General features: G+C 41.6%; 1 protein-coding gene and 1 pseudogene across 2 annotated transcripts; one reads left to right on the top strand and one right to left on the bottom strand.

Annotated features, from left to right (window-relative positions):
- Positions 1-17,091: 17,091 nt before the first annotated feature.
- On the bottom strand, positions 17,092-104,730 carry LOC133018999 (roundabout homolog 1-like; annotated as a pseudogene).
- Positions 104,731-116,365: 11,635 nt separating this feature from the next.
- On the top strand, positions 116,366-126,272 carry LOC133019337 (protein phosphatase 1D-like). Of its 2 annotated transcripts, none has more exons than XM_061085772.1 (7): positions 116,366-117,012; positions 119,090-119,318; positions 119,993-120,117; positions 120,233-120,414; positions 122,180-122,407; positions 122,697-122,784; positions 123,841-126,272. In XM_061085772.1, exons 1-6 carry the CDS (start codon positions 116,502-116,504, stop codon positions 122,778-122,780), a joined length of 1,359 nt encoding a protein of 452 aa, XP_060941755.1. In that variant the 5' UTR covers positions 116,366-116,501; the 3' UTR covers positions 122,781-122,784; positions 123,841-126,272. The 2 variants fall into 2 exon arrangements, with proteins under 2 accessions (XP_060941755.1, XP_060941754.1); XM_061085771.1 differs by having other exon boundaries at positions 122,601-122,784.
- The last annotated feature ends 1,657 nt before the right edge of the window (positions 126,273-127,929 follow it).

Below are 127,929 nucleotides of genomic sequence, written 5' to 3'. Positions count from 1 at the left end.
GAAATGACTAATTGAAACAAGAAGGGACTTGCATAATTTGTAAATATATTTTTTAATGTTTTCTCTCTTTCTTTTGCTTTGCTATGCAAGCCGAACCTAATGTTGTCTCTTTTGTGTTTTATTACTGTGAATCTTTTTTTTTTTTCATTAATGCTCAAAACGTTAGCTGATTTCAATGAAGCTACTGTATTGTTGTACTTTGCACAGAGCGTTTTTGGTGAAAATAAGCACAAACCCATTGTCAGCTGAGCTGAGGAGGAGAATCATAATGGCAAAGAGAGATGTCTATGTTAAACAGAACCTAAACAGAGGATATATACTTGGCTGTGCTGTAAAAATACCCATATATTGAGAGTTACAAGGAAAAAACACAGGAAATAATATGCCAAAATAACTAACTGTGTTTCATACTGGGATTATGACTTATACTAACATTGATCTAGCAAAGGATTAACAGAACCTTTGTATGGTGACAGAGCAACAGATCAGTTGTTATATCCAAAACAAAAACCTAAAAAAAAACAAGTATCTCTGCCATTCCCAGGAAGAGTATGCTAATAATATATATATTTATTTGTTTCTTTTCCAATTACACACAGTGGCGTGGCGATAGTGCAATATTCAAAGGACAACGTGACAGTAAAGGGAAACAGGAAGATGAAAATGAGTCTTTGAAAGCCACAGGCCATGTGTTACCTTGCTGGAGCAGATAAAGATGCATTAAAATGTCCTGATGTCACCAAAAGGCGGATAAGCTGCAACATTCAATGACGACTGTATGTGATGTTAAACATCAAAGGAATTATAATAGATTTGTTGTTATGCACTACACTGGATTCACACTATCAACCTAGGATCTATCAACTTGAAAGACTGCCAATAGTAGGAAAGTTTTTAAATTATAGCCAATTAGTATTTTCTGCCAATGAGATTCACGATGCAATTTAACACTTGTGTGGATGGTTTTGTTGGGATCATTGTTCTGGGAATGGCTCTCGATCCCCTTGAAGAATCATTACCTGCCAGATTGGTTTGCCCTCAGGAATACACAGCCACATACAGTAGGGCCGTTTTTCAATACCTTGATGCAAAATAAAATGTGTATGTGAAAACCAAGCCCATCGCCTGTGAGTCTGACACACTGTTTGCATGTGTGGAAATTGTATTTAAATGTTTTCGTATGGGGGAAAGTTTTAAAGGGACTACACGTTAGTCTGCTAAGGCTACATCGCCTATAGTTTATCATTAACTAGCATGAATGCTGCAGGTTCAACATCTAACGTCATTCCTTTATTTGCCAAGAGCCAGTGATTACTATTTCTGCCTCGATTTCAGTCATATCTTTGATTTAACTGAAGTTAGCATGCTAACAAGCTAGCACCAGGAGCCTCAGACATCTCTCTCAGCTAACGAGTCGCTATCGTGTCGAGCCTGCTCGGAAGATTTAGTGCTGCTGAGACGACAAATTCTAAATAATTGTCTTGTAAACAGAAAAAATGGCTGAAACGCCAACTCCACCACCTGCGAGAAACCACAGCCAGAGAAAACAAATGTACACACAGAAACTTTTATTTAAAATGTGGTTTGTTACTTTGCACCCAATTTACAACCAGTTACAATTGAAATGTGTCTATATTTATAATTAGGATTCAGTGCCATCCAACATTTGGTATGGCCTAATGGCCACTTGAGCATTCTGTGAGAAATCTGTCTCACACAGGTGCCAGGAAGTGAAACTAAGGACTAAATGTGGTTCTTTATACCTGGAAGACAGAAATCTTTCCAACACAATGAATCCATATGTGCCAGTGCCCCTGCCTTGGTTTCATTTAATAGATACTAATACATCAACATATTGTAAAGGCCATGCTTTGATATTGAAATTGCTTAACCTTCCTGTACACATGAGAGTGGTAGATATGGAAATAACATGTTTTATGTTAATCATAGCTTGAACCTTGTCTGGCGGGGATTCTTTCAGCCTCAAATTCAGCTTTATTTCTCTGTTATCTCTGGAACGTAGGGCAGCCACGTGCAGATAATCTCACTGCTGCAAGCATAGATCTGCACAGTTCTGAGGAGGATGTAGCTGCAGGTGATGATGAAACAGGTGCTTTGCATTGTTCTCAACAATCCTGTCAATGTTTGTATCCACAGACAGGTAGACGGGGATTACAATCACAGCACAATCCATCATCGAAGATATCAATCTTTAGAAATGGGTTGAGTGTCCAGTGTTGCTATGAGGACAGAACAATTGGTGCTGTGTAGTCAGTCATGTACCCGCTTTGACACAATTTGAATGGACTGTTACGCTGACACACAACCTCAGTTCCAAGTCTTGTACAGGCTCGTTCTCATCTCCTCAGCTCAGCGTGCAAGTGGATCGGAAGGACGGAAACACATGAGAAGAGAGGAGGGAGGGGGAGGGAGACGGAGAGGATGATGAGGGAAGAAGAGAAAGAAAGGGTAGAATATAGAGAATGTATTTATTACCAGCAGCCCAATCTACCCCCATCTAATTTGGCCTGTGAAAGTGTGTAAACCTGGAATGGCAGGTTTTTTGTGTTTGCTTTATATACGTTTATATATATAACACAAGGAATAAACTACCTCCTGGACAGGCTCTTGTCACCTGGTGTTTAGTCTCCTCCCAAGGGTCTGCGACTTGACCACTTTAGGAGCAGCCCTGTCCTACTATACTGTAAGAAAAAGAAAAAATAATCCATATCCCAGTGGAAAGGACAACTACCACCCAGCCCCCATCCAGCCACCTATGTTATGCCCTTTAAAAATATTTTCTTTAACAGTTATATCTTTGTTTAACCCCCTTTATGTGTTTGTCTTGCTCTACCAATAAAAAAGAAAGAAAAAGAAAGACAGAAAAAGGCAAGAAAAAATGGCCGAGCCCACAGAGCCCAATTACAAGATGTAGCTTAATATGCTGGTGTCTGAATGGAGCACTAACTTCACGGAATGTTGTGGTTTTGGTCCGGTGAAAAATCTGTTCGCTGGAACACATTTATTGCTGAAATCCTTTTTTTCAGCTCTCAAAGGAACAATTTGGCCTTAAACCGCTTCACTTCTATGGACACAGCTTCAAGCCAGCGGAGAATATTTTTTTGCGATGCAGCTTTTACTCTTCAGACAAGAAGAACATGGGCCGAAGCTTACTGGTGCCTCACTCGCTCCACTGCGCCATTAAGTGGACAATTAATGTCAAACAGGCAGAGTGATTATAATGACACCACGGCTTTGCTGTTTAATATAGAAGACCATACATGACTTAATTATAAATAAATAAATAATTAAATGTATAAATAAATACAGAAATAAATAGATAAATGAGAAAGGCGGGCCTAACCTCAGCCTCATGCAGGATTGGTCAAAGGAGAGTGATGACCCAGTTCTACTACTTCTGCCTTTCAATGCTGACTGGTGTCCAGCAGCTGTTCGATATTAGCCCACTTAACCAGCTACATTTTAGGTATGTATTTTATCCACCAGTGGTTTATAAATGTCATCTTTTTTATAAGGCATCGCAAATGGTTTAAGGTCATTAGCGAACGATGTAGAGAACCATGCACCCAAGGACTATATTCAGTTTTGTCTGGATGGATTGGTGAACGATTTAGCTCAGCTCAACGCTGAAATGGATATGGAAGTCCACCCAGCAGTGTTGGCCAGTCTTCAAGAAGTTGCCCGCCAACTATGCATACTCTCAGAGACAGAAGACGAAGACGCAATCTTTGGACGCCCGTCGTCTTTTTGCACCCCAATATTATCGAAGCTCACCTCCATTTGGGGCACACTGCTGGGGACATAGCACACCTGTTCAGTGTGAGCGAGAGAACCATTCGTCGGAGGATGGCACAGTATGGGATAAGGTAATTGTACTGTGTTTAGTAGAGATGAGCCGGATACTCGGCTGAAACGAGTATCCGGTACGGATAAAGCACTTTTGCCGAGTACGATTATTGTACGAGTAATCGGAGTCATTATCTGTGCTCGGACTGAATGAAAATCCTCACACAGCGTCACAGCGCTCCTCCCATTCACACACGGCTCTGCTCTCTCACTCACAGAACAGCTCTCTGTCTCTCAGTCACTCAGGTTCACTGCGCATCGGGACTGTTCCATAGGCTCAGTCAAGGAAGCAGAAATGATTCGTTAATTTCCCGACTGGGTCTTCGGGTACGAGTCTTTGGAAAAATTTTCACGAGACCTGCATTGGCTCAGTAGAGGAGCGCTGGAGATGCGAGGGACGTTCACTGTCTCCCGGAGAAATGAACACTCCGTGTTTCCAGCACAGAAAGACGCGAACCACATCCGTCCACAAGTCACAATGACTGGCCCCGTTATTTTCACTTTACATTCACACCTACTTTACAGTAAAGGAAACCTCTATTAAATACATTACAACATGACAGTTTGTATGGTTTGAAATTGTCATTTATTATCACACTGGCATTTAATTATCACGGCAAACAATTACACTGCACTAAACTTTAAGTGTTAATGTAAAGTGAAAATAACAAAACCAGTCTGTATGACTTGCGAACGAATACAATTCACGTCTTTCCACACCAAAAACACAGAGTGCTCATCTCTCCAGGAGACAGCAAACGTCCCTCGCGTCTCACTCACACACACACACACACACACACACACACACACACACACACACACACACACACACACACACCTGGTGTGGAAATAAATTTAATAAAAATAAAAAAATCATAAAAAAATTTCAAAGTTAAAAAGAAAGTTATGTTGAACCAGCCCACTTCCGGGTTAAATCACACCCACTTCCGGGTTAGGCCCCGCCCACTCCGAGTACGGATACGGATAATTCATATGGTTAACAGATACAGATACAGATAATGCTGTACTAGCTCATCCCTAGTGTTTAGTATTAACTTAATTGTTACATCGTATATTATACCCCTACAATAATAACTCTTTATTTGGAATGGTTTAAAATTTCTTCTCTGAAGAATATATATATTTTTTATATATAAAATATATAAAAATATACTTTTTACCAAACTGCAATCCAATCCTCATTTTCTAATCCCAAAAAACTGTTCTCCATCTTTTCCAACCTCCTTCACCCCCCCAGTCCCCCTCCTCCTTCCTCCCTTCTACCAAGCCAACTACTTTACAAAAAAGATAGATGACATACGCTCTTCATTTTCTGATCCTCCTTCTATAACTTAATTTCCATCATCTTCATCTTCGTCCCCTTGGCTCTCCTCTTTCACCCCTCTGTCTCCCAATCAAGTTCTTACCTTGGTAACCTCTGCCCGCCCGACGACCTGCCCCCTTGACCCCATCCCCTCTCACATTCTCCAGTCTATCGCTCCTGACCTTCTTCCTTTTCTCACCCATCTTATCAACACTTCCCTATCTACTGGCTGTTTCCCTAATTCTCTGAAGGGGGCAAGAGTAAATCCTCTCCTGAAGAAACCCACCCTTGACCCGTCTGCAGTAAATAACTACAGACCTGTCTCTCTTCTTCCCTTTGTTTCCAAAACTCTCGAGCGCGCTATCTTTAATCAACTCTCCTCCTATCTTAACCACAATAACCTTCTTGGCCCTCACCAGTCTGGTTTCAAGGCAGGTCACTCAACTGAGACTGCCCTCCTTGCTGCCTCTGAGCAACTTCACACTGCTAGAGCAGCCTCTCTCTCCTCTGTCCTTATCCTTCTAGACCTCTCTGCTGCATTTGACACAGTGAACCACCAGATCCTTATTTCCTGCCTTCAGGAGCTGGGTGTCTCAGGCTCTGCTTTCTCCCTGCTCTCATCCTACCCCAACGACCGCACTTATCCGGTAACTTGGAGGATCTGTGTCTGAACCTTGTCCTCACACTACTGGGGTTCCACAAGGTTCTGTCCTGGGTCCTCTCCTCTTCTCTCTGTACACCAACTCTCTCAGCTCTGTCATTCACTCGCATGACTTTTCCTACCATAGCTATGCTGATGACACCCAACCAATCCTCTCTTTTCCCCGGCCTGATACACAGGTAGCAGCACGAATCTCTGCCTATCTGACTGACATCTCTCAGTGGATGACCGCACACCACCTGAAAATTAACCTTGACAAGACTGAACTACTCTTCCTTCCAGGGAAAGACTCTCCCACCCACAACCTGACTATTAACTTTGACAACTTCGTGTTAACCCCCACTCAGACCGCTAGGAACCTGGGTGTGACACTCGACAGCCAACTCTCCCTGACAGCCAACGTTACTGCAAAAACACGTTCCTGTAGATTCATGCTGTACAACATCCGGAGAATACATCCCCTTCTCACTCAGAAGGCAGTGCAGGTTCTGATCCAGGCCCTGGTCATCTCACGCCTAGACTACTGTAACTCCCTTCTGGCTGGTCTACCTGCTAGTGCCATCCGACCTTTGCAACTCATTCAGAATGCAGCAGCTCGACTGGTTTTTAACCAACCTAAATTCTCTCACACTACTCTGCTCCTCCGCTCCCTTCACTGGCTACCAGAAGCCGCCCGCATCAGCTTCAAAACATTAGTACTTGCGTACCATGCTGTGAATGGGTCAGGTCCTGTCTACATCCAGGACATGGTCAAACGTTACACCCAAGCCCGTTCACTCCGCTCTGTCTTGGACAATCGGCTCGTTGCTCCTTCACTGCGAGCTAAACACATCAAAATCACGACTGTTTGCTGTCCTGGCTCCTAAATGGTGGAATGAGCACCCCACCGACATCCGGACATCAGAAAGTTTACACATCTTCCGCCGCAAACTAAAAACATACCTCTCCCGACTATACCTTGAATAAAAAATTTAAAAAAATAAAAATTACTAACAATTTTTGAAACTAACAATTTAGTTCATGTTGATAGTTCACCATTTAATTTCTGAATTAGTTCATAGTTTAGTTAATTTCATAGTTTTAGGGTGGAAAGTGAGAATGAAAGACTTAACCTGTTTTTTAAAGAAAACTTCATCTATCACTTAAGCCTTAAACCAGGGGTGGGCAATTGTTTTTTCCATGGGGCCACATGAGTAACAGAAAATATTGTGGGGGGCCAGGCCAAAGGCTGAACTAAATTCTGCATAATATTAATTATATTTCTTTATAAAAGTAGTATAGCATTGTTTTGACAAGCTGGTAAGACTAGTACGAGTACTGCATGTTATGATTAAGCAATGAAAAAGCCAGGTTGCCTTACAAAGTCATTTATTCAATAAAATTTCCCTAAACAATGTTAAACAAAAACAGTAATAGAGACATTTTGATCCCACTGCCAATGAATCAAAAAACATTATTTGTCTTTCATGTGGGGTTCTGTGAGTGTGAAAGGGTCCCAAATTTACAATTTAGAAGAAAACACTTTTCCCCACCCACCACCAGGGGTGTGACTTGGGCTTGAATTCAGCCCTGAAGGATAACCGTTTCTGCAAAATAATCATCCAGAAACACCAAAACAAACAAAATGTGAACGTTTTTACCATTTATGACTCATTATATTAGTGTCATTTTCAGGCACATTCACCCCAAAACACATTTTGAGTTCCATATACTGTTGGAAAGAGGTTCTTAGCTTTCTAAAGACACCGCAATATTGACGTTGTACTCCAAATAGTAAGCAAGATACATCATATTATAATGATTTTCACTGAACTGTGATTTTGAGAAAAAGGCCTCCTAAGAAAGTGTCCCAGTTCAATGCTAGTTGGTGCCTTTACATGCCAGCATTTTTAGTCTGATTTTTTTCAGTTCAGTGAGAGAAATCTAGTCTCTGTTGGGCTTTCACAAGTGCATCAAAGTCAGGTTGAATGTCTGAGGTGGAGATGCGAAGCACAGCTGCCAGATGATCATCAGGAGGATCTATACCTGGATTTTGCAAACTTCATCACTGAGAACAAATGTAGGTAGAGCCAAAGAGAACCAACATCTTATGAGCATGTCTCCTTAAGTTTGGAAAATTCTCCTCCTTGAGAGAAGATTAAAAATCCAGCAGTGATTCTGACTTAAAATGCTCTGCCAGTACCGCATCAGACTGCAGGTCAATGAGTTCCAGCTGAACATCACTGGGTGCATTATCCACACTACAGGTAAAGGGAGAGGAAGTCATGTGCATTTCATCCTCGATCATAGCAGACCGACCGACCGACGCGGGCGCGGACTGTTAGCATGATGCTATGCTGTTAGCATGATGCTGAGTAACAACGCTTTAACCTGAACGCTCTTTCCCCAGAGCAGCTTACAGCCGGGCGCTAGCTGCTAGCTGTTGCCTTTCACATGAAGCGGTCGTTAGCTGCCAGCTAACCCCGCTCTTTGTCCCGGGTTGTCCCAGTTTAACCCGGGATTCGGTGGTATTAGCACTCAGACGTCACTGACCCAGGTGTTTGTTTACCTGTGCCCAGAATGACGACGTTAAATTCAGACGGTAGATCCTCGGCAGCCATGTTGTTTGTTTGCAGGGAAACTCTCTCACATGACAGGGATCAGTGATGACGTCACACACGGAAAACATTGGATTTTTCCAAATAAACGTCACAATATAATTTTAACATTCATTTTCATTACTGAAAATATAGCCCATACTGAATATGGGCTATACAAATAAAATTTGATTGATTGATTGATTTTTAAATAAAGGAAAAAAGACAAAAGATTTTTCTTCATTCAGCAAAAACAAATTCAGCTAAGCTAAGTGCTAATGAGAAAGTGGAATGTATTGTTGTAAGGTTGAGGTGTGGACACTCCACCAGAATGACAAGAAAAAAGAGCATAGGGGTTTAAACCGTCTGTATTTTTGTATTAATAATACACAATTTTATCAAAGGAAAAAGTGAATATGAGCATTAAATGTATGATGGTGTGATCAGAATATCAGAAAATGTGTGTTATAAAAGTCAAGAGTGCCGGGTTTCATCATCACATAGTTCATCAAAAGAAATTTTCAACCTTGTTACTGTACAGTATTCACATGATGATATTAAAATAAAATGAATTTGAACAAAATCATCCATGTGCCCTGAAAGTGGGGCTGTCATTGATTCTGAGAAATAAATAAAGTAATAATTTATGAGTAAATCAGCATCTCATCAAGAGAACATGGATTGAAAAGAATAATAATGAACGGCTGTAATTTACATTAAGAAAATTACCCACACACAAATCAAACAGTCGACATGTTTATTCAACATGTAACAAAAACAATTAGCATAAAGGTTTGACATGCAGGTTATTCATATCTGCAGGGTTTCCAACTAGAACAGATTGTAGACGTAGACCAACATATTTTGATGTGATTAGAGAGCTTGTAAAACTCCATCGTGTATTTTGAGACTCAATATCATGAAAAGTAGGTTATTAAGTTTCACTGTGTGAGACTCATGCAAGAGTCCACACTGCATTAATTATACTGTATTCTGTTGAGTCTGGTAACACTGTACAATATTTATCATCGCTGCTTCACATGAGGAAGAGTGTCATCTCTATTTTCTATCTTTTCTGAAGATCTCATTCCTGCACGAGTTGCATCCTCTCAAGGAATTTTCCCAACGTGAGGTGGAACAACCTTTTCACTGCGATTATGTGTAACCTTGCCTGGGAAAGGCTAGTTTGTGACTCATGACATTTGGCTAATTGCAACATTCAAATGGTGACAGCGTTTTACGTGTAGCCCACCTGAGATCGCCGGTCCCACTTGGCTACCCCAAGGCTAAAAGCTAAAGGCCAGTCGTCTCTTGGCCTTTAGCTTCCCGTGTGACCAATTTATTTTCATCTTTTTTTTCACCCTAATGGTTCATTTGCTTCCTTTATGTTGCCACTTGACATTGGGCCACTGATATGAAGCAGCAAGGCCTCCTTCAGAGATCTCTTATAGATCTCATATCGATAAATACAGAAAGTATACATTTACATGCCAGTGTTAATTCAATTATATTTGTTTAATACGTAAAGCGCCAACGTTATCTTTCGTTACTGTACATATAGTGAGAAGAGACAAATGGGGAAGAAAGTAGAGATTAGAGTAAGAGAGGGGAGATAAGAGAAAGGGGAAGGGCTAATAATAAATTAATCAAAAGAGAGAGAGATAGATTACGAAAAGTTGTTTAACTCTGTTAAACTGATAATGAACTTAAAATAATAGAAGTGATACTTATAGATAGGGATAGATATATCTATAGATGTTATTAATGATAGTACCACAATAATACAATAGTGAAATGATATATTTAATAGAGTAATACAATATGGGTCCTGTGGCTCTAGCTCTAGAGGGAGAGAGTGAGCACAAACTCTGGGAGAGATTGATGTTTAATTATTTTGTTATTAATCACATTAATGTGTAACTCTGCTGAAGGTAAGACTCAGTCTCAAGGTTTTGCCAGAGATAACTGCTGCCGCCTAGAATCCTGGAACCAAAACCATCTGAAGTCGGAAAACTCCCCGAGAGAGAACGTGTGTATAGTTTAGCTTTGGTGGTTATGACAGCCCGTCTCTGCTCTGTCGCCCAAATAGTTTTCAACAGTTTTCCCAAACACTTTGTTTGCTGATATTATCATGGGACTCTCACCAAGTCACTTCAACATCCCACCAGCCAATCACAGAGCAATCCCCGAGTAAAACGACAGCGTCGGCATTTAGCATCCAGCTGTTAGGTTACACGAGAATCTATTCAAATTCAAATGAATCTCAAGACAACAGCAGACTCCTGTCAGCCGTATTTCCCCCCTTCACTCTTTGCTGGGCTTATTCTTTTAACTTGAAATGCAGATTTACTTTTGACAAATCTTAAAATCTTTGTTTTTCAGTGTGTATGAAACTCTTACTTGACTGACAGCTCTGAATGTCGCCCCGTCTCTCCTGATGTCAGACAAAGCCTTGGCATCATCCTCCTTTGCCTTAAGTACAGCTTTTGATGTAATGGCGCCCCCCCCCCCCTCTCATCTGCCACAGTCTGATTCCTCTCTCTGCATCATGAGACGCCTCCTCCCCTGGTTCCTCCGTCAACTTTTATTGTGACATATAGTGATATATCTCAATGAAGAAATAAAAACAGGATTTATCGCCGATGCGGGACCTCAGCACCAGATTCATCCACCTTCCTCACCAAAGTCTTGCTTTAAGAGAAACTAATCTTCCTCAAACACAACAGTGATAAATTTCAAATCGTAAATTTGCAGTCCAATTACTCCACTCTCACTCTCCACTCATAACTTCTCATCAACACTAGTGTCACCTCTTCCCCCAACCATCAACTGCGGCGCCCTCCTTGCCTCCAAGTATGTCAATGACACAGAAAAAAAGGAACAACGGCCTCTCAGAGCAGAGAAATGCTGCCTATCTCTGACACCACCTGTGTAACTCACTGCCGCGAAGCTAATCAATGTCTTCATCACCTCCAGACTCCGTTCCGGCACCACTGCCTCCTGCACGCCCTCAATAAAACCTCATCAAGTTGAAAATCCTGTTGCCTGTGTACGTGTTCAAAAGGCCACCGTGCGCCAGTTTTCCTTCCCGCAGTGAATGCAGGATAATTTTTGTTTGGATTATCTTAAGATTCAACATTTGGTGTTTGATCGTCGGAGAAAAACGTCTCCACAGATCTGCCCCCTTATAAAGAGTTATTCAGGGATGACAGCCGTCAGTTTCGCCTTTTCTGTCAGCTGCTCTGAAATCCCGCCACATTTGCCCTATCTGTCATGGCCGGCTCTTTGTCAACAGATTGCACAGAATCTGCTGGATAAACACAGCAAAATTGAAAATGAAACTTGGCAGCTTTCACACACACCCAAACAGACACTCGCACATGTGCATGCACACACACACATGCTCGCTCAGTATCTTAGAAACCAGGGCAAACACTTTTGAATAACCTACTGTAGACAGTTGTCCTTGAAAAGGGGAGAAGAAAAAAAGGAATAGATGTGGTTGAAGGCAGCCACTCATATGGTTTTCTGCAAAAGAAAATAAAACACAACTGAACCTTATTCAGAATTCTATAAGTGTACTTATTGGAATAATTCATTAAGAGAGTGTGATCACATGAACGACTCTGTAAACAAGAAGTAAAATCATTACATAGCACATATTCCAGTTTCTATTTCATTAATGATCATGCACGTTCCAGTTTTTCTACATATTCCATATAATCCTCGGTGGCAATAATGAAGAGGTTGATATTTTTAGGTATAGATAAATATTGATTTGATTAAACAGCAATCATTGGTCAGTGATGTTGATCAGAGTGGACGTATCCTTCCACAGCTCCGTTAAAAATATTCACCTACCTACCACTTAGCCGCCCCAGTCACATCAGGTGAGCTTGAAGTGATAATTGCATGAAAAAAAACACAGTAGATGACCGATCCAAAGCTGTTGACAGCTGTGTAACTGTGAAAAGAGGTCAGCCACAAGTGGGACACACGTCACATGGTCCCACAGGGTTTATTGAAAGAAGCTGTTATGTTGTTACCTGCTGCACTGGAATAGGCAGAACTCATAAATGCGACAATTACGCGAGAAAGGTACATTTGATTCTCCTCACAGAGAACATTGTTCACGTTTTCTGTTATTATGTTGCCTGTCCGAGTGTTAAGTGCTTCCGTCTCTCATTGTGACTATAAAACACTACAATAGGGTTGTTGTTTTAGGGAATTTTCACGCAAGTCCAGACTCAAGTGTGAACCAAGGTTATTTTCTTTGTTCCCATAGGTTCTGGTTAGGTTTGGTTTCACTTAATGAGTGGACTAAAGACATCTTAACTTGCATAAGTCCTGTCTTCATGACCTACATAGGCTGTGTCAACCTATACTTGGTTGGTTTGTAGATAGGCATGGGACTGACGTGACCATGTTGTCAATTTGGCAGCTAGTCTTACCATTGGAATGAAGGTGCACTGAGGCTGTTGCTTTTCCTAAAAAATAAAGGTTCATAGTGTAGAATTTAGTGAAATCTAGAAGTGAAGTAGCATGTTGCAGCTGAACGGATGGTTACCCTGCCTGAGTTCGGTGATGGGGGGGGGTGTGTGTAGGCATGGAGGTGGCTGGGAGAGCACCTCCACCTGTGGCAGGGGATCGATCAGTGCAGCTGAGGGCTGTTAGCTGATTTATCCTCATGTTCAGAAGCAGAGCAGCCAGAGAGACGCATGAGGGACACAAGGAGGAACAAAGAGAGAGAGACAAGAGACTCATGAGAGACAGAGCTGAGCTGCAAAGCTGCCACGACACTTTGAGTTGAATTGGTGAAATGTATGTTTGTTCAGTTTGAGAATGAAATATGCTGAAACCCGAGTGGTTTGTATCTGGTTGCTATGGTAAGACCCCGGTGGCATCGACATGTGCCGCAATCACTTTCACCTCAACTTACACAATGAACCTTTAAATTTGAAAGACTTTGACATGATGCACAATTTGTTTAAATATATTTGAATGAAAAGCTTGTTGGAGGTTAAGCCTGCAAGCAACCCTGCAAGCCTCATTCAGTTTGATCTGGACAGAGACCACCTCTTTTGATTGGGTTCAATTTCTGTCCCTTGGTTTGGACTGTGGTCTTCAGCGGGTTTTACACCTTTGGTTTGCATTAAACTGAAAAGTCAGAAGGTCTGGACCAAAGGAGGTGGCTATGAAAGGACCCTCAGTTATACAGTAAAATAAGCGAGACCATTTCAGATAATGATGGTGGCTCGGGAATTGCTTAGAATCCTACATCATATTTCTTCCCAATGTTCTTTCCCCACAAAGTTGTCCTCTCCATTCTGCTCATGTAAAAGTCCTGTACGCACAAGGACCAAACTGGCACTCCACAGAGAAGTGCTATCCCACAAGGTGAAGGGGCTATCCTTGATACCTTTGATCCTCTTATTCTTGGCAGTATGTCTCCCTGAAAGGCAAAAGTAATGGAGTTGGAAAACAGCCAGGCAGGGAGTTTAATTGTTGTCTGGGTTGAGTGGGGCTCTGAAAGACTTTAATTATTATGATTATGGCTGTGGCTCCGAGTCCTGTACTGGTCAGTGCAGCTGCGGAAACGGGCCATAAATCTGGAGATTGCATTTACAGATTTAATTTAAAACACTGACAGATTTAGAAGATTTAGAAGGTAAACCATCAATAATCGATCCCCTTCATTCTCATGCATTAGTTTATCAAAGATTTTTTGATGATGAAAGCTTGGAAGACAAATGTTTTTCTATTAAAAATTATCAACAAATATTAAACAATATTAGTATTAAGTTGAAGAGTATGCTGTCTGGAGTTGTTTCTGGCAACCTGGTGATTTTCCATAAGAAATAAATCTTTTAACTGTTTTTGATCTCCTCCAAATCCTGATGAAAGTGTTTGGCTTTCAAGCTATTGTAGCACATTTAAAGTGTTTTAAATCACATTTGTTGATATTAAGATCAAACAGCAAATCAGTAAATGTACAATGGTTAGGGTAAGGGGATAAGAGTTAGAGGGTTTAGGGGTTCGGATAAGGGGTTTTGAGTGGTTGGGTTTAGAGTTAAGGGGTAAGTATTAGATGGCTAGAGTTGGGGGCTAGGGTTAGGGGGTTAGAATTAAGGGCTCGGGATAGGTGTGAGGGTTAGAATTAGGGACTAATGGCTAATTCTAGGATCTCAGATGATGAACAAAGTCATATTTTCCAAAGCAGATTTTTTGGGAATCATGCAACCTGAATGAGATCTCAGTGTTGCAGTAGTAGTATTAGTAATAAGATAGCTTTTTTGTTCTGGTAGTTAGTCACAGTCACATTTGGTTCATGTCAAAGGTAAAAAAATCTCAAATTAAAGACCACAGAGGTCACAGGACGCCTCATCTCGATAATCACTGCTTAGTGGAGTTTATTGGGGGTCTACCTTCTTAATAGATCACTATGGATTCTGTGTAATTATACAGTCGTTTGTTGATGATGCATCGCTTACTGTGTGAGTATCAGGAGTCCCTTTAACACAAATACACACACGGTTAAAGACATCTGTGAAAGACTTTCTTCTTTTCAACAGCACGCAGGTGCTCTGTTGATGAAGGTTCCTAAATGAGGTTAATTCAACAGCATGTCTCATCACATCCTCACAGCTTCCTCATCTCCACTTGTCCTCATCTCCACCTCCCAGTCACACAAGTGGATGGGTTTACCCATGGGATGATCTGACGAAGCAAAAAAACCTGGTGACAGCTGGAAATCAGGAACTGACCTAAAAACATGAATGAACAAATTTCTTGGTAGGTGTTTTTAATTATAAATAATGGAGCAAAATGTACAACTTTTTCAATTTAGATCCATAACATTCACAAGAATGTTAAGTTTTGAATTTGATTTGCTCTTTATGCTCAAAACCACCGTAGTTTAATTACAATAATCCCTTTGATGTAACATCTATTAAGATGTTTTTCACATTTCTTCTTTGTTTAGAATACTTTCACATCTTATAACCCAAATCTAATGAATCACATTTCTTGTAGTATATACTTAAAAATGAACAACATTTACACAAAGGGTTAAAACAATGGTTATGATATAATTTTCTGTGCTTTGTGTGCATACATTTTTTTGAAGTTTTCAAGTCTTACACTAAAGATGGGTTTTAAATGACTGTCAGTGTCTTATACTTTTCATAACTTTTTATCATACATTCAGTGAAATTAGGGTCATTTTCAGTTTTCATGGTAAGCTGTGGTCTGTAGTGGTTTTCAATGTGTCTAGTTCTTTGAGGTAAGTCATGTGTTTGTTTGATGTAAAGAGGACATACAGGTTATAGGATACAGAAGAGAGATGAACCGTGATTTGTTTTTAATTAAGGAACAGCAATATTTATTTAAACAGAGAAGTTAAAGTGACATAATTGTTCCATGTACTGTATAACTTGGGAGAGCAGGGCTGGACAATATTACCAACATCTACATCACAATGTACATTTAACTTTCCAACGATAAATAGACAATAATATAGAGATATATCTATGTATATATTTAAATAAGTGCCTGATTAATAAACATGTTCTGGTAATGGCTTAAGTCCGATGTGTCAAGCTCAAGGTTTTACACCTCTGGACCGGACTGAAGACAGACCAGCTGAACTGCTGCTGTGGCTGTTCTCACTTATATCAAACAGGATCCAATTACTGAGAACTGCCTTTAGTGAATTTAAAGCTTGTAAAGTATTCATGCTGAGTAATTCAATAAATACGGTGGATTGTCCAGCCCTGTTCCAGGAGTTATGGCCAGAGGTGGGAACACAGGTTTAGGTGATCGGTGGAGACAAAATGAAAAATGGAACCAGTCCATGAACAGAACTTTTGCAACATCCCAGAGAGGGTGGAACAAAGAAGCCGAGGTGTTGAGTAAAACCTCCTACAGGTGAATCTGCATGCAAAATCTCTCAGTACAAACAACAGATGGTTAAAATCTGAATGAATGCAGCTTGAATGAACACAACCGTATGCACAACCACAATCCACAATTTCCCGTCCCGAAACTGACCCGATGAAAAGACTATAACACAGACTCCGAAGACTGTCTTCCTCCCAACATAAATTTGTTATAATAATGACTTACAATAAAAATCAAGAGATTGTGCTTTCATAACCAAAGTAGAAACAAAGAATACAAAGACGAGATGTACATCACTTATAAAACATTGACACCGCTCTATAAAATCTGAATTTTGAAGCACTTCTGTGGCAGTAAACAATTCCAACGATTTACAAGATGGCTGGTAATGACTGAATATCAACTACAGTAAAATAAGACACGAACGAGCAAAGATCATGTGGACCGCGTCAAGCAGTCGCCATGGACGATAGTTTTTTGGAGACACTCACGACAGCCATCGAATGTGCATTCATCTTTACTTTTACTGAGCAGCCAGTGCCCCCCCGCTCCTGGAAGCCGGTCCCCCGAAAAGAGCAGAAAACAACAAACAGTGCATCAGAGTGAAGTCCAAACAGACTTCAACATAAGGGCACCTTTTTTTTCTTTCTTCTTTTTTTCCAACATCTAATGAGAAATTTTAATTAGAAAATGATAGCATGTGTTGTGCAGAGTCCTTCGTATGAAGCAGCTGGAGGATAGTTCTTCTGTGCTCGCGTTGCTTCTTAGCTTTGCAGGAACTGTGGGAAAATAACAGGGTCACGCAATTTAACACACGTATTCGAGGAAGCGGAAGCAATAACACACAGACACAAAAACAACTACATTTAGAGCTTTGATTCCTTATTGCTTATTGCACTCCAATATTGCGTTTAAGGCCATGTCGTGGATAACGGATCATGGTGGCAGCTGATCGGGGAACATGAAAACAACTAGATTTCTTATATATACAATATTCCTACTCACATACAGTCTACTATCATTATTGGCAATACCCATATCATTACAATTGTCACTGCTGCTCTCTTCATTTCTGTCAGACTCTCAACATGGATACTCCTCTCCATTAATTTTAAACACTGTCTTTTCTCATCAATGCTGTTAATATTGTTATTTTGTTGACAGGCTCTACTAGTATGGCATCTAATGCATTTCTATCCGTCCTAGAAGGCTGATTCCTCACATGCAGCTCTCTCTGAGGGTTGAAGGTTTTTACCCTGTTAAAAGTAATTTTTTGGGTAGCTTTATTAATTCTTAAAGGTTGTGGCACCATGTTTAGCCCTTTGAGACAAATAATGATTTGTGAATATGGGCTAATCAAATAAGATTTTGATTGGTTGATTCACCTCTTGATCCTCTCCCACCTGTCCTCCCTGTTTGGTCCTAGAGTCTCCACACGACATGAAGGTGGATGAATTGGGATCATCGGGCTCCCTCAGAGCTGGGCCTGATGGGAAAGAGGGCCGACTGTATAGAAGGATGTCCCCGAATTCTGAGGGAGAGGCGAGAAATAAAACATTTGAATTGGCTAGACGCTTCATTATTTATTGAAAAAGAAAAATTCACAGTTTTCACAGAGGGTGTTAAAATCAACCACTGGTACCTGAGTGCTGTCGGCTTCTGCTACTTCCTTTTCCTCCCGGCGGAGTCTTGTGCTTGTCCTGGTTATCTCTCGGCTCAGCCGTACCCTCCCTCACCCTGTGAGTCCCCGTGCTGCCTCGACGACCCCCGGCATCCCCAGAGCCCATCCGGGGCAGCGTGGCCCCCCTCACTTTGTAGTCGCCGTGGGACATGTGGCTGGGGAAACTCAGAGGCATGCAGGTGTCTGTGGACGACAGCACAGCACAGAGAGACAGATGTACTGTAAGTGTCATCAATAGATACGGAGCAGTAAATCCTCTAATCTCTGTGTAGGTTTAATCTTTACCATCGTTGAAGACGTCTTTGGGCTGGTAGCCCTGCTGACCACACTGGTTCTGTTTATGCCTCCTGGGCCTTTTATGTGTTATTGCGGGACTCATGTTGCTGTCTGTGGACATGGGGCTGCTGGGACGCTGCTGCTGCCGGCCTGAAATCATCACACAGATTTAGCACAATTTTAAATGTTGGGATTGAATAAATGCTACAAATATCAGTTAAGTATAATATATGTTCTACAATAAAGTGTCCTTAGGCATTTTTCAAATGGACAATTAATCACTGGGTTAATTTCGAGGACCTGATAAAAGAGTTCTCCATTATCTTCTTGGGAAAGATATAGAGATATCTGTCTGCTGTCTTATCTGAACTTTGTATTTTTTCCACTGGTTCTCTTTTTGGGCTCAGGTACGTGGTTCTCATCATCGGGATTTAATCTGGGTAATATACTTACAGGGCCACTGTCAATCACAGGTAATGATGACGTCGTAGACTATCTTTCTTTTTTTGCGTCATAAATATTTCAAATTTTGAACTTTAATTTAGTGATTGATCTGAAAACACCAATTTGACTGATTTCAAAAATCTTGTTTTTCAAACCAGTGGTTGACAGTTAATAGAAAACAAAAAAAAACAGATTCCTCATTCTTTCAGTAAAATATAGTTTTTCTTACTTAAAAGCTCATCCCGCCCCCTCTTATCAGCTCTCTCATCAAAACTACAACCCCAAAACACTTAAGACGCACACTGCTTTCTGTGATTCACTCACTCACTTCCAGCTATTGTCTCTGCTTCAGCTGTGTATGTCTTCCTGGCTTAAGACTCCAGTCATACGTAGTGGATTATGGGATAATATGGATTGAGATAGAGGGAAAGACATGTTGCCTAAATAAAATGCATGCCCAAAATGATAAGGCTTAAAGAAACGTAATTGAAGAACCTTGAAACAAAAACTTCAACTAAGTTTACACCCCAAAAAAAGAAAAAGCATGTGCACAAAGAATACCCAGAGTAGACCAAACATTTTTTTTACCTGACTCATCTGGGTATCTACACATGCGCAGGCCTACGATATCCCTTGAAGAGGCTGCAGCCTGGTTGAAGTCCCCGTCTGTGAAGAAGGATCCTTCTGAAGTGCTGACAACACTGGACCTGCCCGATGAGATGTTGTCCTCGGACGCTGAGCCCCAGCTGTTCACCATGGACCCCGTGACGGATTTGTCCAGATCCCCGGTGCTGGAGGCTGGGGTCTGGTCCAGCCCGTGGAAGAGCAGCTTGTGTGGAGAGGGCTGGTGCAGCTGGTGCTTATGCTGCTGCCCGTTGTGGCGCTGGCTGTACCGACTGTCAGCGAGCGCCGCGTCCGCCTCCTCCTCTGCTTCCTCCTCTTCCTCTTCCTCTTCCTGTTCGTCGGCTTCCAAGCAGAGGGGTATGGAGCTATAGGTGTGCGTTGGGGAGAGGTGGCAAGGGTGGCTGCTGGTGTGTTGGCTGGAAAGTGGATACAGAAAAACATCTGTGCATTCCTGACACAACAATTGTTGAATGCAGGGTCAGGAAAATTGAATGTGGTTACCTCAGGTGTTTGTTTCCATTGTGCAGGTCAGTGCTCAGGTCGCCCTGCAGTGATGTGGAAGGTGGGTGACCATAGGACACTTCAGCAGGAGATGACACCGCCCCTCTAACTGGTGGAGTAGGACAGCTTTCTTTTCTTCCCTCTGTGTCAAAACTTACAAGAAAAGGACAACTGACATGAGGGAATGGCTAAAGGAACTAGGGGTGTGTGCATTAGTCACAGCCCATTAGACGTGAAAGTAAATGCCCGGGTCCTCCATCAAAACACAAAGTTCCATTATCGAAAAACGGAAAAAGGTGTTCAATGAGCTTTCTGCACCATCTGCTTTTTTACTGCTGAAGTGAAAGTGACAGAGTGGGTTTCTCTTTGCTTTGCTGTACATTTCATTAAGCACTTTCCGTGACAAATTCCGTAACAAATATTGTATAATTAGTTCGGTTAAAAGTGTTGCTGGTGACAGCAACAACCTGTTTTGACAGACAGTGTTCACGGCGCACATCCAATTAAGCATGTGTGAGTCTAATAACTTTATTGATGTATTTTTTTTCCCCCACTAGTCATTTAACCCTGGTGGGCTGCAGCCTGCTAATGAGCAACATTATTTGCAGAAGTTGTAGTTTGACATGAAACATTCAGCAATGATTTTATTTTATATCATGCACTAGTTCAGCGCTAATGACTACTGCAAGGCTACATCCATACTAATGAGAATAATTGTTAAAAAAACACTGTTTTCAAACTAAAACAATCTCTGACAATACAAGAGTTTGGGCTCAGTGTCAGTTTTAGTCCCTGTCCATCCTAACACGTCTGAATCATGTGAACAGTCACGTACTGTACACCCACTGGACACTGGAATTGCAGACGTGTAAGCAGTTGTATCATTGTGAAATGCTGAATTTAACTGCACAACAGCTGTGAGCAAAGACAACAACGCTGGGTCAGCAACGTTTGTAATTGATTATCCATGTTACATTTCTACACTTGTAGCTGAAGACTAATGCTTGTTGTTTTCTTCTGGAAGGGAAGCATGTGAGGAGCCTGATGATGTTCAGCAATGGCTACATGATGACCAATGTACACGGTCGGCAGCGTTTTCCAAACTCCTCCATTTTAGTGGCTTTAAATCTGTTGACAACAGGCAGATCTTCCGCAGAGTTGATGCACTTTCAAACTCAAATCTAGTAGTGTGGATGTAGCTCTTGCCTGTGCTTGTGTGTGTGTGTGTGTGTGTGTGTGTCTTTTATTCCTCCCCTTACCTCCTCTCCATGGGTAGGCTGTACTCATCACAGTCCCAGGCATTAACAGGAGGTAGAGGAGGAGGAGAAACGGCTTCTCCCCAGCTCACCACATTATGTTTTGGGATCTTTGGTGCCCGCATCCCTTTCTTATGATTCTGACTCCCTGAGAAAGAGACAGAAAAGACAGAGAACAGCTGAGGTGAGCACAGACTCGCGGCTCGCCTCACTAAGGTTCACCGTCGGACAGAGTCTAGCTGCTGGCCTCACCTGAGGTGCTGTTGCTGCCTCTGTCTGAGCTGTGGTGCGAGCCTCCTGTGCTGTGATCACGGCTCTGGCTGTAGGCGATGCTTTTTGGATGGATCATTCCTTCATTTCCTTGCAGGTGTTCTGAAGACGGAGTAGAAAACTCATTTAGAACATCTTTTGGTCACAGGAATACACATTAAACAAATCGATTTGATCCACACTTTACCTTTATTCAGCAAGTTTTGCTCAATCACGTGATACTGCATCTGTGCCACCATCTCCTTTGGTATCGGAGGCGGGTTGGGCGGCTGTTTCCAGCAGGCCATGTCCAGAGGCTCTGCTATAGCGCCACCGGACGATGCTTTACTCTTGATGCTGGCTTGAATAAGCTGCGTGGTGGCGTACGGGATGGGCTCATAGGTGGCTGACGAATCGTCTCCCGGACTCATGTAACTCAAGCTAGAGTTGTTGAAGGTTTTAATCTCATTGAGCTTGTTGGAGAGGTCCACGTCACAGTAAATGGCCGTGTCAGAAGCAAGCTGTTTGTTGTCTGGGTGGTTTCCGTAGTTGGCAATGCAGTCAGCTGCAGAGGGGGTGAAACAAAGCAGCACTTGAAGTTGGAGACCTTCGACATTGCTGGGAGATGTTTGATTTTGATCAGACACACACCCAATATATGTGTCAGATACGATCTATAATGAACCCAGATGGGAACTCGGTGTTGCACTGACCTGGGCGGCTGTATGTTGTCATGTTGCTGTCACTGGTGCCGTTGCCATTATTGCAGCAGTTGATGCTGCAGTCCTTGTGATTGGCACATGCGTTCGGCCAATTGTCTGGCAGCCACATCTGGTTGAGAGGCTCCCCCATGCTGAGGAGGCCAGGTCTGCAACGAGGAAGAGCACAGCGCTGTCAATCAAAACCTGCCGTCCGCCTCATGAATCCCTCATGAAAAGAGTGTGGGGTGGATGCATTCAGGTCATCAGTTTACAGCAGGCAGACACCTCCCCCTAGTGTTTCCACAGCGTCAGTGCATTTCCTCTTTTTTTGTTTGTCTTTATATAACTCAAAGGGACAAAAATATAACTCACCTGCCAGCACTGCACACAGATTCCCCTCTTTGATACGCAACTGCAAAGAGGAAGAGGAGGAAAAGAACATTACACCTTGATGAGCTGTCAAGAAGAGGAAGTGGCAAAGGTAGAGGAACACATGAAAGAGCGTCTGAGCAAAGGTCTGAAGTCTAAAGTTTACACTTACTTCAATACCTATTTCCTTCCATAGGGCAGAGAGTCTGACTGTCTGATTTAATTTATATGAAGACAACACAAACAATTGCCTGCGCCTTTACCCGCTCAGCACGACACCGACACTGATTTAAAGGAAAACACAGCGTTTGAAAAAGTTTCTCATCCGCCACAAGTTAAACATGAAACAAATAATATTCCTCCCGTAGACTGCACTCAACTCTTTGCTTATTAAATCAAATGAACCCAACCTAGTGAGCAGGTGTGAGGCACATCCGAGTTTTTCAACCAACTCCACAATTCATTGCAACAAATACAGGATATATGCTCATGTAAAGGTTAAGTAACATTTCCTAGTTTCTTCTTTCTAATCACTTCCCATTGTAGCTCATATTCTGGTTGATGTTATAATTCAGTCAACCTAAGGTTCTTTGCCAAGTTTCTTCTTATGGAACAATCAATTGTGCTTCCCATGTTTACCTCTACGGAGGTTTTGTTTTCACCCATGTCGGTTCCTTTGTTGATACGTTTTTAAGCAAGATTATGCAAAAACTTGGTGGAAAGATGTGGTATGGGTCCGGGGAGAACTTAAGAATTAAGTTTTGGTAAAGATCCAGATCAGTGAGCAGATTCATGTTTATTTTAAACCTTCTTTAACATCCCTAACTAACCCTAACCCTTGATTAAAAAACCTAACCCTGCGTGTGCGAAATTTGGTGCATCTTGATTGAATTCAAGGGGACTGTTTTGGTCTTGGTGGAGGTAAGTGCTCTACTACGTGCCATTCTTGTTCTTGATGATGTTCTAATTCCAGGAATTGTTTATTTTAATCTTATCTTCTATGTCGAGATGTTTGTAAAAAACTATTTGTATTCTATGTTATGTTCTTTAATCATTGCACAAATGTTTGGCACATCCGTGGTGCTTTCCATATTTATACAATGTAAATGACCGAAAAACCAAATTGCACAAATCGATTCTTCAGAGTGCTTTTAAGAAATGTATTTCATCTAAGGATCTGTGGCGGCCTTTTAATAGGGGGCTCTGGGGCGCCACCCTTTCCAACATCTGGAGAAAACATATAAATTTGTTAAACCTGATTTAATAAGATAATACTAGTTTACTCATACAATGCACCTGGTAGACCATTAGCACCTGTGATCATGTTTTCAAATTTTGTTCTGTTGTTTCTCTCTAAATTTATATACTTCCTGGTGTGGGGCACTGGGCAAAAAATAAATAAATAAAAGTCCTTCAACTTTTGGCAACCACAGCACCTTTTAATTGGTTGTTGCAGACATTCCACAGGACGCATCTGCGCCCCACACACTCCCACCTTCAGTAACAGTGAATAGTATTGATTTATTATAATTTTTTTATCTAATGTGATTGGTCAACCCTAGACGCCGTCTCCGGCACATCTACCGTCACAGAGTTACTTCAGCTGTGAGCTGACCGGCAAAGATATTGCGACTTAAAGTGGAACTGCAGCAAACCCGGTGATTTCATTAGAAAAAAAACACTTTCACAAGGTGTTCACTCGAAGAAAAGGGAGCTGGGTCCCAAAGCCCTTGGTCTAAGCGGGGATGAGCTTAGACCAAGGGCTTCTCCCGTTCTTGTTATAACAAACAGAGTCTACCAACTGGCTGCGGAGTAAGCAATGCTTTTTATTGCTCCCCCTGTTTGCCATTTCAGAGTGTAAGCACAAAGATACTGTTGACAACGACTTCGGGGGCAAGACCTAAAACAGCTGTCCGCAAAATTCAACTGAATGGGTGTTGCCACAGTCATTTAGACAACACAGTGACAACAGGCTTAGCAATGCTCAGCAGCTTGATGAAGACTACAGGATTGTCAAAATTATAATAACTGAAAAGATACTGTACATACCTGCAGGTGTAAAGGTGAATGAAGGGACTGGAGGGAAAGAAAAGAAAGAAAACAGGGTGACACCAGTTCAGAGTACTTTAGCATTAGGAAGAAATGTGCTTTAGAGTAGGAGTTATTGTTTTTGCGCCTATTCATATAACCTCAGTGTGGTGCACATCTATTTATATCGAGATCTGATGTCTACAAACATTTAAATAACAACATGTCATCTGCCTTGCCTCTGGCTCAGTGTCTGACACGTGTGTCCAGATGAAGGTTAATGGGGGTGACGGGCAACCAAAGGGAGAGGGAAGGGAGGAGAAAATAATAGTGATATTGGAGCAGACATGGTAATGGCAGTTTGACAGGCCCGTGCCTTCAAGATCTGCGCCATGTTGGGGGAATGACACTTTACAAATGAGCCACTAAAGGTCAGCCTTTGAATGTCTGCATAATCGCGAATGCAAATTTGCTCCTGAAGTCTCGGTGTCGAGGGAAGATTAGAGCGAGAGTATTTTTCAACATTTGATGTGATCTGCTTATTAGCATCTGACAATATTTTCGTTAATATCACAGAGATGACGACAGGTGTTTAGTGCGGTGGTGACATGTCGTGGCTTAATCCTTTCATCAGACACCGTCAAACATACCCAGAGAAGTAGTTGTGTATTGGGCGTACATATGTACAGGTTGCACATTTGCATTTTGAACATAAATACATCTGTCAAACACTCCTATTACTTATAACAGAGGAACACTCACCCTTGCGGATGCCGGTGTACGTGCTGCTCAGGCCACTTCTCTTCTTTCTGTGCCGGTAGAGCCAGACGCTGAAGATCATGAGGATCAACCAGCAGGTGGCGCCAATGCCACCAATAAACGCCGGCTGCCTCACCACATCCGAGATGTCAGAAAATGTGTCTCTTTCCACGCTGATGTCCATCATCTGGCCTGCAGAGTCTGAACAGAGCAAAAACAGAAGAAACACACAAACTCTTGAAAACAAAAATAGAAATGAAAAAGAACTATAAGTGGAGGTTTTAAAATGTTCAAAAATGTTAATTGGGCAACAAAGACACAAAGGTAAGCACAGAATGGTGCTTTATTCCAAATTCTGTGAACTCTATGATATGAAATATTATAGAAGTTTTCATTTCAGACTTTTACTTACTTACTTAGTTCAGAATTCTTACCAAATTGAAAGAAAGTGACGTCACTTTTGACCCCAGGCCCTGCACTGTTGCTGGCTGCGACCTCCACACTGTAGCGAATTCCCGGTGCCAGACTGGAAATGAGCACGGAGAAGGTGGAGCCGTCGACCGACTGGTTCACATGGTAGCGACTCTCATTACCCAGGCACCAGATCTGTGGAAGACGGGGATGACAGTGATCGCCTGAGGGACACACATCCGACAACACAAGAGGCACCGACAGCCTCACAAAAATGCAATTTACATTCTAACTGGAGATTCCTAGGCATTAGAGCAGGAGACGGTCGGGGGGGCTTCTTTTCTCACCTTGTACTCCTGAATGACTCCTGCCTCCTCCGGGTGTGGAGGCGGCTTCCAAGTGATGAGGATGGAAGTTCCATCGGTGCCACTCTTTGTCACTGTGACACCCTGGGGCGCTCGACTAGGAGCTGATGCAATGAAACATACTGTTAACTATACAGTCGTAAACACTCATCTGATCCTGTCTGCATCCCAGAGATGGGACTGCATCTCTGACAGATTTGCATATACAATAAAACAACATCTGTCTGCATTGTTATACAGATACAGACTGAAGGGTATTGCAAGAATTGCACCAATGTTATTCAGTCATTTCATTATTATCAGCTATTTATAGAGCAAAAATGTTGAATACTCTCCAACCGACTGACCTTCTTCCAATGTCCTAACCACCTTGACCTCGCTGTCAGCTCCCTGGAACTCGTCGAAAAAGGGACGCACTTTGAACTCGTAGATGGATCCTCGCTTCAGCTGACTGATCACCACGCCGTCCTCTCGAGGGGCGCGCACCTCCAGGAAGCTCCACTGCCCCTCGGGCTGCCCGTGCTCGGCAGACGCCCTGTACAGCACCTTGTAGCCCTGGGTGAACGGGGACTGCTGCTCGACCTTAATGCGGATGCAGAAGGAAAGCTTGAATGTCAGAATATGTAACAGCGAGAGCCACTTTTTAGAGAGATACAGTGATTCCAGTGTGGTTATAATAAAGTTTGAGGTTCACAATAAGATCTGCATGTGAGTTAAATTAACACACATCTGGGGGGGTTGAGCTTCATCTTGTGAATATTCTGCAGGAAGGATCTGTTAAAACTCATTTAATTCACTTTGCCTTTGGGGGCAATACAGATTAGCATTTTCCCCTTATCTGTGAATTTTCATTGTAAACCACAATATCAGGTCATTAATAGTTTCCTCTCAGGAAGCTCTAGTTCAAATCAAGCCAGGAGAGAATTAAGCACTTTCCATTTAAACCACACCAATTATGACAAAGGGTGCCTGTGGGGGTGGCAGGCACACACACAGGCACACGAACGCACACACACACACACACACACACACACGTGCATCCTCTGTCTTCTATCTTACTGAGGACACTCATCAGTATAATACATTCACTAACCCCTTACCCTAAACTTAAACATCACAACTAAATGCCTAACCTAAACTTAATTCTAACCCTAACCCTAAAGACAATCCTTAACTCTCAAACAGCTAATTGAAAAAGTGAGTCCTCACTCTGTAGAGTCCTTGCTTAAAATGGTCCTCACAAAGGTACAAGTACAGGAACACACACACGGTTATGTCTTCATGACTTCAGAGGACATTACGTTGAGTTACTGGAGACTTACTGAGATTTTAAGTTCAATTTAATAACACTAAGAAAAACTCACCACTGTAGAGTGGATTTATTCTCTGCTAATAAATGCTTTCACTATACTCAGTTCAAAGTGTATTTGCTCAATCCTCACTGAGAGCTCATGTTGTTTAGGAGACTGAATAAAAACATGTCAGAGACAATAAATCTGCTCTAAAACCTCCCGATAAAAAACTCTGTCAGCATCTGACTCTGTGTTGATTATTCAAAGGCCTGACCTCTCGTCTTTAAACTCATACTTTAATGTACAGTATGTGTTTACATTTGCTAGTAAAATTGAACATTTGACCTTTTCCCATATTTACCCTAACGTTGACAACTTTGCTTTTACATAATGGAGCACAGACGTGATTAATGTTAACATGGCCTGGTCCCCTTACCATCCACTGCAGCCGGACTGCCGAAGATGACAGGACGGTGGGCGTGTGCAGGTGGATGACGACATCTCCCAGTTCCCTCTGGATGTGACGATGATCCACCCCCTGCATGGTGGAAGCGCTGTCTATTGGTATCAAACAAAGAAAAGACATGAAATAGCGCAGATGAACTGAATTCAACTCATTCCAACCAAACATGAAAGTTTCCTTCAGTTTTACAGACATCTGTTCTATGGGAAGTTTTGAAAAAGTAGCCTGCACTGACCCTGTGTTCTGACAGCGTCTGAGATGAGACTGGGGTCACTGAGGCCGTAAGCATTCACCGCTCTGACCATGAAGAGGTAGACAGCTCCAGGCTTCAGGTTCCTCAGAACAAAGGTCTGTGTCTTCACGTGCTCGGCCAGGGTCACCCATCGGCTTCCTAACGTATCACTGCAGGCAGAGGTGGGAGATCAAAAATACATTATGTGGAAGCCAGACAATAGTCCTGTTATATGCAGTCAAAACACGTTGGATGTTTCATGTCTAACCTGAATGCCTCGATCAGATGAGATGTAGGTGCTGCACCGGCACCGGGGTTGTTTTTCCACAACAGGGTGACGGAGGTCCGGCTAATGTTGGTCACCTCAGGTTTAGATGGAGTGCTGGGGATCAGGTCAGGGTCTGTTTGATGAGTGGACTGGACTCCAAACTCTGCCCCAGAGATACAGACAAATTCATGAAAACACATTAAACATGACTTTTATGGTACACATTCACTGTCATAACAACTTTTTATTGTTACAATGAATGACTTTTGACTGTGTTTCCATATGAATAGCCCACCTTCTACTTGCAGGTATGCTGTCCAGGAAGCCTCTCCATTTGGACTAGAAGCCACACAAGTGTAGAAGCCTGTGTCTCCCAGCTGAGGAGAGATGAAACAGCGGCAGACATTTGTGGTTTGGATTAGCTCAGCACAGTCACTGTAAATGTTAAGTATTTACTGCTGTTTAACGTCATCCCCTACCTTAGCAGAGTGAATCTCCAGTGATCCTGTGTCTGTTGCGGACATGCGGGACTCCACTGGAGACAGCAGCTTACCGTCCTTCTTCCAGTGGACTGTGGGAGATGGAGGACCAGCGGTTTGGCATCTAAGGACGACCGAGCTGTCCATAGGAACGGTCTGGTTGATGGGTCCCTGCCTTATCACAGGAGGAGGGTGGTCTGACCCAGCTATTAGAAAACAAAAGCAGGAGCGTTTAAGACATTAGAAACACATTACACATTACAAACATTACAAACTGCACCTAAAACATTTGAGCTTTGGATCTGCACTGGAAACATCAAGAAAACCTAACCCTAACCCTAACTTCTATTGGGTGATAAACAATATAATGCCGCGGTTTAACAAAGTTTTAAAATGCCATTTGAACAATGGTGGCAATATCCTGTGGTCTGGTGAAGTCTGCTACAAACAAAACATTTCGAAAGAAAATTCAATACCCTATTTGTCTTCTTTTTTTTAATCAAAAGCCAAATATCTGCGGGTTTAAAAAATTCTCTCCCTACCACAGAACACTCCAACTAAAACATGTTCAAGGTTTTGGTGGTGGTGTTAGGGAAGTTATGGCACCTATTTGAGGTTTGAGATTGTTGGTCATTGTAAGACTGTATGGGTTACGTATATGTTAAGCCTATGGAATAAAAGAAAAGTTAGGTTAAGATTTTGGAAAGATCTTGCCTGCCTTGATGATATAGAGTTTCATGATTTATGTCTTCAATAAAATGCTTTAATTTCCTGTTGTTACCAAAGGAAAGTAGCTGTGTCTGTTAACGTCATATCATCTATCTCCAGTCTGATTCTGGTCAGTGACCTGAGTTGCACTGGTGGATTGTCCCCTGTCTCTCTCCATGCGTTGTTCTCTCTGTATCTGTACCATCGCAACTGAATAAAAGCTAAATTCCAAAAGAGCAATAAGCATAATGTCAATAGTACATTATGAAATTGGATATCTGGAATTGACATTCGCAAAAGATCAAAGCTGAAAAGAGAGAGGACGAAAAAGATGAAAGTAGAGAAAATGAAAAAGTAATTCTGCCAAAAAAAAAAAAACACCCACAAAAAAACTGAAAGACAGATAAGATGTGAAAGATACTGGAAGGAAAATTGGTAAAGAGAGAGAACAATAGCTCCGGCTGGTTGTGCAGGCAGTGGAGGAAAAAAGAAATCAACTTTTCCCCTCCAGCGGAGAGCAACTAATCGTTCATTCGGCAGCTAGGTGCTGCTGGAGCCAACTCCAATCACAACGGCAAAGCCCAATTAATAACATTCCCCCTTAGATAACGGAGCTCTCCCTCTCTCTCCCAATCCCTCTCTTACATTTTAAAACCCTGTGAATGGGGGGCAGAGGGTGCCATATAAATAAATAAATAAATAGAAATATAACCCAAAAAAGGGGTGATGGAAGCACACATTTGAAAACTGCCTGCAGTGATGCAGACTGGTTATTTCCATACAAATGCACCACTCCAAACGGGGATGAGAGGAGTGTGTGGTGGGATGGAGAGAATTTGGGGCGGAGAGAGACAGGTTCAGACAAGAGAGGAGCGCTACAGACCAATGAAAAAACTGCATCAAACACACAACGCCATCTGTTTCCACGTCCATTAACCATAACACTTTTTTTTTCCTCAGAGCGTATACCTCTCATTTCCCTGCTAGGTGGCTGCAGAGCGCAGACTAAGAGCAGCAGATTATCCATTATAACTAAGAGGGCTGCACCGAACTACTCAGTGTGGAGAAGCAGGCAATGTCTGCTTAACCCTTAGGCACTTACCTTCATTAATTTAATATATGTACATACTGTAGTACAAAATTACCCAGACACATGTATTCCTGATCACACAGGTCATTTAACTGGGAGTCTGTAGACTTTCTCGATGGTTTGTAATTACTGGTGAGGGCCTCCGAGCGGATTTAAATTGCTTTTTTCAAACAATTAACACAGTTATTTCTTCATCTAGGATTTATTTGACAGTCCCTCAGACGCACGTTCATATAAAGGTACCTATGATCAAAATCGTGTGTCAATCCTGCAGACTTAATTCACACATATCTCCAGGCAAAAGGGACAGAGACGATGTATTAATTCAAACTAGACTCACAAATGATAATTGTTCTACTTCCCCTTGATCTCTTGAGGTATATAACTTTATTGTGACTTCACCCCTAAGATTTTGTGCCCCCCCTGTCAAAGAAACGAGGGCGGGGCTAAGGCACCCCTCCCCCAAACACACATAGCCTACTACACACCAATTAGCTTACTAAGGCTGTTATCATCATTGTCTAGCTATTAGCTACAACTCCAGGAGAAGAACAGAGATTTTTCGATAGAAATGACCATTAAAATAGAGGCTGCTCTCGTCTGAAACAGTTTGAACCGCCGGCAGCAGTGACTGGTGCTGAGACAACCATGGTCTCTGTCTCTCCCAGTTCAAACAGTGTGAGTGTAAGAGACAGCTGAGGAGCAAGAGTGTGGTGGTTTAGGGGTTTTGTTTCAGCATAGATGAGTGTAGATTTCCTGAATCCTGCTCCCGAGCGTTCCCTGTAGTGTTCGATTAGAAGGTGTTAACTTTTCCATGCATATATAAAATATCATAAGCCATGTTCAAGCCATGAATATAGATTTTTTTTCTATAAATGTTGTAATAAATGTGATGCTGAAACCAGCAGTGATATATTTAATCAAAAAACACATTAAAGTGTGCGGTATCTCTTTAAACGTTTCACCGTTAAGAAGTTGTATCTTCAGTCATGTGAAGTGAGACTAAACATAACACACAATCGCCATGGGGACAGGAGAACAACACGTTCTGAAATCCCTCCCCTGACAGTTAGTAGCCAAGGCCAACTGCAACACCTGAGGGATGCATCTCCCACCAGCCTGCAACGTGGGCCAATTTGTAGCCTCACATACCTGCTAAGAACTGCAGCAGAAACGAATAACGCTCATTCAAGGCGAGTACGCTCATGAGGCATTTTATTCAAAGGACAAAAAAAAAAGAAATGTGGAGCTATAAATGTGCAGAACAAAAAGTCCCACCCCACCAGCCACCCCTCTGCCCGACATCACTCCTTCCCCTTCACTCACAGTCTGTGACCTCCAGCAGTGCTTTGGTAATAACACTGCCAGCGATGTTGAGAGCCTGGCAGCTGTAGAAGCCGCCATCCGAGTGCTGAACATCAGTAATGGTCAAACTGCCCATCTGGGAGACGGACAGGCGGCTGTAGGGCTGCGGCGGCTGGTAAGAGAACAGGAGACTCTGAGAGAGGAGAGAGAGAGAAAGAGGGAGAGAGATCACAGAGTTGGGAACCCTGTTCATGAGCGAGGATTTTAGCGCGATGACAGACTGAGGGTCACTCTCACCTCGCTGCCTTCCCTCTGCCAGAAGATGGCTGGCTGCGGGTTGCCGGTGGCCTCGCACTGGAAGGTGACCGTCCTGCCCACCGTCACCACCTGGTTCCTGGGGCGTATGGCAAATGCTGGGGGCACTGCAGAGGAAGAGACGCCCTAATTACCTGGCAGCCTGACACAGTTTCACCATTTCTAAAAACATCAGTGTGCTTGGAAAGCTCAAGGAATAAAGCAGTTTAAGTGTGTAAGTGGCAACATCAGTCACTATGTACCTTTGTTTGAATAGAAAAATAGCAATTTTTTTAAAATTCATTTACCCACACATGACATGAACTACATACTGTATTGGTGGACGGAATTACAGTGTTGATAGGACAATGACAGGGGCTCATGATTTCCTGTGGCTGTCTGATGGTGGATGACGGATGGATGACAACTTACCGGTATTGACTACAAGGGAAAAACACAAAACAGAGCAGTGTAATGAATAACCAGAATGAACACGGGGATATGCAGATGCAATGACACACTCAACAATATTGGCACGTTTGAATGAGTCAGCACAATGGAAAAGGCATGGAAGAAACGGTCAGTCATATAAGGATTGCAAGGAGAAGGGTACCTTCAACTGTGTTTTTTCATCTGGATTGACTGTTATCAGGCCTTCCCACATATGACACATCTATCTATCTATCTATCTATCTATCTATCTATCTATCTATCTATCTATCTATCTATCTATCTATCTATCTATCTATCTATCTATCTATCTATCTATCTATCTATCTATCTATCTATCTATCTATCTATCTATCTATCTATCTATCTATCTATCTATCTATCTATCTATCTATCTATCTATCTATCTATCTATCTATCTATCTATCTATCTATCTACCTATTCCTCTATCTTCAAAATGCTGATAACATGCATAACAGAACAGACCCTCTGCACCTACTGAGCTCAATGCAATAAATGAGTGATAACAGGCTGCTGAAACTACTCTCGGTTTGGTTGGCTCCTGTGGCTTCGGAGATAGTGAAGGTCGGCCACTAATCAGAGGGTTGGTGGTTCCATCCCCAAAAATGCCCCTGGTGGCTGTGGTGACAATGTGAATGTTGTGATAGACAAAAATGCTGCTGAGAAGAACCTGGTGAATGTGTGTGAGTGTCTCAATGTAACTTTCACTGTAATAAGACTGGAGAAGCACAATTAACCATATTACCAGCTTGCATGTGGACAGATGGACATTTTTGGTCTGAACAATATACATTTTATTTTATTGAACACATTTCCGTACGTCAAAGAAGACAAAGCACCTTGAGCACTGTTAAGTCCCAATTAGACCCAGCAGGCTTGTTGATAATGAGGTGTGAAAAGAAAATGTAATTGTGTGGTTTGAGTTACATAGCCAGTCGGCCTTGAGGCACATTTAGGCAAAGATACTATCCCCTAATGAGGACATAAACCTGTGAGGTCTGAGGATAATGTCTGAAAGGAGAGGTGAAGGGGCGAGCTGGCCGTGCTGTGCGGCGCTCTGCTCTCCTAAATGGAGCTGCTCAGAGACACATTCTCAGGCGGGGACAACTCTTGACATCTGTAAACTAGATTTATAATGAAATGAGGGGCTAGCTAACCCGCTTGTTTTGGAAGTACTGCGAGGAGATGACTGTGGTTATTGCACAACATTCTTGTGTTCAAAGAATGTTTTTTAGAAAAGTGAAGTGCACAACTTTGCGTAGGGGCCCAAAAAGCTGGGTCTTATAAGCAGCCTGTCTGGGGAGACATGTTTCATGTTTTAGCTGTTTGATTGGATTTATCTAAAAGGTTTCTCCCAAGTTAGTGTCTGCAAGCTTACAGATAATTTTAATGAGTGCAATGAAGAAGAGTCATTTCATTTCAGACTTGGAAACTGTGCAAAACCTTCAAATGAGCTTTTAAAGCTCCTTGGCCTGCTGTATTTGTTTCAAATGGCAAATGTTTAATATCAAAGAAATGCTTCAAGTCTGTAAAAATACTTCTGTGGTTAAGGCTACCGCCACGATTGAGCCAGACAGAGATTTTATTTTTAAATTTAATAATGAAACACACATTCACGTAGATGGCTCTCTTGTTTCCTCCCACAATGCAATTTTCGCTCATCTGCCATTTATTGCTGCCCTTTTCTCATTCACTGCCCAAATGGGCTTTACTCCCCCATAATGCTTGCTTTCTCAGGTTTTGGGAGGGAGAGGAAGACGGTGTAATTGGAACCATGTAATTTCCCAGCATGCGACGAGCCCTGCCTTATCTTTAATTAAGTCCTACTGTCCTCGCAGTCCAAGACACCCACTGTGTCACTGCACTGCATGTTTATGTGCATAGATATGTCTGTAGGCGACCATGAGAGGTGTCTCACCGCTCATTTCCTGTGACTGATTAAAAAAATTAAAGGCTGTCATTGTGGCAGGACAGCTCAGACCAAACAGATCCATCCTCGGTGGCCGCATAAACATTTACTCTGCATCCTCTTCTCAGTTTACGCAGCACATTACCCTGAGACATACTGTAAACAAAGTGCTGCAGAGTCCTATACTGCTTATTATTAGTATATAGAGCTAGCGACTGCTACAGACATTATGCGACCTCCAGCCAGGAAGTACAAAGAAAACTCAAATACCCCAGGGATGATTCTGCCTGTCAGGACTGTGTTGAGAGAAACTGCAGCTCAAGGCGCAATAATGAAAACTAGGTCATAAATTGAAAATTGGAGACTTTAAAGACAGACGTTTTGCAAAGTCCTTGAAAATAAATGTTGAGGCCCCGAAAGCAGCGTGTGAACAGGATGAAGTATGGAAATGAAGGCGGCAGTAGAGTTAGAGGACATTACATGAGAGGGTCGGGTTGTACTGACCGTGTACAGTGAGCGTGGCGGAGGTCTCAGACTTCCCAACCATGTTCTCCACCACGCACGTGTACGAGCCCTCATCCAAGGATGTCACTTGGCGAAGTGTCAAGGTGTGGTCCTCTAGGATTTCAAATCTGCAGGGAAGACGGACACACACCATCAGGAGATGTTGAAAACTCAGTGACACTGTGTTTTCATGTTAAATTTGCTGCATGTAGAGTGAATTTGTGCATTACCTGCCCTTAGGGAGCTCAGAATCATCCTTCCTCCAGCGGATATTGGGAACGGGGTCTCCTTGAACCACGCAACGGAACTCTACGCTCTCGTCTGCCAACACCACCACACTGCTGGGCCGCTTTACAAAGGTTGGGCGCTCTGGAGGGCAACATGATAGCTTAGCTCATATCATTTACATCCTTTACTTGAGAGATATCTTTGTGTAATTTCTATATCTCAGATGCTACTGTTTAATACACTGTTAAGTAAGGTGTAATATTAGATGATGTCTCATTTAATTTTTGTATACTTTTAAAACAACATGTTTTTTAATCAAGGTACTTGGGTTGACCAGAAAATATTGAAAATGTTTAAGTAATGTTTAGCTTCAATTAATATTTGACCTTGTCCATTCTTTTTATTTTTATTTTAAAGGCAGAATCAAATATGAATAAATAGGAAATATTTGGCAAAATGTGCAAAATCTAATAAACATTGCAACTAGAATAGAACAGTATCCTTGAATTCAGCCAAGCTGCACCAAATTTCACATCAACATCACTTATATTTTTCATTCATGAGTCATTTCTTAGGAAAAACGCCCAATCTTGAAATGTTAAAGAAAGTGAAGGGGAAAAAAATCCAGCATCCACCGCCTGATCCGAATCCACAGCAAATTGAATGGGTTCTTCCATGACCCATTCCACAGCGTTTCCCCAAGTTTTGCAGAAATGGGCTCAATAACTTTAGCCTGAACATGCTAAAAATCAAACAAATACATTAAAAAACAAATGGGCAGGGTTGAAAACTCTTGGTGGAGGTTGTTATTATTATCGACTCTGAGAAACTGAGATATTCTAGTGATAATCCTCTGACAATCTCCAAAGTCATTTATTATGCACAACCTGTAGAACAATGTGTTTTGACCTGTTTCTGCATTCAGGAGGATTATTCTCACAGCCTTGAACGGCTCTATGAAGCACTGCACCGCACACTCCCAACCTGTACCAAGGTCATCGAACTGTGTGATACAGATAAGAGCTCTATTCTGATGGGAAATGTTGAGAACATAAAAGACAGAGGGTTGGAGAATGGAATCGAGCGTTTGTGGGTGGGAGTTGTCGGAGGGAGGGCATATTGTAAGGTTCGAGAGCCTGTGGCGCCGGATACTTCTGCGTGGTTGGTTTGGAAACCTCTCCACAGCTTGATGGTAGTCCAGCATAATCGACGTTAGTTAATGGGTTATTACACCCCGGTGACAGAGACCTCACACAGCGCACTGGCAGAGTAAACCAGTGAGCACTGTGAGGGCCACTCGGACTAAGTGAAGTACTGTGTCATGCAAATCAACAAAGCTGCAAGTTTGTACCCAGCACGGTGAGCTCGGCGATCTCGCTCTCCCTCTCCCCCACCATGTTGGTTCCTACGCAGATGTATTTCCCCGCATCGCTCTTCCTGGTGTTGGTGATCATCAGCTTGCCACCGCGGATCTGAAAGAAAGCACACAACATATTTGTTCAGCTGTGTTTGCAGAAGACCCCACATGTGTGGCTTATGCCAGAGTGTGGCACATTTGTGACGAGTGTAAATAATACACATTCGATTTGTACATTTTGCAGGATGCCACCCATGTCTAATCACATCTTCCGTCTGAAAATACACACCACATTCTTATGCACCCGATGGCAAGTGGTGTAGTCTGTATCCGCGTGCTTGTGCATGCCTCTCTTTATCTAAGGAATAGAATTTGCGTTGCCTTTCAAGCTGCATAGAAGGTCATCCATTAGAAAATTACATAATTCATATCTAGTGCTACATTAGCACAGAACCCAGGGAACAAAGACAGCACGTCTTTGTAGATCCGCTCCTCAGATGTTCAGTCGGCGTACTTTGCCTTTCTCAAACTTTTTAGCTCCTCGTACACACACACACATACCGACACACATACACACACACTCATAAAGGAACCCTGACACACACACAACAAAGAGGTGAAAGATATACTGCATGCTCTCCACGCTGCTTTCAGCCTTTTCATATCCTATCCACCACACGCCCCCACACACTATCATAGCTGTCTTCTCGATGCTTTTGGATGTGAGCTGCTGTATTGATAGGGCGCAGACACCCCGTGTTAGAGGTGATGCCCTGGCAACAGCGAGCGTGCAGGAAAATAAAGCAGCAAAATCGAGCGATCCGAAGACCTCAAAACAAACGCAAAGAAATCCCTCACAAGCAAACATCTATAAAACTCCAGGGCATCAACTTCAATTAAACTTTCAGCCTCCTTATTATGATTTAAGGTAGCGGTGTGTGTCTCTAGACAGCTGGCGGTGGCCCGGCTCTGTTATTTCTTTAAAAGAGGTCAGGGGTCAGGGCTGCCTGCAGCGCCGTGTCCATAAAGCATGCGGGGGATTCTGTGTCGTGCTAGACTGCACCTTGCTCAGTGGGCACTCTCCACTCGCCGGCTCGCCGATGGAATACATCATTAAATTGCTGCTGCAAGGATGAAACCCCAACAGCCTTTCATTTATTAGTCATCCTGCTCCGGGCTAACCTTCCACCACAAGCAGCTCACACACCGTCCACCAGATAAATAACAACTAGCAGTCGCCTAACTACGGCTGACGTCCAAGAGCTGCTGCAAATTACGCGGTTTTTAGGAGGAAGATTTAACGAACTGTGGTGCAGCTTGTGGTTGTGCAGCATGCACTGCTCATACACAGTGCAACCCGCCAGTAATCACAAGGAAACTATGTGTGTGTGTGTGTGTGTGTGTGTGTGTGTGTGTGTGTGTGTGTGTGTGTGTGTGTGTGTGTGTGTGTGTGTGTGTGTGTGTGCGAGGGGGTGGTTTGGTGAGCTGGTATTGCCGACTCAGCAAGTCTTCAGTGGAACCGGTGGATTAGGTTTGGATTCCCGTTGGAGCTGATGCTAAAATGTATTTCGGTACAGTAACAGGAGTGTCTATACTGTCACTGATGAGCCATAGATGACGCCTGACGTTGATGATGGAAACCCAGCGCATATGATTGCATGTTTTGTAATAACTGGTACAGATAGTAAATGTATCTTACAGATATTTATAGGAAGAAGGAGAAACACCCGCACACACTCAATTTTGTTAATACTGAATTAGTAGTTTTTTTCTGATATTGGACGAGAGAGGCAGTACACCCTGGACAGGTTGCCAGCCTAATGCAGCGAGAAACCACCATTCAGACACACATTCACACCTATGGACAACTTAGAGTCTCCAGTTAACCCTTAGCATCTATCTGCATGTGTTTGGAGTCTGGGATGAAGCCAGAATAACCTGAGAAAACCAACAAAGACATGGAGAGAAAATCCAAACTCCTGTTGCAACTGTGCAAACCAGTGCCACCACCGTGTCGCCCGAAAACAATTCATCAGCTTATCTACACATAAAAGAAAAGATAATTGCACTAAATTGAAACAAAGTTACTAACACAGACATGCAGTTTTCTTTGTCTAAGTACTTGATTGTCAGTGGGTAGATCTATTATTGGTTCATAATCTTTTCCATGCTGTTTTTTAATATCATGAAGTGAGGTTATCCACAAAAAGATCTGAGCATCAGATTCACTGAGCATCCAAGGACACTCAGCCTGCCGGGTATTTGTAATATTTGTCCCCAGATGAACCAATATCAAATATTTGTGGCGTGTAATTGTGTCAGCATGCCTGCATAAGTAATCCTCCAGGACTGCAAAGACCATCTTGCCCTAACCAATGTCTTTGACTAATGTTATACTTACTGTTCTGCAACTGTTTTCTGTAAATACTGCTGCACCAGCAACTTTTAGCAGCTGATTAAAGAGCAGACTTAGAACTTTTTTTATTTCCATTTACTGACCCATCGTCATTTTTAGCAGCAATTCCGTTGCTAAGAAATCCAAGTGTGGTTTGTCTCTCCTCCATCTCGGACACTGAAACCTCAACTTCCATCTCTGCTCTGTTTTCAATCTTTTCTTTCTCTTTTTGCTACTGCCTTATACATGTATTTTTCCTTAGGGCACACACGAGCTGCTTGGAGTGTGATTTAAATGTATTTCTCTGCATAAAATGGCTGGACATTTTAATTACATTCTGTAAATCCCACTTATACATACGAGAACCTTCTAAAAATTGTCGTGAGGTATTAACTCACAACTTTATGTCCATATCAGTATTAATAAACGACGGTCCACACCACGAGGGACCATCAAGAATCACTTGCTGTGGACTCATTTGGTCTTTGTACAGTGTAAGTGATGTCTTTGAGTGAACTCTCACGGCAAAGACATATTTCCATATAGAAAAGATGATTAGGGAGGACAAAGACAGGCATGCAGAAAGTACAAAGCCGGGAGCAGCCTTTGTGTTTCCCTCAGAGGAGCCTCCCCACGGCTCTGATCCGTGCCTCTCCTTGAATCACACATAGCTGCTCTGTCCATCACAGACCCCCAGAGAGACTTTACCTGTCACTCCGCACTAACGGGAGCTTTGAATCTCCTCGGTGTGTCCCCGCAGGAACACGCAAACACATTCATATAAATACACACACATGGAGAAAAAAAAGTAGCTCCAACCTGGTTGTATGTTTCAGTTAAAGCAATGAGAGGCACGCTCGTACTTACACATCAAATCATTTTATAGCTTGTTCGGTGACATGATTTTCACCACAACTTATTTAAAAAAGCATCATATGCATAATTTATTTTACTGATGTAGTATTTTATGGCCGTGTCCACTCCAGTATGGACACATATAAAGATGAAGTAGTGTTCTTGTGGCCGTAAATTGATCCCGACCTAACACACTTTATCTTCCACACTTCAAAATGACAGAAGGGAGAGGTAATTGGTTCTTCAGAGTTATTAAAGGGCAACTTAATACCACAGATTTACACCAAGCAACTTCTGTTTATGTGAGCACCCTGCATGTTTTGTATGAGGATGTATTAATTGCTATAGTCAGCATTTTGTCCAACATGAGGGTGACAAAAACGTTGTGGGTGAATTAGACATTCAAGGTCATAATAAGAGCTGAAACAATCCATTTATTACCCAAAAAATGAATGGACAGACACTTATTCAGCAAGCTATTTGAAGCTGAAGCCTGGCATTTTAGATTTCATCTTAAACGCAATTTTACTCGCTTATATTAGACATAGCAAGCATTTTGAATATGTCACCTTGAGCTCTGGGAGCTTGATGCACCTTTGTTCCTAATTTTTATCATTTTAACTGAACAATTAACTGGAAAAAGCAATTAGAATAGATGCAGTGATTATGAAAGTCGAATTTTAATTAGTTGCAGCCATATAATTACTGAAAACTAAAATCTCCTACTGTGATGCGTTCGTCTCTGTCGTCTAAATTGGCCCCATCCTTCCTCCAGGAGATGGTGGGTTCAGGGTGCCCACGGGGCGGTTGGCACTCCAGCACTGCGGGCTCCCCCACCGCAGCCATAACATCCACAGGGTTCTGTCGGAAGTCGTCACGTAAAACTGGAAAACACACAGAAGAGCAGAACAGAGGGGAGTTTAATGATGTTTGACCATGATTTGACGATGGCAAAGCATAATATTTGCTCACATTGGTGCCTTCAAGTGTGTATTTATTGTGTCAACAGAGGAGCTCATGTCTGGGACTGACTGATGTGGTGTTCACAGCTTTCACGCGTGTGGATTTTAAAACTCGGAGTCGAGAAGTGGTGACATATATGCAGTTTTTTAGGGATTTATTATTTAATCTTTTATTTTATTGACTATCATTTTCTAGTTGCTATCATAACAATGTTCTCACTTCTCACCACTTTTGAAAGGACAACAAGGCAACAGTCACTTTTATTGTCAGTCATCAAGCAATCTCGGAGCCTATTGGCTATTGCTTGACAAGGAATTAGCCTCTTGGGGAAACAACCAATACTTTGGGGCTTCTGGTGTAGACAGTGGTTATCCAGGTTAAAACTGTCCTTTTTTCGGCCTACACCATTTACAGTCTGACTAGATTATTTTACCACAAACTTCACAAAACTGAAACAACATCAACAGCAATACCTTTTAGGTGTTTTCTGCATATTCAGATTCAAAATCTGTACATTGAGATTATTCACTAAGACACAATGTTATCAAGACTTAAACCACCAGGATATTGTTGACTTGATGCTCAACATACAACCGTAAGATTTCGCCTCATAGAATTGATTTAAAGATGGACAAAATTACATTAAAAGGGAAGCCAAATAATAACTTTGATCGCCCCCTGGTGGCTGCCTGCAGTATAGGTCATAAACCCAGCCTCCTTCATGTAAGCAGGTGGAATATGGACCAAACTAAAAGGTCAAAGAACACGTAAAAAAATGTTTTTCTCCTGCTAATGTTTGTTCAACTATTATTTTAAGCATTGATTGAGCTTGTGTATTGGCAGGACCTCAAATCCACGGGTTCACTCCACCAGCGGTACTGCCCAGACTGGTTCCAAATTACATCACCAGCAGAAGATGGCGACACTGTGATATTTTAACTTAATTTTTGTACAACAACAAGATGTGGAAACACATTGTCCAGCTTTGTCTTTGGCTGGTTTTGCTTAAATGTCATAATGAATAGTTGTTTTTAAACTTTGTCCATCACTCAATTAGGAGCAGTGCACAAACACCACCCTTATTTTCATGAATTATCAATATTCAATATATCTGCATCTATCAGTCTACCTTAATACCTTAACTTAATCATACAAATATATTACTGTGAGTAACAAAATGAAATCTCCCAGCATCTTACTTCCTTGCTAGGACAAGAGACTGGCTGCAGAGGAGGCTGCTTGTCCTGATGGTGGACGGCCAGGCCAGAAGATACACTGCGACAGAGCACTGCAGAAAGGTGAGGTCCAGATGGCTCCCCAAGCAGGCAGCATAAAGCTACCGCAGCAATTTGTCATCTTTCCACGATGAGTAGCATGCGGACCGAAAAAAAAAGAGTTTGCAGCCAGAAGCTGAGCAGTGATTTCCAGTACTCACTGGGAGTCCTGTCTCTACAGTATCTGCATATAAAAGGTCTTTACTGTACAGTCTCAACTTCCAAGTGAGGAAAAGCACTTCTAGAATGACAATACAAATATTGATTTTTTAATCAAATAAATAATTGTATTAATCAAGATGTATAATAATCTGCAGAGGATAGACATAGCTAACATTGTAAAGTAAGACAGGAAGGCGTACATCATAAATGAAAACAACCTTTTTGTTCGGTATAACTGCGCAGAATCCTGCTGCTGATGAGGTGAACATGTGCTAATGTAGACGCCCTGTGCATGAGTGGCTGTTGTTAAGTGTTCCCAGTCTTGCATTACAATGGGGGCTTTACAACCTGAGCAAGCTGAGGGAGCTGAGGCAACACAGGGGCTACAGCGGAACGGCAGAACTCAGTCGAGCTGAGCTGTGTTGGGGTGAAAAGACAGGAAACAATGAGGAAAAGTCATAATCACTCCCAGATGGCAGCAACCCATTCACCTCTGGACGCGGAGCTGTACACAACCCCGAAGCCTGAGGATGCACGGCGAGAATGCGACGCCCGAGATGCATGATGGGGCGCGGTGGATGTGGGGGGGGAAACAAATTGGGATGACCTTCTAATTGGAGGTATTTTGGCCCCCGCAAATCTTTGAGCTCCGCTACGCTCAGTCTGCCCCCCCCCCCGCCCCCTGATCCTCCTGAGCCGGGCTGCGACTGGCTGACTGCAGTTGAGTGAGCGCTGATGGGAAACAGCTGTCTGACGCTAACCCCCTCCCACCACCACCACCACCACCTCCTCCCCGCCGCCGCCAACACCACCATGTCACATGATAAAAGGCATTCCTCGAGGGACACAAAAACATGGTTGGGGTTACATCAGACAGGAAGAAAGTGAGACCATCTCGACTGCCTTTGCTGTGTGTGCGTGTGTGTTGATTGATTGGCTGATACTATCTTACAATACCGAGAGCATTCAGATTACACATCTGTTATTACTATCTTGTGAGGTCCAAATGTCTCCATTTGAATGCCTGGACTACTTCCTCATGCCCCTCTTTGCGAAATATTTATTTTTGGTAATAGCCTTAGTTAGTATAAGAATTAAAGCGGGAAGACATAAGGGTTAAAAACCAGAGGAGGCGTATGAAGGTTAGCGAAGAATTTTCTCATAAGCGCGCATGTTTATGTGTTTGAACGAGGCCAAGTCGGGCTGTTTTTTTTTCGCATGTTATACGAATATGCTGGGTAAGCACACAAATAATCCGGAACATGTGTTTGTAAAACTGCCTGTTTTATATTCTGAGAGGGGGAAATGTATCGGCCTGTTACAGTATAATGGGAAATTATGCATGCCCTAGTGGAAACCATAGAAGCGAACACAAAAGGAAATACAGTGCTTCTGAAAAACCTAAAGTATGCGAAGATAGTTTTCATCCTCTCCAGTTCCTCCTGCTTTTCTTTGCATTAGCGGTCATCTCCTGCGCAATTCATATAATTTTTGCTTATCTGTAAACACATCCTGACAATCTACTTCCTAGGATTGATGTTGCTAACATCTCTGTCTGGCACTAAATCCCTTAAGTTAATGGCCTTTGTAAAAACCAGGCTCCATAGCCAGGGAGGAATGAAAAAGAAGAAAAAAAAAGGTGGACGCATACATTTTTATAGTGATTAGGAACATGAGGACATCCAAAATGACTTCCCTGATTTTAGGTTTGAATAATAATGCAGAGGACAATCACCACAAATTTTCGTCACTTTCCAAAAAAAAGAGATTTTTTTTCTACGAAGGCTTTGATTGCAGGGTCATTAATATTTCTCCTGCATCTCCCTCTCGACTTCAAAAACTTCAGCTAATTCTTTCTGAGTTCCTCTTGTCCCCCTTTTTTATTTTTTCTTACAGTCTTGCATCTGTATTTTAAGGCTTCGCACGCCATTGTGTTGTCATTCCGAAACCGTACTTGTTTATTTCGGGAGTTTGGATGCGTGAATTTCCCAGGATTCCATTGACTCCAAGCCATTCATAACAGTCAAAAACCCCACCTCTGCAGCTCCTGAAGCCAACCCAGCTTGCCTGTTTAGCTGGAGCTTTGCACCTTTCGCTGTCTTTTTTCACCCCCCCCCCCTCCCTCCATCTGATCCCTCCAGATGAGAATCTCAAAGCCCACTTCAAAGCATCAGCCCTTGGCCTCCCTAACCTGGATCTGACAGTGTCTGACTTGTTGTTAGTCCCGTGGAGCCTGAGCGCATAGCTTGAAAGGCCTACTGTAGTCGAGCTCCAATAATCCTCTCTGCAGAGTCCGACCGGGCCAAAAAGGAAGACTGTCTCACCCCACAGATAGTTCGAGTGGAGCAGGGCACGCACAGTAGCCTTATCACACCACATCATCCCAAGCAGAGGCAGCTTTTGTCACCGCAGTCTAAACGTAACCTCCCTTGTTGCTTTCATTGGTTTCCAAGGTGCTTTTTACCTAGTGCAGCTCCAGCTGTAGAGATATTTCGGTGCAAGAATCGTTTGCATGACCCAAAGTAAACATGAATACTGTAAGGCACTGATTTGTATTAGTTTAGAATCAGTTGTAGTAGCTAAGATTTGCCAAAAGCAGACTGTACTCTAGGTCCTTCTGCTTTAACTCACATTATAATGGGGTTATAATTCCAAAAGCCTGTTTGGAGTCCGTTGACAGATGGTAAGAATAGAGTAGACGTTTTAAAGTCCACATCATTGTTTGAATTGTTTTATATTTTCATAGATTCTAACATTCTTCAGAATCTTGACATGACATGTAGATCACTGTTGAGAATATCAATTAGATATAAACAATGGGATCACAGTTTTATAGTCAGCAGCGTTTGAGCTTGATGAATGTATTTAGCTGTCAAATGTGGGATAAATACAGATTTATTTTGTGGGGAAATTAAATGGAGGAAGACATCAACCTGTTGTTTCATTAGACTCCGATAGAACTCTATTGCCAAAATATAGGCAATCATAATTTATCACACTTTTTTTATTTTGGTGTATGTTGGTATTAATTGTAAATTAATAGTTTATCATTTTGGTAAATAGGCTTTTGTCTTGCCATGAGTTAGATGGGATTCTTTGTTCATGTCTGCACATGGTACATCTGAAGCTCCAGATGTACTGGAGCTTAGCTTAGCTCAGCTCACAGTAGCATAAAGACTGGAAACGCAGAGACTGTGTCCACAAATACAGAAAATCCATTTAATTAACCTCTCAAGTTCAATGAATAACACACAATATTTAGTTTTTACCTCCAAGAGGTTATCAATTCACCAATTTCTGTTTGTTGGTAGGTGTGTCTGTATATTTGTTGTTTTGTAAGCAAGATTAGATACAAAATAACTGAACATATTTCCACGAAACTTGATGTTAAGATGCGGTTTGGGTCAGGAAAGAACCAAATTAATTTTGGTGGGGATGCTGATCAAGAATTGAGGAATTTCTTTGTGAGATATGGTGTTTTTCAACATTTTCACAGTTTTCCCATGGAATTATTCATGGACCTTGATAAAAAAAAATCAATCTGAATTTAAGGGACTGTTGGGCCTTGGCAGAGGTATGTGCTCTGCTGACTGCCGTTCTAGTTTAATCTGTGCAAGGTTGTGGTTTTAAGGATGGATTACGTTCTGGACTATTCTTGATTTTGTGGAATCTCAGCTGGTTGCCCAGCAACCCCATGGTGCTGTCAATACTTAGGAATACCTAGGAATAGCAAAAAAGCCAATCACATCTTATCATATAGGCTTGAAATGATAAAGGACTATGATTAAAAGCCAAAACACAAGAGTCCTGGATTTCGCTTTACCTTTATAAACCAAATAGAACAATGTTGGGCATCTGTTTTTGTTTCAGCACATTGTGACCAGACAACATATCTTCACTTTTGTTTAAACATATAAACCATAATATTGTCAAAACATTGAAACCTCATACAATAATTATAATATTTGAATGATTTAACCAGTCAATCATTCAATTATCATCTTGCTACTCACTGGCCTCCTCTAGATAGTTCAAAAGTGAGTGGAGGGACAAAACAATTATATTTAATGAAATGCTGACGAAAAACACAAATTAAATGAAAAGAAAAGGCTAAAAATGGAAGATTGCCGTGCTCATACTTTTATTCCTAACATATTGTAGGTATTTCACCAGACTGTGTCTGTAAAATGTAAACACTAGAATGAAAAGAGAGGCAGAAGCAGGAATTATGTCTCCTTCTCTGTACCGATGTACTTTGGGCCTAGACCGCACTTAAACAAATTATTCCAAGGGTAAGTCGTAAAAGTAGTATTGGCATCTATTACGCCTCGCAGAAGTCTTGATGTTTCCCAGTGCTTAAAAACATGAATTTCAGCTCAAATTCAACCCAGACTTTTTTTGACTAAAATATCCCAGAGCACCAGCCTGAAAATACATGAATGTAATAAATACCCAAAGCTAACCGTGAAAATGCAGCTTTATCATTCATCCCCAGCAGAACAGAAATCCTTGACTTTCTCACAATCTATTTTTCCTGACCTCTCCGTTACCCCCTACCTCTCTGCATCTACCCGTCTCCCTCCCTCTTCCTCACTCCTCCCCCTCCTCTTCTCCTCTCCGTGCTCTTCTCTTACAGAGCTGAAGTCTGGAGAGACAGAAAGCTGCAGGATTAACAGCTGCTCCACAGAAAAACCAATATGTGCAGCTTGTGTGTAGTAGTTGGTCCGATAGATCGAAGAAAGACACACAGACACAAACACACACAAATACCCTAACACAGGAGGTCCATGGGTTCTGTGCCTCTTTACAAGCTCATACCAAAGCCAATAACATAATATGAACTGCAACCAAGCAAATCCAATAAAAAAATGCAGGTCCCACACATACACATTAGGATACATACATTATGGTATCATAACTATGCCACATGAGATTTTCAGATTACACTAGCAACCAACAAGACACAAACACACACACACACAGTGCTTATAAAAGAAACAAAAACACCCTGTTAGTCTTCCCCAAGCCACCCTATTTGACTTTCATTTTCTGCAAAGAAATCATTACTAACAAAAAAAAGTCACAGAGTAAACAGATTTTTTTTTGCATGCAGGACCATACGGATCTCTTATGTTTGTCGAGCCAATTAACTCAGCATAGTAGTTGACTTAATGGGATAAAGCTCTCGGTTACATTATTTGTTGGGCTAAATTTTAACTTGTAAACGTGTTTGCTCTCTTTTCTTAGAATCAACAAGACCATCCCCTGTAGATATCTGTGTTGGGTACACCTCTTGGAAGACATGCTAACAATGTTAGCCCTATGTTGACCTGCTGGACTTTTATCAGACATTTAGCTTGTAATTATCCTATTTTATATTCTTAGCCTATCAGAGGTAACTCAACACATGCTTACAAAACAAATACTGTAGTATGTAATAATCGGCATATATCAAATATAATTTAAGAAGCTATATGCACAGTATTTGTAGAGTGTAAGGACCCATTAATGTGCAGGAAGACATCCCCTCTTCTTCCTGGCATCCCATCATCCTAAATTTTAACTATAATGACCCTTAGTAGAGTGCATACCTCAACCAAGGCCCAGCAGTCCCCAATCTCTCAATGTTAAAGAAAGTGATACAAAAAATCCTGGATCCTGCCCCTGATCCTGTTTCAACCTAAATAGTATAGGGTTTCCCCTGACCCACACCGCATCTTTTCACCAAGTTTCATTGTCTTTCCTGTATTTTTTTACGTAGTCTTGCATTACAAACATACAACCCAACAGACAGCGGTGAAAAGATCAGCTCCTTGGCAGAGGTGACACAGTATTTTAGTTTACCCCAGCCACTTTTGCTACCAGTGGGGAACCCTTTAGGCCTTCATTAAATGTTATATTTAGTCTCTCCAATGTACTGACATTTAATACCGTCCCAAAACCATGGAAGTGAGGTCATGCAATCAGATTTGTCTTTTTTGTTGCTGTCTAGGTGCCTTAAAGGTGCATTAAAGGGCAGTTGGCTTACTTGTCGGTTACAGCAGGATTGCCTGAAGGAGTGTGTGTTTGCACAGAAAGTGGCAGGTGAATGGACCAATCACATTTTGATTAATAGGGGGTGGAAACTAAAATCATCGATCTGCGTCCACCCAAAGGCCACAGCTATCTCACATGGTCCACCTTCCTCTGCACAGGGCTATGAGCTAACTTCAGCAACAAATCAACAATGTTAGTCTGGCCGACGGCACAAATAACATAGTTATAAAATGGTGGATTTACAGTAGGTTTGTGAATATTAAAAAATTGACAACAGTTTTGGCATTGCTGTAGCAGTGGGGGCCCTCTTAAGGTCTCAACCCACAGTTGTGTTTTCTGCTGCGATATTGGCCTCTTTACTGAATCTTTTATGCTGCTCTTATAGTCTATTGTTCTATTAAAAACAAATTGACATCAGAAATGATGTGCCGTAAACATAAACAGCCTTTTTAAAAGGTGCTGCGTTCTGACAGGGGCTTTATTTCTACCATGATGGTGTGTGAGTGTGCGTGCAAGGATGGAGGCACCGGTTCATCAGCTCTCGGATGTTCTGACACCCTAATCCTGTTGATGTACGTGCTGAACATATCACTCGTGAGGGGCAAACATTAAAACCAGCTAAAAGGATTGTGTAACCTCCGTTTTAATCTCCTCCACTCATCCCATCCCTCCGTAAGACGGAAGACAGGGGGACGAGAAAGAGGAAAAGCATAGCTGAGAATAAGGAGAGGGCAGATAGGAAAAGACAGACGGACATGAAGCAGATTAGGAGAATTAGCGACGCGGCAGAGGAGCCGGGTGAAATAGAGGCTGAACAGCTCTGATAGGGTTATTCAAATTGTCAGTCAGACTAAAGTGCAAAACATTGACTCTTGGTTCCTGTTGTTGGTTGCTGAGGTGTTGATTTCCCCAATTTTCTCGATGACGATAAGTCAAAACAAAGCAGAGAAAATTGTATTTTTAACAGCAGCATTTATTTGCTCCACAGTCTGAGTTGCAAAAAAATTGAATAAAAGAGAAAATAGCCCTGGATCACCTATCAGGATCGAGGCACTAACTTGATTTAACCCTGGTGGTACAAGTTCAGAGAGCAGGCAATGAGGAAGGAGTTTGTAATACCTTCTCTATTCCACAACATGCCGGTGCAGTGTAAAACAAAACTACTGTCACATCTGAAATCATTAATGAGAAACACTGTACACACATTACTTCCAACCTTGCTTTTATGATTTAAGAACCTGAGCTGTGGACGTTTTTATGAGCTGCAGAGGACTTTATCAATTCAAGACACTTGTGAGAGGTAGAGGAAATACAGGCTGTACGAGTTGTTATAAGCACAAACACATACACATGCACTGACGCAAGCAAACGCACACACGCACTCTTTTTATGGGATACATAGTGTTTTCATTGAAAACATTCCCACATATAACTTTTGCTTATGTTGCTTATGTTGACATCAGGCAAGACCGCTCTGCCCTTGAAGATTTGTCATTAAGACCAAATAATGCACATAACTTACAAACTGGGATTTCTAAGCCAGACAAATAGCGAAAGCCCGTATTGGTGTGATGCTATCGAAAGTGCGGTGTATGATGTTCAATTAACAGTGTTGTTGCCTGGCAACTTCTGGTCAGCCCGGGTGTCACAACACTGATCTGCTTATCTATGGAGGTCAGATTAGATGGCACTTAGATTAATTTCTTGATACTGAATCAAATTTCTGGAAAATGGAAAACGACAAATCATAATCTCCAAAACCTTACAAACCCAATATGATTGGCTATGGGAAGCAACACAGTGCTCCATCAACCCCGGCGGGACCTTTCTCAGGTGATCACATTATATGCTCATAGGGTCCACTACTGATGATGTGTTCTTAAATTTTGAGAAAGTATAAAAGCAAATGAATGCCAATGATGATGAATTGCTAGTATCTGCTGGTGATCCTGGTGATTTACCATCAATATAGTTCAGAGGACCTTCAAACAAGGGATATTCACCATCTTGTACTATTGTCTTTTTTCCCAATTGAACATAACCGAAGAGGACTTTAATATTAACGTTATCACTTAAATATTTGATTCAGTATTAATATTTAATTATTTTAATCAGCCCAATATGTTTATGTGCATAATCCTTAACATACAGTTTATATTACGAGCTACCATAACATCATATGTATTTTCTGCCCCCTGGGTTCAGGTGCAACCCTACTTGTAATTAAAGTGTGTGTTTCTGCAAGTACTGCGTTTATATAACCAAGTTGGAGCTATAACTAGGCTATAATCTGGTAGCTGTAGCTCAACTTTACTTGCTAACCTCACATACATGCAACAATGGCCGGCTACACGGTAAATGTAATTTGAGGATCTTTAAATGAAATCATTTTTTGCAATACCAAAAATAAAGAAAAATAATAATAATACCAGTTTTAGATATTATTTGTGTTATATTATTTCCACAAATATCCACTGAGAACCCACTCTCATTAAAACCATTCCACATCCTCGTCACCTCAAGTACATTTACTAATAACTTTCACTAAAGCTATTCTATTTCAAGTAAAGCTTCTGTAAGCAAAAACAAATGAATAGCAAATAAAACAGACTCAAGATAGAAGCTTGGTCCATTTAATCTAGAGTGTCTCCTTCCTCAGGGCACAATGTGGAAGGTTTTATGTGATGTGTTTGCAAAATACAGTTTACAAGCTGCTATCCTTTGTGCTTTGTACACAGTCTTATATTTGCGAGGACTAGTTCAATGCTGTGATGATGCAAACATCGTATGACCGAATCTGTTTGAAGTCCAAATAAAATGTTTATGTGTGTGGGTGGTGTCTGCTCCTGCCACCAGTTATTTTGTAAGTACCCTGCACTTCAGAGACCATTTAACCCTTTGTTGTGAACTCATAAAACCCCTTCAGGTAAACAGGGAAAGCTGTAACTCTTTTAATTTAAAGGTGCTGTATACGTAAATCAGAATTCTCTGCAGCTGAATGGGCACGTTTCTCATGGGAGTGGTGATAGTCAGAGACAAGGTGATGGAAATAGAGGAAAAATTAGTAAAGGAAAGATGCTTGAAAAATGAAAAGTTTCCTTAAGCCGTCCATGTTGAGATTCCCTCTTTCACAACAGCAAAAAGACATCTAGCCTTTTAAACCTCCTACCATGAGCTACATTATAAAGTGTGATTGTGATTTAATTACATACATACACAGGAGCTGCCCTTCAATTATTCCAAACAAAATTCCTTCGGGTGTGAATCATATCAGGAGGCGGGGAAGTTAACAAACGATGGTGCTGGGCGGATGACACTAATTAGCTTCAGGTAAGGTGACACAGAGAGCTGCATGACGATGTGATGACAGCAGCAGCAGCGTGAAGTCGTGGTAGAGCACAGGCAATACACTGACCCACATACTGTGATCTGTGCTAACAACAGCTCCCCACTGGGACCTGCCCTCCTGCAAGGAGGTGGCGTATACGGTCTGGTCCCACGGTGCACCATCCCTGCTTTATTACACTCAGGGCCTGTTTCAGGTGTGCACCAATTTACTGACTCAGTGGAGACAATCAAGATAAAAACTGGATTGCTACTCAAATCAGATAAAACCTCACAAAAAAACAACAAGCTGTTTGCACAGTTTATTGTGACAGCCACAGCCGACACCTGAATCCTTTGGCTTGCAGGAGGTGAAGAGAGAGAGAGATTGAGAAACAGTACAGAACCAAATCAAACCCTCTACTTCTAAATAATGGAGAGTGCTGGAGGCAGTAGAAATGTGGGCCTTTCTCTCCAGGGCAAGAGTTCCTTGCATGAAAGCAGAGACAAGCCACACACGCACAGACACACACACACACACACACACACACACACACACTTAGACACACACCACCCTTTAACCCTCTCATTAGTTTAATCCTGTAAATTGCCATGAATAAATCCACTTAGAAGCCAGTGAATGAAAAAGAGTTTCACTTTGAGATGGTTGCATTACCATTTCAATAAGCGTGCCACGCAGCAAAAAACGTTGGCTGTGTTTGACAGAGTAATTGGGAACATTAACGAGTAGATAAAATATGGCGAGCAGAGGGAAGTGCATATAAGTGTGTGTGAGTGTATGTGTGAGAGAGTGTCAATTATCTATGTTTTTTTTTTCTTGCACAGACAAAAACACACGTCTAGATTCTTTCCACTAATAAGGCCGATGAATCCCGCTGAAGGAGAGAGATTAGTAAGAAAGACTTCGCCGGCTTTGTGTTTCAAAACAAAAGAACGGGAGAGCAGACAGCAGTCAGACCTTGAGACAAAACTATTCCAGTAGGCTTTCCAGTAGGCTTCTGCATAGAAACCTTTGTTTGAGCTGCATGACCATAGCAACCCTGTTTGGAGAAATCTCCCTTGGCAAGGGCCGAGCTGTAAATAAGCACCTTCCCTAAACTGTACACAAAAAGCAAAGAGGGTCCAACTTAAGGGCATGTGCAATTACACACTGCAGACAGGGCATGCAATGCTTAGAGGGCTTCTCTTTGTTTAAGTGAGCATCTACCTTAATTCCTACCTGGCCTTTTGTTTGCGTAAGAAGACAAAGCAGGGAGAGATAGACATAATGATAATGAAAAAAAAAGGAAAACCCAAGAGAGACGCTCCACAGGATAAGTGCTCCCAGGTCAAACAGAGAGGCGATGGAGTGGAGGAGGAGGAGGAGGAGGAGGATGAAGAGGAGTTGGCGGCGGAGAGGGCTATGTATTGCAACAAAGTGAGATAGACAAAGAAATCCAAGCGCGGGTAGGAGTAGAGGTGCAGACACAAAGAAACAAAGAGCTACAGCAGATGCAACAACGAACCAGACGAGTCAACAGTCACTGCAATGTGGTGTTTCCTTTTTTTATTTTTTTTTTGCTTTACGACGAAGCATGTGCCAAAATAGGCAAAGTTACACACACGTGCAGGGAAATCACACCCACACACAGTCACAGTTACCGCTATGTTCCCGCATCCTAATGTACCCCGAGGTGCCCTAGTCCTTCCCGTGTCATCAATCTGAGAGACAACCCGGGGCCCAGGAGAGAAGGAGGCTATGAGCAGGTATGTTAACACTCTCCGGTATGACTGACAAAAAAAAAAGGGCACGACATAAATCAGACAAGGATACCAGACAGAATCACGGTCTGTTTGCACAGGAACATTCGAGACTGCGGCATCGTATTGCAGAGAACTGTATAATATTCTGACTGACAGCCGTGCATCCGGCACTGAGACGGCAACACAACAATTATTTTATATTCAACGGGGGGAAATGACATTATCGTGCCGGGGAAAGATGCTGACAGCGCAGGTCCAGATGGTGGGATCACATGACTCCGAGGTACGTGTAGAGGCCGCGTTTGACGCCATATAATGTACATTATTTCCTCACAACTGATGGTTATGTGGGGAGATGAAGCATGAAGGTAGAATACATTGAATGATGGATGATTTTGAGCCGTTTAGTGCAGCACATCAGGTGTTTGATACTGATAATAATATGTGCACGCAGGTAAAGCAGGACATTATTGTTCCTCTGTGCAGGTAATACGAAATGGCCAGGTTTCATTCTTCTTCATTTATTATTCTCTAAGTGAACACCAAAAAAGAAAACCTTAGCTTTGTGCAAACATTCAGTAAACGCAGCTGCTTATCATCATTAACTTCAAGGTTTTCTTAGGATTATATCAATAACAGATCCATTATTCCACAAATGCAACATTTGCACAATTTGGAGGTGGACAAAACAGCCTGGAAACAGTAGTCTTTGGCACTTCTAATCCGTTCAAGTCATGGAGAGGCTAAAAGACGGGTGATTTAGAGTGGGAACGGGAAGAGAAATGGCGTAGAGCGACAAGCTTGTTTGGTTTGGACCGAGCTGCACCGGGGAGGAGTGAGCGAAGGAGAGAAATGAACGAGGGGTGAAAGATGAAACTTTAATGATCCCTCTGGGGAAATTGGGTCATGGCAGCAGAGGGGAGGGTGTAGATAAGAGCAGAGTAAATGCCCGCTGTTTTAGGTAATACCCTCAATTATCACAAGATAAACACATTAAGGATTGATGTAGTACAAGCTTTATTCAATAATGTAAAAAAATCAACTGTATATGTAAAAATATTACATGGATGAAGACAGGAGGTAAAAAACACACGTGCAACTATCCATTGTGAGATGTTTAAATGATCCAAATTGCACGTGGAGCAAACATTGCAGAAGAAGAAGGGAGTGAAGACAGATTGAGCAGAGGAGGAGTGGGGGGGGGGACCAGGAGGATTCTGCTGCAGCCGTCTCCAGCCACTTTAATTGGTAGGAAACAAGAGGTCTCTGAATAAACAGCCGCCACAAGAGAGAGCTGGGCTCATTTTTCCTCCAGTTGCACTATCCCTCTTTTTCTCCCGAGTAGTTGAACTGAAGCTAACTTCCCCTCAAAGCTCTTCCTCCTCCTCCTCCTCCTCCTCCTCCTTTCTGCACTTCCCCTTCACTCGTCACCAGCCCCAGCTGTCCACGCTCCATCCTTTCCTGTGTATCTGTCTGTTGCTCGGACGACAAAACCTAAACACCATCTCAAGATTTCCAAATATAACAACAAACTGCTCGCCCCCCGCCCCCCTTAACTCTGCACCTACCACTCTCCATCTCTGTCTCTTTTTTTTTTTGCTCTCCCTCCCTCTCACCGTTGGCCTGCAGTCTTACCCTTATGTCTGCTTTTTGGTCTTCTACCTAATTATCTCACGGAGGACGAGGTAGCCCCCCCCCCACACACCATCCCCCACACCTCCACCCGCTGCTGAGGAGCCCTGATGAATAATTTCACGTTTCTCCAGCCTTCTCTTTTCTCTCGTCCTCCAATTGATTATTGTACAGAAAGCACACAGCTAAAAGAGCAGCCCACTGGGTAATTTGTCTTTCTGACGAGGAGAGTCCATGGATATGTATGGGAGGGGGGGGGAATTGCAGAGGGCTAAAAATTGATATGCAAAGGAAGAGAGAAAAACACGATTATACGAGAGAGAGAGAGAGAGAGAGAGAGAGAGAGAGAGAGAGAAAAAAAAAATTGATACTGGATGGATCGGCCTCGTCTTGCCTCTGATACCTCATTCCGTTTGATGTTGTGGTCAGGGGCACAAATGGGAAAGAGTGGGCATTTGCATGTGAAAACGTTGCTGGAAAAGTGAGCAAAAGCGGTCGACGCGGTTATAACGCGGAGCCGATTGGAAAATAAACCTAATTAAACAGTGGCCTTGTCATCCTCATTCTCCATCCCCTCCTGTGTCATCCTCCAAATCCCTCTCACAAACACCGCCGCAGCCCTGTGGCTACAAAACATTTGTCCGTCAATGTTTGATTCCACGCAAATACGACTGAGTGATGTGCTGTCGGACGACGCCAGCCCTCCAGGCACTTTCCCGATCCCTTTGACAGTGACACTCCCTCCGGGTTGGCGTGCAAAGGCTCCGGTGATGACAGAGACGGAGGGTATCATTTGGGCACCACAGGAAAGATCACTAAGTGTGTGCACAGACGCCTTATCATCAGCGTGAGGTGTTGCAGTGACTAAGACCTGCTGAAACGCATTCACCTGTCCCGGCTCGGCCCCGCCTGCAACATTATATGACTCACCTGACTGGATGGGAGGGAATTAGCAGAACGAAGTGAAGCCAATAGTGTGCATCACTGACAATTTGGGGTTTAAGGCGTGTGAACACTTGAATATGTCCTAAGCTGTTTTTAGACATGTGAAAGAGAGTTGGCTTGTCTAAGTGTCTTCTAGGTGTATGTCAGCTCTTTTTCATCATGAGATAGTTGCACTATTATAGTTTTTACCTCCGCCAAGGGTGGTATGTCTCGTCTAGTCAGCAATAACTGCTCAACAGATGACTACAAAACTTAAGGGAAAGATGTTGTATGGGTCAAGAAAGAACCCTTAAAAGTTTGTTGCAGATCCACATCAGGAGGTGGATTCAAAATTTATTTTTCTCACTCTCTGAGTGTTTTTAGAGATTAGCTGTTGGATCTTGATGAAAAAAATCAGGCAAGTAAAGGCGTCTGATATTTATGAGTGTGTGCAATTTGGCGCAGGTCCAAATAAAAATCTGAATCTAGTGAATTTAAATGGGCCTTCACAAGGGTTCTGTTGGGTATTAGCGGAGATGAGTCTGAGTGCCCCTCTAGTTTTTAGTTTTGTGTCTGTCTTAAAAACGCCATCGACAGGCCCATTTACTCGCTTACACGCATGTTACTAGTGTGCTGGCAGGGAAAAGTTCCAGGAAATGTCCAGAGCAATTGACTTGGACATTTGCATTCACACATACAGAAAGAGAAATGTCCAGGGTTCTGAAATCAGCTTTAATGACACTGAACACACAGCTCTACTGTGCTGTTCTCATAAAGGTTCCACCACGCTGCTTTGGTTCTCCACCACTCCAGACTAAGCAGAATCATCCCCCCACCAAGTCTGCTCTTCATCCCTCTGTCTCCTCCTGCATGTATGGTGCTGCACACCCTCATCACTTTTCATTCTCCCTTGTGTTTTCCCGTCTTCCGACTTCAATCTGTGCTTACTCGTATCTCCTTTGTTTCCTGCAAGCTTCAGTATCTCACCATCTCACGAGGCTTTGCTCCTCCCCATCTCTTTTTCTTCTCTCTTGCCTCAAAAATGCTGTAAAGTCTTGCAGCGACGCAATAGCTCTGCCTCACTGACTTTTAAGGCCCACGCTTCCCCCTTCTTTTTTCTTCTCTCTCCCAGTCCTGTTGAGCACACTCCACCTCCACCCCCATCCCTCAAACCCAGCTAATGGATCCCATGTCAGCAGAATACCAGAGTAAACCACACAACTGCACTGTGGCTTCCAGTCTGTCTCTGCCTCGACGTCTTTCTCTTCTATTTATGAAAAAAAAAAAATTTGAGAGAAAAATGAATAGAAAAACTGCTGGCTAAACAATTTAGTCAAATAACTCAAAAAAGATTCTGCTTACTCTGTACCTCACATTTTAAAAAATTCTGTACATGACACTATACAGGTGCACATTCTGTCACATGAGTGCAATATTTTTACATTTTATTAGGTTTTATCTTGCTGAAGATTGAGTTTTCTTTGTCTGTGCAGCCATGGAAGCTATCACTGTACATGATAATTAGCCACGTCCTCCATGTTCCATGAAACCAGTGCTACTCCTGGTAAACGCAGCACTTACTGTGCATGAGGAGATATTTTCCCCTCCATTTTTTTTTTTTTTTTTGCGCCACAACTTCTATCCCTGAGGAAATTATAGGGGAAATGTGCTTAATAAACAGTCCTGTCTCTTAGAGATTACATTTATATGCTGCTAATATCAGCAACAAATAAGCTTGAATTGAAATGTATTGCTGGACCATGTTAAAATAACATGTTTAAACGCTGCTAATTAGCATCTGGCAAGTTCCTCACTCTGATTAGTGAATATATTTGGAAAATGTTAACCGATAGCATCTTTCTTTTGATTCACTACAATATTTGTTCTTAAAATACAATATGCCAGAGCCTTATGGTTACTGTGAGTTTAGATAACTCCAAGCACTTGGGTAGGGGAAGTTAGGGAATGACAACAGTCTGGGTTAAAGCTTGGAATATTCAACATGAACCTGAAGCACATGTTTATTTTACCATTAAACTGAAACCGCCGTTCTTCAGCTAAACCTAAACCAAAGTGCTTTTGTTGCCTAAACCTCACCACAAGTGGGACTCAAATCCACGTCTCTGGAGTTTCACTTTCTTTTTTTATTTAGTTATATATTTATTAAGTATTTCGGGACACATTGTTTGAATTAAACTGACAGGGAACGTGGGGAAAGAGAGTCCTCACCATATTAGGTTTTCCTGGAGCTCCATACTACTTTTAATGAGTCCCATGATTTTACAAAACTGTGTCAGTGACTACATTCACAGTTGATACTAATTTGACTGTTGACCTAATTTCGATTATGATTTGTAATTGGGTTGCTGACAGAATATATTCAAGTCGTATTTCTGTTTACATGTTACAGAGCATAGTCTGATGAATACACAAATATACATTATGTCCCAATACTTGTTTGTACTTAAACCCAGGGCATGTGTCTTCATGCAGTTTTTAACTGCTGTGAAACGCTATAATGTGATTACGATATATATTTACATATTTAAATAATATATGTCTACATAATACAACTATTGTCTGAATACCCCACATATCTTAATGTGATTATAGCTTATTCCTAGTATGGCCTTATTCACGTTAAGCTAATCACAAAATGCAGTTTACAAGGCAGTGTCTCATTCAGATTATTGTCTTAACCTGGTTAACTTGTCCCTAATATCACAATGGGCTAATTATTTTTGCAATAATAACACCCCCTTAGAGGAGTGGGTTGTCTTCCTAATTCTTTTTTAATGGCCATTATTTTCATAAAATAAGCACTTTATTGTGTAACCTGACTGAGGTTTATTAGAAAGAAGAGAAATCACAATGTTGAGTAGTGGGCACTTATAAAAGACCACAAATTATTAAATTACAATATGACTTTAATTATCTGTTCAAACGCTAATTTGATTCCACTGTCTGATTTAGCTTTTTACAGATGCAGTCGTCCTCATGAGCTTCAAGTAGCTTTTAATTAAAGTAAGACCCACTCACCATGTGATAAGTATTTTATCCCAACTGTGTGAGCAGGAAATCAAACAGAGGTAAAGCTCTTTGCCTTGTTCTCTCCTTCGGTGGAGGATTGAACCGGTAGTCGTGTGTGCAGGGGGCTGGAGCAGGCTCACAAAGACAAGTGTGACAGAGGAGCCGATAAGAGACTGACGGGGACAAACCGCCCCCCCCCCCCCCCCACTGGGCCTCGGCGCTCCACAGGTAGACGTGGCATTCCATGCAAAGGCGGGCAGTGACAAATGGATCCAATTTCCATTTGCTTACCTATCTGTTGTGTGGAACACAGAACACACGCTGGCTTGCCCCCCCACCTATAAATCTTTATCCTGTTACCACAACACCAGCAAACAAACACATTAGCAACCCCCACTAGCACCATGACCAATCAAGCATACAGTCACATAGAATGGGTAAGGAACCTCAACACATTTGCTGTGAAATTACTGGCAAAAGCGCATCAAGGAGACAATTCGAAAAACCACTGCAGACAAGGGGTGGCACTCATGCAAATACAAAAAGTACCAAAATAACATTTGCTACTAGACAATTCTGGAAAAAAAGCAGAATGGAAAGGATGCAGGAGTCACCTTATTTATTCAGAACCCAATAATAAGATTCCGCTGGGAGGGACTGGAAGGAAGCAACAGGGAACGATGGGTTCAGGCACGAGGGGAGGAACACGTCTCTATCGTTTTGTCTTGATAAGGCCTGGAAATTGCTGAGAGAGACACCCACTTCTGGAGCCGCCCGCCAGTCTGACCCCAGCAGGGTCGGCTGGGTGAGGAGGCCTCGATTGACATGACATCTCCTCTGCTATTAACCTCCCACACAGATGTCTACATCATCAGCAGCCAATTTGACTTTCCCCATCGACTAATATTATCCTAGAATTAATATTTCTTTCTCTGCAGGCCAGGTCCCTCCCTTTCCCTCCCCTTCTCAATCTTGCACACAAAAACTCACTCTACAGCCTTGATCACAGCCCCTTGTCTCTCACAGACATTAACACACACGCACATCCACTCTCCCTGCTGCGTCTGTCATATTACCTGACAGAACACCAACAGATTTTTCTACTCACTGCCAAGCAGCCAGTGGTGTGAATGGCTGAGCCGCTGGATTTAATTAGTGCTGCGTCCATATGGGTAAGCAAACAGACAGGCACACGCACGAGCCAAAAGTATGTCACGTTGCCACCTGATCGGCGCTCAACGTTGCCTCCGGTGGCGCGCATACACAGATGCACGCTCAAGTGTACTGTGCAGCCCAAAGGGAGAGAAGGGGATGGGAGGGGCCCGAGCAGCTTTTTATAATCAGGTGATTTCTTTGCCGTAAATTTAATTGGTTTTAGCAGCAGTGCATAGAAAACGTTCAGGTTGGCTTGCTGCACCCCATGCACGGAGAGACAGCTGCTCTGACGGGCAGGGAGGAAGGAGGAGGCAAAGTGAACATATTGTTAAACAGATTATTTTTTTAAAAACCAGCGAGGTTGAGAAACATCATTCTGTTAATCTGGCAAGAGAGAGAGAGGAAGATGGATTGAAGGACGTTCAACCACTCGCACCATGGTCATAGAATATTCACTTTGACGCTCATTTGCTCCTAATGGATCTTATGAATATTAAAGAATGTGGACACACACACATTACAAGATACATGACCCTAGCAAATATGTATTTAAAAAAGGCCGACATGACCCTTCCCAAAAAGTTAAGCCAGAGCATTTTAATTGCCCCCTGGTGGTTGGCTACAATATAGGTCATAAGATCCACCTCCTCCATAATTTTGGATGGGACACGGAGCAAACTAATAAGTCAAGATTGAGTCAAATACATTTTTCACAACGTTTTTTTTTTTTTTTTTTGTGATTTAAGGTATGACATTGATCAATGGCCCATTTTTACAGTAAGTTTGGTCTTTATATTTGATGCAATAAAATGGGGTGAAATGTCATTGCCAGCTGAGACTGTGATCTGTTGAGTGCAAGTAACAGCTGGTCTTCGCCACCACTGTGTTATTACCTGATCCCTACCGTGCCCACTTTGACTCGAAAAGACGCCATTGTTGTAAGATGGAAGCATATCAGATATATAGTGGGAGCAGTGGCAGGTCTCGGAATTCTCTAAATCAGGGGCCATAAAGGGCCAGAATTTAGTCAGAGAGTGTCACGGTCTGACACTTTAGTTAAAATTTTCCAGCCTAATTGTAAAAGTGTTTTCTATTTATTTAGTAAATCCCTGTTGTGTATGTCTGAAGTGTTTTCATGTTATCACACTCTGTGTTTCTTTTTCCTGTTTTATTTTGTAGTCTCTGTTCCTTGTGTGTTTTTTTCTGTCTCCACTTCCTTTCTGTGATTGTCTGCACCAGTCCTCATGTGTTACACCTGTGTTCAATTGCCCCTGCCTTCAATGTGTGTGTATATAAGCCTCTGTGCCTCCCTTTGTCCTTGTTGGTTCATCATCAAAATGTTCACTGTGATCCCCTGTGCTTTTTCTCCTGTGCTTTTTTCTGCCTTGGCTCCTGAGCTTCTGTCCTCTGCATCTTTGTGTAAGTCTCCAGCGTTTCCCCCTGTGTTCTCTGTGTCCTGTCCTCCTGGGCCTCTGCACCATTTTTAGTACAGTTTGACTACACACAATTCAGGGACACCTTAGGGGCCAATCAGATATCAGATGAGACCAGTGGCCCTTGGCCCTGTCCTTGAAAGGGAGAAGTTGGAGATGCATTGTCCATCTTTATAAACAGTCTATATGGCATTCGTACATCTATCAAGAGTTTTTGGTTGTGAGAATAGGTGGCAGATGTTTTTATCTTGTTTGTTCAGTCCATATTAAGACTGGAGATGGATAATATTCTTTGATATGTACCTCAATGCTTAGCAAGCTGTAACATTGAACACTCCCATGAGGGAATTAGAGTACAGGGCTCATGGGCTCAAGGGATCAAGAGCAGAACATCACATGTGGCTGTGAAATAAAATCAGTTGGGCTACATGAACATGTGGCTGCGCTTTGACACCTGACCTCAGCTGCTCTTTGCAACTTGTCTTGTGCCGTCGACCATTGATCTACTTCATCCTAGACAATTTCTCAACGCCTGACTGGGGAGAATTAATGAAGAGGAGGAAGCAGATTTCCAAGATGACATTTTACAATTTCCTTACAGTCACATAATCAATTCAATTAGTATTACATATATAGAGAAGGTGAGTGGGTGGAGGAAAAGACACAAGAGTTTGATGAGGCAGTTGAAGCTCTGCTATTTGCTCAGCGGATTTCCTCCACTAACTTGTCTGTCCATCATCCTAAGGCCAGCCAAGAGGCCAAATCTCGCCCTCCTCCTCGAAATTAGTTGCACTGATTGATCTGTTACCTGAATGGAACATGCCGTTTCCTCATTTCTGTCCAACAATACCCTCAGTGCACAAAGCTAATGGAGTCATCAATGATGTGTTACAGACTAAAAAAAAAGGAAGGGAGCAGTAATTGGGTAATAGGGTTTGGTTAGTCCCTACTCTTTCCAAGGCTAAATGCGGTATTCAGTTTCAGCTGTATAAATAGTGAATAGCAAGCAGCAATATGTGCTACGTAATGTGATGGCGTTTAAGGCATTTTGTCTGGCTAAGCCCCGCATGAATAATAGCGTAATCCGCAGCAATTATGGATAGATAGCTTATAATTAGCTCGCTGTAATCCGTCCAGCTGTCTCCCTCTTAGTAGACTGTCTGGATCCACATAGGAAGAGATGAGAACGAGGGCAGTTAGGGATAGGAATAACCTTTTTTCTGGGAGGACACTCCTTGACATTGTGTGCTCAAAATGAAAAGTCGTCCTTCACAGAATGTGGAGAATGACTTTCTTTCATGTCTCTATAGGCTCCATGGAGAAAAAGTGCATTTAGAGGATGAAATTGAGGTCTAGTCAAGGTCAGTGTTGACTGTCATTTCCACTTGCCTGTGTTATTACCATCTCCACATCCTACACTAAAGACATCTGAGTTCTATTGTATATACAAAGGTTTTTCTTTCTAAACATGGTTGACTTCAATTTGTCTTTTATTTAAATAACCATCACGTATGGCAGCATGTGTCCAAATTAATTGGTTTGTTGTTGGATGCACAGTTTATTTCCGCTCTACTTGATATAAAAATGCAGCTGCTCTGGGGTTTGAATAAAAAGGGAAAAGTGGGAGTGCCTTCGTACAAAACCTTCTCGGTAGTCTTTACGGTTATTTAAGACGGAAAGGAACGGTTAGGTTTACTGGGACTGAAACCCCTGATTAGACCCAGTAGGTGTCTCTGCTGAAGGTAGCCCCATGTGATTAGCATCCATTGAAGCGTACTGACTAACATGGGGCTGTTGGAAGTCCCGGTGTTTGTGAGCTTGTCCTTCTGATCGGAAAGCAAATGGGAGTGAGGGCGGGGGGGGCTATTAAACATGGCAGACTGTGTGTACTGTAAACAATGTACAGCGCATCCCCCTGCTGCGTGTTCATGGGAGTGTGAAGCTTCGTTCACTTCTCCTCCCTAGAAGCAATTTGGTACTGTAGAGTCATCTTGCTGTGATGTTGCTCCACAAACACACAAACTCTGGGAGGACACAGTGTGGTTGTATGTCTGCTCCTGCACTTACGGGAGGATTAAACTGTAAAGTCTTCCAACGACCACCCTCACCTGTTTAGCACTGTTTTGCACTAGGGCAAATTGACTCAAATTACAGACACATGTTCTCATCCTAGTGATGGCGTGTAGTCATAGTTTTGGTTTTATTTGCCCAGGTTTTCCAAGATTTCTTCTGCCAACCCTATCCAATGGAGGTGATTGGAATTGTGTTTGTGGTGTTCATTGAGAAAGACACAAAGGGTGTGAGAGGTCCCTTTACTCCGGATAATCCATCAACTTTGTCTTGTATGTTTTTTATTGGACCTACTTTCTAATAAAATAATAATCCCTAGATGTTCTGATACCAATACCAGCGTCTGAAATGCCTGTGATAACACCGAAAATGTATCAGGCATTGACGAGGGCGCAAAACTAATTACCATTCCGATATAACGTCTTTAAAGTCTATTAGTTTCACCCAGATGTAACAGCAAATTCCTTCTCCTAGAAATCACTTCTTCTCCGCTCCAAAGCAGAACTTGCGCTTTACTGCCACTGGCAACTGGTGACTTCTGAGCAGCATTTGCCAGGGCGAGATAAAATATCAGTGTTAAACAGTGTTTAAGTTAGGTTTTGAGGGGTGGAACTTGTGTTGCCAATAACAGGCGAACAATCTCATAGGGCATTTAAAAAACCATCACAAGAAAGAGAGTTTCACCGAGGCAAAGGGAAAGTGGAACGAACAGAAACCGCATTCAAATAACACAATGAATTCAATAAAATTAGAATGATAACCAACAATCACTGGAATAGGATTGGTTTCTGCCGATCCGCAAGGTCCAGGTATTGGTATCAGAAATGAAAAAAAATGGTTCATCCTAATAATCCATAGATGAGAAACAATAAGAGCACTTATTTAATATTAAGTGCTTGCACTCCACATACAGAATTCCTTTCTCCTCCATTGTAATGGGGTAGAGGCACAATTCTGAGAGATGAATAATTTCAAAACTTGAGCATATAAAACCAGAACTCTCTGCATGGATAGATACCACAGTAAGTGAGGAATATCTTATTTTACTTGGGTCAAGTGACCCTTTAATTTAGTGGTTCCAAACATTCCACATTCAACACGTCACAGCGTTCTGCCTGATATCGCCAGAGGAGACATAATTCAATTAGCTTAAACTAGAAGCATTTGTTATCAGTGGAGTCAAAGGGCTAATCAAACAGATAGGATTTCATTCATATCTGCGGGTAAGAAGCGGATACTCTCATTCTTGGCCCTATCCCCTATTTCTTCCACTCCATCCCTCCTCACATACCCAACTCTCCCTCCATCCCCCATGGCAATGTGAGGCGGGCCACAGTATCCATTCTATCAGGGACCTCTAGAGATATATACTTTCTCAGTATGCAGCCGGGCTATACAGACGGTAGAACACATACACATGTGAGAGTGCGCACACACGCACACATGATACCTCGGGTCTGAGATAATCAATGCCAACAGAGGAGCAGCAGATCGAGAGGCTGGAAAAAGGACCAAGGTCTACTCAAACACACAAAACCCAGAGAGAGAAAATATACAAAGACGAGATGAGGCACTAGTGCCCTGATCCAAACATTTACAATTCTTTTGTTTGTGTACAGTACATTTGATATCAGTTCTTCGGAATGTAAAGTGTATGCATTGCACATAAGCTTATTAAAATGATAGCTCAAATGGACACTGTGCAATTGAGAAACAAAAAAGCAGAAAAATAGCCTTTACAAAGTAAATAAATGCATGAATATAATATATGAGATGCCGTAATTAAATCAGATATCATTTCTCAGTCTGTCCCTGAAGTGCTTTCCTGCCGATGTTTTTTTAGAGGTGCGCATGCTGAAAGGAACGCATGCCAACAAAAACACCACATGGCTTTGCCATATAGTCTATTTTTAAATGGCACTTTGCATGAGTGCTAGAGAATAGGTGACTGCGACTATATAAGACATCAGACTGACAGTGCTCCGACATCACACTCGCTGTGTCTGCACACGCTGTCAACAAACTTCAAGGCAAAACTGACAAGATGTGCAGGTGTCTGATGGCTATTGCTGTAAAAAAACGTCCTTATCTGTCACTGAGGGGAACCAGTTAGCGAGCCGGCTGTCAATTAAACAACCATTCATCTCAGGAAGCATCTCACACTCGAAGTAGGGAGTGGACCGGAAAAAAAATATGAGCTTGAGTCTGTCTGTGATGTGTGGGTGGGTATGTTTTACTGCCTGTCGACATTTTGGTGCACGACCTTTAGCAAGACTTTTCTCATGGGAGATGTGAAAAGGGCTTTTACCACAAAAATTCAGCAGACGGTAAAAGAGACAGCAGGTAATGTTGCACAGGAATTTTCATGAGTGTCTCAGTGGGAATTTAAACGGTCCATGCATCATGATTTAGAGGCAGTTTATTTAAAGCGTGCATGGGAAACATAGTAAAACATGCAAGTCTTCAGTTTGCGGCTTTTAAATGTCTACAGAATTAGATTAGATTTGCAATAAATCCAAGTCCCTGATCAATCCAATTAACAGCGATGAATCCTGCCTCACTTGTCTTACTTCAAAAGAATTTGGTGAACGTATAATTAGCCAGCTCTGCTATACGTGCTGGGACACATATAGGAATGTATAGTTCACACATCCTTATAATCAGTCTGTAAATCTGTCATGCGTAGATGTCACTTTCTGAGAAACTCAAAAGCGCCAGAGTGAAGGGCGGCAGTGGAAAGTGTAATTTTCAAAAAAAGAAACGGGAATCAAGCATTGATTAAAAACTAAGGTTTGTAGTGTTTGGCAATGCAAATTAAGACAATCTGACAACTGGTGAGTGAACACAGGGAGGTAGAGTATATATACAGAGGGATGCTGAGGTGAATGGGAGCTGCTGTGTGCAGATGTGGAGTCGACAGCCGGGAGGAAACTGGGCAGAAGGGAGTGACTGGGTCTAAAAGGAAATGAGAGCTTGAGACAATGAAAACCCAGAACTAGGTGACACGCCTACTTGCAAGATTGCCATAGAAATCAATTTGTGACATGCTGTTACAAATGCATTCATAGTGTGTGAGTAGTTGCATTGAGAGGGAAGCAGTAATTCACCATTTGAGCATTTTGATTCCCTATTTGCACAGAAATTAGTACATTTTAAAATCCTAGATTACATGAATAGAATTATGATTTTTTTTTATTTGGACAATGAAACCTGTCTCCAGCTGTCTGTCTGGGGGGGTTTGCTTGACCGGCTGGTTGCAGTTTTCTTTCTGAAACTTTTTAAATTGATCTGCAGTAGTTGCATCTGCAGTAGTTGAGCAATGGCAAGGTAAAGAAAAGCTGCTCAGTCCACAGAAAAACAAAGAGCTGCACCACTGCTGCTGCACAGAGAGCGGTTCACCTGTGTAGACAGAGTTCAGTGATCAATAATTTCACTTGCGTCTCAGAATCACAACCACATCTGATGTAGAGCACTGGTTTTGAGGTTTATTAATATTTGTATCCGTCCAAATCGCACCAAATTTGACGCTGCACTTCCTTAGTCCCTTAGCTCACAAGTTTGAAGCTGACAAGATCAACTGTTCCTGATGTACAGTATGTCAGGCACATACAGACAGGCTGAAAATGTACAATGAACCAAGAATACGAGTGGTGGTGGTGAAAGACATTTCACATAATAACAGGTGTTTTTTGTCTCATCTTCCACTCTTTGACTCTCTCTCTCTTTCTTTCACTCTCTCTCTCTCTCTCTCACACACACGCACACACACACACACACACACACATACACACAGGGCTGCTGACAGTTGCTGACAGGTTGTCAAACATTAGGTTCAGCTGTCCCTCCCTCTGACCTCAGAGACCCGTTACAGAGCTGCCATGATTGCAAGCACCAGGAACAAGCAGAGCGCCATTAGCACCATTTCATCACTGCGGGGGGGAAGCGTTCAAAGTTATGCATGACATTCATTGATCTGTAGAAGTAAATTAGGCCACTAGAAAGAAGCTGATCGATTGTATTCGCTGTTTAGACAACGTTAGCCAAGTCCCCTGCCATTTTTAACTACCAACACATATTACAATGAAAGCCTGACAGACGAGCTGTGAGCTTTCATTGGCTGTGCACGTGCACTGGTGTCACCATAGATACTAATAGAGTTACAGCAGGGCAACACCACTAGATTCCGGGAGTAAACACTTGCACTTGCACCATACACATTTTTCAATGTGACAATAAAACCTACATTGCATTATTTTCCAAGAAACGCAGGGTGTTATATTAAACAACAAAGAAATAAATAAATAATGTCGGCTGAATAATAGCACATTTTTCACGCTTGATTGTGATGAATTGCCAGTAGATTGCTGTTCCGAAAAATGAGTTAAATCCAGACGTGCTTTGCATAACTCAACTTAAAGGTACGGGCGGGGTGGAGACACAGATTTATGTCTCTGGCCGAGGTGCGTGAGAGGGGCATTCAAAGGTGTGTAAATGTGAATATGAAGAATATGAAGTCCTGGTGCTAAGAGCTACTATATCACTCTGAAGATCCTTTTTAATTATCTACAGTCCCTCTTCAGTGTCTCTTGGTTTTCCTATACCTCTCGGCTTTATCTTCCCCAGTCGGCTCCCAGTTGCTCATTTCACACCATCTGTTTTTGCGCTCCTTTTGTTATATCTCTGCAATAGCCTTGACAAGTCTGGGAGAAACAGCAAAGGGAGTTTTCCACCGAGAAACAAAACACAGATTGAGAGAGGCTAGAAAAAAAGGCGGGTGTTATTGGCAGAGCTTTGTGTAATGAAATATTCCATCTTTTCATATTATGCGGCATTTGAAGACAATATGCTTTAATATATTTGAGAGAAGGAATTAAACGGAAAGTCTGCCTGTAAACATCGACAGTAATGGGGCTTGTACGTACTCGAATGTTAAGCTGTCGTAGACGGAAGATGGCCCTCACTCGTCTCACCGTCTCTGTCGCACATAATAAAAACTGAGACCTTGAAAATTGGCCTTTATGAGAGAAAAAAGGGGAAATTTAGTTTGTGGCTGTGGAAGGAAGCTGCCTGCTCAGCAAACAAAGAGATTGTGAATAGGTATTATTACTACCTCCACACATAGCAACACGGTTAATTGGAAAAATATTGAAATTGCCTATTTGAATTCTGCAATGTCAACATCACAAAAGGCTTTTGATTGAAAGATAAAGGGTAGGGAAAAAAGCACAGACGCTTAAAGTGGCAGTGCCGTGCGACATGTCAAGTTCAGCCACAGGGTTTGTCGCTATTCAGTTATTTTTCAGGTTAAAATAAAAAGGATAAAATTCAAAAAATTTGAGCTTTTTCAACATGTGGAACAAAAATAAAATGAAAAACTAAAAATACCACACATTTTTTAGGACAGGACAGGATTCAGACACACCCTTGGTTCACTGTCTGCCTCTGGGCCTGGCACAGACACATACAGTGCACAAGTGCAATTTGTACACACATCGCGTGCATGACAGTGTTATAATGGGCAAAACCTCACTGGTCACCAAAGCTTTCAGCGAGCGGCTTCAACAACAGCAGCTCCATCACAAACCTGTCTGCTCTTTCCAAAGTATTCCCACAGGGGAGAGATGAAGCGATGCTACAGGAGCAGGAAGGGAAATGGCAGAAAAGAGGGGATGCAGAACTGACAGCCAGGCACGAGGGTGGTTGCAGTGCATCGGAACTGTTGGTCTCATTATTCGGCTTTCCATTGAAGAACCACTCCTCTCTCTCACTCTTGTCCTCAATCTTGCTGCATGTTATAAATCACCACAATCTACAAGCCTATTATAGAAGATATCAGAATCTCTGGTTGTGGAGGGTAGGCAGTAGCAACAATGCTGCATAAAGCAACATGTCTGCTGCTGCACCAACAACTTCCATCGTCTCAGACTCCAAGTGCCAGGCCTTAGTTGGGTGTGGTGTCACCTTTGTGTTGTAATACAGCATTTAGTGAGGTGCAGAATATCATAACATAGTCCTTTTTTGTATCTGTTTCAGTAACTGATCGTTTATAAATGCTGGTTTTAAAATGATCCAAATTTTAAATAACTAAATTGATGGTTTGAACCTGGCTCCACTGAGGGCTTCAAACCGCCTTCGACATTTCAGGACAAATGCTTCTAATGTGTCAACTGTTAGGGTTTTTGTCTAAGCCCCGCCTCCAAGCACAGCATTTTGCAGGATGAGACACTTCATCCAAACATGTGGATATTTTAACTTTTTTTAAATTTTTTATTATCTTCACTGAAATAAATGTATAAAATGGGTTATTGGGAAAATCAGAAATACTTTTTTTTTCCTCAGCAGGTGGCAAGCTAAGCCCCTGCTGGGAAACGGGTGACTGAGTCAACTAACTGGGACTGTAGAATTCATGTCACTGGCAGAGAGTGTGTTCTCAGCAGATATTGAATAGGGAGGACCACAACCGCATCTAAATGGACTATAACATGTGCATGCTGGTCACTGTGCCACAGCTCATCAGCCAGTTGGAAATGTGGCTTGCAAACTGGTGTTGGCAATGCAATTTACCCTGGTGAATGTTAGCTTGAGACCATTCTTCTGAAAAACAAGCCCATGGGTCGTCTGTGCTGATTGTGTTTATGTTTTATTGTTAAGTGAAATCTGGAAGCTGTAGTAATCAGGACAGGAACAAAATATAAAGTCAGGTGACGTAGTGCTGATAGTGACAGAGGAACAGAGGTTGGAGTCAATGAACAGGTGAAAAAGACAAAAGGTCCAGTGTTCATTTCAGATGAGTGAAAATTCAATGTTGCGAATGGTGAAAGTTAACTTTCACTTCCATGTCTTGAATCAGCATCTGTGTTCGGTCTCGAAGTCAGCTGGTGAGCGTCTTGGTTTGATATTGGCCATTTAAATGAAAGTTTAAATCCTGAGGTTCTCTGCCGTATTGGATGTGGCAAGAGAGCCAAACTGAGTGGTGGTGAAAAGATCCCATTCTCTACAGTGAATCGCTTCAACACTGTTTAAAAAAAAACAATAAACACTGAGTATAATTTCACTGCACTGCAATTTGGCTGTCTGGTTTTCATTTAGAGTATTTTATTATGGTTGGCAATGACAAATTAAAAGTGTTTGTCTGTGTTACATCACATAAGAATCTTGATTAGCTTAATGGTAGTCCAAAATGGTTGGCATCTATATCATATAAACATTAACGCACATAAAAAAATCATCGAACGACAATTACACAGCGCACATCTGGGTGAGTGATCATTTTGAATGTTTAAGCCCTGGAGGGATTCTAACTTGTACGGGCTGATAAGATTCCACACAAAACAGATACTCTGGGAAAGCAGGCAGAGAGCTTGGGCAAATGAAAAAGCAACACAACCTTTAACCGCTGGGGGAAAACAGCATTAACCCTCAGCACAGATATGGCTGGCGGTGGAGGCTGTTGAGTGTGGCTTTACTGAATGACAGATTGAGGATGGATAAGGCTAATATCATCCAAAACGCTAAAGCATGCCTCTTCTCTCCGTGACAGCCGGATTATTCAACCACGCTGTGAGCCTTCTGACAAACTCCCAAGTAGAATACAAGGCACGCTAAAGCGTATCATAGTTTATGTCAGTACAGTTGTTTTGCAAATTGCGACACGATGACGACGTTTCCCTCCTAATTAATCTCAGTTGTTAGCAGCACTTCTTCAGCAAAGCGTATAAGTGCTGGTTATTTGGACCCTAAGGGGGAGTTTCTGTTGCCATGTTGCAGATCACAAAACTAGTGAATAAAATGCGTGTGACATCAGAGTAACCCGACACAACAACCATAGAGTTTTATCGGAAATAGATAAAGTCTCTCTTTATAACAGCTCCCAGGCTGCGGGGAAATGCAAGCAGAGCAGAGGAGAAAGATTTAGTGTGGAGCTGGGAAATGGGGCGAGCTACACAATATCTCCCCGTCAACAATCCGGAACTGAATACATTAACCACAAAGAAATGGTGCCCGACGTGATTTGAAGCAAATGGAATGCAGAATAAAAATAGAGAGATACCTAATCACATGCATAATGTCACCCACATAAAGGCACAGAGGAGCACACTATACACAAAAGTCTGTCTTTAACAGACAGATTTGTTGATTTGACTCCCCCCGTCTCTTCCTTTTTCCCTCTTGTCCCATTTCTCCTCGTCAGCAACTTCAGCGTAGTAGTAAAGTAGAGGAAACTACAACAGCAATGATGATTTACAATGTCTGACAGTTTATTAACAGATACAAAGCTAGATTCAGCAGATTCTTTCTGTTTTCCTTGACAAGGTTAAGACCGATTCTTTGCAAAGCGCCTTTTGTCAGAGAAACTATATAAAATATAGAGGTTTTACAATTAACTAACCAAGGAGGTTAGGTTTTCATTGTGTTTGTTTGTCTGTTGTTAGGAGACTCATAAAAAATTAATGACAGATTACCACAAAACTTGGTGGAGGGAGGTGCTATGAGCCAGGGAAGAATCCCCAACATTTTGGTGAGGATCTCAATAAATGGGCAGATCCGTTTTTTCTGTCTGTGTGTTATAGTAAAAACACGAAAAAAGCACTGCACACCGCTATGCAGCAGCAGTGGAGCAAAACATAGATCTTTTATGATGCTATGATTAACTATTAAATGCTTTTGGGTCATTATCAAACTGGCAGGAGTACATATTAAAAATGACAGGCCTCCAAAATTGACATGATTAATGGAAAACACTGACATGGTGAGCTAGAGCGTAAGCCTCGGAAGGGGTGTGTGGTCTCAGAGTGCCTAAAGGTAGAATTCAATAATCTTGTATACCGCACATTCCTGACACAATGCACACACAGTCACAAACAAAAGGAACAGCTTTGGATTCGGATGATATTGACAAACATCAAGGAAGCCATATGGTCCTTGTCAGAGTCTCTGGAGCACTTCCCCTCTCCTCTCTCTCTCCACCGAGCCGCTGCAAGCCAAACAAACTCTTTCCCCATGTCCTGACACTCTGGCACCAATCTGGCTCTTGGAAACGCTGAGCCTAGAGGAATATAGTGACTCAAATTGTTTGGATAATACTTGCAGTGCACTCGCCTCAGTCTCCCGACTGTAAACACAATCCAGCTGTCCCCAGAGTGTGATACTTGCTCACTCACTGATCTAACCATAGGCCAACTGGGACTGTACAAGGGAGTGGAGGCAGGATGGGGAAGGGGAGCCTATCACGGCGTTCACAGACTGTCACAGGCAATTGGAAATAAACACTGACGTGTGGCTACGGATGAAGACTATTTACAATGTGTCAATGATTGTCTATCAAACAATATCACTCCTCATTCATATAGAGAGATAATGACAACTTTACATATACTCCACTGCCACTTAGGATCGTGTATTGCATTTATCCACAGCGACTACAGACAGGATGCTGTCAGCCACAGTGACAGATATTTGAAGTAGGGAACCCTTAGTTAATGGGTAGGGGCAGGCAGAGAGGGAACCTGACCTCCGCGAATCCGCCTCTCTCTTAGCGGCTCCGTACGTCTCCTGCAGCCGCTCGTTTTCCAGCCCGAGATTATAATCAAAGAGGAGCAGGCGGGGAGACGAAGCAGGGGTCCCACCTCAAGCTGTCAATCTCAAACCTCGACTGGGCTGCGCATATCCCATGATCCACTTCAGAGAGTGTGGTGTTACAGTGAACATGTCTGTCATGTTAATGCATTTCGTGTAATTACCGCAAGCCATCACATGTTTTCCAGTGGCTTTCCCTCAAAGCTGCGTACGTTTAGGGTGGAGAAATAGAAATACTGAGTGGAGAATTGTGGGTTTTATTGTATAAGATATAGAGAAAGTGTAAGAGATGGAAATAAAAGCCTTGTATCCCAATAAAGATTTGTGGATTCTTTCTTTCTTTTTCATCTACTACTGCTCAATTTACTCATACGTAAACATGTTATTCTGTAGATATACTGTTTATGTAATAAGATGAAATGATCAAAATAGTTAATATTACACTTATTTAGCAGTGCACTCTTGTAATGTTGTTGGACTCTTTATTTTGAGCAGAAACTGATATCAATCGAATAGCATCTTCTTTTCAACATCTTCTTTTTCCTTGTCAAATCTTGCATCTAAATCACCCATAATGCAACCTGCCCAGCTAATGTGGTCAAGATTGTGTGTTATGCAGCTAGAAATGGCGGATGTAGCCTCAGGCAAAGATTAGGGATGAGCTACAGATATCTGCTGAGGCTAAATCCACACCCATGTATTTATTTTTTTCATTTTCAATGTTGTAGCTACTATCTTGTAGCGACAACTCTCTAAAATGTTTTAGACTTATTAACTGATAAGTGGTTGCAATTATCAAAAACTACCGGTGATGGATTTACTGCTGATTGATTAACTGATTACCAAATTGCTGCAACTGTGCAGATTGGAACATGTATTACTTTGTTTTGGAGATCTGGCATGCAGCTGTGTTTTGTAATTCAAGAGATCTGCCAAATGTGCCATGACATGACTTAAGTGTGCACTCGCAGGGTTGATAAAGAGGGCTGATGGTAGATGAAACTACAGCAGTGACGATGACTCACAATGTCTGCCAAGTGATGAAAACATATAAAGATAATCAGCAGATTCCTTTTGTTTTCCTTGACAAGAGAAAGACACATTTCTATTGAAAACTGCCTTTTGTCAGAGAGAATATATAAAATATCAAGGTTTGATATAATTACCTCCATCAAGGAGGTTATGTTTTCACTTTGTTTGTCTGTTAGTTAGCAGAGCTATGCAAAAACTACAAGATAGATTACCACAAAACTTGGTTGAAGGATGCGCTGTGGAAGAGAATTTTTGAGAGGAACCGAAAAAAATGGAAGGATCCAGGATTTTTGGTTCATTTTTTTGCAGCATTTCTTTCTGTCTGTGTTACAGTAAATCAGGAAAAAAGCACTGTGCACAGCTTTACAGCAGCAGCGGATACAAACACCCAGTTATGCATCTCTTATGTTGTTAGGATAAAGGATAAAGTGTAAAATGCTTTTGCTTGTATCATAATTAATATACAGACAGATGGAGAGGGGGTGTCTCTGCCACTCTCCTCATACTTTCATAAACACAAGCAGTGGTGTGGCTGTATAGTTTTCTTTCCCTGCATGTGGCTCATTACTTCATCACTGCAGCATTGTGGGCTAACCATCCGCTCGGCCGCAAGCCTCACTTCCCCTCAGCAAATGGCAGCGTCCAATTAGTTTAAGAATAACATTTGTTCCTTTCTCCCTTACTGAACATAAAAACAGGTCTACTATTCAATAACCTTTAGAGTACACATGCTGTGACTTTGCCTTCACCTCAATAAAGCGCTCCATGATTGAATCAAGTGGCCGAGGTCAATAGGACATATGTTCATTTCCCAGGGTCCTCCAGGATCCCCGCAGGCAGGGAAAAAAGGAAAATATGCTGAGTGTCTTCTGTGACATTTATTGGAAGGGAACTAAGTTATATGTCTTTTTTTATTCTCTTTCTCATTTAATCTCTTTCACTTTCAGAGAGGGCTCCACTAGCCTGTGTCTGTGTGTGCACGTTGTGCTGGTAGCATGTTGTGTGTGTGTGTGCGCTTAGCATTTCAACCCCATGGTCACGCTCCAGGCACCGGCACATACTACATCTGTCACTGTCTCTACCACGTCACCTCAATTTTCTGCAAACAAGTTTCGCTCGTGTGCGTTGAAGGACAGATTCTTCTTCTCCTCACTTCTCTGTTTCCATCTGTCTCTGTCACTCCTTTCCCTCGCCCATCACTTTACATCTGTCAGTCTCCAATGCAGTCTATTGTCAGCAGTATCCCTACTTTTCATCATCTCTCCTATGCGTGGCTTAAATCAAAGTGGCAGGAGAAAATAATGCACTAGTAAATTATAAACTGGAATTCGGTTAAGGGCTTTTATAGGTAATTTATTTCCCACTGTAGCTTTCACATTTAGTTTGTCAATACGGGATTAAAAGACCAATGCTCAGAGGCAAGGGCGAGCGCCTGGCTTTTGTGTTATATACGGCCTGTGAGACAGTTTGATCCGACCTTCAAGGCAATGCATTGATTCAGAAATAAAAAATTATAAAAAATCTAGAAATTGTCAGTTCAAAATTCACAGGACAGCATTTAGTTTTTCTGCAGTTAGGAGGTAGACAACATCAAATAATAGAATAATATGTGCTCCAGGGTGGTCCCTTCTGACCTTGAAAGATAATGGTAAAACAAGGCAAACATGAAGCATCATGGAGGCTGTTGTGAATAGAAAATAAGTTGCGTAATGTCACATTTTCGATGAGAAATGTATAAAACAAATGTTATTGCTGAGTTGAGCTGTTGAAAGTTTGCTGGGACTCACTCGCTGAGTTTTTGGTTCACATTCTGTCAGAAGCAACATTAAACAGGGACGTTTTAAGCTAAGTGAGCTAAAAGCTAAAAAGATATAATCTCATTCAGAAGGAGAATTTCTGAATGAGCCTGGCTGCCGCTGAAGAGCTCGTACAACTGGACGAAGTTATTCCTAAGTGTCAGTTTGCCTTAAAATAATATCACAGCGCAGTATAATGATTTTGCAGATGATATTGAAAAAAAAACGGACAGACTCTTTGGCCTGTGGTGAAACAACAGACATAACAAGTACCCACAGATTACGTGCTGTCTAATCATGGCTATTTCCCCTTATTTGAGTCACCGGCCCTGTCATCATCACGACCATCTGACATCAGAGGTCTCCTCAAAGAGAAGCAGTTCCAGAGGTTAGTGTGAGACATGTGTTCAATAATTTATTATGGGCCTTGATAGGAAATGGTGCTCAAGCTCTGCTCTATAAGGAAAGTCAAGGGATCAGCAGTCATTTGGATGCATCATCTGGGAGCCCGGAAAATATGTCGGAAATTTCATGCCAAGTGATAGATACAGATATTTTGTTCTAGACTTAGAAAGTGGACGGACTGCCCAAAAGACAAACAGACATTGGTATAGCTAAAATATATTAAACTATAAGGATTTAGTTGTGTTGCAGTTGTGATACTGATTTCTGTAAATACAACTTTATAAAATATCCAATATTTAATTGTGCTTTAGAATCATTTAAATACTGAATCACAATAAACCACATTAAGTGCATCTTGCCAACAAATAAATAAATAACTGATTGATAATTTATAAAGCATATGTTTCTATGATAGCATTTCATGATGGAGATACGGTATACAATTATTATAATAAATATACTTAGTGTAGCATATGGTGTTAATTTAATAGCTGTTCAGTCTTCAAATTATTATCTGGAATATTATTGCAATTCACATGTTGGCTGTATTATTAGAGCCTTGTCAGTTCGTGTTATCGCCTCAGTGATTTTTGAGTGACAAATATAATAAGTGAAACATGACGTTAATTTGATGATACTGAAATGCGCGTGTGCACGGGGCTGTAAGTCAAAACAAATTATTCAAACAGAGTAACTTACTGTGTATCTCACAAATGTGAATGCAGTTCCCGCCACTTAAAAAAAGTCAGGCAATTAAAACATAACACAGAATTAACAACTGACACTTTAACAAGACAAGATGAATTATTTGACACGTGTATCGACTGTATGGAGTCAATCCTCCTTTTAACACTCCCCAGTTCCTCAGTCCTTTCCTGAACTCCCTATGTCAGCAGCTTTCGCCAAAGGGGATTCTGCTGTACCCTCAAGCCCCAGGGTGACCCTTGAATCTGCGTGACCTCTGAGGGATGAAGGAGGGAGACATAACTCATCCAGGAAGCCTCAACAAGTCCGCTCTGTTTTGCCTCTCCACCTCAAAACCTGGCAGTAAATTTAGTGAACTCCACGTAATAAACTCTCCCCCTTGAGGGCTTAGCTTCTCAGGGTAGGAGCGCTGATCTAGCATTACCATCTTACCATTTGACCATCTCTTTCATTATAATTCAGAAGGTGAAACGGATACTAGAGGGTTATTATTATTCTAAAACCTTCGCAGAATATCTCCCCAGGAGACCGGGCCTGGGTAGAGCTCCGCGAGCTGACGCAGCTGAGCCGACCAGGGGATCGACAGTGAAGGTTGGGGGAGCTATGCAGTGTGCAGGGGCTTGGCTGCAGTTGTTAACCCTTAACACCATCACTTCCTTATTTCAGTGCATTCTTCACTCTGTTTACCAGTCTGCTCCCACTGTTTTTGGACTTGGCAAAGCCCCTGCTCTATAGGGACTCCCACACCATCTGCACTCACCCTATTCTGATGGTCGTAAAACTCTGACCTTTTGCCCCCTGCTTCTCCACAGGCTTCATTCCATCACATACAGCTAACCTTTACACACATGCGCACATATGTTTGGTCGCTGCGAGCAACCCGACAGATTCCTGCCTGTGACATACTGCAGTGAAAGGCTGTTTATCTGGCAGTGGCACACACTTGACTCTTTGCAACTCTGTGATTCAGCGAGTATAGACACCGTCACCTGTTGGGAACATGCTGGGCCCTGGTTTAAACCCTGGGACTAAAGCAGACACACAGCTGTTGCAGTGCCTGACAGGTGGATGGCACTGGGAACTTCCACCTGTCCCTCAACCATAAAAATTACCCATATTGTAAAAAGGTAGCAAACCAAGGCAGGCTTTTAGAATGATCCTTTAGCTGCGTAAGTGTGAAGGAACTCAATATATGGTAAATTGTGATGGTAATAAGTAAACATTTATTTCCACCTTTAATTATGTTTTGCTTTAACACACTACACAGGTGGTTATATAAAGGTTTCACTGAGCAAATATTTCAGACTTTTGGATTACCAAAATAAATCTATTTTATATATATGCTTTCATTATGTGCAGAATTCTTTATCTGGATATTTGTATATTTTGCCTGTGTATTAGAAACAGCTTCTTGGTTATTTTGAGTCAATTTAGATGTACAGTATATGTTAGATGCACTTGTTGATGAATACACCCTGCTAAAGTGCATGTGTATTGCATAAGATTGAATAGAATAGCCCAAATAAGAAATAAACATCTCTTAGTACTGTGACACACACACCAAACACACAACACCTCACACCGACACACACCAGCAGGACTTACTGGCTACTTCCAGTGAGGCATTGTGACTGATCGCCTGGCCCAGATAGTTTCGGGCCACGCACACGTAGCTGCCGTCGTCGGGCTTGCTCCGCCGTCCGTGGACGATGCGCAGGAAGAAGAGCGACCCGCTGGGCAGCAGCATGCGGTGCGATCGGGGGTTGTCCCGGTCCGTCTCGACCCGCTCCCCATCTTTGGACCATTCCACCGTTGGGGTTGGACGGCCCTCGGCCTTACAGTTGAGAGTGGCGGGTTCCCCTTTGGATACGATGAGGTCAGAAGGGTGCTCCACGATGCGAGGAGGGAAGTCCTCCTGGCGAAGACGAGACCCTAGAGAGTTGGAAGAGTGCAAAGTTTTTAAAACAAAGATGAGGAACAGTTTCAAGTATTCAATTTGCAGCTAAATTAGCCACATAACACACGCCAATAGAACACAAGAAAACACACTACAAATAGCCATTGTGCAATCTATCATTCACTCCCTCCATGCAATAAAGAGGAGTACTAATCAAAACGAATCAAAACAGCAGCAGCTCTAAAGGAATTAGATATGATGCATTATTATAGCTGCGCAAGCGCTTTGTATTAGAAATAATCCAGTTTGACAATATAATTACCTTCCAATCACAAAGCATTCATAAAATGTTTTTCGCTTTTGTTTCAGCAGTTGGAACCACAAGGGGCATTGGAAATTAAAAAAAATAAAAAGACAATGCTGACATGTTAAGTCTTCAGTAAGTAATATCTTTCAAAAACATGTCTACCCTCAAAGCATTTGCAGAGAAATACGTGTACTCTACAGTTTTTTTGATAAAAGCTTCCAGGCTGAATTTTAATGGGATTACAGTGTCTTGCTGTGTGGTTCCACCAGTGTGATATTTTTACAATTTAAATATCCAATAGTTTTACACAAACTGAAACATCTCCTACTACAGCTAATATTACCAGAAAAGCATACATTCCCAAATGCATGATGTGTGGGTGTATTTTCACAGTGGAGTTCATAAATGACCAGGGAAATACACATGGTGTAAAATCTAATATTACATCTATATCTTGTGGTATTTTTTTTCTCAATAAATGTCTTTTTCTGATATTCAAGCAAACGGGAAAGGATGTCCATCCTCAGCATGAGCCATCACTCTGCTGGAGTTACTTGTGTGCATGTGTGTATACCCACTCGTGTGTGTGTGTGTGTGTGTGTGTGTGTGTGTGTGTGTGTGTGTGTGTGTGTGTGTGTGTGTGTGTGTGTGTGTGTGTGTGTGTGTGTGTGTGTGTGTGTGTGTGTTCTTCGTGTGAATTTATGTTACTATTCCGAACATCTGAAATTGTTAAGCCGTGCCATAGAATCAATACTTCCAGTCATATCCACACTGACAACCACCAAATAGCCTCTAATTCCCTGCCACACAGTTGAGATGTCAATCATGCTCTTCTCCTGGTCTTTTCAAAGAAGCTTTGTATAACAATGAGCTCCCTGTGAGGCAAAGCACAAAGAGAACCACCCTAATAAGGTCCAGGTACGCAGCTACAATGCCTCCGTATACATCTAACATTCCATCCCTATCTTTCCAACCCCTTTACACAGGCAGGTAGCCCACCACCAACCACGACCAAACGTCCAAACACAGACCCCCCCCACTCGTTTTCTCACCTCTTTCCCTCCAGTAGTGTACAAATGCAGCAGAATCTGTTGCGGATTCTACAAAGGAATCGCATGTGTTATTGTTTTGCAGAATCTAGCTGGCAATGCGCCCGCTGTTGTGCTAACAACACACACATATGGAGAGAGGGAAGAGAGGCTGGGAAGAGTGTCGGAAATGTGGCATTAATGTCAGTCATGAAGTCACTGTTTTACCTCTTTTACAGCTGTGGGAACACTTTCCCTGTGCTTTCATGCAGCTGCAAATACTAGCCTTGTCTTCAGCAGGTCATGCTTTAATGTGCCAATGGCCCTGTAAAGCAGATAATCACTACCGTGCTCGACAGTGATGAGCTCCTACACTCCCGCTGCAACCAATAAATCCGACACAGACAAGTGTTTACCCAGATAGAGCACCTCACACATGACACGGGCGAGATTTTGATCCCCTCGGTAGCACGGTGCACTTTTGTGTGTTTGCACAAATCTGCATTAACTGTATCTCCCGCGTAGCTTATAATGGAAAATGTGATATTATTTTAGAGGCTGGAATTTACCTCCCCTTCTTCACACAAAACGGCTGGTGCATGATAAGTGCACAGGCGTATCATACATTTTTTTCAGTATGACGACTGCGTGTGTTGCATCCAAAACCATTTTACCTGGAAAGCAGCACTCAAACTAAATCAATGTGAATTGGTGAAATTAGCAATTCCACTGCCTGATTATAACATTATCATTATTTCTTTAATTTGTTTAATTTGTTTCTTCTTGCTTTAATGTTAAGTGGTCAACCTAGCTAAAATGGTACATGCTAATGAATTGAAAATCTGACAAAAAATGACAAGGCCAAACATGCTCCTCAGTATTTATTATTGTTTATACTAATGCAGTATCTAACAAAAACATGCTCAATGCAGATAAGATTCATAACCTCTGCCAATAAGGTTTTCACATCTATCTGTGTTTCTTTGTAAGCATGGCTTGATTACTTAAAAACTATGGATGGATTTCCACAAGAACTGGTGGAAGGAGGAGACATGAAGCAAGAAAGCACAAATTAAACTGTGGCGCTGTCAAAGAGGCGCTCGTGCATCCTCCCCAGTAAAAGAGTAGATGAAGAGAATTGACTTAAAACAAGGAGACAGCACTTTGATGTTGTACCAGTGCTTTGAGCATAATGCTAATGTGACGACGGTGTGTACAGCTCAAAATATTTGATGTTTACCGCAAATCAGAAAGAAGGCTTATAAGTGAGGCTGATGGTGATGTTAGTAGTTATGAATGTATTTAGTGATTAATTCAATATAGTGTATGTGAAGATGGAAGGTAGGGTTATAAGGATTCGTCCTCTGAACACCATGAATACATGTAATATAGTGGTTACCTAAACTATGTTTCCATACATTTTTACAGTGCTGCACAGCAATGTACGATTGGTCTCTTTCAATAAAACAGTATAAATTGTATTCAATATATTTTTCATCAATAGCAATATCACAAAAGTTATTGATAAAATGTGCTTGTCATTCTGTGCTGAAAGAGTTTAAAACCACAGCCTTCACTGAGGGACAAAAATCTGTATTTAAACCTAAAAAAGGGACATTTATGAAGACTGATATGAATTTTTGTTTAGCCATATTGCCACGCCCTCTTAAAACAGCACAAAGCCTCTTACCAACAGTTGATGCTGACAGACTTCTTAATAATTTAGAAAATGGGAGGAAATAATCCTAAACCACTAAAAAAAACAAAAACATTTAGCCATCAAATCTAAAGACAAAGAAAAACTAAATCTATATTTAAATAAAAATAAATATAAAATTTGAGTAAAATTTTACACACTGTCAAGACGTTTAAAAGTATTACAGAACAATATAAACAAGGGGGGTCGATGTGGCCGTCGGTCCCTGTTCACAGCCCGCATGTTGCTTTCCTTGTTCTTAATTGTGTTGGGCTGATGCCTAAGGGTCCATGCAACTCCCTAAGCTTCCCTGGCATTACAGAAAGGCAATATCAGCACGCCACAAGTGGGCCCCCAGAAGACCAGGTTTTATCTGCAAAGGGCCAGCAGCCAGCACACAATCAGCATGCAAAAACACGAACACGGATGCACAATGGAGAACATACACACTAAAAGGTCATTTGTAGCACCTGTACCCCTTACAAATGTGTTTTTTTTCTCTTCCTGTCAGTCATCCCTGAGGCGGTTATGTTGTTCAGTGAAGATCTAGGTAGGGAAGGCGGATGAAGAGTTTCAAACACAAAAGAGAAATGAGCATGTCTGTAGTTTTGTCTCAGTCGGTGAGAAAGGAGGGAGGACGGGGAGTCTATTTTCTCCAAAATTGTGCATCTCTCTTTAGAGAATTAAATAAAACGTGCAGGGGGGGGAAAGAGGAGTGAATAAAAAGGCATTGTATGTTGGAATGATAAGGTAGGCATTTTGTATTTTATTCAAGAAGGCCTGGTGAATATGTAACAGAAAAGAGAGCATGAGGGGATAAATTATAGGAGTAAGCGAGAAGGAAAGGGAGAGGTTATAATGGGGGAGGGTAGGGGTTTTAAAGCAACAAATCATGAGCACTGAGATTGTAATAACACAATGTGACAAATATGAGTGTAATTTAGCGCAACGCTGGTGGTCTTACACCGACCTACCCCAGTGTCATTTACAGTGCAATACTGTATATATTTAGAGTGCATGAAAGGAGGATACTATGTCTGTTTGGACCCAATCCAAAGAAATATACAGAGAAAATATCAAATATCACAATCAAATTAGCTCTGCACCAGCACCAACACCAGCCGCCTGCTCAGTTTGAAAAATGACTCTACACAAAGGTAAAACGCTTCCGAACTACTGACAGATACATGGACGCACAAAAATACACAAACCACACAGTTCCTGAAACGTTGAATTCTTGGGTTCCAATTTTCAACTACGATTCACACTCAAAGACCTCAAGTCACTTCTTAAAGAAGGAGAATAATTGTCTGTGTGGTTTTCCCAAACAAGTGAGTACAAGAAGAGCAGTGGGTGACGTTTATTAATGTACAACACCGCAGACTTAGCACCACCGCCTTGTTGCAGCTGACAGCTGTGTGACAAACTCGGCTTGTTCGGGGACTCTGACATGAAGCCTACCTGAGCCCCGGTGGTGGAAATGGTAAATCTCTCCCCGTAGTGCTGCAGGATTACCTGTACTCGAGCGCCAACGCCACTCTGAGAGAGTAGCAGTCAGGCACGGCTATTAAAACGGACGCTGATTTCTGTAGAAGGGCTTAAGAGTGTGCAATAAATGGAACAGCTACGTCTCGTTACAGCAATCCCTTTGTTTCGGTCTGTGAAAGTCATTTAGTTTTCTTTTTTTTTGTGAGCCGTGGTCTTGACCAAGGATCAAAGTCCACACTTTTAATGGTGAGACAGAGATTTGCAGAGAAGCTTCACAGTTCACAGCATCGTACAACGTACAACACAGACAACTATCCAAGGCCGGATCAACAAGGCAGAGAACCAAAACGAACAGAGAGAGACTAGAGAGCAGACAGCAGAGAGTTTCAGAGGCTACAATTACCGTCTCATGGTTGTAAATGTCTGCCAGCAAACTGCAGTTTACATCCATGTCTGCCCAGACTCATAATATATCTAGTGAAGGAATTTAATAAAAGGTGCATTTGAAGAAACATGGTTGTGCAGTGGTTTGCACTATTGCCTCTTCGCAGCAAGAAGATTCCAAGTTCGAAACCCGGCTTGTCCAGAGTCTTGCATGTTCTCTGTGTGGGTTCTATCAAGGTTCTCCACACAGTTCAAAGACATTCAGATTGGGTTAGGGTTGATTGGAGTCTCTAATTTGACCGTGGGGGTGAACGGATGTTTACCCTTTGACGGAATGGCAACCTGTCCAGGGTAAACAACAGCTCTCGCCCACTATCAGCTGAGATTGACTACAGTTATCCCACAAGCCTCAAGAGGATACGCTGAATAGACCATGGGTGCATTTGTAAAACATTGAAGTTGACCTTTGACCTTTAGAAAATGTCATTATGCCATAATTTATGTGACCTTTGACCTACAACATTTTAATGAATTCATCTTCCAGTCCAATTGGACATTTGTGCCAGATGTGATGAAATTTCCCCTCAAGGCATTCCTGAAATATCATATTCACAAGAATGACAGAGACGGACACATGGACAGACGGACAACCCCAAAAAAATCGCGCCTCGGGCCACGGCTGTCGGCCACGGCTGTCGTCGGCACAGAGTCATAACCAAACACCACCATCGCACCAAAGGGTGAAGCAGGAAAACCTCAAGTGAAGTAAGTAAACTTCACAAGTTGTTTTACATTGATTCAGTATTTTTAAATTAATCTTCAGACAGTGTCAGACAGGATGTGGAAACTCATCCACCTTTTCCTGACATGCATTGAAAGTAAAGTTTCAGTTTCACAAGTAAAAAAAAAAAGTATACCGCGGAATGAACCCTGTGTCTGCCTGAAAAATGAAGTGCTGTCAGCATTTCCATCCTAAAAATGCACTTCACAGATCCAGACTAGACACTCAGTCGATGACACTTTACCCTGAGCAGCAAAGTATTAGTGTGACAAGTGGGTTATGTTGTGCAAGTGCTTGCATTGCCGCACAACCTTTGCTATTTAAAGCACATCTGATTATACAGAAATGGCAAAAAAACATTCAACAAATCCTCTCTTCTTAGGCCAAGTTTTGACTAATGTGGATTCAGTGTTACATCAAAGGGGCTTTAAGTGAGACCAGGGACCTGCTTTATAAAACTGTGCAGACTCTACAATAAAAGGTTATACAATGGTTATTCTAAAAGCCATACACGTGATCAGATGCAACTAACTTTTCCATATTGAATAGTAATATGCACTAGAAATTGCTACCATAAAAAGATGTATTTTGGCTTTAAAAGTTTCCAATTATGATAACTATATAATTCATATTGTTCGACTTGTCATTTAAAAACTTGAAGGGAAAATAAAGTAAGTCAGAACAAAGATCAAATTAGAGCAATACACTGAACAGTTGTTTTAAATGATGGCACTGAAACACCATGTTCCTAAACTTTATACATTTTACACGTATTCACTTTGTTACTGAGAGTTAGATGAGACGATTCAGATTGCTTGCATGTGTCCTAGATAGATAGACAGATATTTAGATGGATAGAAAGACAGACAGTTAGTTTATTGATCCCGAAGGAAATTTAGGCAAATGAAAGTATAGGAACCTTTGCACCAGGTGAACAGAGACATGATCCCTGAACCATTAGATTGAAAGAGTGCTGCTCTATCGACTAAGCTACCCAGGCTTCCATGAGTTTAATAAGAAGCTACAACAAAGGAAAGCTACAAAATAATTGTTGAGCTTTCAAAGTGCTTATATAAATGAATTTCACTTCTTTTTTAAACATTTTGAGTGAGCCAGACTACCTTTTCCACTTTCCTCAGTCTTTGAGCTAAGCTTAGCCAATGTCTTTATAAGTTTTTTTGTATATGTATTGTAAATATATATGTGTACAATATAAATCTTCTCATCTAACTCTCGGCAATAAAAGAAATAGGCCTTTTTCTCAAAGTTTCAAACTATTTCGATAACAAAGAAAATACATTCAAATGGAAAACAAACCATTTGTGTTGCTCATCTCGTGGAGACACGTTTTCCAAACACACACACACACACACACACACTCTTTCATTTGCAAGGTAAAACACAGGGAACCAATAAATGCCAGACATTCTTTCTCAGGCAGTATAAACTACAATTAAGTGGAACAGTTGAACACTGTCATTCACTCCAGAATGCGGGGGAAGGAATGTGTGTGTTTCTCTAGGCCTGTGTGTGTGTGTCCGGGACGAGGTGTCTGCGACCACACACTCTTACACTCTACTACAACATGTGATCTCTCCTCAAAATGCATTTGTACAGGTGGTTTTTAATCACGCGGATGTTGTGCGTATCTGTGTTTCCTTCCGATATCTTTAACAACGGAGTGCACAATGTAGCCGTCTCTGGAGGGGAGTCAAGGTCACGGGCGATGATAACGCCTCTGAACTGCAGCACCCAGATGTTCAGTGCAAGATATGAGCTGAGTGAAAATGAGGAAAAGGCTTGACAAAGGCCTGAGAATTCATATTATAATGTGTAGACTAACAACTGCTGTCATTATTGATTAATCTGTCCACTATTTTTTATGATTAATCGATTAATCATTCAGTCTTTAAATGTCAGAAAAGAGTGAAAAACGCTCATTAAAATTCCCAATCTCATGTTTTTAAATAACTTGATTGTCCAACCAGCTTATTAAAATTATTGACAATGATTCATCAGTCAATCAAATAATTGATTAAGTGTTTATATTAAATTACTTCGAGGAGATCTTTCAGTGAGAATCATCTGCAAATAATGACGTTTATTCATTTTCTAAATGGTTTTCATATGATTTTTTTTTTAACAGTGTCTCTACACAGTACTATGAAAAAATATTCTCTGGCTTGCCATCTGTTAAATGCTCACTGGGAAGGTAACAAGCAATGAAATCCCCAGGGCAGACTCAAACCAGAACATTGCTGGTGCACGATAAACATCTGAGCCAACTAGGTCACCAGGACATTTTAACTGGAGAATAAATCCATCAGGCTAAATATGACGGACACTACAAATGGTTTTGGTTTGGATATTTATACAGTTTTAAAAAATCCAATAATAGCTTGTAAGTATATGTAGCAGATTCCAAGCACTGTTAAAACGGTTTACAGACGTTGGCTGATAACGTCAAATATTGTCAACAGGAGTCTTCGTGTTTGGCTTTTTATATCCAGACCAAATCCTGCATATTGCTTCGACATAGTAAACAGAGGTTGCTGATACTTGGGAGCTTGCCTCCTGTATTTGTGATGAGAAACACCTTTGGAGCACAACTGCCTGGAAAGGCCAGCAGCCCATCGGAGAGAGGCTTATCCTCACTCCATTAACTGTTCAGTGGAAAGTAAAGTGGTTGAATAGGCCATTGATTATCACTGAGGCAGAGCTTGAAAGTCAAACTTCCCACGAAAGGAGCAGGCGCTGAAACGGCAGGGAGATTGTTTGTTATTAAAGAAAATAAAAACCCCACCCTTGGTTAATCTTTTATATTAGTGTGATTCAGTAACAAGTTGCAGTTTAGTCTACTCTCATTTGTATAATCAGTGTAATGGAAAATTCCACCGATCAATGTCTTACTACTGTTTTCTGTGCACTTAGCTGATGCACAGAAGTCGCTTCCTGTCTGCTTTCTGTTTTGTTTCCTGTTTATCACATTGTACAAAAACCCTACTTTTTAACTTCTCGTGCAGAGCTTATATTTAAACCTCTAAGACTCTCATTATTTCAAATCTCATGATAAATATCAGCTCAACAGATAACGTACGTTTGTCCCCCTGCAGTCGGGTCTCCATCATCTCCTCAGAGGCTTGTAAGTTATAAAACTGTCATTTGAAAAATTTTTGCGTAACTCACCCAATTGATGAATTAAAATCACATTAGATTCATGCTGCATCAGTGCATGTCACAAGTGCATGTCTGCGTGACCTACATTTAATTTCTGTCTTAATTGCGCCCCTGGTAGTGGCTGTCCAGATGTGAACTGGCTGTCATACTGGGAAGGCAGAGAGACTTCCCCCGTAAGCACCAAACCCATCTACAGAACTCCTATTTCAGAAATGTCTGCACGCAGATACAGAAACGTGTATATGCTGGATATGCCTATTAAACAATATCACAGATATAAATAGGGGAAAAACCAGCCAGTCTTCTAAAGCTCAATCACAGTGTCTGTAATGAAGTGGCCACGGCTCTGGCTGGTTGTTGGACTGCATTAACACTAAAAGCAATCGTGGCGTTAGCGTAATAGTCCGAGAGGACATTAGTAATAGCGTACATCGAGCCACATGGGATTAGAGTTCAGTGTTGTTTAGTTTCACTTAGATTTTTTGGGCATTGTTGATAACCTGTGTGTTCACAAAAAGCAAATACCCACTCTGTGGCACTAAAAGCCATCCAGATGGATTATATTCACATCTGTCATTGAAGGAGTAGTTCACTGTTTGGGGGAATATGCATAATCCGTTCATGCTGAGTCAGATGAGTTTAGTTTCGCAAAAGTAATGGAATCCAGGGCAAACAGCTATACTCTGTCCAAAGGTATCAAATCCACCAAACAGCACCTCTCAAGCTTAAAAGACATTTTGTGATTGGCTGTGAAATTGTTAAATGTGACAAAATATCTATATTTGCGTCCAACACCAGTTACTTTTCACCATCATGTACTTGTAAGGACTTTTAATTAGGCTAAAAAGGGAACTAAATTCATATATGTTGTTTTTTTCCCGGCCGAGCAGGAGTACACCTAACTCGACTCGTTTAATCTGTGTCTTAATATAAATTGAGCTTGCTAAAGTCAGCATACACCAGCAAAAGACATACACAGCACTGTGACATTATGAGAATAACAGAGCTAGGACCCAGAACCAGAAATCATGACTTAACCAACGAATAGATCTTCTCATTAAACTTGTGGCAAAGAAGTTGGTGAGCATATTTCACCAGATTGCACGGCCTCTCGTGATACTGTTGTTCAGCAATATGTGCTGTCATCACTTAGCTGTGCGTCTTGGTTAAAGCATGCACAGAAACGTTAGGCTGGATAAAGAATATTTTCAAAAGAGACTGACAAGAGCACTTTGGTTATTGGACTGTCCATCAATCCATTGATAAGATGGTCCACCAGCATCTGTCGTGCAGGTAGCAATTCCAACTACAGACTAACCTGCATGAGGAAACTAAAGTCACTGTGTTATTATATTTTTATTATATTTTAGACTATACCAACTCTCAAGCTCTGGCACAGTGCTATAATGGAGACAAAATGTTTTTTTTTTTCTTTTTTAAGGATTTATTTGTTTTCTTTTTTTGTGAAGTGAAAGAGAGGCAATGAGACAAGGCACACGGGAGCAAGCTTGAATTTCACATCCATTGGGTTGAGTCCGTTACTCAGGAATGAGGCCACAGGCTTTTACAGGCAAATGAGAAAGTCGGGAAAGGTTTAATTTTTTTAAGTTACGATACACTTTCACACTCTGTACCTTTACTTGTACAAATACAAAATACAAATTAACTCTCTAATCTGACACAAAAACTTACATGCATTTCATTGTTCATTGTCAAATCCGTTTGTGTCTTGAGGCAACAGTCTGACGCTTTCAAAAACAGTAACGGGTGTCTGACGCATTTGGCAGCAGTCAAGCCGAGGAACAGAATGTAACTCTTATCAAAACACAGCTGTTAGTGCTGCTGCTGCTGCTGCCGCCACTTTGTTCTGTGTTGCACTTGCTTTACAAATGTGCAATTGATGATGCTGGCAAAGCCCTAGCACAAAGGTGGATTACAGCACATAAAACATAATAAATAAGAATTGGAAGTGTTCCCAGTGTCTTACCCGTTTCAAACATGTTTGCCAAAAAGGTTGGTGGGGATATTACACCCACAAAATAAATAATGTTGAAGTTCATAAGAGGAAACCGAAGTCTCATGTTTGTTTTTCAGACCCAAGCACGACCTGCAAAGACTAGGTCTACAAGTTGCAATAAAGCACCGTGGTGGAAGCGGACGAGAAGTCAGAGTTCAGCCTGGATGAGAACCAGCGACTGGAACTCCATAATATCTTGACCCCTTTTTCACAGCAATCCTGCTTGTGTCAATCACTTCCACTGGGCAAATATCCTTCCAGCCATGTTCCTCACAAATTGCTTTTCGCTTCCTTTTTTTGAGATGAAGGAACAAAGTCTTTATGAACAGACTTCAATCCTTCTTTTTCCCTGTGAAAGGTTCAGAGCTCACCCTTCAAAACACTCTTTTATAATGATGATATAATAGTGATTAAAAGTTGTTTTCTTTTAACTGCTGCTTTCTCTTTGCACCACCGAGAGGAGTTACACTTAAGTTTCGTTGTGCAGCTTTCCATTGAAAATAAACGCTTGAATTGAATCGAATACGTGAGTTTATCTGTGTGAACAGCTTTTGATTTGGCTTCATTTGCGATGCTGCTGCTGATCGCACATTGGCACAGGGGCCTCTGGTTGTTGACATAAAGTATATAGCCCAGCTCTTCAGCCTGATATACTCTGTTGTGTGGAGTTGAGTTTAAGGCTGTGGGTCTATAGTCTCTGTATTTTGTAACTATTGCTACATAAATGCTTTAAGTATTGTTTCTGAGGTAAACTGTTATTTTCTGCACTCCTTGTGTTGAGAGTGCAATTTGAAAAGGTTGTGATTATGCCGGTTGAAGAGAAGTTGTTACATGTAATTGCAATGATATGAAGAAAAAAAACCCTGATTGCAATAAAGCAGTTTTACAATCAGATTGCAGACAGCAGCAGATGCCGATCTTGCATGTCACAGTAAAGCTGCCCCTTGAAGTGAGGAAATAGTGCAGGTATTTGGGATGATTAGAAGTTAAGCTCGAGCCTGCTCCTTCAGTTCTTATTAAAGTGGAAAATAAGAACAAAATGTCTGCAGCATTCACGACTGTCTGATGTTTCTTTTTATCTCTGTCTTCACATGTACAGTTTCCGAACATGAGCTAATTAATGCATTTCAAAAACAGAGCCACCACAGACTGCACTTCCTCTGACTCAGTACCTGTCCACACTCTTTACTCCCTCATTAACCTGAGGCAGCTTTCTATAGAAATGACAGGATTTCAGTGGCTATGCTTCGACAGTGCTATACCCCCAGTTATATGGACTTTCAAAAGAAAGTCCTCTGTTGCACTGTAACCCAGCACGACAGGAGAGAAAATGGAATGTAGGCTTAGAAAAAAACAGATCCAAGAGGCTTTCTTTTTTCCCATTCCTTTTGACGTTAAATGTTTCTTATGTATCTTGAGCCTTAATAACACAAACTCGACAATTAAAATACTTAAGATGTTTTTCTTTCTTGTGAAGCTGTCAGTTAAACATCAAAACTAGAATGAAGGAAAATAAATATGACACTCAGTAGAGTGCACACCTATGCGATAGGGCCGAACACCCCCCTGATTAGGCCACATCTAAATTAACTGGATGTGGATTTTAATTTGGATGTAAACCAAATTACACACACTCATATATATCGGTCCTTTAAAAATGACAGATTTATTTCATCACGATTGATGAATTATTCTTTGAGAAAACTTAAAATCTTGGGTCATGCTCCACCCCTAGACAAAATTAAATTGGAATCAGTTGTGTATTGTTTGCGTAATCCTACAAACAAACAAGCAAAAGCAAAAAAAAATGAAATGATTGATTATTCCGATCGATATATATACTGTGAAAAAGCATATACTGCAATGATCGTCACTATTACAACGGAGTATCATATGGCATGTCATATGTCAAAAGGTAATATCAGAATCAAATTACATATACATTTTTCGTGCTTACTGCAAATAATTTGTTGCCGTCAGGTGCTATTAGTTTATGTATCAAACCAACTACGCAAAAAAATCGTTGTAGCTCATCATGGTGAATGACAGAAATTAGCTTTAGAATCTAAGTAAACCAAACTGATACAGGATCTGTCTTGGTCAACATTTACATAGGTGAGACATCATGTGACTCCTGCATAGTACAAATATCTCCCTCTTACTAATGAGTCTGTTAGTCAAAATGCTTGAGATGCCTTGAGAGTGTGCATTCCGCCGTCAGCCTCTGTTTAATGAAGGTAACGTTGGATAGCTCCTCTCTCTCCCGTTCTCTCACTCTCTCTCCCACTAAGGAGAAAAGGCCACTCAGACTGGCCTGTTGATCCACCTGCTCTCTTCATCTTTTTTACTGGAGGCTTACTGGGATGTGAAGGACTGGGTTTGGTTTAGGCGAGCTCTGATCAAGGCTGCCAGAATATATTTTTTTTTTAAAAGAGGTGCTCCTCAACCGCTCCCCCAAGATGTCTGGTGGATGATCAAAATTCATCTTGGTGAAGGACATTACCTAAAGCCAAAGCAAGTCTCTAGTTATTTCACGGCACGTCGGTCATACTGTGCTAATTCCATTAATAGTACATTCTGTCAAATTCAACATTTTCATTTAAAAGCTAGTCAGTTTTCTAACGTGATTTTTAATGATTTTTTTTCAATTTAAATTTTGATTATTTTACTGCACGGAGACAATAAGAGCATTATAAGCATGACAACTACATGACTTATACATTGGAAAAATGGTGCAGTAGTTGAGGTAATTATTGTATTATCACAAATGTATCTAATACTGGAATACTCCACTCACTTCCACTTCCACAGGTTCGGATAAAGGCGTCATGGCAGTATAGTTATAAATCCACATCTATGAAAACCATCAGTCGTAGGTCCTACATTTCGTGTGAATCCTACAGAATTTAAAATGCTAGCTAATAATAGATCTGCTAATTAAAGCAATGTATGCATGTTTTGGGCTGTCGGCGAGATGGGGCTCTGGTGGGAAAACAGTTCTTTATGCTGCAGTCTTCACATAGGGGGCTCTGAACCCTGTCAGCAATGCTGGGGAGCGATGAAGGATGAGAAAGACCAACGGAATGGCAGAGGGATAATGTGCACCGACTACTCTCAAAATACATAACCATTCTGTTATTAACGAATCTTGGATTTAATTGTCACAGCCAGCCTAATTGATATGTGTGAGAATGCATCCATTGACTGAGTCTGAAAGTAAAGATGAACTGCAGAAGACCTACCGAAACGAATATTGACACTATTGACTATTTTCTGCCTGACTGGAGACGGGTAGATGGACAGAGTGGTATCCTTGGGAAGCATCTCCGAGGCCATACCATTACGGTGACCTTTAAAGCTGTCCTTTCAAGATATTAATTCTCCCAATTACTCCTTATCCGAAATCCTAAGGGATGCAGCATCGCTCTGAAAGCAACCACTACTAACCCTGAGGGCCACAACAGTTTGTTTCAGACGAACACTTTGTCTAAAACAACCCAATCAGCCCACCTTTATTACCAGAGGATGAAACAACATGCATATTAACCACAAAATTCGGATGAGGGCGCCTTTGTAATTAATTATGAAAAAGTCAAGACTACAGAGAGCACATTTATTTGCAGAAGTAATTATCCAAAGAGCCTCAGCAAACAGTCATAGGACATTGGCCTCAGAGCAGGAAACTAAGGCGAAAGAAGTACAAACAGCCCGGAGAAAAACCACAGACCCACGGGAGTTTCTGATCTCAGAGGCTAGTCTTATTTAGATGAGTGGTTCACAATGAGGATCTCTTGGCAGTGGTTTTGTTGGCGGGGAACTGAGAGCAGCACCTGGGGGGTGACAAGCACAAGATATTCAAAAGACCACAAATAATTAAACCGTGTGTGGTGTTAGTAGGCTATACAACTTTAATTTTGTTTTCACAGTGTGCTCTGTGGCAAAACACAACCACATTTATAACAGTGTAATTAACAGAAAGTTGTGGGTAGTACTAATTTGTCCGGGGATTTATCAAATAACTGAGGTAGCAGCGACCATGAAACTTAATGTTAATATTTAGTAACCAAAACAGATACCTACTGTAGCAGGAACTACCTCAGTCTGTATGCCTGTCTGAGTAGCATCACAAAAGACAAACTAATTCAATTCTTCATAAAGGGGCTGATCCAGGAATTGTTTTATCATTTTCTTTAACATCTTCCACTGATGGCCAGAGTTTAATGCAGGTAATAAACAATTTATATTTAGGGGACTGATTTCTATAACCTCTTTAACACCATTATAAGCAGGTATACACAGGTTTTTTAAATGTTGGTATGCCTGCTACAATAAGGCAAGTGAATCCTTTCCCTTTGCCAGTAGAGGAGTTCTGTGTTTTTCCCCAGTGAGTCATGTTCAATGTCAGGAACGAGCCAGAAACGGAGAAGCTCTCTCGCCTCACTGTCTTGCATTGCTGTTATATTTAGCATTTTACTCGGCAGTTGCACGTTGTTCCCAGCATGTATAAATCAATAAGTACACAAACGTTCCTGGATATTTAGGTTCAAGGCTCTTCATGACGTCACGCCAGGAAAGGTGCAGCATCTCGACTGCGAAGAAATTAGCACGTACACCCAGGCGTTGCTATCAATGCTGATTAAAGCCGATAAAAATACTTGTAAGTTGATATTTTTGTGTTTTTTTTTACCGTTGGAAAAGCTGTTTACGTTCGTGCAGCTTTATTGACTTGAGGAGAGATGTTGGGACTTGGCACAGGTATCACTTTGAGTGTCACTCTTGTTTTGTTATCAGTCCCGGGTCATGCTTTGAGTTGCTGTTGCACTAAATCATTACATTACTGTGCTTTAATAAGACCATGTCATCTTAAACAAATACAAATGGGGACTGAATAAATAAAGTCTGTGGTAGTTATTTTCTAGAGATGAGTAGAAAAGGTTGAAGACAGTGTTAGGGGTGTAGGAGGATCCTCCAGGCATAGAACCGGCTACGTTTGCTGCAGAGGCATATAGTTATCGATCCATCTCAGTTGTGTGTATATGCGTGGTGTGCAGGAGTGTGAATGTGTGTGTCTGCCTATGCAAAGGTGTGATGACCTGTGAACTGCAGGCCCACAGGCACTTGTTAAAGCTCTGAGTAGCTCCCGTTCCCCGGGGGTAGCAAACCACGCTCGCGGCCTCACAGCACCACAGGAAAACAGCGAGTAAACAAGGGAAGCAATTATGAATCGCAGCTCTCAGCAAACAATTCGAAAGCACACACGGAAAACAAGCTTTCGCGAACATCATTACATATGCATGTATGCACGTTCAGTCAGAACCAAACAATTCCAGCGACGTCCACAGGGGTTTGAGAGACAAGAGAGACACAGTCTCAGCTTTTCTACCTTAACTGTTCCTGGTGGGGAAAAAAACTTCTTAGGAGCATTTTTCAGGAAATAATGATCTCAACAACTCTGGTGTGAAACAATATTACTTTGTTTAAACTCATTTCAACCTGGACTGACTGTGGATGCTTACGATGCACAAAACTTAAGTTAGGGTTTTGCATCCTACTCTTTCAGAACATGGATGTTTATATACACACACAACCACAAACTAGAATTGATGGATGATAAAGAAAATGTTACTGCCAGCAGTAAGAAATTAAATCATGCAGGATAATTTAGCAAGAAACCCTCATACCTGTAAAAAGAGTAGTTTCAGCAGATTCTCAGTGAGTATGAATGACACACGGAGCGGCCACATGGTGAATACATTAATTTCACCCTATTTCTTGTCCCTATGCTGGCGAGCTCAACCGAATAAAGAACATTTACAGGAGATGCTCTCCTACCAGATTGGTCTCCAGTAAAGCTTATTAGTCGCATTATTTCTAAGAAAGCACAGAAGGAACCTGACAGTTTCATCCAACAAACAAAGGAAGCTCTTCGCCACACAAAGATGTCTTGTCAGCCCCATCATCCATGGCGAAGAAGTCCTCATTAGCAGCAACACTGGGCCCATCACTGTCACATCACAAAGGCTATGGGGAGTCTTGTTAGCGTAGGGGACGACGCAGCAGGCCAGCTCCCCCCCCGCCCCCCCAAATAAGCCATCATTATTAAAGGTCCAGTATTCTGTAACTGGTGTTATGCAGTATTCCGGGTCACAACAGTAAACCTCTTGTAGCCTTGAGTGTCAGTCGCCCAAGCAGCACGAGTAAGTACATGTGAACTCTGACCTGTGCACAACTAACTCCAACAGGCCAGCCAGATGTCTCGGTTAAACTGTTCCCTATGGGGCTGCTGCACACACCAGTGATGGAATTAGGCTGGTTTCTGCTGGGTCTCTGAGCCCCTCTTGTACTTACTTCTCTGCTGGTAAGAAATGGATGAGGTGCTCCATGAAGGTAGAATAATCCTCGGAGGATCTCGGCCAGTTGTTACCAAAGTAATTACCCTAGTTATTTTCTTCGTCGACTTATGAAGATATTGATCTGTGCGCTGAAAGTGCAGGTGTGTGTGAAATGTCATCCAGAGGAATAGCAGGATGGGTCATTCTTTTATTTTCCCATGTTTCTTTTTTTATGGATAATGTTTACAGACCATCAGACAAAGCAGGTAAAGAGGCGAGCCAAGTCGTGGCATCACTCTGGGGATGCGTAATTATGATCCGCATCCAAAAAGGGACAAAGCCATCTCGACACGAGCATATGCTTTTAATGGCAATCACTTAGATTATTATGTATCATCCAATTACCACCGGCAGATTTATTGTGGGGAGATTAAACTATAACAAAGGTGCCCCTTAGCTCTGAGTATGATAACGTGTCTTTAAAAGCACGGTTCTCAGACCACAGTCTTTTAATGAGGGACCAGTGTACCTTTTTTTATGATGCAGTCAAGATACCATACAAGGGAATCAGTTTGGGAGCATTGAGCACAAACAGGGTGGGAAAAAAAACATGTCATAATTCTGAGTCTAACTTGTTAAGCGGGGATAATTTTCAAGGAAGGGCACGTAAACCTGGCAGCTATCCCAGCTGTAATGTCCCTGTAATGTATGGGTGGTGGGAAGAGGATACGGTCCACCCACTCTCTCACAGGTTCAAACTGGGCCACTGAAATGCACAGCTACTACACAGCTTAGGACATTTATCCCACCGCACATGTTTTGGCTAAAAGTACATTACTGGGCCAGTCAGTGAGAATGTGTCCACTGCTACTGAAGCTCAGTGGTTAAGACGACCACTGAATACTCTTAGCATCTGGGCTATTTCATGTCAGGGGCCCTTAATGGGAATAAAATAACTGTAAGCGGTAATTAAAAGGTTGATTTGAACTTTGAGGTCTCTGTTGCCAGTTTGCATTTTGAGAAAATATATGATGACCAGGCACTGATAATTCAACTTTAACTGCAAATTAACATGTTTAATAGTAATGAATAATAGAGTGTCAGAGGAAATAATTCTGACAAAAGCACAAACCTTCTTCTTGAAACTCCCTGAATTTGCGTGGCTACCAAGTTTGTCGGTTTGGAAATTTAGTGACAACGAAATGGAAAATAGGCGTCACACGTATTTTAGTACTCTTGATGTGGATAGGCAAGACTGAGTGTGTTTCCTTTTCTGAGTTACCGCTGTCATTAAAGAGAGGAGCCGCTAAAAGCCTGTGTTGTATCCACATGTTAACACCGTACATCTCCTGCTCCTCCTCCTCTGGCTCTGGGAAAAACATTATCTTAGTTAAATCCTATATAAATAAACCTCTTTACAATATGTTAATCTCAAAGAATGGATTCAAATCTAAGAATTAGGGCGCGTTAAAGCCACATGTGTTCTGATGTGGGCACATGTATTCCAGCCCTCATGATATAAGAGAAAATAAAGCTTGAAGAAGTATCTTTCTATTCAGTCAAAGGAAGTCGAGCAAAAAAGGCCATCACTCAGTGTCAGACACTAGTGCTGAAAACATTTTTTCACTCTCGGGCACAGTTAATGTTACTGACAGCTGTCTTTGTCTGACACAGTGAACAAGACGTCTGCCTGTCGGGAATATGAGGGATTCTTGACTTGTGGGTTTTCTTATGTACTGAAGTTCCGCGAGTCATCGATTTCGATTTTTTTTTGATTATTGGTAAATAGTACAACAACAATAGGATTTGTATGTTTTAATCTAATACTTGCTTTAGCTCTCCAATCCATACTGTGGTTTAGCATTTGTTTAAAAAAACGGTGGACAGAATTTGTCATTATTCCCTAAAGGCCTGTGCCTTGTATTCAAATGCTTGCATTATTTTGGGTATAATCAATGAACTCCTCCCATAGGTGGAGCCCTTTAAAATTAAAAAATGTTTAACATTTCAAGCTCAACCACCTTGTTCCCGACACCACATCCAAATATATAAAGACTATATGTGATTGAATAGGATCTGGGTCGACACAATCATTCCAAGCTTTTAATCTCTGATTCCTGATGGGTGGAGGATGTCTTCTGAGGGAGTTCAGTGGCTACATCTGCAGAGGGTGGTGCTTGACTGAAACAAAGTGGCTAACATGTGCTGTGACAAAAGTGTGTAAATATGGATGTAATTTTACAATCTAAAATATGTTACAAGGGCAAAACTTCCTTAGGCAACAGATCATCTCACCAAATTAGCCCTGCAGTTAAAGAAAACAGCCTGCTGGCAAAAAATGGCACAGTTACAGGGATTTGGATTAATGTGCATGAATAGATCTATAAAAAGAAATATATTTACACTATATCCAAAACCTGAAGTCACGTTTCAACATTGACAAAGTGAATGTAATTGTCTATTTCTGAATCCGGAGAGTAGAGACAAGGTGTGTCTTCTTTCTACCCAGTGGAAGTAACACACCCTCACTGGTGCAGAGGGAGTATCCAAGGTAAGTCTCTCTGTTCCTCATTAACCTGCAGCTCATGTAAAGTGTATGCACCCACTGATGCAACCGATTTTATCACACACATTAAAACAACACAATCTTAACCCAAACCTGACTCTCCCTGTTTTTTTTCATTCTGACACTCACTGTGGAAACTAATTTCCACATGGTGTGATAAGACTTATAAGTGGGCCTGTGTCCCGCTGGTCTGCAGCAATTATAGATAGATGGGTCACTTTCAGCGTGCAGGCGGAAAGCAGCGTGGGTCAAGGGGCCACAACCGGATCCTGCTGCACAGCGGAAAGGTGACCTCAGATATCCACAGGCGGCCTGAGACAGGTCAACTTTGCAAATGCATCACCACCGCAGTTTCGAATTACTCCCAAGCAGCACATAAATGTAGATTTCTCAAAAGAAGAAAAAAAGATGTGTTTGGCAATGGATCAGCTCATACCTGAACAAACGTGCAAAAGTGCCAGTAGACAGTAAACTGCCCGCAGACAGACAGGCATCGTTCACGGGGAAGCTGGAAACGGGGTAAATCCAGTGAGATGGCGAGCTGGTTGTCCGTTTCATCTAAATCTCAACTTCTACGCGCTGTGCAGGCGGCGGTGCGGGTTCGGATCCGGCCGGTGGCAGAGTTCCTCCTGAACTCCGCAGTGATACAGAAAAAGAATGTTCAGAGCTGCTGCCCGGACAGTGGACTGGTGCTGCTGCAGGAACCAAAGTTCACCCCAGTCGGAGGCATCGCTGCGGGGTTTAATCCACTCGGTCCCGCACTTGGATTCCCTCTCTCCAAAATGCCGAGAACTTGGCGGAACGCATCGGCCATGAGATGTTAATAGTTCCACGAGGAGGAGAAGCGTCCACTTGCGTTCACTTTAACGTGATAAACGTGTAGTTGTAACCCCTACTCTCTCTCTCTCTCTCTCTCCCTCCTCTTTCGCGCCGGGTCGGGTTTGGTGGGACTGGCGCTGGTTGGATGGAGGTGCCGTGCGTCTTTGCGCGCAGCAGCTCTGCTCTGCTTTTCCTTCAGAGGCTTTTTCTGCTGCGCGGAGGAGATTCCTGCGAGTCAGGCAGCATCTAACCGCACAAGGATTCCCGGGCACAACGCGAGACTCTGATGGGTTTCTGCATCAAGCTTGAAAAAAAAGACTCAGCAGCCTCATAAATGTTGGGAAGAATCCCTGGAAACCAGTGGATGTGGATGTTTAGGGTTTAATGTCTGATGGATTCAATATAAAACACAATGTGTCACAGTGTCTATTCAAATGTAAGTTTGCAGAATGGCTGTCAATCATATTGGCTGCACCACTAAAGCACAATGTGAAAAGGGCAGATTCCTGAACCTAAACTATACTTTATAAAGTGTGTCTAATGTGAATATTGGCTATATAATGACCTCGATTAATGCTCTCTGCTATTTATATTCTTCTATCAACATAGATAGACGTGCACTCTCTATGTGTCCTTATTAAAACCTTAGAGGGGACAAGCTCATGCAACACATGGAAAAAATTACTAAATTGAGCCATGATGAGCAGTGGCTTTATCCACACAGGAAAGCAACAGCGCTGTGTCATCTTCTTCCCATGAGAAAAAAAAATCGATCAGGTTTCCTCACTGTGACCTCTCAACATGCCACAGGGGAAATTAGAGGACATTCTAATAGAAATAAATGATCTAATATATTATGCATTGGTATCAAACATGTTGAAGTAATAATCACATCTGTGATACTGTACTTAAATCGGATTTTTCTTTGAATTGAGAAAGATGAGTCAGTTTTAAAGTTAATAGTTCCATCACAGAACAGAGAGACAGAGGGATTTCTTGTGTTTGTCTGAGGAGGTCAGCACTCCCTCTGCTGGCTGCTGAGCTGCAGCACAGTCTGGTGTGAGGGCAACTGGAGCAGCAGGAAAAGCTCACTGTTTAATTCAAGGCGAGTTTTTTCATTTTCTGATGCCCACACTGTCGATATCTGCCAATATATGTCCCCAATGTCGACAGTATTATAACCACTCCTGTTACAAAGGGTCAAATTTGTTGCTAGGTTTTATTTTGAAATACACTACTGATAGACGTTTAAAGTAATTGTCCTATTTCTGACCACGTCACAGAAAGATCTGCACAGTCACATAAGAAGAGATGGACTGCAGGTTGCATGAAACTAAAGCTCAGTGTCATGGTTAGCCATATGAATCATTTCTACTATAAAAAGCATAGAGTTGAAAAAAAACATTCCTTCACATGTCCAGCCAAACAAAAGATGGAATCAAACGACTTCAAACGGTCTGATTCACTCACACGCCACAGACACAACCGTGAGGCGTCTGCTCTTTAAAGTCTCATTCAGACCGAAGACAAAGTTTATGCACTCAGCCCTCCCTGCCCCTCTCGCCTCAAATCCTTAAATCGGTCATCGTGAACCACTCGCAGCTCGGCTGAATGCAGCCAGCTCTCTAAGCAGAGACATCACAGCTTGTAAACAACCAGTAAAACAGGGAGAATTACGGTCCGCCTCATCACAAGCACTTAAGTGGCTTTCTAAAATATGCACTCCCCTGCAAGCACATCTCCCTTTTTCTTCTTGGATTTTCCAGTTTTTTCTTTCCACTGTTCAGCAGATGCATTGCTGGAATATACAAGCTTGTGCCTCTTATTATTCAGGCCTAACTAAGTTATTGCTGCACATTGCTGTTGTGTTTATTTCCCCCCACAGTCTCTATTCATATAATTTCCATGTTTTGCATGTTAGTGTATGACTCTGGCAGCCCACTTGGCTGAGACCAACACACAGTAGCACAATAACACTGCGGAGGAAAATATGGTCCTGGTCATGTCATGACTACATAATTAGTCTAAAGCCGTATCCTTATTAGGAATTAGCTGGCAACCATAAGAGTAGGGCTAAAGAACAAATAACAAGGGGATATGGATTCACCGGAGGAGCTCTTGCTTTATGCACATCCAACATAACAACAGATGCAGCGCTTACAGCTAAAAGCAGGGTTTGTAAAATCCACAGCACATTTCACAGTTGGTTAAAATCCAAAGCATCCCCAACACCGATATTTACAGGAGCAGATGGTGAAAAATGGACACAAAGACACGCACGTTTTCATGGCAACACCATGCATAAAATGGCCAGGATTTCAATGAGACGGTGCCAAGCACTGAGACCCTTTTCTATTTTTTTCCTTTTTTCATTAAAGTAGTTCTCCAGTTGGTTTTGAGCCAGGAGAGAAAATCTCTTCAAAACAGCCCAGAGCCAAATCCCCAAAAATATTTATGAAGGAATAAATAATTTGGAATCTCCACAGAGCAACACACTTGGCCCTCGGCTACTCCTCTATTAGTTACATCTGTGTCCATTTAAAACACAAACAGGCTTCAAATCACCCTTGATGAAATCATCTGTCTATACCTGGTGTCAGAACATCAGGCACCGAATGACCTGGGTGGATGTATTAATGGATGGATGTGAAGGTAACGCGCCATTAGCGGCTTCTCCCACAGCCTTAATTTCCATTCCATTCCCAACTCTCCCAACATTTCATCATTTGTGACAGCTCTTTTGGGGGCCATAATTTCTCCCCACTTGTTGAAATCTCAGAGCCTCTCGCTGTACATCCCCACTGTCTCTCAGGATCAGACAAAGTTTCCAAGCGGAATGATTTGTTACATTTGCCAGCCGCTGCAGCACGGTGGGGAAAAGCTGATGCGACCGACAAACCGCCACCGACGCTTGCTCCTCTTGACCTCCCTCCAAATTGGCCAACTGGCAGCCACCCTGACGGTCTCATTAGCTGTTACGACTTCTCTCAATGTCACTGTCACATTTTATTCTTTCTGGGTCACAGCGATTTGAGACACCAAAACAAAAAGCCTTCTCATCTCGAGAGATGAAACGGCTTCAGATGGAACCCAAGAAGCTCCATTTATTCCATTCAAGTAAAGAGGAAACAATCTTTATGGAGTGCTTTAAAGGATGAAAGGGCCAAAGACATTTCTACTTCCTTGTGTTATCTAAAATGGGCTCCAGGTGACGGAGAGACTGTTCAGCATATAAACCGAATGTTTTAATCTCCCAACCAAAGAGGCTACAGACAGAGAGAGGAGCTCTTCGACTTATAGGTTTGTTCTATCACAATACGCCCCATGTCACAGTCCTTACCATGCAATATCAAAGTGAAGGCAGAGGGCCATCGGAGTGCATTGGCTTTGGACACAGCACTCAAGGTCTACAACTGCTGAACTGGCATTAAGTGGTATTAGAGTCTTTGTCAGCGAAAGGAAACATCGTCCTCTTCCTGGGAATTGGATTCAATATTGTTTCTTTCAATGGACAAATACAGACTCAGCACAGCCTACAGTACTACATCACTGACTGACGGCTTCATCGAGGCTTATTTCAGAGATTCCTTTTTTAACAAGTATAGAGCAAATGAATGTGATAACATAGATCTCTCATTTGGACTGAGCACATCATTCAACTTAAAGGTGCAGGAGCACAGAACACATCTGACTGATAACAAATATTAAGGTACTAAGTGCTGAACGTTGGTTAGTCATATCAACCCTTTTTGCAGTAATCGCATTTAGAAGAAGGATCCTACCTTTGTAGCCAACGTCTTGTTCGGGTGCAGATGTTAGGGTGATGACTTCATGGTTCTCTCTGTGTTTATCTGTAGCTGTTGGAAAGGGAACAACAACAGCGAGTTAGAAAATATTAGAAAACAAATTACAGAATTGCGCTGCTGACCCATTTGCAACATTTTTTTCAAAACTTGACAATAGTAAGAATATTCTTGATTTTTATATTCATGTTAGCAAAGAGTTTATTAGAAAATACACTTATGTCCTGTAAATCGATGATGCCTCATTAAAAGTTTCTTTGATTTCGTTATGAATATATTTACTTAAATTATTTCATTAGGTATTAGGTATTAGATACGGCCTCTGAGGGTTAGGATTTGACTTACAACCCTAAGCACAATTTTTAGATAATCAATCTTGTACTAAATTCAATGCAACTCACTACTGAAACTATAGAGTGATAATGGAAATTTTGCCAAGCAACCAATACACTTTCTATTTAAGTTGGCAAATTGTTAATAATTTATAAATAAATGATATTTTTGGTAATATTATTTTCAGTAGTCATACATTTTATAATAACTTGAACCAACTTTATTTTTCAATTACGCAAAAATCATCACTTTCTAATAGTCTGCTCTGTTTCCACTGGCTTTTGGTTTGGTGAGGCTTAGAGAAATTGTGTACCACTAGAGGGAGCCACCACTTATTCATCACACTGGAATGTAACCCCAAAAATTGGTGCATGGGTCATGATCTTGTATGTTGTTAACATGCTTTGAAATAAATTAAATTGAATCAGACATTTAACATCTTGAGAAGAAGTAAAGCTATAGATTTTGTTTTCTTGTTGCACTCTGATATTTAAGCTCTTATTATACACATTACAGGAGTTTATTTTATTTGAAATGAATCCAGGCATGTACATGAAACTTAACGCTCAGTCAAGGGCAAAAGGCAACTTGAGACTTGTATAATTAGTCAAAGATCAGCAAGTACAAAAGATGAGATTTTGCAAACTATCCTGAAGGCTTGATCCTTATTTCCTGTTTCATGATCATTTAAAATCAAATATAGACAAACAAATTAGTGAATATCCAGCACTGTGTCTTAAAGCTTTCGCCACAAGAGGGCAGCATTGCTGCATCTATACTGTGCTGAAGTTCTCTTATTTAGATACTATTTTTAGTTAAATAAATTGCAATGAATAAATGTTACTTATTTCTTTTTTTATTCCTTCCTTAATCCACATATCTCACCTGATGAAATGTCCATGGTGTGGCCGCGCTGCAGCTGGCTGACATACAGCAGGCTGAAGAGAAGGAAGCTGAGGGGTGACAGTGAAGCCCTCATGGTCCGTAAAGACCAAGCAAGCCTTGAAAAGGCCTGAATAAACCTGGGTGAGAGACATAAATATCACATCAGGACATTTCAGATTTACACATGAGCTGAACTTGAGATGCTGCAGGAATCTTTTTTTTAGGGGGCGGTGGGGTTCATGCTTCTATTATTTTGAAAAAATGTCAGAAAAGAAGCTGCTGTGCGCTTCTCTGCTAATCAGTGATATTGTGAAGATACATTACGTGTAGTAGTGCTATATGTAATTTTACTCTTGTAGTTTCAAGATGGAAGTGGGTTGTGATACTTGTAGCTTGCAAAGAAATTGAGCCATTTTTGTGTTTACAAGAAGAGAGTTTTTTTTCTGGGAGACTGGACAAAATAGTGACGGTTTTCACACTAGGTGGTTAGCATGCTATCTTCAGAAGAAGCAAATAAGCTCTATTGTATGAACAGAACTAAAAGAGTGAGCATTGATGTTTATTTCCATCTCTGTAGATAGGTTTTGGGGAGTAAAGAATTTAGTTTGATGCTGTAATATATATTATATATAAGCAAAAATGTACGTAAAGACCCTTTAACTCAGTTTTTTGTGAATGGTTCTCATTCACAGTGCAGGCAATTTTTTATAATTGTGTAATTTCACCCACATACATTGAATTATGATTATAATCAGACTCTCTCTATGGTCCAACCTGCTGTTGAGTATGTACCATCATGTCGCTGTGTGAAATTCCACTACAAAGAGGAGGGGCAGACAGATGGACTTTCCTCCTAAACCCGTCCAGCTTGCTGCTAAACTCTGAGACGGTTTGTTTCAGTCTGATCCAATCCACACATAGCGAGGGGGAGCAGAGGACTAGAGCTTCACTGTTGCTTTTCCTCCCATATTCCAACACAGAGAGTGAGCCTCTACAGTCACACAGCCTACATCTGTAATACGCTCTCTGTGAGCTTTGTGCAGAAACCGTGCATGCTTGCTGCTCATGTTCCCGCATAAAAATTGCATGTGCTCATACATAAACCAAGTGAAACACCAACAAGCTCACATTTACCTGCTGCACGTCCCATTCTAAACCCCTAAATACACATCCACACACACACACACACATGCACACGCGCACTCACACAAAACAGAAACCCCTTGTTCTCAAGTGGGAATGGTGATGAGACACAGTGACAGTGCCAGGCGAGAGAAAGAGGAAGTCAGTTCTACTGCTCAGCCATCTGGGGTACAAACAGATTTGCAACTCATCCTCGCCGTCTGATGGACGGCCAGATTCCTGGGATGTCTTGGCACCCTGTGACCACCGACTTGATGCTCCACTTTAATTGTTCTGAGAAAGGCACACCGACAGCCAACATTTTTAAATATGCCAAAACTGCAAAAAGTGAATGTACTGTGCACCCAGTAATGAGGAGGGTTGGGCTTGTAATGTTTTGGGAATTGATTAAGCTACAAAAAAGTGATTTGGTTTTAGCTTTGTAAAAATCAGAGCTACTACGTTTTTCTAAATATGAAATGTAAGGAATTACTATGGATGTTTTAGGTTTTGTTTGGTCTTTTTGTTTTTCACAGCTAGTGGTGATTCGATCTAAATGAGATTTAAATTATTCTGGTCAACTAATAATCATAATATACAATACTTGTTTTTTTAAAGTTTCTTAGAGTTAGCTGACACCAATTGGATCCATTTAAAAAAAGTGAGATGATGACTCATTAAGTTTTTTTTTGATATTATACATTACTGTATGTACAGATTCATCTTTCATATGTAGGTCGCTGGTATGAATTTTGCTGTAGCTTTGACAGAGTGGCTCTAATTATAAGGTTATTTAATACACCTTAATTTTAACAATATGCCATCTAAAGTTGGCAATGATGGTCTGTCAGATCACCATTTGGTGAAATATTGGTTGGCGATCATTAGTCTTTTTCTCTATCACCAAAAGTTACCACAAGGTTGGCGTTTCTTAATTTTAGTGCAACATCTCATGAACTATTAGACAGTATTCAATTCATGTCTTAGCACTGGTATCTCTCAGAACAGCCTCACAGACACTAGCAGACTTATTAGACTTTATATAGCATCACTTGTTGTATTGTATTTGCCTCATTCCTGATCTACTTTACATTAATTTGTGAAATGTTCTAAGCCAATGCAGGTTCGGTATATTTTTCGGCATATTAGTCTATGACACAGCAACAAAAAATCTAACATAATTGATATCTTCTATCAAAGTTTTCACAGTGTTCAATCTAGTAAAGAAGCTGACGGTTCACAAGTTTTGAAAGCGAGAACCAGTAATATTCCACAGTAATGTAATAAATTATAATGTAATATGAAACGCATTCATATTGAAATCTGCTGTTACAAAACTCTTTACATGGATATATTACTATAATAATGAGTGAGGAAGATTGCATTTTGTTGAGGACTGAATATTAAATGTGGGCGGTAATAACATTGCATTGCTTATGGTTTTCTCCTTGTGATACATCTTATGGGGAATGCAGATCGGAGACTGGCAGAAATTGGGTTTGTATGGGGCAAAAATCATAATGAATTCAAGATGTAATTCAAAAATACGCCAGAGGGAGAGAAAATTATATGAGTGAAACAGAAAAAGCACCTGAGTGTGTGTTTAATATGCTGATAACTCTAGCGGAGGAGTGTTATTCTCACACTTATCTGAAATGAAACGAGCAAAAGGAAATGGTTCAAGTGAGGACAAAGAACCAGGTGACGGATGCCCGAGGTAGAGATTAGTATAGAATAGTGCAGTCATTACATACTGAAGTGTAGAACTACTGCTTCATACAGTACGTTTAATGAATAGAGCATTACATGTATGTTGATCTTAATGTCTTTAGAGTGAAAAAACCTGCAGACACCCTGTGAGTTCCATCACATGGTGTCATTTTGTGTATACATGCATACATGCACACATGCACACATGCCCACATGCATGCAGTCACACCCAACACTTGCAAAGTTTCCTTTGACATGACAGTAAAATAATCTCATTTGCACCGGCTCTGAGCTAATGGGGTGAGTCCGCAGATCAAAGGAGACAGGACTGCTGATTTCCTCCCTTCCTTCTTCTGTCTACAGGGGAATAATCACAGCTTACCATCTAACACACTGTCAATATGCCAGAGCGGGAACTCTCCCTATACCAGCGCAGACGGATCACATACTGTAGAAAGCACTGGAGCATGAACAGAATCAGCTTTCGGCAGATCCCCCGCCTTTGGTTTTTTTCTTCTCTTTCTTAAGTGCAATCTTCTGCGCTCGTGTAGAGACAAACATGTGCGATGCAATACTTCTTACTAAGTGTACCATGTCAAAAGGTGTAGGAGGATAATTAAAGTTAATGGATGTATTTGCCGCAACAAAAAGGAGACATATTTCAATGCACTTCTAGCATCTGAGGTAATATAATACCAGCACACCTATTGCATGTCCCGGCAGACTTTTGGGGGTTGTTATACACTGATGTGTTTCATGTTACTGCACTTTAAATGTAATATTGTATTGTGGTCATGTTTAAGGTCAAACACATTCACATTTCTCCATCTATGTGCGCAATATTGACACTAGGTGGGGGTTAATCAGAGGCTCTGTCGCACAACACCAGTGGACGCTGAGTGGAAGCAGGGGGTACAACCAGGAAGTATGATTCACTGACTATTTTCCGCATGAGATCTGGAGTCTAAATCAAGGCCACAGTGGGAGGTATGTGCAGGGAGAGGCTTGCACTGCTGAGACGGTCAGACTTGGATATTTCACATGCTCACAAACCACCTGCATGAACAAAAAAAGTCTGCCAATCGGGTAAAAGAAGAGTAGTGTAACATCACACGAGGCTTGCTGTCTGCTAACGTATAAGACTTGAGAGTCCTTATCAGCACCTGGCAGTTATCGCTGACATATGGCAGTGTCTTTTCGGGGCGGGGGGAGATGAGGGAGACAAATGCAGGCTTTCATCACTGCCACTGTTAAACATTAAGGGAGCTATCAGAGCAAGACAAAGGATATTACAAGTATGAGAGGCGGTGTCTGGAGCTCGTTGTGACAAGTCACCATTGGCTGCATGAGTAGGCATTGTGGAAGAGGGAAAACTAGGCTGAGGAGTAACGGATGATGCCAGGAAGCAGTCACCAGGGGCAGTGTTCCCACATGACTGATGTCGATATCAAAATTCAACAGCTGAACCCGCTGTTAGCTGCAATTGACTGTTGAGGCTGGGAATAACAAAAATAATATATGTTTGGTGTAATGTATTAATGGCAATAATAATCTGATCAATAATGTGGTTGTTAAGAGGAAAGAAAAACTGCAGCATAGAAAGTTTCATCCCTCTCTGACAAACACCTAAAGGGATTCTAAAACAAATGAATCCACTGAATTTTAATATGTCCACTCAGAAATGTCAGTTAGGGGCAACTTCATATTTACAATAAAGGTTTAGCCAAACACACTAAATCAACCAGATTAAGTGACCCTTTATGTTTGAAGCTAATTCTCGCAACTGTTCCGTGCACATCCATAGCTTAATCCCTTCAGGGTTTCGAAACCACTGAAGGATTTTCAGAACCAGTAGCGAGAGAATTAAAGTGGAAAACAGACGGTAAAGAGAGAAAAAGTCGAAGATCTTGATTTTGAAGAAATGCAAATTATTTAGCCCTGTAAAAAACCGAGGAATAGTTTTACATACTTAGTTTATGGCTCTAATAATAATTCAGTACATTTATTCCACTGTATTTCATCCCTAAAAATTTAAAATAATCAGAAAAATGATCAAGGTTAAATACATTTGTAATTTGGCAATTGTTTTTACCATAAACCTCGAGACATATTGACATTTAAAGTAATTTGAGTAGATTTATGGTTGAAAAATCAATACATTTGCGGTAAACCCGACAATCAGTGCTCATTTGGCAACATGCAATCAACCGATTACAAATAAGATCCATGGCAATTTGTCTTCACCGCAAATAACTTTCAGCACCACAGCACGTGGACAGCATCTGCTCCTGCATGAATCAATGGGCAGGGAAAGGATCCGTTCTCTCTGAAGCCACCTGCAGCAAAACCATGTGCACTCACGATAGCGAAAATATAATCTAAAAGCCTCAGAAATGCATAGAACTTTGCAACTTACCCCTGCAGGTTGTTCATCCGGTATTATTGTTCCATTTTCTCTGGTAGAACCAAATCTCTGCCACTGTGTGTTTTGCAGGCGTCCAAGTGCAGCCCAACAATGAGAGCAGGGAGAAAAAGAAGAAAAAAAGGACGGTGTGTTGTGGACCTGTAAAAGAAAAACAATAAAATTAAAGAAAAAATATCAAAAGGTGGAGCCTTTGCCGAAGGAGAAGTCTAAATAATCCATCTGTGATCCAGGAGACACTATCAGATGGGTTGCATACAAATCACAAACCTACCTCTGCAGCAACCAAGGTCCAATATCCTCAGGGTCCTAAGGCTGTACGCAGACAATTTACTCTCACAGATTACGCCTGACAACTCACACACATCAGAAAGTGCTGAGTTCCAACAATACAAAATTATCATTTAATTTCATCTTCTCAGGCTTAAAAAAAAAAAAGAAAAAAAAATATTAAAATCTTCCAGTTTCTGCTTTTTTTAATCACTGATGACATCATGGGCTATAGATTGAGGATTACCTAAAATACTTTCTGTTATTTGTTGTAAATAAATACAGTGTGTTCGCCGGATTAACACTGTATTGGATGGCTTGTCAGAATTTAGACATGTATATATATTTGTATGTACACTATATCTGTGATGGTTTTCCAAATGAAACATCACAGCTGCAACAGTGGGTAGAGAATCACAGGATGTTCCTGCAATATGTGGAAACATCCCTGTGTTGTGGTTCACAATCTGCAGCGAGGTATCCCACAGGGTCCACATTTACCTGCAGCAAAACCATTCTGCCTCCCCCCCCCCCCTTTCTCTCTCTCTCTCTCTCTCTCTCTCTCTCTCTCTCTCTCTCTCTCTCTCTCTCTCTCTCTCTCTCTCTCTCTCTCTCTCTCTCTCTCTCTCTCTCTCTTTAGCTGAGTGAAATTGAAAATATTTTTTGCCATTTTCTTTTTTGCCTCCTGCTTATTCCTATTCAGGTACATACAGTGGAGGGGCAAGAAAGCACCCACTTCATCACAGAGATAGCAAAGACAAACACCGGTGTGCCAAAAGAGTTTTCAGTCCACATGACTTCCATGTCTGCGGAGCTCGGAACGCTTCTCCTGTATCCCACGATCCACAATCATTGTTATGTATTGATTATTCACCTGCAACAACAATCATAGATGTTTTACGTTTTATTGAAAACAGTGTCCACAATAGCTGATGAATGCATCGTCCTCTGTGTAATCATGTCAGCAGAATTGATCCACAACACTTGTCAGCAGCTTTCTACTCAGCTCAGTTTACCATATATATCAGTATTAGGGCCTCAGTGGATTACATCAATCAGGCATCTTAACAAGTATGTTGTTTAGGTAAAATGTGCGTTACATTTAGTTCATCCAAACAGCAAACGTTAAGTAAGATTTCTGTGCTATTGTATTTACTTTGTGGAATGAATCCAAGATGAGGCATAACCATTCCCAAATTTACACATTTGTTCCAAACTGACAAAAGGCTTAATGTGAGACCTGCGCAACCTCATTTGAACCCAAACACACACCACAGGTCAACAGGCAGCTTGTTCCAGAGAACAGGACCATAGTAACTTAAGGCACCTTCGCCAGACCTGGATCTGAGTCTGGGTACAACTAGAAAAGCATTACCTGCTGATCTGAGAGGCCTGACCAGGTTGCACCCAGTGATTAAGTCAGAAATGTGTTGTGGAGCTAAATCATATTATAATATGAACACTTCGCTGTTTGGCTTCTAGGTATTCTGGCCTTCACTTCTTTTCGAGAGAGAAAAAAAGGATGGGTCAGAGTCTGTTGCTGCAATGGAGGAGCATCAGGGTGTGTGACCCAAAACAATTTTCTTTTCAACTGCATCCTTATCAGCTGCACTCTTATCGAGATCCTCCATCGAACCCTAGGAGCGCGGTTTTGAATTAACCTCAAGTCAATATCGTGGTCATCTATCACGCTGACGGGAGTGTGGCATTGGACAGATAATCATCTCAGGAGAAAAACGTGGTCTCCAGCATGGGATGTTGCTTAACTTTTTCAGTATGGCCAAGTCAGTTGAAGTTTAAATCTCAGGAGAGATACACAGAGACATCATCAAAAATTTAGTTTGATTGTTGTGTTTACCGTCAGTGTTAGTTACGTTATGATATTTGTTAAACAGCAGTAACATTATACTTCTAATTAATACAAATATTTCTGCCCATTTCTCAACTTTGACATCTTATCTTTACCTTCATCATCTAGTACAATTAGTTATCATGGTTACTGCATGATCAAATGTTTTTATTTATACCTTAATGAACTGGCTAGTTGTAAATCTATTCTTAATCATTCTTCTTCCATCAGCCATGACCATAACATAGATAGATAGATAGATGGAAAGATAGATAGATAGCGAGAAAGATATGCCACTGTAAAGAAGTATGTGCTTATGGGGATATTGACAATACAGATATAAGATGAGTAAGTACAGATTATTAACAATTTGAAGTGAGAGAAATAGAGTACTGTTACTTAATATTATACAGATTTAAAGATACATGACTGAAACTAAACAAAGTAGTGCAATAGACTATAACATAGCCTGTAAATTGCACAGCAGATGTAAGTGTAATAAAAAGGAAAGCGAAAACAGTGAAAGAATAAAGCTTAAAATATCAAACTAGAGACATAAAAAATATAGAAATAAAATAAAGCTAAGCATAGGCAGTAATGTTGACAGTCTGGCAGCCTAGTAACCTGATTGATATATTTAATCACTCTCAACATCCCGATTTATAAGAGGTTTATTTATTGAGAGATCACCTACCTGTTCATACAGAGATACACAGCTCTGTGTGCAACACATTCTTTTAGAATCTCATATTTAATTCAGTTCACAACAGAGGCACTTGAGAATAGTAGCAGTAAGATGAACAACCTTCATACTCACGTCTGTGAAAGTCTTGGCAAAATGGTATTTTCCTGGTCTGTCTCCCTCTGTCAGAAAAAAGAAAGAGGTTTGGGTTTAGCTCAACCTGCAAACCATTGGTCCTGGCCTCACTTTGTCCCGTTCCATCATTATTTCTGGTCGACATACAAACAAGCTCCAAATATAATGTATTTATCCCGGACACATTGATTGTACCCACACAAAACTGATCATTACACCACGGCCATAGATTGATGAGAAAACCGGTCACTCTCCTTTAAAAAAGATTTTTCTCATATCAAGCAATGGCCGGTGCTTGTATTACCATACATTCAATATATGAATGTATGGTTTGGTCTGACTGACACTTCAGCATCTACACAGTCAAGAAGCCAAACAAAGCTATTTTCATGGATGGACCATTATATGAGAACTGCACGGGGAAATGTGCAAGAAAGCAATCCAAGTGTCATTGGTCCCTGGTAATCTCTTCCGTCTTTAGGAATTCATTTTCTCAGCAGCTTCACTTGAAAAGGACATTCTGACACCATTTACATGGAAATCACTTCTCCTCTTCATCGGTGGCGGCCTGTGTGCAGACAGGACCTCTCTGAGGATTGGATTATTAATGGATATAAACAAGAAACAAAGAGAGAAACAAAGAGAGAAACAAAGAAAGAAGGAAAGAAAGACAAGAAAGAAAGAGAGACGAAGGCATGAAGAATGGATGTAAGGGAGGGGGAGAGGGTTAGCGAGAGAAAGATATGGATAGATAAAGGAAGAGAGAGAGGATGACAGAGAGAAAGAAAGGTATGGATAGAGAGAAAGGGAGAGACTGAGAGAGATAAAGAAAGAATGAAAGAAAGAAAGAAGATATTAATATCTGTTTTTTTAGGGATAAAGTCGAGGTCAGAGCCTCGGGTATTAAGGGATGAAGGGATGAAGACACAGAGGAAAAGAAATACCTATTTCTTTGTTTTAACATGTGTATCTTCTCTGCCTCTCTCTCTCTGTCTCACATACACACACAAAGAAGAAGATCCGCAAAGATTTTTCCTGAAAAAATAAGTGAAATCCAGAAGAAGAAAAGAAAAGCAAATTGCTGAGAGAATCGATAGGAGGTCATGTATGTTCTCACCTTTGTTACCTCACTTACATTTTATTTTGTAAGACAGTTGCTATTTAATCACACAAAGTGTCTCTTTTTAAATCTGTGTCAATGGAATAAAAACAGCCTTATTTAAAGTGCACAAACTTGTTCTACTGTCTTACTGTCACTTGTGACCTCAGGCATTCTTGTCGGCTGACACACACATTCACAGTACGTACATAAACACACACAACCTTCACCACAGGTGGGATTATCATTTCAAGTCATGAATTCTAAATACATTTTTGTTGTATGATAGTGAACGTAAACATGACTTCTACTATATGAAAACCATACATCACAATGCTACAATTGTAATCAGAAATAAGATACCTACATGTATTTTTTTGTGATTAAAAAAGACGGATGTTGATCATACCATTTCTGAAACTTGTAAAAAATTTATTTTGTTAAACTGGGGAAAAGGGTTGATATAAGTTTATTTGAATGGCTTAACACTGCCCCCAGCTGGCATTAATGTAGCACTGCTTAAAAAACAGCTCATGCAAAGGTGTAAAAATAACTCCCACACTATTCCTTCTGGTGGGATTTTTACGAAAGCTGTTGATTTTTATGCAGCATGAATTAACCATCTGCTTTCCTATTCATTCATTCATTCTAGAGTTAATATATATTTATATATTTAAACATATATAGTGCCTGCAAAACAATTTACTTAGGGTTAGGGTTAATTCATGAGAAATTAACATTATTTATAGGGCAACAATAACGGTGTGACATGGACACACATGTGGTGTATTACGTCAAAATTAACAGATTTTAAGTCAATCTTAACATCAAGCAGAGTGAAACACTTGTTTGCTTTTCATTTAATGTTGGTGGTCACCAGTTCATGTTGCAGCAGAGACTAATGCATCTCTGCAAATATATATTTGAGTTGCTACAGATTTTCTTTTACCTCCTTTGTGAGATGAGATTGTTTACTGCAAATATACCAGAACATTCAAAAAGAGACGCAATCCCAGATCAATGACAAACAATGGACGAGAAGTTTAACAATTGACAGCAACTTGTCAGCAGCACACAAGGTAAATATATCTTCACAAGCCACATTCAGTCAGTTAATACAAAGCAATAGCAAGACAAACACACATCACCAACAGTCCTGGCTGTGGTAAAGAGAGGTGTCCAGTAGTTGTTCTTGTCATCTGGAAAAGGAGAAGGAGGTGTTTTTTCCACAGATGAATTCTGACATGGCAACAAGTGTTACTAACAAATGCAATCAAGCATCAGTAAGTCTGACACTGTACCAGAGCCCACAGTCATCATTCGATTACTACCTGGGCCAAGGAGGTTATGTTTCTGCCCCTGACCGTTAACATAAACATAGCCGTATGGATTACTGCAAAGCTTGGTGAATTGCAAATACCTCTTTGGTGCAAGTTCAAGTCTGAGGCCATACAACAAGGCCTTCAGGATAAGCAGGTTTAGCAAACTGAAAATCAACAGGCTACTCACTTATTATTAGTGTCACAATATGTTTCCACACCAGTTACTCTACATATTACTATATGTAGAGACCTTAAAATAAACTCCTAAATAATCAAAGTATCAATAATAATAAACGTTATTTATACAGCACCTTTCAAACCCAGTTACAATGTACTTTACAAATTAAAAATGAGAATTCAAAGGCAAACATACACCAAACAAAATGGTTTAGCTAATGAAAATGTTTACACCTACTCCACTGTATTGGGTCTGAGTGGAGAAGATTAGCATTTAGCTTTTCAATTAGCTTCATATATAAATATGTATTTAATATTTATAATGTGTTTACTGTAATTTTATCTTTTGTAAAACATTTGTGAATGTATGTAACAATCTCCAGTTTAGCTGTTATGTTATTAGAATGTTTCCCACGTTAACGTCTCTTCAACGCGTCAAAGGGCAACTTATGAAAGTGTCTTGAATTTTCATGAAAGAAGGATTTGTGTTTGACGAATTAAACATGACGTCATGAAGTTAGTCATTGAAGTGGCCACATTCAAGCTATGAGTTTGGGACTGTAGTTTTTTGGGGTGTATAAATTGAATGCCTTGTGAAATTCCGACCTTTCCGAGCGCCTGTAAAGGCACCGCTGTAATCAAATGCGGCCTAGTTACTGAATCGATATGTGGATAAATCATGACATCACTATTTTATTAATTATAATAATAATAAAATGTGTCTTTGACATATTTAACATCACCCGAGTAACCGGACAGGTCACATTCAATAGTATGTGCAGTTTTTTTTAGTTCTATAACCTGAACGCGTCGTGTAATTCCGACATTCTCGAGCGCTGGTGAAGGCACCACGGCAGTCCGGCGTGCCGTGCGTGGTCGCCGGAATGATATGTGCGGGAGCGCGTGACGTCATCGCGTACAGCGGGACGTCTCGGAGAAGATAAACAAAAAGGAAGGAAGCCTCCCGCGGCACGATCGCGGCAAAATCGGTTCAAAAGTCGAGGTCGTCAGCCGCCGTTAGCGTCTTAATGTCCCGGTTCCCCTCGTAGCTCCCCCCCCCCACCGGCGAGCACCACCATGGACGACTCCATCACCTTCCGTATGAGCGCGTTCTCCGAGCAGGGAGGGAGGAAATACATGGAGGACGTGGTCGAGATCAAAATCGAGTACGAGCCGACGGCGGCAGCGGAGGATCCTCCGAAGACGCAGCGGCAGCAGGACGGAGGACAGCCGGGGGCACCGGAGGGAGAAGCCGCCGGACAACCGGACACCCGAGCGCGGGTCGACCGTGACGTCGCCGCCGAGTCCGGTCCCGTTTCTGCGATGTGGGTGGAGAGTGTGTCCGGGGGAGAAGCACCGGAGCCGGCCGGGAAGGATGCGGAGCTCGTCGTGGACACCCGCCGGTCCGTGGCGTTCTTCGCCGTGTTCGACGGCCACGGCGGCCGGGAAGCCGCGCACTTCGCCCGGGACAATCTGTGGGAGCTGCTGAAGCGGCAGCGGGGCTTCTGGTCGCAGGATCCCGGCGAGGTGTGCGCCGCGCTCCGCAAGGGCTTCGTCGCCTGTCACCACGCCATGTGGAAGGAGCTGCGTAAGTGGAGCGTTAACCCGCGTGTTTGCTGTCAATGTAGGGGGGGGTCGTGATTGTTGTTGCTCGGGTGATAAACTGGGGGGGGGTCGCCTCATCTGATGCCCAGTCGTCGGGAGACTGGTCCTCCTCCTCCCAGTGAGCACCACCCAGTTGACACGACCCAACTGTCATACCAGTGATCACCGTACAAACCCAGTGGTTTGAGTGCAGCTGCAGGAAACCGTTGGACACTCATTTTTAACATAACTGTTAGTGGAAAAATATGCAATTTACTCTTATTTTACATAATTTATTTCCATTTTAATATGAAATACTCTGCAATGCATAAACTTTTGGGCACGAAAAGTACAGCAAGATACATTTCAAAAGTCATTTCACCTTTTTTTGTTTGTCAACATCAAACAGTTAGAAGAAGCACATTCCTCCACTGAGTGCCCACCAGTTTCCTTAAATCAAGCTGCACCAAACGTCACACACTTGTAAATGTCTGTCCCCTAAATGTGCCTGAGTGTGAAAATCTCACAATGTGAAAGAAACTGGGAAAAATCTCCCTCCATCCTCACCAACATGTAATGGGTTCTTCCCTGACCCACACTGTGCCCTCCCACCAAGTTTAGTGGTAATCCGCCATTTTTACGTAATCCTGCAAACTAACAAATAATCAAAAGGTGTAACTAGAGGTAGAGTGTATTCCTCAACCGAGACCCAACAGTCCCCTTATGAAACCACATTGAAACTCCCGAGATCGTGATTATTATTTGGATCTATACCAAAAACACTCACTCATCATGGTGTTCTCTGAGAATCTCTATCCACCCACCCCTCCACAAAATTCAGTTGAAATCATTTGAATAGATTTTGCCTAATCCTGCTAAATACAGTACAAGTACAACATTTTGATGTAACCCTCCTTGGCACAGGAAATGACAGTTTGGTGTGAAGACCCTTTGGCTTTAAAACAACACAGATTTGTCAAGGTGCTTGGCAGATCACTTGTGTGCCAGCATTTTTGAGGACATGTCACATTCCTTCAGTTGTTCAGTTGCCTCTATTGCGGAAAATATCATCATGTGCTCTATATAGCTTCTGAAACGTGTATAAGAATTGGTTTATTTTCATAATGGCAAACAATATCTCTGGAAATGAGACAAACGGACACATCTGAAGGGATCATATTGGGCTAAGTGCAAATAAATAGGACGATCAATTGAGAAAATAATAGGCAAAATGATCAATAGTGAAAATAATCTTTAGCTGCAGCCCTATTTTTGTTTGTCTCTTCATGCGATCCCAGACTGCCAGAGATCAGGGCTCTGCGGGGGGGCCAGACCATCTGCTGCCGGGCGTCCTCGTTTTACTTATTGATCGGGAGTTCTTATACGACCCTGACTTTGTTGATGACAGTGGTTTCACTCCAAAACTGGTGGAAATGTGGGCGGATTGCTGGGAGCACCGAGAATCCTGAACTGAACCAGGTTAAAGAACCAGAGCTCATCTGCTGGAAAAGTAGTATTAATGGTCTCAGGGTTAAATACATCTCTGATCTACTCGTTCGCTGCAGATCATCTAACCCTAACCCAGGTCATCTGGGACAGGTTAACTCTGTATTTCCAGAATCCAAACCCAGTATTGTGAGGCAGCTTTCAGTTGCTCTCACCCGAGGAACAAGTCTCGTGAAAACCTGAGCTCTGTTCAGATTTACAGTCCAATAAAAAGGCCCGCGACTGAGAGACATTCCTGAGCGACATTCACGTAGCTTTTGTTTTTATTGTCTCTTACATACCTTTTAAGTGTTTTTAATAATAATAATTCATATTTATTGTATTTTAATGCCACAGCCACGTGTCTGAATGGTTCTATGTAAATAAGCTTGCCTTGTCTCAATTTGCGTAGCATGCAAGTAAGACATATTGTAAGTTTAGTCATGTAATTCCTACCTATTTCTATCTGTTGCCAGTGACACTTCATTCAATTAGGTTTACACTACTAGCAGTGCCCCCCCCTTAGTATTTTTTAACTGTGACCATATTTTACATATAAGTAACACTTTTTAAAATCAATTTCACTTGTTTTACAGCGGTGTGGCCGAAGACCATCACTGGTCTGCCCAGCACATCGGGCACCACAGCCAGCGTGATCGTGATCCGTGGGGTTCACATGTATGTCGCTCATGTCGGGGACTCGGCGGTCGTGGTCGGAGTGAAAGAGAACGAGTCCGACATCACGCTCCAGGCACTTGAAGTAACACAAGACCACAAACCTGAACTCCCCAAGGAAAAGGAGAGGATCGAGCGACTGGGTGGCAGGTGAGGTGGTGAAAGTTTGAATTCTACCTGAAGTTCAGAGGCTAAGTAGAGCTTTCCAGATACTATTTTCCCCTTCCTGATACAGATTCCAATACCTGGATTCTGGATATTGGCTGAGACCGAGTACTGATCTGCTACCAGTGCATTAAGACAAATAAACCTAACCCTAACCCAGTATAGAGGTGATTGATATAGTTGTATGGCCTGGCTCAGGTTAAACCTCCTTCAAATAGCTGACACTGAGCTAGCTCTTGCTAACACCACATTACGTGGAGCGGCGGTGGACTAGTGGTTAGAAAAAAGGACATCAGACTGGAAGGTCGCAGGTTCAAGGCCACGGACTCATACATGGTTCTGTTCAAGCCCAAAGAGGACAGATGGACTCTCCTTATCCCACTGTCTAAGTGCCCTTGAGCAAGCTGCCCACTGCTCCGTGTGGTCACTGTGGGTGTTGTGTTCACACGGATGAGTTAAAAGCAGAGAGGGCTTGTGTGTGTGCATGATTGTGAGACAATAAAGGAATCTTAATCTTGCCTCCTTCTTTGCAGCTCTAAAAACAGCACTTGTCAGTGACTCACCAACACAGCTTCTGTTTTGAAGCAGCAAAGAAGAAGTGATTTAAGGGAAAATAAAATTGGGTGGAACTAATATACTGTTGGTTCTTGCAATTGTAGCGTCATGAAGAAATCTGGGGTGAACCGTGTGGTGTGGAAGAGGCCTAGACTGACCCATAACGGCCCTGTGAGGAGGAGCACAGTCATCGACCAGATCCCCTTCCTGGCTGTGGCCCGATCCCTAGGTAAAAATAACTTTACCTTTTTTATTGGGAGTAGTTTCCATAAAATGATGTTGGAAATAAATATATTTGTGCAATCATTCCTCCTAAAGTGATCTAATGTGTAATTTGTTGGCAGGTGATCTCTGGAGCTATGATTTCTACAGTGGGGAGTTTGTGGTGTCACCAGAGCCTGATACCACCGTGATGACCCTTGACCCCAAACTGCATCGCTACATCATCCTTGGCAGTGATGGGCTATGGAATATGATGCCACCCAAGAATGCTGTGAATATGTGTTATAGCCATGACAAAATGGTGGTACGTAATGACTCTTAAGACACATTTTTTTTGATGTATCGATTTTGGTTTTAGATTTCAAACAGATACGTTTTTTGCAGACCACCTCCTTATTTTACATCCAAAATGCCGCACGTTTGGAAATAAACATGACCTCACGTTGTGTAATTCACGTTTACACATGGACTCTGAAATCAATTATCAATCAATACAATTTTATTTGTATAGCCCATATTCACAAATCACAATGTGTCTCATAGGGCTTTAACAAGGTGTGACATCCTCTGTCCTTAACCCTCAACAAGAGTAAGGAAAAGCCAAAATCATTTTAACAGGTTAAACAGAACGTAGAAACCTCAGAGAGAGCCACATGTGAGGGATCACTCTCCCAGGATGGACAGAGGTGCAATAGATGCCACGTGTAATGGAGAACATCCAAATGATAAGGGTATTTGCAGCATTGATTAGAAGAACCAGTTTGTAGCATAACGGAAGGTAAATAAATTGATGGATTATTGTCAATAACGGTCGAGTATCTGAGTAGAAATATTGAACATCAAGCAGTAGGGATGGGGGACAAAATCGAGTCAGTTACAAATCGCGATTTTTGTGAATGACGATTTTAAATCATTTTTTTTAAACATATTTATTGGTTTATACGGGGGGAAATATAGGGGGGGGGGCAACTTCACCCCAGCCTACTTTCAAAGTTTATATTTTAAGTAAACTTTTATTCATTCTATTTAATTTACCTTTTATTTATTGTTTAAAAGTAGCCTAAGTGGCATACATTTCTTAATCTGTCAGTTTGTGTGCAGTTGACGGGGGCTTTACAATAATAGGGCACATTTTTATTTATTTTCTCTATTGGCTGCCCGGCAGTCATTAAGTTAATGTTAAAATTTGAAATAAAACTTGTAAAGCTCTAAGTTAATTTGACTGTGTTGTATTTGAAGGTATGAATCAACATTTTTCCATGGTCCAGTATTTAAAAAAAAAAGAAATCCCAGGAAATCGTAATATCGAATCGCAATACTTACAGAATCGCAATACATATCGTATCGCCACCTAAGTATCGTGATAGTATCGTATCGGGAGGTCCCTGCCGATTCCCGTCCCTATCAAGCAGTCTTGTTTGTAATCATAGTCCATGATCAGCAGTCACCACGATCAGGATCCACCATCACGCCAGCATAGTCCACAATCATGATCCACTGGCGCCATTAGGATCCCCAATCAGCTGCCACCAGTTTGAGACGCCAGCACGATACAGGATCCGCCATTACGATCACAATCTCGTGGAATTTGTGTTCTTGGTTTTAACATGCAGTCTCAGTGTTGGTAGCGTATCAAACTGAAGCACTGACATCCTGAAACAGACTTGGTAGTTGCCACCAATCAGGATAAGGATGAGATTCTCCTTGTTCCTGACGGCTTATCAGGATTTTTTTTTTTAAAGAATCGAGAGGATCACAAAATGTTCCTCACTTCTACACTCCATTTTACCTCCTGCTATGAATTTTGGGAAGGAATAGAATAATAAAACACATAGAACTCAGTGGATAAGGATTTAGCACGTGACGATTTTGAATGGATCACTGATTAAAAAACGCAAAGCAAAATACAGACTTGGTGTGCAAAGAACATCACAATTTAAAGAGGATAGAATGTTTGCAAGGTCATGAGAATATGAATATTTTTCTGGATCTTCGAAGCAATTACACTTAAATTATCGTGTGAAATCAACATAAAAGCATTTTTGAGTTTTATTGGTTGTTTCTTAAAGGGGCCAAAGGGGATGTCTTGTGCCCGCCGGCTTGGATGCACAGCCCTACTGTTCTGGAAAGAGCGCATGCTCCGTGCAGACAACACAACAGTTATCGTCCTGGCCCTCCAGGAGCCCGGCGGACCGCCTGTCCCTATGCATCGAGATGAGATCGTTGTGGACATGGCCACTGGAATGGACCACGTTCCATTCCCGGGAACCCCTTACAACACATATGAGGTCCCAAAGGTCAGTGCCACAGCTGCATCCTCTTCTTTGCATTATTTCATTAGGTCTGCCGGGGTTAAGTACCTCAGGACTGCTCTGCCCATGGAAACTTGTGCAAAATATCTCTGTGTGTTTGTGTGTTGTTTGCTATTCACTGTATTGTCCTTTTTTATTAATTCAGTCCATCTTTATTGTCATTCTAATACTTTCACAGTTAAAATATGATGCTTCACAGACACCGGCGGTCACACAGTTTCCGTCCGAGGACCTCTCGTTCACCCAATCACTCTTTTGTTTTCGGGGCCAACAGGCGGAGCATGAGGATGGCATGTTTTTTGAAGAAGATGAGATATATGGAGAAGAACATGAGGATTGGACATGCCTGGAGTGGTAGTGAGGTGACTGCTCTGTAACAAAAACAGTATCAGACGTGTCGGCTACATGACCGGCCAGTGACTACATGCACTCATTAGCTCAGTAGCCAGACCCACCGATGAACCTGGCAGCACCAGCTAAGCCATTTGGAAGCAGATCAACGACATCCTCTTACATACGGTCAATCCAATCCAGTTGGAATAGTTAGTGTTATTAGGGTTAATGGTCCGCAACAGAGCTGAGGATTAGTCACTCTTCTAGATGTGTCGTCGACTGTTAACTAAAGTCCTGGATTTCATTTCCAAACCAAAGGTCAAACGGTACCATTTGGTGCCAGTAGAGGGACACTATGACAAGGCTGCAGTACCACACACTTTTTATTAAATCGCAACACAAAGCCATGTTATTAGCAGGTAGTGCAGCCAAAAGCTAACTTCAGTCTAAGAAATGTCACTGTATACCAATACTATACCAGTATTTATAAAAAAGATTAAAGTAAAACATTGACGATACTGGTATTAGCCGATAGATATCTATTAAAATGGCAGTGATTTCTAAGATGTCATCAAAAGCTTATGACAAAGAAACCTGATTGAGGGTTAATATTTTACACTTAATTAAACAAACATATGATGATATAAATATGATGACCATATTCTCAGGTCTCAAGTTTTTTTCCCCTTCAAGTGGCTCAAATACTCTGTCGTAGCAGACTGATTACTGTATGTATGATTACTGTGGATGTGAATTAATACAAGTCAGGTGTTTATACCTTTTCATACCAACTGGCCACATCCTCTACAATCCACACAACACAATGTAGTAGCATGTGAATATTTCTAATTCAACTTTGTTTTAAATTATTGTTTATTTCCATGAGTTTAGTCCATGAGTCATTTGTAACAGCTTTCATCCGTGTCTCATGTTTAATGTTAGATCGATGAGTGGCAAGTTGTGTTTTTCTTAATCGTAGACAATAAATCATTTCTAAGGTTTTTATCAGTAATGATTTGTTATAATTAGATGACAAATAATAATGATCATTTAATGACATTTTTTTCAAAAAATTCTCTCTGCAGAGTGAAGCAGGGGCCACTCCCTCCCGTTTCAGAGCGAGTTGCACAGCTCTGGAGCAGGCGCTTGGGCTGCACGCAGCAGCCGCCGGTGCCACCGCGCAGCTCTTACCTGACCAGGACTCTGTCGGGACCACACTGTCCTCATCGCACGGCCCGGAGAAGGTTTACGAAAAGCAAGACTCGACAACCCAAATGGACTGCGGCGCCTCCGATCCGCCACCGAAAAGGTCTCGCCGTTCGCCGCACACTCCCCCCGAACTTGAGGGCCGGTCGCCCGACAGCGTCTTGCCCCAGAATACGCCTTGTAGCAAAGCACCAAGTGAACAATCCCGTGGAACACACGCTCCGAAAGGAGAGAGAAGCTCCTCGGAGGAACTCGCTCTCCTGTCACAGCACCACAATGCTGCCTTGTGCGTGTGCTGAATCTTGTCCTTTTCTCCCCCCCCACCCCACCCCCCCGAGACTAGAAAGATAAACGGCATCATGTCAACTTTGCTTACGTACCAGTTGTGCTGCAGGCCTGTTCTTAGATGTATACTTTTATACAAAAGTCTTTTCTTTTTTTTATGTAAATATTTGAGAAATTTGAAATTGTTCATGTGTTGATGTTATTCCTGCTTCCCTCTTCTTCCACCCCCCCCCCCTCTTAAAATGTAAGTGTTCGGTACTTTAAAACTTGAAATTTAAGATTTGTTCAATCGACACAATCTATTTTCATACTTATAAGTATGTACAGTAGATCCAGAATATGTATTTTGAAGAAGACGGATCACTACAATCTGACGTAACTTCAGTTGGTTCACCTGAATTGTGACGCATGCGTTCTTCCAGTCAAGATTTGTATTATTACTACAAATTTTTGCGTTTTGTATTGTTTTGACTCGTTGGCTGCTGTAACATGTCACTCTTTATAGGGTTAATACCTCAGACCAGTGCTTTGTTTTTTGGAACTTTCTGCATCTACTGTTAATGGTTAGATTTCACCTTCTGTTGTTCTGTAGGTAAAAGTGTAATTGGAACCGAATTGACAAAAAAATGGTCTTAGGAAATTATGCGGGTATTGATTTTATTTGTAATTTTTTAAAACTTTTTTTATTTAATTTTTATCAGTGACTTATTATGCACTGTTATGATCTTAACTGTTACTCTGCTATTGGTGAATCTTATGGATAGCGTGTGAGGAGAAATTAAAGGGTCAGTTCACCTAAAAAACAGAAAAAACTATATATATATCATGTCTCAATTCAAGAGCTGCACTCTTCGGGGGCGTGGCCAGCTCGTCCCATCCTTATTGCTATCGCCTAGCAACTGAGCTTAAGTTTGATACACACAGAAAGTTTGAATGCCCCCATGTGATGCAATCCATCCAATGCCGCCTCTGAAGCTATGAATTAAATCACAGCTATTCTCTCACTTGGCAAAGTGGCATCCGCGTACATGTTCATGATTTGAGTGAACTGACCCTGACCCATTTTACTTCTGTCACTTCTTGGCTGGATAGTCATATTGTTCCATTCCAAGCACATCCACCATTTATCATCCTCATCATTGAGCTTGCCTAGAAGTAAATTTGTTTTAAACAGGCAGAAATATTTGCTGTATTGTTCTATGTACTGTAAAATCTAGGATTTATACATTACCTGTGCGAAAGTGGAAGGTGACTGATGTTATTTTTATTGTATCAGGCTCATTTTAAGCGATTTTAAAATGTCTTCCACTTTGTTCTTATATGGTTTGCATCTCTTACTTGTGTTTTGGTATTCGCATTTAATACAAAAAGTGCCCGATTCCTGTTTTCAAGTAAATTACAAAAATGGTCAAAGGTCTAACACGTGTTCATATGGCAGCTCAACTACTCTGCTAGCTGATGTGTTTGCCTTATTTTTACAAAAGTTTCATCGTTGCCTTAGCACAAATTAGTCAGAGGTTCTTTCACGTGAATTTTACAACCCCCCTCCCCCCTCCAAAAAAAAATGAAAGCGAATCTTTCGGATAAGTCGATGTGCTTGCAACCTCGGCGCTGGCCTCGACCTTCATCTCTTCACCACTCACATCTTTACCATTTCCACTGCAGCATACTGCACCCGCTCCACGTGGTTAATGTTTTCCAGTTGTACTGCAGAGCAGTTTGTCAATGTTTGTACAGTGAGTCCATATGCAATAGAAGTCTGTACAGTACACTATTATGCAAAGTGATTGGTCGTCAGGAGTCTGGCATGCTCGGAACTGCTCTGTATATTGTGAAAGTGTTCAGGGGTGATGGATGTTCATGAGCATGTGGTGTGTTTTGACAATTACAATACCTGGGTCCAGCTTCCGTTCGGCTGGAGCCAGTTGTCCGGTCAAATATATATATATATATAGTACATACAGTTCTTTACATGCTTTGACCAGATATAAAGTTTTTGTGTTGTAATAAAGTTCTCATTTTCCAATTGCTTATGTCTTCTCTGATTTGTTCAAGTATCAGCTTGTTTCTGTTCGGTGAAGTAACTTGTCTTGTCAACTGACCTCTGTTAAAACAGAGCTCCTGTGCAGTTTGAATGTTGAGGTCTTTTGACACAGTAGTTTTCTCTGCACTGGCAGCTACATGATCCTACCAGCAGGTGGCAGTGAGGTGAAGTGATTGAACTTGCCTATATGATATTTTGTCCTGCAGCTTTTAATTGATCAGAACAACTGCTGATTTAATTTATTGAGTCTATATCAACTACATTCAGCAGCAGTTTATCTCGGCTTCAATGCATGAACTGAAAATGAATTAACAAACTTTGTAAGTCAGTCATTATGTCGTATTTACATTGTTTTGCTTTTTATTTAAAGAAGCATTACAGACAGTCATTTCATCGAGAAACTAAATTAGAGGACATTGAGTTGACACTAAAGTCCTAACTCTTGTTTCCTAGGTTAAGTTATGTTTGAAAATCAGCTTTTAAACCTATGTGAGGGAGAGGTCCTCAAAGTGTAGAAATGAAGATCATGTGATATGCATGAAAGCTCCAGAACAAGCAAGTGATCCTTGCTTTTAAAAGGGGTTTTCATTGTACCACTGTCAGTCTGCTGAGGAGGAAAAGTTGTAACCTCTGTCCATTTGTTTGTTTGTGATCCAAATAAAAAAGGAACTGACGGGTTACCACAAAACTTGGTTGAAGGATGCCGGATGGGTCAGGGAACAAATTAAATCGACACATGTAGGGAACTGATAGTGTGTGAAATTTGGTGCGGCTTGATTGAATTTAGTGGACTGTTTGGTCTTGGCGGAGGTATGTGCTCTACTGTGATTATAAGTGTAATTTGAGAGGACATGTAGTCAGACAGGAAGGAGAAGGGATGAGTCCCATTTCTCCCATTCATGGTTTATTACACTGTACAAATATAGCCTTTTACATATAGCAACAATGGTATGCAACACTGGATTTATGCAGATTAAAGTATTTTGGAGATACAAACGTCTCTCTGTCAAAGAAGCTCTTGAGACACCTGTGGAAATCCCTTTAAGATTTAGAGAAAGATGTTGTCATCCGATGTTAAGAAGCGAAGCCCTAGCTAATGAGTGTGTGTCCCAGCCATCCCCCTGCTTTGTCCTCAAACCTGGTCTTACGTAAATGAAAAACATCCCTGGTCATTTTTCTTCCTTGCGACGTGACCACCCTATGACATCTACTGTATTTGAAGAACACGTTTCTCTCACTGGTTTTTTTCGGGGAGACACGCAGACATCAGATCTATGATCACAATGTCACGACTTGAATATTTCATTGACTGTCAGCCCAGCATCTGCTGACCTACCTAACATGCGACATTCCCCTCTTACTGCAGACGGTCTGTCAGTGTGCATCAGCCAGCGGAGCGTCACCGTGTCCAGCACCTCTCCCACTGCTCCCCCTCCGCGCCTCTCCTGCAGATAAGCACCATCACAGCAAACTAGGAGGGACTTTGGAAGCAAAGCAAATGTGACAAATACACATGCACTTCTGAGACTCCCTTTTTTCTTTCTGCTGATGGTGTTAATCCTCATATTCATGACATTATGATGTGTTTATTGGAAAGATACTGTATGCAGATGAATGCAAATCTAAGCATTGAGGCTCA

This window comes from Limanda limanda, chromosome 14, assembly GCF_963576545.1.
Source record: "Limanda limanda chromosome 14, fLimLim1.1, whole genome shotgun sequence".
In the NCBI taxonomy this organism is placed as follows: Eukaryota; Metazoa; Chordata; class Actinopteri; order Pleuronectiformes; family Pleuronectidae; genus Limanda; species Limanda limanda.
The sequence above is the reverse complement of the archived record's forward strand: the minus strand, read 5'-3'. Positions and strand labels throughout refer to the sequence as shown.

Coding starts and splice junctions, on each gene's coding strand:
- LOC133019337 (XM_061085771.1), top strand. CDS start 116,502: ATGGACGACTCCATCACCTTCCGTATGAGCGCGTTCTCCGAGCAGGGA. Junction 117,013..119,089: donor CGCCATGTGGAAGGAGCTGC/GTAAGTGGAGCG, acceptor CTTGTTTTACAG/CGGTGTGGCCGAAGACCATC. Junction 120,118..120,232: donor GGCTGTGGCCCGATCCCTAG/GTAAAAATAACT, acceptor ATTTGTTGGCAG/GTGATCTCTGGAGCTATGAT.